The 106437-nt window shown below is 38.4% G+C and overlaps 1 protein-coding gene and 1 non-coding gene across 4 annotated transcripts; one reads left to right on the top strand and one right to left on the bottom strand.

Annotated features, from left to right (window-relative positions):
• Positions 1 to 45675: 45675 nt before the first annotated feature.
• FRZB (frizzled related protein) lies at positions 45676 to 102492 on the bottom strand. Of its 3 annotated transcripts, XM_012468614.3 has the most exons (7): positions 80365 to 80505; positions 78879 to 79634; positions 71904 to 71951; positions 54847 to 54912; positions 50683 to 50887; positions 50228 to 50291; positions 45676 to 46946 (listed from the first exon to the last, which is right to left on the bottom strand). In XM_012468614.3, the coding sequence occupies exons 2-7, from the start codon at positions 79354 to 79356 to the stop codon at positions 46830 to 46832; spliced, it is 978 nt and encodes a 325-aa protein (XP_012324037.1). In that variant the 5' UTR covers positions 79357 to 79634; positions 80365 to 80505; the 3' UTR covers positions 45676 to 46829. The 3 variants fall into 3 exon arrangements, with proteins under 3 accessions (XP_012324037.1, XP_021524562.2, XP_064229351.1); XM_021668887.2 differs by lacking the exons at positions 78879 to 79634; positions 80365 to 80505 and adding an exon at positions 102150 to 102492; XM_064373281.1 differs by lacking the exon at positions 80365 to 80505 and having other exon boundaries at positions 78879 to 79932.
• Positions 85160 to 85266, top strand: LOC135273690 (U6 spliceosomal RNA). The gene has a single exon (XR_010341507.1). It is a non-coding gene; the product is annotated as a U6 spliceosomal RNA (small nuclear RNA).
• Positions 102493 to 106437: the final 3945 nt, after the last annotated feature.

The raw sequence follows: 106437 nt of genomic DNA, 5'->3' as shown, positions 1-106437 counted from the left end.
AACACGTTGTAAGTTCAGTCCTGTTGATTGCTCTGTTTCCCTTAGAGTGCATGAACTTTGAAAGTCAGGACACAATCTTGCTCAATTTTCACACCATCATCTTGACACTCAATGCATATTTGAAGAGTAAATTAATGAAAAAAAGATACTCAAGTCAATTTGTAAGTAATCCTCACAAATATTTGCATATCATCAATGAACAGTTATCTTTTAATCTCTATGCTGTAATCTTGCAAAAGTTTCATTACAATTAGATGCACTAGCTGAAGTCTATGTTTATTGAATGAGGACTGCAGTAGTGGGTTATCTTTGTGAGGGGTTCTGAGGGTTGTGGAACAGGATAACATTTTGAGGTACAAAAATAATGAAGAGGATGTATTCCAATTTCTTTCCTTCTCCAAAGCTTTTCATTAGAGCTGTTATAAACCATGGTAGAATTGATTGGTTTCCTTTTCAGCTTCCTGTTTGGTCCCTCAAATTAACGTTCACAAAAGTCCCATCTGATAAGTGTATTGTTTAACCACTCTCATTGTTTGAAAGAACAACTCTTTGCTCCTCCACAAATTATAGACCTATTGGCTTAAGCAGTCCATCTAAATGCATGCCAGTTTTTTCTTGATAAATTACAGGACTGTAACCTCAAACCAGTTTATCTGCAAGAAAAGTGAGTGATGTTAGACTGAACTCTTCCACTAATGGAACATCGTAATTCTTGTTGTCCTCTTTCCTTTGGCCTTCCTGAATAGAAATCATTTATGAGCTAGTTACATGAGCTCAACATGAGCCCCACGTCACTCAGCAAACATTTATTTGAGCACTTACCATGTGCCAGGCTTTGTTCTATGTATTGAAGACAATGCATTAAATTTATTGACCTCATGAAGGTCAATAAATTTATTTTATTCTTGCAGTGGGGAGATAGACAATAAACAATTAAGTAAGTGTTGTGGTATGTTAGAAGATGTGCTATAAAATAAAGAAAAAGGTAGAACAAGGTATGAGGGATTAGGAGTGTGGTGGTAGCAGCACAAGGGTTTCGGTATTAAATAGGGTAGGCAGGGCAGGTCTCCTAGAAAAGATTCCATTGAAGGAGGTGGGAAAATGTAGCCACTAAGTGGGCTGAGGGTAGAACATATGAAAAGAGAGAACGGCCAGAGGACAGGCTCCAAGGCATGCTTGGCAGGTACAAGGAACAGTAGGGAGTCTCATGTGGCTGGAATAGAGTGAGCTAGCAGGAGAGAAGATGGAGTTAAGAGAGAGAGAAAGTGGGGAACCAGATCATAGAGGGTTCTGCAGGTCACTGTAAGGACTTTAACTTTTTAACTTTTGAAAGGACTTCAACTCTTACTTTTACCCACAGTGAAACTGTGAAATGCCAGAACCAAAAAGAAGATCCTTCGAAACCAATGAGAATGAAGACACAATGAACCAGAATCTCTAGGATACATTTAAAGCAGCATCTAGAGGGAAATTTATAGCACTAAATGCCCACAAGAAAACAAGGAAAGATCTAAAATTGACACCCTAATGTCAAGATTAAAAGTACTAGAGGAGCAAGATCAAACAAATTCAAAAGCTAGTAAAAGGTAAGAAATAACTAAGATGAGAGTGGAACTCAAGGAGACAGAGACAGAAAAAAACCCTTCAAAAAAAAAAAAAATCAAGAAATCCAGGAGCTGGTTATTTGAAAAGATCAACAAAATAGATAGACTGCAAGCCAGACTTATAAAAAAAAAAGAGAGAAGAATTGAACAGATGCAATAAAAAATGATAAAGGGGATATCACTACCTATCCCACAGAAATACAAACTACCATTGGAGATTACTACAAACACCTCTATGCAAATAAACCAGTAAATCTAGAAGAAAAGGATAAATTCCTGGACACTTACACCCTCCCAAGACTAAACCAGGAAGAAGTTGAATCCCTGAATACACCAAAGACAAGGTCTGAAATTGAGGCAGTAAGTAATAGCTTACCAACCAAAAAAGTCCAGGACTAGACAGGTTCATAGCTGAATTCTACCAGAGGTACAAAGAGGAGCTGGTACCATTCCTTCTGAAACTATTCCAAACAATACAAAAAGAGGGAATCCTCCCAACTCACTTTATGAGACCAGCATCATCCTGATACCAAAACCTGGTAGAGACACAACTAAAAAAGAATATTTCAGGCCAATATCCATGATGAACATTGATGCAAAAATTCTCAAAAATGGTGGCAAATCGAATTCAACAGCACATCAAAAAGCTTATCCATCATGATCAAGTTGGCTTCATCCCTAGGATGCAAAGTTGGTTGGACATATGCAAATCTCTAAACGTAATCCATCATATAAACAGAACCAAAGACAAAAAACACATGATTATCTCCATACATGCAGATTAGGCTTTCGACAAAATTCAACAGCCCTTTATGCTAAAAACTCTCAATAAATTAGGTATTGATGGAACATGTCTCAATAAGAGCTATTTATGACAAACCCACAGCCAATATCATACTGAATGGGCAAAACCTGGAAGCATTCCCTGTGAAAACTGGCACAAGACAAAGATGCCCTCTCTAACCACTCCTATTCAACATAGTATTGGAAGTTCTGGCCAGAGCAATCAGGCAAGAAAAAGAAATAAAGGATATTCAATTAGGAAAAGAGGAAGTCAAATTATCTCTGTTTCCAGATGACATGATTGTATATTTAGAAGACCCCATCGTCTCAGCCCAAAATCTCCTTAAGCCGATAAGCAACTTCAGCAAAGTCTCAGGATACAAAAATCAATGTGCAAAAATCACAAGCATTCCTATACACCAATATCAGACAAATAGCCAAATCATAAGAGAACTCCCATTCATAATTGCTACAAAGAGAATTAAATACCTAGGAATACAACTAACAAGGGATGTGAAGGACCTCTTCAAGGAGAACTACAAACCACTGCTCAAGGAAATAAGAGAGGACAAAAACAGATGGAAAAACATTCCATGCTCATGGTTAGGAAGACTCAATATTGTGAAAATGCCATACTGCCCAAAGTAATTTATAGATTCAATGCTATCCCCATCAAGCTACCACTGACTTTCTTCACAGAATTGGAAAAAAACACCTTAAACTTCATATGGAACCACAAAAGAGTCCACATAGCCAAGACAATCCTAAGCAAAAAAAACAAAGCTGGAGGCATCACCCTACCTGACTTCAAACTATACTACAAGGCTACAGTAATCAAAACAGCATGATACTGGCACCAAAACAGAGATATAGACCAATGGAACAGAATAGGGGCCTCAGAAATAATGCCACACATCTACAACCATCTGATCTTTGACAAACCTGACAAAAACAAGCAATGGGGAAAGGATTCCCTACTTAATAAGTGGTGTTGGAAAAACTGGCTAGCCATATTTTATACAAAATTACAAAATTTTTTTTATACAAAAATTAACTCAAGATGGATTAAAGATTTAAACAAAAGACCTAATACCATAAAAACCCTAGAAGAAAACCTAGGCAATACCATTCAGGACATAGGCCTAGGCAAGGACTTCATGACTAAAACACCAAAAGCAATGGCAACAAAAGCCAAAATAGACAAATGGGATCTAATCAAACTTAAGAGCTTCTGCACAGCAAAAGAAACTATCATTAGAGTGAACTGGCAACCAACAGAATGGGAGAAAGTTTTTGCAGTCTACCCATCTGACAAAGGGCTAATATCCAGAATCTACAAAGAACTTAAACAAATTTACAAGAAAAAAAACAAACAATCCATCAAAAAGTGGGTGAAGGATATGAACAGACACTTTTCAAAAGAAGACATTTCTGCAGCCAAAAACGTATGAAAAACTGCTCATCATCACTGGTCATTAGACAAATGCAAATCAAAACCCCATTGAGATGCCATCTCATGCCAGTTAGAATGGCAATCGTTAAAAAATCAGGAGACAATAGGTGCTGAAGAGGATGTAGAGAACTAGGAATGCATTTACACTGTTGGTGGGAGTGTAAATTAGTTCAACCATTGTAGAAAAGGACAATGTGGTTATTCCTCAAGGATGTAGAAATAGAAATATCATTTGACCCAGCAATCTCATTACTGGGTATATACCCAAAGGACTATAAATCATTCTATTATAAAGACACATGCACACGTATGTTTATTGTGACACTGTTTACAATAGCAAAGACTTGGAACCAATCCAAATGCCCATCAATAATAGACTGGATAAAGAAAATGTGGCACATATACACCATGGAATACTATGCAGCCATAAAAAAGGATGAGTTCAGTCCTTTGCAGGGACATGGATGAAGCTGGAAACCATCATTCTCAGCAAACTGACACAAGAACAGAAAACCAAACACTGCATGTTCTCAAGCATAAGTGGGTGTTGAACAATGAGAACACATGAACACAGGGAGGGGAACATCACACACCAGAGCCTGTTGGGGTATAGGGGGCTAGAGGAGGGATAGCAAGGGGTGGGGATATTGGGGAGGGCTAACATTAGGAGAAATACCTAAGTTGATGATGGGGGGATGGATGCAGCAAACCACCATGGCACATGTATACCTATGTAACAAACCTGCACCTTCTGCACGTGTACCCCAGAACTTAAAGTATAATAAAAAGATGATGATCCTGGTAAAAGAAAAACTTTCAGGAAAAAAAATAATAATTTAATGGTTTATTTGAGTAAAGAACAATTCATGAATCAGGCAGCACTCAGAACCAGAAGATATTCAGAGAGCTCTGCTTTGCAAGGTATGCAGTGAGCATTCATGGACAGAAAACAAAAATAAAGTACAGAAATAGCTTGATTGGTTACAGATAGGCATTTGCCGTATTTGGACAGAGTCTGCTCCAAATAAGGCAAGTTGGCAGCATGCAATTGGCTGAGACCTGGCTGTTACAAAAATATATCTATATAATCTTAAATCAGGTTACAGTTTATTTATGTACTAAGTTAGGTTACAGTTTATTACATGGGAACTCAAAGCCTGGAGACAGCCTCAGGCCAAGTTCCTCTGCTTATTTAATTTAGCAATCCTGAAACTTTTCAGAGAGGCAACACAACACATACACACACATTACCTACAAAATTAAAATACAATTAGATTGTAATTGGAACGCTAAGTATTCTAGAAGACTTTGGAGGAAAGCCTTCCACATTCTGAGAGGAAAATATTATTGACCTAGAATTCTATTCATACCTATCCAGACTAACAAGGAACAAGCAGATAAAAAATGTATTTTTAGCTGGTTAGGTGATGGAATACCTCTCCAAATTAAGTCACAAACAAAAATGCATGGGGATCCAAGAAACAATGACTCCAACCCAAGAGAGCAGTGAAGCAAAACCTCAGGACAGCAGCTAAGCAGGAGGCCTAAACGTGACCCGGGGGCGGACTCAGGCAAGAGAGCAGAGAGCTTGGGAAAGAAGTCTCTGAGGAGGCAGTAGGCAGTAAGTCAGATTCGTATCTGTGCGCTTCAGAAAAATTTGAGCACATAGGAAATGATTGGTGAAGGATAGAAATGAAGAATCCATTCAGATTCTCTCCTTTGAATGATGACCACATTAAACCTATAGAGTAAGAAATGTCATTCTAGATTTGATTCTGTTGCTTGTCTTTGCAGTGAGCTATTATATACATAGACGTGAATAGACAAATGCTGTCACCAATTTTCAGCTTAACAACATAAAAGTAAATACACACTGACCCAGGTAAAGGACGGGTAGAAGCACTAATGTCCTTACCTTCCAGAGTGAAGAGAGGCTGTAGTCAGGTGTTACAAACTCACATAGCTAAGGGTGTTTGGTAGGCAAAGTACATGATGGTAGTTAATGTGTGCACTATTTTAAAAAGGCAGTTTCTCTGCTCCAAAAGACTATTGTCATGAAGAAAGAGACCCAGATATTCCAGTTTACCCAGAATTTACCCCAATCTGGATTTTTATGTAAAATATTTCAAATGTTTACAACTACTTAAAACATTTAAAAATTCAAGGGTCAGACAATACCAGATCCAGCCTGGGGTTTCCAGTTTGGGACACTGCTGTAGCAGATGGATAAGAAAATGAAGTAAGGTGTTGGCATGTATTACATTAACCAGTATGGATGTTAAACTGGCAGCAGCAGCTTTAGGGTATGGAAGGGCCATCCAATCAAAGTCAAGGTGAGGGGATTTTTTTTAAAACTATGTTGACATTGCAAGGATATTATTTGTGCTTATTTGGGGAGGTGGGTAGGGAGAATTGGGGAGCTAAATTTCTTTCCCCCAACACTTGGAGAGCAGTGATAAAACTATATTGGGAAGAAAGAGGTAAGGGAGAAGAGAAAAATGTGTAAGTGTGCTAAATCCTCACCTATCATAAGAAATCAAATGCCAATATCTAAATTAATATACTCTTAAAGTACTATAAACATTAAATACTAAAAAATGAAAAAATGGTAAAAATGGCCGTCTCAGGAAACAACAAAACTACATCTGCATTTATCCCTTGCCTTGCAATCCTATTTTTAAGAACCTACACTGAAGATATACCTCAACAATTTGAAAATATGTATGTACAAAACTATTCATTGTTGCATTATTTGTAATAAAAAATACTATAAATAACCTAAATGTTTATAAATAGGAGATCAGTTTTATAAATTATAGTATCTATACTCAATAGAATACTATGTGTGAATTTTTTAATTTTTTAAGAGACAGATCTCTATAAACTGATATGGAGTGATTTCTAGGATATGTTATTAAGTTAGCAATAAAAAGTTCAAAAGAATATCTAGCATGGTACCTTTGCTTACTTTTGTAAAAAGAAGCACCTGAAGGATAAATGAGAAATTAATGAAATTGGAGACTACAAGGATATGGTAGATTGGGGTAAGAAGATAGAGGAGAGAGCAACACTCCTCCAAGTATGCCTTTTTGTACTATTGGAATCACATTAACGTTCTACATACTCAAAAAATAAAACTACATCAACAAAAATACAAAAACCCTAAAACCAAATGCAAACAAATATAAATGAACTCAACTTTATTTAAGATGAAACATAGCTAAACTGAAGGAAAAAGGGAAACTCATATGAAACTCACTACGACTATATATGTGCAGTCTAGGGAAAATGCAAATAAATCTTTAACTCTTTTTCATAGGTTTTTTTTATGATATGGGTGTAGCAATTCTTAAATTATTCTCTGTATACTATGGAACTGAGCAATTGAGTTAATATGTTGATGTTGAGAGCTGGGATTCTCATTATGGAGGAAAGGAAGTTAAAATGCAGAATGAATGAAGTAAAGAAAGTGGAGTTGGATTGAAACTGGAGGTGAAAGTCAACAGGAAAGGCAGGTGTGTGCAAGGATGGACGGGCAGACACAGTGGTATGCTGGAGTTTACTCCTATTGGCTCATTAGACCCAGTTATGCATATTTTCCCAGATCTGCATTTAGTGACGTCACATTAGTAGTTTGAAACCAGCCACAGTGGGAGTACTTACACCATGGAAATTGGCAAATACTAGAAATCAGGTCTTTCTATTCCCTTTTGTTAAACTTTTCCAACTCAGCACCGGATAGATAGGTTTTGTAGCTCTATCTGCTTTAAAGGTTTAAAAGCCATTATACCTCAGCAGAAGTAACCCCATGTAATGTCCAGATCTTAGCTTCTAAATTTTATTCCTTGGTTGGAAAAATTACTAATTTCAGGATTGCTGTAGAAAAGGTACAGATGGGGCTACAACATCTTTTTATGACAGAACGTAAACATATGCTTGAAAACTAAAACACCTATTCATAAGGACACACAAGGGAGCTTGAACGGGGTGTCCTCTGTCCAAATCTCAGACATCAATATAAGGTCAGTAATAAATTATAACTTACTGAATAAAATAGGAATCCCTGAGGCCATACTGATGATAGAATGAGAAAGGGAGGGGTGGCATAAAAGGAGAGGGAAGAAAAGACAGAGAGAAGCCAAACAAAGGCTCTCCCTTATAGCACCACGTAAACTGATAAATGAAAAAGTACTGCAGTTGTTAAAAAAAAAAAAAATCAACATTTTGTGATAATACTAGCAAAAATTAATTCCGAAAAAAAATAATCCAAAAGAGGATGCTAAATAGATGAAATTCAATAAGAAGCAAAAGCATTTCTGTGGTCTCAAAGTGTCTCTCCACAGATTATTAGTTGCAAGGGGGAAAAGATTATAGAGTAGGAAGATGATTACACCTCAACCAGGTGATCGTATTACCAATAGGAAGCAAAGGGATAAAGTTTATCTCCAGCTCTGAGAAGGAAATCTTACTTTTATGGTATTCCACCTGGGTGTGTATAACCTGAATCTAACGAAGAAGAAATATCAAGGCCGGGCGCGGTGGCTCAAGCCTGTAATCCCAGCACTTTGGGAGGCCGAGGCGGGTGGATCACGAGGTCAAGAGATCGAGACCATCCTGGTCAACATAGTGAAACCTCGTTTCTACTAATACAAAAAATTAGCTGGGCATGGTGGCGCGTGCCTGTAATCCCAGCTACTCAGGAGGCTGAGGCAGGAGAATTGCCTGAACCCAGGAGGCGGAGGTTGCGGTGAGCCGAGATCGCGCCATTGCACTCCAGCCTGGGTATCAAGAGCGAAACTCCGTCTCGAAAAAAAAAAAAAAAAAAAAAAAAAAAAGAAGAAATATCAGAGAACCCTAAATTGAGAAGCATTTAAGAATATCAGTATCAAACACATCTTTGAAAAGATACCACCAAAGAAAATACAGATAATAAACACATAAAGTACGCTCAAGATAATTAGTCTTGGGGAAATGCAAATTAGAACCATAATAAGATGCTACTATACAATTTCTAGAATCGTAATAATTAAAGATTGGCCATTGTAAATATTGGCTAGAAAATGGAGGATCTGGCCAGGCCCGGTGGCTCATGCCTGTAATCCCAGCACTTTGGGAGACTGAGGTGGGCAGATAACCTGAGGTCAGGAGTTCGAGACCAGCCTGACCAACATGGAGAAACCCCATCGCTAATTAAAAAAAAAAAAAAAACTACAAAATTAGCTGACGTGGTGACCCATGCCTGTAATCCCAACTACTTGGGAGGCTGAAGCAGGAGAATCACTTGAACCCAGGAAGCAGAGGTTGCAGTGAGCTGAGATTGCACCATTGCACTCCAGCCTGGGCAACAAGAGTGAAACTCTGCCTGAAAAAAAGATAAGAAAAGAAAATGGAGGATCTGGAGAACTCTTATATAATGCTATTGGAATGCAAAATTGCTAGTAGGGGGGTGGGGAAAAAATCGCTAGTGAAATACAACCACTTTGGAAGTTTCTTAAGTTAAATATAGACCTATTATGTAGTCCAGGCATTTCCTTATAGACATTTACCTGGAAGGTACATAAGTCTATACAAAAAGTTTCACGTAACTATTCATGGTTTCATATGTAATAGCCATGGAAACAACCCAAATGTCCATCAACAGGTGAATGGATTAACAATCTATGATATATTCATACAAAATAATACTTCTCAATAAAAATAAATGAGGCTGAGAACAGTGGCTCATGCATATAATCCTAGCACTTTGAGAGACCAAGGTGGGAGGATCACTTGAGTCCAGAAATTTGAGACAAGCCTGGGCGATGTAGCAAGACCCTATATCTAAAAAAAACAAAGAGTTTTAATTTTCCAGGTGTGATGGTGGGCACCTGTAGTCCTAGCTACTTTGGAAGCTGAGGTGAAAGAATCACTTGAGCCTGGGAGGTTGAGGCTGCAGTGAGCTGTGATCACACCACTATACTCCAACCTGGGCAACCAAGAGAGACTCCATCTCTAATAAATAAAATAACATAAAATAGATAAAATTTAAAAATGAAACATCGATACATACAACACCACAAATGACTCAAAATAGTTATACTGAAAGAAAAAACAGTTCACACTTTATCATTTCATTTATATAAAATTCTAAAAACAGTGATGGAAGGCAGATTAGTGGTTGATGGGAAGTGAGAAAAGAGTGGCTGGAAGAAGTTACAAAAAACACAAGGAAACATTTGATGGTGAAGAGTATGTTTCTCATCTTGATGCTGATTGTTTCACAGATCTATACAGACTTAAAATGTATCAAATTGTACAATTATCTACTGTACAATTATCATGTCATAATTTTATCTCAATACAGCTTTTTTTAAAAGTGAAAGTGTTTTAGTATGTTAATACTGTAAAAGACAGAAAAAGGCTTAAGAGTTACTGCAGAATAAAGGAGATTAAGATGAGTGACAAATGCAACTCCAGGACCCCCCACCCAATGGGTACCAAAATTTGCAGATGCTCAAGCGCCTAATATAAAATGGCATAGCATGTTTACGTAATCTGTGCATATCCTCCCTTATACTTTAAATTATCTCTAGAGTATTTACACCACCTAATAGAATGTAAATAGTCATTGCACTATACTTTTTAGGGAATGATGACAAGAAACAAAATTTGCACATGTTCAGTATGAATACGATTATCATTTCTTTCCTGAATATTTTGGATCTGCAGTTGGTTGAATCCTTGAATTTGGAAACTGGATATAGGGCGCTGACTGTTAATACAATACTTGATCCTGAACTGGATTTAGCAATAAAGAATAATAAATCCTCTAACAGACATAATTGAATCAGTTGAGAAAATTGAAATACAAACTATCCTGAATTTAACAGTTGTTCTTAGATTATATAAAGAATATTGAACTTGTGGTTAGGAAATACATGACTGAAGTATTTAAGGGTAAAGGGCCATGATGCATGCAAACTAGTATTCAAAACATTGAAAAGATCATATATATGTATCTGTCTCTACATATGTATATAAAGTGACAAAATGGTAATATAAATGAGGCAAAATATTAAAAACTGGTGAATCTGCATAAAATGTAAAAAATAAGACAAGAAATGTTTAAGTGGTGGCATCTGAGTGAAACAAGAGAAGAAGGTCAGTGCCAAGGATTACCGCTTTTTTGTTTAGTATTTTTATGCTACTTTATTTTTAAAATAATGTTAATATGTTTGTTAGTTTGGTTTTATTTTTAAGTTTAAAAATTCTAGAAGTCCTGTATTGAGACTCTTCAAATACCATCAAGGTTGCACCTGCTTTAGAATTCAAGATGGAGTACTTTCTGGGGAACTTTTCCATCACAAAAAGCAACAGAGTCATTTTAGCTCCATATATTTTGGGTGCAGTCAAGGGCCTAGATTCTGTTTCACTGAATGTGGTCCTATAGAGACTGGGTGGCCATCTATTTGAACAGCATCCTTGCAATTCCTCAGCTTTTACAAGATAATCATCCTTCCCCCATCGGTTGACTACTAAAGCTAAAGCTCCACATGCAAACAGCACCACAGAAGAGCCGCACTCCAGGTGCTGGCCAGGAAACAACCTCAAATTCACTACCACTCAAAGTTCTACAAAAGCCCAATTGAGAGGAATAATAATTACAGATGGTGGCCTGCAGGATCTACAGTTCGTTCTTCTCTCTAAATAGCCTAAAATGTTTTCCTAAATTAAGCCAGGCCAGCAGAGATCCACAAACCTGACCACGTCTTCTGAAATCCCCACCCCTACTGAATTGCCTTTTACTGAATTTGGCTTTGGTGTTTGTCATACATTACGACACAGTGAGGGATGTTGTAAAAAGCAGCACTACGAAAATCTGTTGGACTTATTGGAGAATAGTGTCCACTTCATCACATAGTGACTTCTTTGTGAGATTTACAAGAGAAATATCTTTCTGGTCTCCCAACCAGAAATAATTGTGCTATGAGCAACCAGATTGTTTTTATCTCCTGAACACTGTGAATCATTTAACTGATCATTTTTCCTTCTCAATTTTGCCAGCCAAAAATCTTAGAAGCAAATTTGTGGTTGGTCTCTAGCAGAACCACAGGACCATACAATTTCTGTTTTGTATATTAACCTTATTCCCAGCTTCATTGTTGAATCAATAATGTATCACAGGGCAGAGGGCCTGGGTGGGTTTGAACCCACCACTTACTACTATTTGTATGGTTTTAATCACGTACCTGTGCCTCAGTTACCTCATCTATAAAATGGAGATGATAATATAGGTTGAGTATCCCTTATCTAAAATGTTTGGGACCAGAATTGTTTCAGATTTTAGAGTTTTTCCGATTATGAAATAGTTGTACATATACATAATGATACATTTTTGGGATAGGATCCAAGTTTAAACATGAAATTCATTTGTGTTTCATATACATCTTATACATGGAGACTGAAGGAAATTTTATACAACATTTTAAATAACTTTGTGCATGAAACAAAGTTTGTGTTAAGCAATTATGTATAGAACTTTTCACTTATACTGTCATGTCCATGCTCAAAAAGTTTTTGATTCTGAAGCTTCTCTAAGATTTCCAGATTAAGGATGCTCAACCTGTAGTATTGTTCCCATGAAGCTGTTGTTGGGATTGCATGAATGCTTAGAACAGTGCTGATCATAGAGCAAACTGTCTATGTTTAGGCACTCATCTTTCCTACTCTCACTTTTCCTTGATGTCATTCTCCTCGTCCACCAAATTTTAATGTAATCTTTTCTCTTGTTATGTATACATTAAGCCACCTTAAATGGAACAAGACTGGGGAAAAACAAAAGCAAGGAGTGCAAAAATGCCAAAATGTGTGTGGCAATCAAGAATAAATTAGGAGTAACCAAATGAAAATACTAACTTTTATAAAACACACTTACACGATAGCTACAATATGGACCATCATCTTGCTAGACCTTAATCTGGTACTTGCATCTGTAGAAGATACTACTGTCTGATCATGTGCTGATTTGCTCCCAATTATAATTTGTTCTGACAATGAGTTCTGTGAGAAAAGCTCTTTATACCAAATAGCTGTTCAAAAATTGCCACAAGGAAACTACCTGAAACTCTTTATTGACAAGAAAAGCCTGGAGGAAAGGCATTTCTCCACTTCATCTTTGATTAGATGAGGGCCTGAGCTTCTAAGGAAGCATTCGATTTCTTGGCAAAGGCAATGCCTCCTTTGTGTGTGTGTGTCTGGAAAGCATTTATTCAGATAAAATGAAAATCAGATGCAGGACACAAGGAAAGACATAAAACAGAAAAGGATATTGTTTAAAAAGCACTGAAAATTTTACTCATCTTAAATACATTTTAATTAAAATAAAACTTTGTGTTTTACTTCTCTACAGTTCAAACAGCACTGCTGTTGTGCATTATACAAAGTCTATTTCTCATTTAGTTTTCTTGTCTCACTCCTTGTCTCCGGTGATAACTATTGAAAGGGCTGACCTTGGTACTAGGTCAGAGATCATCAAAGGAATCCCTTGCTGTGCAAAAATACTTTCTCCAAATACGAGTTGCTGTGAATTAGAGCTTTGCTCCTTTGATTTAAATCACAGCAAGGTTTCTCCTATTCTAATGAAAGTAGCCCAAAGAGAAAGGTACTGAGCCTTCTCCACTTTGAGTTATTTGATTCTTAACTAAAAATGGGTTTAATAAAAGAGGAAATTTAGTCAACAAATGTTTACTCAGCACCCACTATGGGCTCAACAGGCATTGGAGTTATGACAATACGATCTTCAGTACTGGGTCATCCTAATGAAGAGATATCAGAAATAAACAGTGTGACAGATGATAAGGAAAAAAAAAAAAAAACAAAGCTGGAAAAGAGAAAAGAGTGATGGCAGAGGTGGGATGGAGATGGAGAGATATTGCTTAGAGAGGAAGGTCAGGGAAGATCTCACTGATAGAAGAGCTATCCCAAGAGACCTGTGGTGAGAAAACAGGGTATACTTAGGTAAGGAAGGAAGAAGAAGCACTCAGCAATGGAAGAGTAGGGGTCCTGGAGTTAGTTTTGCTGGTCGCTGAATGGGAGTCAAGTTCTGAGTCCTCATCCTGGCTCTGTCAACTCCCGGCCATGCTTGACCTCATCTTTCAGATGAGAGTAATAATGCTTGTCCTGTCTGTACCTTGGATCTGCTGATGTTTGAGGTCATATTTGGAGAATATTTTGAGCTCTACAGGCAGAAAACATTAGGAAAGCACAAGGTACAATTATGTTGTTTTCCTTGTATTTTCTTCCTGTTTTATTCAGTTTGGCTGCTATTTTATTAAAAACAAACAAACAAACAGAGCTGGTGACCTATTCCTCCCTCTCTGTAAGCTAACCTCATCTGTTAGCTTAAACATGTCTCATGTAGCCACAGCAGGCCTGAGATCCTTCTCCATACTGAAAGGTCAAGGTCAATATGAAACTAAAAAGAAAATGGTCTACAATTAAAGCAAAATTTGGTGTGTAAAGGTTAATCCTATAAAGAGGATTCCCATGTAGAATGTATTCTCAGAAGAGCAAACAAACACAGGATGTCACTGAATCCTTGAGGCAGGAAAGAGAGTTTTGTAGATGAACTCTCTGACAACAGCACACTTACTTAGCGTTTTGATGGTACTGGAAAGGTAGGGGGACTCTTACAAGACGTAACATACTTTTTCTAGGTTTGCAAAGTTCAATTAACTTCCTATCATAGGCCTCAGATTTTGTTCGAACCTCCCTTCATTTTTTTTTTTATTGCATTTTAGGTTTTGGAGTACATGTGAAGAACATGCAAGATTGTTGCATAGGTGCATACGTGGCAGTATGATTTGCTGCCTTCCTCCCCTTCACCTATATCTGGCATTTCTCCCCATGCTATCCCTCCCCAACTCCCCACCCCCCACCTTTCATTCTCTTTTAGCTATAACAGTAGAATAGGTTAAAGCAGGAGAAAACAAAGGAAGGGAAAAAATAGGAAAATTTCTAATCAATCACTAAAATTCACAGGGAGCATCAAAAGTTCATGAAAATTTTTGGAATTCAAGTTTTTAAATACTCAGAATGGAATTAAAAAAAAAAACAAAACACAACGCTCTACCTTGGAAAATGCCAAACATATACAAAAATAGAAAAAATAGTTGAGTGAGCTCCAGGCACCCATCATGTAACTTGAACAACTTTCAACTCATTGCCCATTTGTTTCATCTATGCTGGATCCAAATTCCCTATGCCTCTATGAATTATTTTTATTTTTATTTTTTTGAGACGGAGTCTCTCTCTGTCACCCAGGCTAGAATGTAATGGCTCAATCTTGGCTCATTGCAGCCTCTGCCTCACAGGATCAAGAGATTCTCCTGTCTCAGCCTCCTGAGTAACTGGGCTTACAGGCGCATGCCACCATGCCCGGATAATTTTTTGTATTTTTAGTAGAGACAGGGTTTCACCATGTTGATCAGGCTGGTCTTGAACTCCTGACCTCGTGATCTGCCTGCCTTGACCTCACAAAGTACTGGGATTACAGACATGAGTCACCTTTGCCTGGCCTCCGTGGATTATTTTTAAGTAAACTTCAGGTATCATATCACTTCATCAGTAAGTACAGTCGATTGTCATTCTTGGTAGTTATGTTCTGTAGAGTCATCATAAACACTGAATTAGCAGACACTAAACTACTCCTTCTAGGGTAAATAATGGGCTAAGTCCCTACAAGCCTCTGGTCACATTTTTGTCAGCTGGTCAATATATAACCTTGTTTTATTTGTTTCTGTTTAAAGACACCTGATTCAACATGTATTGTTGACTTATTAACATTGAACTAATGGCCAGCAGCACCATAACTCATGCCTGAATGAAGCATATTTAACATATGTATTTTCTCTGTAGAGCAATCACAGCCTTGTGTATAGAAACCCTAGACAGCACTTTAGCACTTGCTTGGGGACCACTGTAAACAAAACTATTACCAACAACAAAATGTGATAAACAGAGCACTAAACAGCCCATGAGAAGGACACTTATTTACAATCTGAGGGCTGAACCAAGAAAGCAGAGTTCAGCTTTGCTCAACCTCAGCTAGGAATGTGTACTTTAGGTCACTCACATTTTTCCCACCCTGCACATAGTCTATAAGTGACCACAAAAGCACCATGAGTATTGACTTGGGGGTTAGAAATACATTTTAGTGAGCAGGCAAATCTATAAATATGAAGTCACAAACAATGAGGCCCAACTGTATTTTGTCATGTATTTCATGTAAAGATTGATTTTTAGTAACATAAACACAATACCTTTTTTTCACTGAAGATTAGCAATCAAAAATGGGTATTTTTATTTACTTTTCAGCTTTTATTTTAGATTTGGGGGGCCATGTGTCGGTATATTACCAGGGTATATTGTGTGAAGCTGAGGTTTGGGGTATGAATGATCCTGTCACCCAGGTACTGAGCATAGTACCCAACAGTTTTCCAACCCTTTCCCCCTCCCTCCCTCCTCTGGTAGTCCGCAGTTTCTATTGTTGCCATCTTTCTGTCCATGAGTACCAAATGTTTAGCTCCCACTCATAAGTGAGAACATGTGGTATTTGGTTTTCTCTTCCTGCATTAATTCACTTAGGATAATAGCCTCCAGCTGCATCCATGTTGCTGTAAAGGAGATGATTTTATTCTTTAAAAAAATTGGTATTTTTAAGTGACATTTGTCATTCACACATTAATTCAAACATTAAGTACCTACTGCATGCTTTAAAATTGGTCATGACTTAGCTTTGTTAAAGACAAAGCTAGAATCGTAATTAGGTAATGTTCCATTCTCAAATACGATAGTATAGGCATCCTTCATTATTAATGGAAAAATGGTTCTAGGACCTCTTGCAGATACTAAAATCCACAGATGCTCAAGTCCCTTATATAAATTGACATAGCATTTGAAATAGCCTACTCATATCCTCCCATATGTTTAAAATCATCTCTAAATTATAATACCTAATACAATGAGAATGTTATGTAAATAGTCATTAGATTACGTTTTTTTATTGTTGTTATTGGCTTTTTCTGAATACTTTTGACCCATTGTTTTTGAATCTGGGGATGCAAAACCCACAAGTATTAAGGACTAACTGTAATTGAAAGTATATCCAGGGTTTTGAAAGAATTTTTCCAAGGTGTTTTTTAGGGCAAGATTTCCTGTCAGCATGAGGCTTCATTCAGTATTATTTATTATTATGTAGAAAGTACTCTTTAATTCCCCTCATCCTTAAATAATTGTTAGCTAATCAGCTACTATGCTGTTCACTTTTATATTTCTGTTTTTGTCTTTCTATATAAAAACTGCCCTTAATGGAAATTGTTAGTTGTTTAATGTTTACTTAGCAAACCTTCATTTTAATATGGCTGAGATCCTGACTCACAATGGCAATTTTATCTTTCAAAAGTAGCAAAATACAAGAGTTCCAGCTATATGATTTGTCCACAAGAATTATCTCTGAAATGTGGGCAAAGCATTTTAAGATGTGGAAAGAAACTTTCCTATTGACAATCTTGGTGGCACTTCTCTCAAAGCACCCAAGCTGAACTTTTAGGTTATCAGTGCATGAATGAAAAAGTTGGAAAATAAATTTCCTTTCAGCCTGTCATTTCCAGAACACTTGAACAGTGTCATGGAACATTCATCTATTTATTGATGAACGAGTATTACAGATCTAAAACATTATTTTCTAAACAGTAAAATTACTGTTCTCAATCTAACCCCTCAATTTGCATTTACAATGATGATTGTAGTGAAAACTGTACAATTTTAAGTAATTGCATTTGATTAGTCCTATTTGGTCACAGAGAAACCACACTGTGGAACTGCCATATTTGAACATGTGTTTATATGCCCTACACTCAGAAGTACTAGAGTTAAAAATTAAGCAATTCAGGAAACTTGTGTTCAAATGTGAATAATTCCAAACTAAAACAGAGGTTGCTAGTGAAACAAGTTTAAAGAGGTTTTTCTAATATGAACAGCAAATTCTTTTTTGAATCTTTAGCTGTAACATATATTTCAGAAGAAATATTCCAACTGGTTTAAGATATTATAAAACCTTGACTAAGCCCCAACCCACTCAAAGCTCTCAGTTAACTGGAAAGTTCTTGTTCTTCGCCTTTATTTTTAAAAATTAAATTACAAACTATGCTGATACTAATGCAGTATTTGTGTTTGTGTGTATTAAACAATAGTTAACTTATATTATTAATCCTGGTATGTACACAAATTTAGGTTAATCTTGCACAGTTTTCCAAAATGATCATATATTATCAGATTAATATGGGGATGCTAAAAAAAATCTAAATAACGTGAAATTAAAATATACCGCATAGTTCTTAATAAAGTAGGGAAGTCTGATGAACTCAAGGATACTCAACTAATTCTTTTTTCCTTCACATTCAGTTCATCAATCAGTTCAGTCTTTAATCTCTTACAAATCCTTAGCCCTTCTAGACACACTGATACCGTCTTTATGCAAGCTCTTTCATCTTTCTCCGAAAGCTTTATTCTTAGCCAATTTGTCCTCCTTAATGCTGCCAAAACTATGCTTCTGGAATAATATGATTTGCATTTAAGTTCTCTATGGTTCCCCTTTGTCTACAGCACAAAATGCAAAATCTTTATAGTTTAGTATACAAGATGTTTTTAAATCTGCCCTGTCTCCCCGTGCAACATCACCTCCACTCTTTCCTATCTTCTTCCCCGCTCGTCCTCCCTCTCATGCTACACGCTCTGGCCATATTCAACTAATGCCAGTTTCTGAATGGTCATGCCATTTTTTAAGGTCTCTATGCCTTTGTACATACTATTCTCTCAAATAAGGCCTCAATAATAGCCTATTATTATTATTGCCTATAATAAATATTACCGATTATTACCTGTAATAAAGACCATTATTAGATATAATAAGAACTGTAGCAACAACACAAGCAACAAGTTGAAGTGCTCACCCTCAAAGCCTGGACCATGTCCGTTCTGAAGGTGCTGTCCTCCGGGTTGTCAATAACCTCCATTCTAGGGTCTTTATTCTCCATGCCACTTACTCGACCCCTCACCAGACTGATTGTTCTCTAGTAAAGGAAGCTCCTCTCCCAGCTTCAAGAACATACTCTCCTGGTTTCCCCCTCACTATGCATGCCTGACTAGTCTGCTTGCATCTCTCCTATTTGACCTCTAAACGATAGAGAATCCAGGACTCCATTGTCAGCTCTCTTTTTCTCTGCTCTTCTCTATCTACATTCATTTGTTTCTACATTCACTCAGTCTTCAGTATCTCAGTAAAATGTCTTCAGTTACTCTTATCAAACTCCTAAAAGTAATCTCGGATACATTTACTTGCCTCACCCTCCATAGCCAGCTCATCAGCAAGTCCTATAGGTGCCACCTCCAAAATATATCCTGACTTCTTCTCTTCCCTTCAGCTTTCCTGGCACTACCCTGTTTGTAGCCCTTACCCTCTCTTTCCTGTATTACTGCACAGCCTGTTAGCTGAACACCATATTTGCACTCTTCCTCTTCCACAATTTGTTATTTATAGAGCAGTAGAAGTGAGATTTATAAAGTATAAATTCAATGTTACTCTCCAGCTGAACAATCCTTCAGTGGCATCCCATTTTACTTAGAATAACATGAACCCTTCCCCATGATTGCCAGCAGTCTTGGTGATGTAATCCCTGCAAATTCCTCAGGCTAATCTGGGATTGCTCCCCTCCCACCCGCTACTTTCAGCCACACTAGTCTTTCTTTTGTGTTGACTCCTTAAAATCACTCTTCACCTCTGGGCCTTTGTACTTTCTGTTCCAGCTGCCAAAAATATTCTGTCACATATGTGATTGGCTCTTTCTTATCATTTAAATATCAGTTCAAATCTTACCTATCTAAGCCAGTTCTTGAAAATCTTGCTGCTCTTATTTACAACAGCCTAATTTAGGTGATTAAGTGCATGGTGGTTCTCAAAAAACAAGACAGGAAACACACAAAGAATAACCAGTGTTGGAGAAAACACGTTCAATTCAGGACCTGTTTGAGTTGGAGATAGAAGGGCTGCCAGGGAGCTGAATAGATGGAACTGATCCCCTGGAAAGATAGACAGTTGGATATGTAGTTACCAGTTCACAGCTAGTAGCTGAATACACGAAAATAGCTAGATTTGCTTCAGGAAATGAGAGGTGAAAAATTATAAAAGAGCTGAGAATAGAACACTATGGAATGTTGCCTAATTATTTATTTGAGACGGAGTCTCACCCTGTCGCACAGGCTGTAGTGGAGTGATCTCGGCTCACTACAACACTGCCTCCTGGGTTCAAGCGATTCTCCCACCTCAGCCTCCTGAGTAGCGGGAGTTACAGGCCCACGCTATCACACCCAGCTAATTTTTGTATTTTTAGTAGAGACAAGGTTTTACCATGTTGGTCAGGCTGGTCTCGAACTCCTGACCTCAGGATCCACCCACCTCAGCCTCCCAAAGTGCTGGGATTACAGGTGTAAACCACCATGCCAGGTCAAAATGTTGCCCATTTAATTGACAGGTATAGAAAAAGAAACCACAAGAGCCCGGGAGGTAAAATGGAGTAAGAAAATCAGTGAAGAATGGAGACAGAAAGCCAGGAGAAAGAAGTTTCCAGAATAATGAAGTGATAAACTCCAATAGAAAATTTAAAATGTGGAAAAAAATGAAAAGGGCTCATTGCATTTGGAACTGAGAGGTCACTGATGGCCTGGGCTAGAGCTTCAAGGCCAACTTCAGCAAACTGAAGGTAAAAGAAGAAGGAATGACAGTCCATGATGTATTTATCAAATGCCTGTCTTCTTCACCAGATTATAAGCCCCACGAGGACATAGCCCAATCCTTCCAGTATTTCATGTTTCCCAGAGCTCAGTAAAGTGCTGGACAGATGATGGGCACTCCTCTCCCCAACGTATTTAACCAATGAATGAATTAATGGGAGAGGCTGGGGAGGTAGAGGGAAAAAGAAGAGGAGAGATGAGAAAAAGGGAGAGAGATGAAAAAAGAAAGGGAAGAAAGAAAAGAAAGGGAAACTCAAAGAAAGATACAGCAGTATCTCATTGTATCGAAGATTCAGCAGAATCTAATTGTTTTCAGGATGGGAACATCTTGAGCACATTTATATGTAGAGGCAGAAGTAATCCAATGGGGAGAGTTTTAAGACACAAAAAAGAGAAAGACAAATGAGAAACTTCTGTGAGAGGGTAGGAGATGGAATCAGGAACTAGTAGAAGGATAAATTTCATATTGATAGTTCAATGAAAATTAACTTTCAGTGAGACTGAATGCCATTCATAAGGCACAAATGATCGACAGGGTGATTTAAATTATTTCTGATACTATCATATGATTAATTGGTTTTATAATGAAATTATATGAAATGGCTGTTTATATCCAATTTTACATTCTTGACTGTATCCTTAAAAACCCAGTTCTTATAACCATTCATTGGTTATAATTTGCATTGTTCCATCAGAATTTTCATTTTTTTCAGAACAACTTTCCACTTTTGCCATAAAACATTATCTCCGAAAGTGAGGTAGAAATAAGACAAAGAATAAGGGAAAATATGCTTAATTTTCACATAGTATAAATGGCTGAATCACATATTTAAAAAAAAAATTGTTCTGGTTTGTCAGCATCAAAATCAATTGAGGGTGAAAGGAGAAACAGAAATAAGATCTGTTGTTTGTTAGAAAAAAGATTCCAGGCTAAGTTCAATATATTTTAATCCATGTCCTTTGAGAAATGTAAATCTCTCTCCACCTCCAAAAAAGAAAAAAAAAAAAAAAACGTAATAGTCATTAAACTCTATTGCAGTGCTGCCCTGCTGTTGCCAAATTTCTTGTTTACTAAAATCGAACTGTCATAACATTTGTCCTGTATGCTCCTATATTGAGACCTTGAGGACAAGGCTCTACTGATTTCCTTGTGCTTTTTTAAGACCTTATTTTGGCCTCAGCCCCAAACCCAAGGAAACAAATTTGAGTTTTACCTAATTTGAATCTTCGTTGAAGGTAGGTAGTATTATGCTTCAAAAACTAGGTTCCTAACTAGGATCTAACATCAGATACTTCACCTCTGTTTCTTAGGATGTTTGTCAGATCTGACCTAAGAGATAATCATTTTATAAGAGGATATTTGCATCTCAGGAAATAGGGATGGCTGGACTGCACACCACTAGTCATGAATAAAATTGGACAAAGTATCCATGGGGTACCCTGTTAAAGTGGTTGATGACCAAAACAATTGGGGAGTCCCATTTGATTCTTCTAAAATAAATTTGTCTTCTTCTCTGTCTCAATTGTAGCATCTTCTCTGTCTCAATTGTACCCACGTTTCCTAATTCAGAAGACAGCTATTGTGGCCACCGATAACCAGAACCCATGTTTCATTTTACTTTGGGGTCTTTGTATTGCTCATTAAAGTCTCCTACAGTGAGAATGGGCACTGTGACCAAAGGGGATGCTTGCTTTTTGTTCTACTTTGTTAATTTGCAAAGCTAGTAAAAGGTATAACTAGAGACAACTTTGAAACAAATGGCTTAGGTAGGATTTTTTGGCTTTTGGGTTTTTTTGTTTTGGTTTGGTTTTTTTGTTTTCTTGGAGATGGAGACTCACACTGTCACCCAGGCTGGAGTGCAATGGCATCATCTCTGCTCACTGCAACCTCCACCTCCCAGGTTCAAAAGATTCTGCCTCAGCCTCCCGAGTAGCTGGGATTACAGGTGCCCACCACCACACCCAGCTAACTTTTGTATTTTTAATAGAGACAGGTTTCACCATGTTGGCCAGGCTGGTCTCAAACTCCTGACCTCATAATCTGCCCGCCTTGGCTTCCCAAAGTGCTGGGATTACAGGCGTGAGCCACGACGTCAGGCTGAGTTTTTCTTAAAAAGGGTAAATTCCTGTCACGAGCAATCAAAAGTTCTGTAGTGAACACCATCGGCCACTCCACCAGCATCCATGTCCCCTCCTTCCTGACCGAATCACACTCCTCTCTGCAGCAACTTCGAGCCCTCATTGCCCACCGTGTCCTGTCCTGTCCCAGCACGGTGTGGTTGCTGACAATTCCATGCAGGGCCAGCCTGCTGTGCCTCCACCTGAGACACCTGCCAAGGAGGGCCCTGCTGAGCATCTTTTCAATCCTATCCTCCCTCCCTGCCCCACAACACAACTGAAGTGCAGGAGCTTCCACACCCATGATTCCTTTGGACCAATGAGAGATGGGAGCCATTGGATAAATGTCTCCACGTTCCACTCCACCTTCAACATAACTCTGAACTCAGACTCTCCAGGACTCAGGCAAATTCCTTTTTCTCTCCACCCCAAGAACTCAGTCTTTTGAATCTTTGAAACCCACCCCTCACCTCACCCCTCCTTTTTTTTTTTTGAAATGGAGTTTCACTCTTGTTGCCCAGACTGGAGTGCAATGGCGCAACCTTGGCTTAATGTAACTTCTGCCTCCCGGATTCAAGAGATTCTCTTGCCTCAGCCTCCCAAGTAGCTGGGATTACAGGTGCCAGCCACCATGCCCAGCTAATTTTTTGTATTTTTAGTAGAAACGGGGTTTCCCCATGTTGGCCAGGCTGGTCTTGAACTTCTGACCTCAGGTGATCTGCCGCCTCAACCTCCCAGAGTGCTGGGATTACAGGTGTGAGCCACCACACCTAGTCAAAAACCCATTTTTTTCTAACTCTTGTTTCTTAGTGAGTTTTCCGAGTTAGGTTGTTGTGGTTTTTCTAGGGAGGAGAAAAATGAAGGAAGAAAAAGTGAGGAATGCTTACAAAAGCATGATGCCTGTGGTTCATTCCAGAAAGGTGTGACACTGATAATGAGTGACACAACCAAAAACTATATTCATTCGTTCATTTAAAGACCAGGTCTCATTCTGTCACCCAGGCTGGAGTGCAATGGTGTGATCATATCTCACTGCAGCCTCACACCCCCAGGCTCAAGCAGTCCTCTCACCTAGCCTCCCAAGCAGCTGGGACTACAGGCAGGAACCACCACATCAGACTAATTATCTGATTTTTTTTCGTAGAGACTGGGTCTCACTATGCTGCCCAGGCAATCCTCCCACCTCAGTTTCCAAAAGTGCTGAGATTACAGGCATGAGGTACCACACTGGGTCCAAACCATCTTTTATCTATATTTGTTTAACACGCTGAGGTAGACATAGAGACACTCCCAACAATACTTCTTTAAAAATTTCCTTTAAATTCTCTTACATTCTTAACGTATCCCCTAGTCTTCTTTCAATTTCTCTACCCAGCCTGTACTTTCAAAATTCAAAACTTTGTCTCTTCAGTCTTTATAACATTCTCATGTTAACTTTTTTCTTCGAGTCCTTTTCCGCTACTTCCTGCCCCCACAGCACTGACTCTATGCCCCTCCTCCAGATCTCAACCGTAAACAACAGTAACACTTCTGGAAGTTTTCTAGGAGTGAAAATGCCTTAGGAGGTGTCAAATGACTCACGATTTATATCATAGCAGTGGCTCTTGAAGTGTGGAAGTGTGGTCGCAGAGCAGCATCCATAAACACTAGAACTCAGCAGTGGAAATTCTAGGACCCTGCCCGACATCTCCTGAATCAGAAACTCTAGGAGTGGAGCCCAGCTCTCTGGTTTCACAAGCCCTTCAGGTGATCCTGATGCAACTATTATAGTAACTATTGCCACGTGGTTCTCATTCAGCACTCACTGTCTATCAGAATCACCGGAGGAGCATTTAGCCTTACAGATTCTTGAGCCCTAACCCAGGGACTCCATTTCAACTGGACTACAGTGGGGCCCAAGGTTCCTAGGTGATTTTGCTGTTTTGCCAGGGTGCTGAAACACTGCACTATCCTTAAATAAGAACTAAATAAAACCAACATTTTTCCTATTGTGAAGGTTAGGGAGAGGGGTAGAAGAAGATGGTTCAGGTTTCCTGGTTTTCCTGATGTGTTTGGAATATTTAGATATCTTTATAACCTTAATTCTAAAGTTGTCATTACCATGAGTATAAAGCAAGACTGCATGTCCAATTTCTTAAAATTTGGTTCATTAAAATATATCAATGGTCTTTAGAATTTTGGAGCCACATTCGTGGTAGAACTGCTTAAAGTAAGCAGAACTATTCCAAGCGTAGTGGACACTGAGATTGGCGACCAGGTACCTGTGGTTCGTTGATGGCTGGCTGGGTGCCTTCTCCCTTCACAAATTTAGCAGCCTTCAGGTTGGTGCCCTGGGCAACTGGCCTTCTCACACCCTCCCCTCTGCCCCCAGTCCTTTGGAACACGACTACAATTCTGCTAATGTCTTCAGACAAAGGCATCATTTTATTCAGCTTTTATTAATAGCAGCAAGTGTTAGAGACTCTGTCGACTGAATCCTGTGGGGAGAAAAGTTAGAGACCGGGTGTGGATTTAAGCATCACCACCACCTCATCAGGCCATGTTTCCATGTTCTTTCCGTAAGAACCAAAATAGACAATGGAAAATGCACCAATTACAATTTTCCAAATGGAAATGAGATACCACTTTGAGGGTTCACTGGTGAAGTTTATGTTTAAATAACATGCACAATCACACGAACCTCTCTTTTATGGCTTCATCTGCCTCCATTTACCACCAGCTGATTTGACTTAGGGATTTTCTTTCCATTTAACTCATCACATGACATGTGGTTGTAAGTAGTACAACCTTCCTCTTTTAAGAAGATTAAGGGCTGACCAATATATTCAAGTTTCAATATTTCCATCTTGTTTGCATGAATTACCTTGATTTTCTCCTAACAATAAAATTAGCCAAAAATCCAGTGTTATCTGGTTACCCCAGGAACAATCACCAAGCTCCAGTTCAGTGAAAATTACCAAAAGCATGTGGTATTTATAAGAAACCTGAGTGCCAGCTTGTCTCTGTGCCCAGCAATAATAAAATGTGAATATCCATTCTGAGCTTGCAGAGTGGTAAGTTAGCGTAAAGGAAAGAAGTAAGACAGGCACTGTGGTTCTCCTCCAAGTAACGGTACATCTGTTCTTTTGCTCATGATATTCTAAACTGTGCTAGGAATGGATACTTACTGTAAATAACTACCTACTAAGAATTCCACAATATCTTGAATCTTGTCTGAAGTTATCTGCAAAATTCAGACAAAATAAAAGTTGAAGGAGATGCAAGAGACAATTTGAGGACTGGTCCAAGTCAGACACATACTGTTGTATTTCCTAACGTGTAAGTGTCATTAAGTCGTCAGTGTTATTAGATGTGGAGTGGTGGAGTGCTGCAGGAGGTGGAACCTGGACTTCTCCCTCATAAACTCCGGATGTGCAGAGTCTGAAAGTAGCTGGGGAGATAAATTTGCAGGAGGACATCCCAACCCCTTCTGAGCTTTCCAGTGATTGACAACTTTCAGAGGACCCAAGAGGACTGGACTGAAGGACCAGCAACAGGAAAGGGCAAAGCTCCTGACATTAAAACACACACCGTGGTGGTAGAAAAGCCAGGAGAGGAATGTGGCCTCTGTACCTCAGAGGCTTACTAAACACAAGAGGGCGTCCGGGTCATAGTGGTGGGCAGACCCCAATCCCTGACCTGGCCCAAAGATGCAAACTTTGTGAGAAGGCTTCTTGGCCAGGATGGGACGAACGTGGAGATTTTTAGCCCTCACACATACAAGAACCACCATAGTTAGGGCAGGGGCATTCATTAGGCTTGATAAGAAGCATGCAGGATGTTTAGCAAGTAGACCACCTTCTGAGGCACAACTAAAGGACCTGCAAACTCTAAGCAAGCACTTCAGCTTCCCCCGTATCTGCTGGGACACTCTAACTCTGATATGGGCACGCAGGGGCCCACTGAGGCAATCCCAGCTTGTTCAGGTGCCCCTTGAGCCCTACTCATGTGGTGAATTCAGAGCCACCTGGACTGACTCTTTGGACTGGAGCAAACAATCAGGCGATGGAAGCACATTCTTTGATAGACAAACCAAGAGCTTGAGCTACTTAATTGACTTCAAAAAGGAGTCTCTATGAAGCAATATATTTGGTTTTCTCAGATGGACCAAATGTCCACAGGAAAAAGGCTCCCCTTTTGAGCCGGTATCACTAATGAAATTACAACTAGGAGGAGCCATGAGGTAGTAAAATTTGAGGTTTAAAATATAATGGGCTTTTAAAGATTCTCTCTTGATGATAGATGATAATAACACTCCCAGAATGTGAAACATGAACTTCAGCCTCAGTCCTTCACCATTTTCTGATTAGTCTGTGGATTAGTCAGATATATTAAGCCAAAGTTAAAACTAGATTTCTTATGCTTCAAAATTACATTTAAAAAAAAAAAAACCCATAACATGAAGGTTCACAGGGAAATGACGGTGTCAATTTTAGTGGAATTTAAATGCAAAAAGCAGAATCCAGAGGAGACCATGCTTGAGTCCATCTTAAAAGCTACATGTAAACCAGCCAGTTTAAGAAAGAGCAGCATTGCTAGATTCTGACGGGCAGCTAAAGAGAATGCCCTGTAATTTTATCACAATCAGAAATATTGTGTGCCCACAGAAAGATCTTAGAAATATTGATTATCTATTCTATTATAAAAATAAAACCTACAGATTGTAGTTGATAACTTAAAAGATACAAAATACAGACATAGTAAAACTCATACAAGCAGGAACCTCTGAGGGAACTGTTACCGGTGGCCAGGCAGTGCGTTCCACGCTCTCACTTGACTGTAGTGGTCCTGTTAGGTAGGTAATGTCATTACTCCCCCTTAAAGATGAGAAAGCTGAGATCTGACATGTTTGATGCTGGATTGATGACTAGCACCTGAAGTTGCTCTCCCCACCACCATAAAGTGATTATATGTCCTCATCTTTATTACCCCTTCCAAAGATAACAAGCATATTTAGGTCCCCAAGAATGTTTATGGGACATTCACCTATGTAGTATAGGAGTTAATTTATTGGCACAAGTTGTGAAACTGGATGCTGGGCTCTCAGATCCCTCTATTTTTTGCTGTTTGTTTGTCGTTTGTTTGGTTGGGTTTTTGTTGTTGTTGTTGTTGTTCTTACAATTTTTGATTATTTTTCATTTTTGAGGCAAGGTCTCGCTCTGTCACCCAGGCTGGAGTGCACAGTTCACTGCAGCCTTGTCATCCTGGGCTCAATCAATCCTCCCACCTCAGCCTCCCCAGCTAGCTGTGACTACAGGTGTGTGCCACCACACCTGACTAATTTTGTAGAGATGGGATTTCACCATATTACCCAGGCTGATGTTGAAGTTCTGGGCTCAAGCAATCTGCCCACCTTGGCCTCTCAAAGTTCTGGGAGTAGAGGTATGAGCACCCGGCATTTTTTATTCTCTTTTTATCCTATTTTATTCTCTTAATACATTTTCTCCTTATCAAATCCTTCCCAAATCATATACAGACAACCAAATGTACTTTCTGAAACAGTTGGTTGCAAAAAAGCTATTTTGATCCTTTAGCATTTTTAACCTCAGATTTTTTAATGCAATTGTGACTACTGTATATACAACTTTGAGTCCTGCTTTATTCATTTATATTCTATTGTCAGCTTTTTTTTTTTTACATCTTTAAGCACTCTTTACAAAAATATTTATTAGTTGATACTATTCCTTCAAGTGGCTAAATCACAAGTCTCTTAACCACTTCTCTGTCATGTGACATGAAGCTAAATTTGAAGTATAAAAGTGAACCTTACTTTAGTCCTTGAGGTCTAGAAACTAATCAGCGAATACCACTCTCAGAGTTAGCACCTAAAAGCCTATTGCAATCAGTAAATTACATAGCATGTCACACTTGATCAATTTTTTTTACCATATTAACAGTGATCACACGTTTCTCAAATTTCACAAGGAAATCAAATAATTGACCACAGCTGGCGGTATTTTATTTTACATGGAACACCACATCTGGAAGAATTCCAGCCTAACCTTGAACAGGGCTTTAATTGACTGCAAGCATTTAAGGGTGATGTCTTGTGCTGATTGATTTTCTCTTCTTTGCTAACCTTTCATTTTGTGTCTGAATATTTTCAGGAGTATTCACAGGAGTTACATAGCTTTCATGGAGGCCCAGGGAAAACCCAGGAGCCCAGCAAGCTTTGTTCCAAGAATGAAAAAATAACCTCCTAAACATGTAGGATCTAACATAGACATTTCTACTCAGCAATGTTTTGAAACTCACTTGATCCCCTCAATTTCACAGCTGTTTCAAATCGATAAGCAGTGACAGTAACTTTAGAGAACATGTTCTGAATACCAGTCATTCCTTCCACAGGATTTTTATAGGTAAGGATGAAATAAAAATGAGAAGAGCAAAAGAGAAATAAAAACTTTTCCTGCCACTTAGGTTTACAATCTCTTACTGACAATCACATTTTACCCAAACCGATTGATTAAACACCAAAGTACTCCATGAATACATGATCATGTGATATGCACTTTCATCAGAATCTTGTTTATCCATTCTGCAGGAATGTCACTACGTAGTTGCAATAGTTTTGATATTTGAAAGAGATGTAAAATCGTTCACAAAATTTGAATCAATATGTGTGATTTAGACTTTAATTTTCCTAAAATGTTTAGTTTTCATTTAATATTGTTAGAAAAAGGGAGAAAAAATGGCCAGAGAAGGATTTTCTAGGATTGTCCTTGACTTACTAAAAATAGAAACACAGAAGCAAAGAATCCAATCTTATTACAGCTGCATTTTACTTGACAGAACAAAGAATGCTGCTGTCTACATGAAAAGCACTTCAAGGTCAACACTTGAAATAACAAAAAATAATCCTTAAAAAATTAAATAACTACGATAGTCATACCCCAATCTTCAAAATATAATTAAGGATCAATTGGAATCAGCTGGAAAAAAATGTTTTCACTTCTAATAAATAGCTGTGAGTATGTATATGTACACTTCCTATAAGCTCTGGCCTTCTACAGTATAATGTTAACTTTAAAACTTTGATCAACATTTTAAAGTTTGTATATATTTTAACTATGTACAACAACATAAAAATGACTATAAATTATTTATTTTCAATTTTAAGATGTAGACTTTAAATGTCTTTTCATGGGGAACAATTTTTTAAATTAAATTATTCAATTTTTAGCAGCCTTCAGGCTTTCACTTTCAGTATTTTCAAAATCTTACTTTAAAGAAAACACTGACCAGCAACTTTATGCCTCCAGTTTCTAGGGACCGTTTTCTATGGCCTTTCCTGGGTTAACACAGACATTAACTGGTACACACACTGTGCTACCAGAGATCAGCTTTAGGGGTATCAGATGTCCCATAGGAATATTATCCCAGAAATTATTTCCATGACACCTAGAACCACGATGTCATCTGGAGCTTAGAGCAGTTTATAAATAATTTTTAAGTGGCAAAGTACATGTCAAAATTGTAAGCTATTAGCAACAAGAGAACTCTACACAATTTTAAAAACAAGTAACTTAAGTTTATGTTACCACGGCACATCTAATTGCCAACAAATGCAGTCTTTATTTTATTTTTTTTAACTCAGCCTAAATGCTTCCAGTCCTTTCCTTCCACGGTGTCAAATGGAGCTGTTGTGTAGGCAAAGTGTCCTTTGTGCCATCACGTGTGGGAATGTAGTAACCTTTTCACCATGACAATTAGACATAACAAAGAGGTATGTATTCATTCAGTATAAATTCTTAGCATTAATAGTTGGCCCAGGACTGGTAAAGTTATTAGACTGGTTCATATCTGGTTCATTTTGCTTCTGCCTTGGTAAAATAAGCATTCAGCTAGGGTTCTCATGCTTAAGGCTAGACATCAGTTAACAGGGCAAAAGGTAACAGGGCAATTTAACTTTTAGTTAAGTGTTTTTCCATTAATTGGGCCACACATTCTTACAAGCACCAGTGCACACAGTTTGGTCCTGAGAAGATTTGCAAGCATTTTGTGTGTCTTTTGTTAGTTCCAATATACAGCTTATCCTTGATTTAGCAGACTACAGTTATACAAGACTTTTCTTAATTGCTTTTCATGCATAGTTGGAAGAAACAGTAGGCAGCCTTTAAGCAAAGGTTTTGTGGCCCAAAATGGTAGCTTAAAGTGCCTCCTTTCCTTTGTTTATTGTTGACAATTCAATTAGCATACCAAAGCAGCTGTGTGCTGTAGCAAGCAGGGTCAACCAGACGGCACAGAAACTAATTTTATTAACAGAGGGGCAAAATTAGCTGTGCTGCATTTATCTTAGCATTTACTAAAGAACACAACAGACAGGAGAAATCTAGCCAGTTCTCCCCAGTTTAAATTAATCTTGTGGAAAGTCACACATGTAAACCATTTTTGTTCCATTAGTAGCTGATGAAAAGCTATTCATTTTCTCACTCTTCAAGCCTTAATAAAAGCCACACTTGGCAACAATGAGATAAAGACCTCATATTCATGGGAGATTTTATTTTAGTGGAAAGTGACTTTTTTTTTTTGAGATGGAGTCTTGCTCTGTCACGCAGGCTGGGTATAGTGGCTCAATCTCTGCTCACTGCAACCTCCGCCTCCCAGGTCAAGTAATTCTCCTACCTTAGCTTTCCCAGTAGCTAGGACTACAGGCGCACGCTATCACGCCTGGCTAATTTTTGTGTTTTTTGGTAGAGACAGGGTTTCATCATGTTGGCCAGGCTGGTCTCGAATTCCTGGCCTCAAGCCATCTGCTCGCCTTGACCTCCCAAAAGGCCGGGATTACAGGCGTGTACCACTGCACCTGACCTAAAAGTGTATTTCTTAACCAAAGAAAGCCAAACAGAATAAGTCTCATTTAAGGGTATTTTATGGATAATGCAGTCAACAATGATATTTTGGGTAACGACAAGCATACTGAATGATTTAGTTGTTCCTGGCAGTTCAAATGTAACTGGTGAGAGACAACCCATGGTGCACTGACATGTAGGTAACCTGAAGGGACTCAAGGGCCAGATAGGAGCAGCTCCTTCAGGCGGATCTGGCTCTGTAGGTGATTTCGGGGCAGCTCTCAAGCAGGTGCTCCGTGTTCTGCCAGTGCAGCTGTGCTCTGGATCCACGTGCCACTGTGTGTGTGTGTGTGTGTGTGTGTGTGGTGGGGGTGGGTGTTAGAGCTCAGAGGTGACTGCTGCTTCTCTAAGAGTTCAGCCAGGAGATTGGCCACAGCAGCATGTGTGATGACTAGACCCTATGTGTCCCAACCAGAAGTAGGGATGTCCTGAGTCCATGTTCAACACTGTTGACTTCTCAGGTGCTAACATTTAATTTTTTGTGAGACAGGGTCTTACTCTGTCACCCAGGCTGGAGTGCAGTGATCTAATCATGGCTCATTGTAGCCCTGACCTCCCAGGTTCAAGCCATCCTCCCACCTCAGCTTCCTGAGTAGCTGGGACTATAGTTACGCACCATCATACATGTTTTTTTGTTTTTTAATTTTTGCAGAAATGGGATCTCACTATGTTGCCCAGGCTGGTCTCAAACCACTGGCCTCAAGTGATCCTCCCACCTCTGCCTCCCAAAATGCTGAGATTACAGGCATGAGACTCCAAACCAGGCCTAACACTTCCTTTTTAATAACTTAGGTTAGACTTTGGACATCATCTTTGGCTGATAGCTATAGAAAGTCTGAGTTGGAGGTAGAGATGCTAAAGGATGTAACCTCACAAGGAAATAGCTTGAGGTGGCTATCTACCTGACCGATTCAATTTTCATACCTAAAATTCTACAAATAGGCAGAATTTGAAAGCTGCTTTATTTTTCTATTGCAGCACTATTCAAGGTTTCCTGAATCATTTTATTTTCATCCTTTCATTGTAGCCACCTAACAGGTTCACCTTGCCTCCTGCCTAGACAGAGCCAATTAATTAAAAGAAGGGAATTGCAATAGAGAAACAGTTTAATTCATGCAGAGCTGGCTGTATGGGAGAGGGAGTTTTATTATTACCCAAATCAATCTCCCCAAAAAATTGGGGATGAGGGTTTTAAAGAATAATTTGGTGGGTAGGGGATTGGAAAGTGAGGAGTGCTGAGTGGTCAGGTCAGAGATGAAATCATAGGGAGTTGAAGCTGTGTTCTTGTGCTGAGTCAGTTCCTGGGTAGGGACCATAAGACCAGATGAGCCAGTTTATCCATCTAAATGGTGCCAGCTGATCTGTCGAGTACAGGGTCTCCAAAACATCTCAAACACTTATCTTAATACTTACAATAGTGATATTTATCCTCAAGAGCAATTTGGGGAAGTTTAGTACCTTGCAGCCTCTAGCTGCATGACTCCTAAACCCTAATTTCTAATCTAATTTGTTAGTCCTGCAAAGGCAATCTAGTCTCCAGGCAGAAAGGGGGATTGTTTTGGGAAAGGGCTGTTATCATCTTTGTTTGAAAGTTAAACTATAAACTAAGTTCCTCCTAAAGATAATTCGGCCTAGACCAAGGAATGAACAAGGACAGCTTGGAGGTTAGAAGCAAATAGAGTTGGTTAGCTCAGAGCTCTTTCACTGTCATAATTTTCTCAGTTCTAATTTTTGCGAAGGCAGTTTCATCATCATCCTTGCCCCTTTTCCAGTCGTTCTCTAAAATGTTTTTACCTTACTGTTAATTGGTACTTCTTTAAGGTTTAATATTCTAGTGCTAAGCAACCCAAAAATTGTTATTTTCACCCCTAAATTTATTAAGTTGACTTGCCTGTTGGGCTTATATTTTTATTATTTTCTGCAAAACCTTTTATTTTGTTGTTTTTCTGGATTAGACTTCTGATCAAATGCTACCAGGCTTGAAAATAAAAATTTCAGGAATTTTGTGTGTGATGGGGTAGAGGACATAAGTCCCACACAAAGATGAGATTCCCCAAACTTTTAGATTACCAGCTCTAATTTTAAAAAATAGAGAATAATTGGAAGAAACAAGTTCTGAAATAAAATGGAAACTCATTTATACAAAATCCCCTCATGGAAAACTTCATATAGAGTTGAATGTTGAGATGACTGGCCTTCTTCACATTGCGAAGTGACAGATGGCATCTCCTAAGAAGCTTTGCAGCCTCATGATCTCCTTCTTAATTTCAAATTATTTAAATACCATGTATTCTCTAAAAGCCTAATGAACACTTTGTTTTAGAATAATGCAACTTTTCCTGTGTTTTTATCTATTCATTATGTATACTGATCTGTATATTCCCTAAGGAAAAGGTAAGAATTTTTTGGAATACCACCAAAACAAATGACTTCTCTCTTATGGTATACAATCTCTATTTTACAGCTTTTCAAAAATGGTCTCTAGTGCTTACACCATACACACATACAGATTTGTCAGGATCCCATACCCCCAGATCATGCTTAATTATAGCTGACACTTAGAAATTTGTTATGCTTGAAGGAAATTAAAACACCAGATTAGCCAAGACTTCTCTTACTTATTTGCAAAAATATATTTTTAACTCTGGGAAAACATCTCCTAACCGAAACCTCCTAAAGTCAAGGTCTTAATCCACAGACAAACATAATGTTGGCCATATTTCATATCTGCTTTCAAAGTCTGGCGTCTTCATCAATTAGAATGATTCAGTGGCGGTCGTTTAATTATTTCTCCCAGGCCACTGAGAAATGTAAACAAACTCAGATAACAAAGGTAAAGTCTGATTTATTAAGATGGTATACATATTTCACATACCTGCACACTTGAGTGGGATTAAATGATGCAAAATCATGGCTAAATCCGTAATCTTTCTTTTATGTCACCTTCACACAGAGGTCAACACTGACATATTTACATATATATAAAGCCATATCCATTATATTATTGAATGCCTTTCTAAATATTCCTAATAGAACTTTTTATGACGATTGCAACCTCCTGGAGACACTTCTACCCAGCCCTCAACATGTTTTTTTACTAAGAATCCTGTAGTTCCACCTGAAAATAACTTTTCAATTTAGCATTTCTACTTAATCCAATTTAAAGGCTTCATCCTATCTCAATTAACTTATGGAATGAAACCAGTAGTAAGAACAAAATTAGGAACTTTATATAGTTTAGAAATATGTTATATTTACCAAATACATGTTGGGACTCTCAAATTTTTACATATAGCTCTCCCCTAAGTTACAGACTCATATATCTGACTGTCTACTCAACATCTTCCTGCTGAGTAACCAATAAGTATCTCAAACTTACCAAAACCAAATTAGAATTCCTTACCCACTCCCTACCCAACTTTTCCCTTTTTCTAGGCTGTCCTCACCCTAGATGGTAGTGACACTACCATCAACCCAGTGGCTCAAGCCTGAAAGTTGCTCAAGTCATCTTTGAATCTTTTTCCAGCTCCCTACATTCAACTCATCAGCTAGTCCAATGATTTCAAAGTCTAATAGGTATCTTAAATCTGTCCACTTTGCTCTGTAACATACTGCCACCAGCCTGGTCCAAACCACCATCTTCTCTCACCTGAAATGCTGCAAGAGCCTCCTTTCTCTAATCATGTCTTACCCTCAGATCAATTCCGCCTGTGGAGTCTGAGTAATCTTTTAATAGCATAAATCTGAGCATGTCATTCTCCTGCTTAGAAAACTCCAATGGTTTTACATATCACTTTGCTACAAACCAACACCCTGGTATGGCTACGTGCCCTCTATGTTTGTCCATGCTAATTTCTCCAACTGTACCTTCTACCTCTTTCTCCATTCCCCATCTACTCCATCCTCAACTCCTCTGATTGGCAAGGCAATTTCCAGCTTCAGAAGTTTCAAATGGTCCTTCAACTCACCTGAACTGCTGTCCCCACATCAAGCATGGCAGGCTCTTTCTTATCCTGTGAAAATCAACTGAAATCTCTCCTCCTCCAAGAAGTCTTCCCTAGCTACTAAGTGTGAATCCAGATTTTGTGAACCCTGAAGCTTATACAATTCGGTAGACAGTTCTTTATAGAAAGATAATGTATTAAAGCCTTAAATGTGCACATTTTGCGAAAACACGTGACCATGGAAATACTCAGGGCGTTTGAAGAGGCCAGTACAAGTGAAGGACCCTTAAGCTTTGCTTCAGGAACTTTACAATGATTCTAACTCTACAACTACCCTTATTAAGCAGGTTTTCTCCTCCTCCCACCTCCATCGCTGATATTCTCTATTATTGCATCTTATTAAAAGTAGTGGCAAAACCCACAATTGCTTTTGCATCAACCCAATATATTTATCTTTCGTAGCACTTCTTTGTCCCTTGTGTGCCATCTGCCTCTTGCATTTGTCACCTGTGTGCTGTTCGCCTCTGCCTCTGTGTACGTTGCAGCAGGGTATGTACTGCAAGTCCACCCACTGCCATACCTGACACTTGACACAGTAGTATTCAATTAAGACTTGTCATTGGGCCGGGCGCGGTGGCTCACGCCTGTAATCCCAACACTTTGGGAGGCCGAGGCGGGTGGATCACGAGGTCAAGAAATCGAGACCATCCTGGTCAACATGGTGAAACCCCGTCTCTACTAAAAATACAAAAAATTACCTGGGCATGGTGGCGCGTGCCTGTAATCCCAGCTACTCAGGAGGCTGAGGCAGGAGAATTGCCTGAACCCAGGAGGCGGAGGTTGCGGTGAGCCGAGATCGCGCCATTGCACTCCAGCCTGGGTAACGAGAGCGAAACTCCGTCTCAAAAAAAAAAAAAAAAAAAAGACTTGTCATTGAATGAATGAACAACATGCCCTTTGAAATTAATTGTGCTAGATAAATGCAAAGAACTATTTAACATTTTAAAGTTTCCATGTCATTAAAGCAGCCGTTTCTCCTTCCCTTTCTATGGTAAGAAGGGGACAGCATGGCACAATTTCTGCTGCAGAGGAAGCTATTGTTACACCCCATCTACACGCCTCAGGAATTTTTAAAGCCACAACCTAATTAAGCAGCTGTTCGTGAGGGTTCAGCCTAGTTACCTGGTCAAAATCACCATGCTCGGTGTTTAGAGGAAGAACTCTGCTTCAACATGGCTTCTGGCTGTGGTGACGCTAGACTGGGTCCAGGGTGCCAGCATCCGCTCCGGAGCCCTAGATGCTTCCTGGGCTCTCAGGCCTACCCTCCCAGGATGCATTGGTGCACCTTTTTAGTCAGCCTGTTCTCATCACTGCAAGATGTTTCCCCACTTTCTGGGCTGTGGCTTTGAAAAGGGGGTCAGGCAAGGGGCCTGTAGTTTGTCTAACCCCTCCCAAGGAGGGCTAACACTTGCACATGGACAGGTAGAGGTGTTATTTGAAGCTAATTCCTTTCTCCCTGAACCTGAAGGAGAAAACAGGAATGATCCTAAGAATTGCTAGGATGATATCCAATTTAAATTTGAAGTACTTTCACACTTGGCTTTCTAAGTTAAAGGGCTGAACAAATACTTGGGGAAAATTATAACATTCATAATTGTAGCTAAATATTTTACAAAATTTGACATCGTGTGCTAAAATCTGTACTATAAATTGCCAATAGCAGAAATTATTAAATTCTAGAATTGTCAACAAATGGAGATTATTAAGTGTCTTCCAGTGCACTTTTAAAAAATAGGATGGTTGGGAGGCCAAGGTGGGCGGACCACTTGAGGCCAGGAGTTCAAGATCAGTCTGGCCAACATAGTGAAACCCCATCTCTACTAAAAATTCAAAAATTAGCCAGGCATGGTGGTGCACACCTGTAGTCTCAGCTACTCAAGAGGCTGAGGCTGAAGAATCGCTTGAACCTGGGAGGCAGAGCAGAATGAATAAGCCACTATCTTAAGTGGTTTGTATTTATTTTTACCTGGACTAGATAAGACTTCGTTGGTTATCAGATTGAGAATGCTACAAAAATCCCGTTTGCCTTCCACTGACAAGCCCTTAAAATCCTGGAAAAAAAAAAAAAAGCTACACAAATTTAGAAATGAACTCGTTTCTTTTGTATTTATATGAAAAACTGCATTTCATTTGTTGAGTGGCTCTGTACCGTTCATTTATTTGGGACAGGTTAAACAGTCAGTCAGAATGTATATTTTATGGTTAAATAAACCTGAGCTAGGTTAATTATGGTAGCAACTGACTCTCAATCCTATTCTTTGCAGATTGACCTTAATATGATGATATTCAATTCTAAGCTACAGTATATTAAACACAAACTTCTGATTGGAAGCAGTTTCAGAACCAATTTGCATTCAAATAAAAAGGCACTTCAGTGAGAGGCACATTAAGATGTTTAAATTATGGGGCATGTGGGATTCATCAAGCAAAGAAAGCAGTTGTAAATCAAGCTTATAGTGAATAGGTTAAACATACAAGAGGGTTTTAGTGCTACAGCCACACTTCCTAAGATCTTTTAGTTTTAGCAACTAAAATGAAAAGGTTTGAGAAAACAGCAAAGACTAAATAAGGTTTTCAAAATTAACAACTACCAACCATATTTATTATTTTTCACTGTCCGGCATGCTAGCCTTAAAAATGTGATAATTAGCACTAGGACAACATTTCAATACATCATACTAGAATGAATGGGAGGGTGGGCAAGAGGGAAATGAGACCAGCAGTTTGAGGAACTTTTTCTAAAAAGAATGGCCTTTTGTTGTTCTTTCTTTTGCAGACTCTACCATCTTATATTACATGTAGATTTTTCCCTGCTGGATTATCTTATTTACCTTCTTACTTTCAATTCCTAGCAGTGAGTCTTGCAGCAAAATAGATGTTCATTGAATGGGTGTGTAAGAACCAAGTGGGTACTCTCTGTCTGGACATGAACACTCATTTATGCAGGAGTTTATTCCTAAAGAATGAGCCATTGCAGAAACAAAATAATATTACTGGGAACCTATTGGGTCCTCTGAATAATTGTTTCAGTTGGGAGGGTTGGGGAAGGCTAAAATCTCTCTTGTGTGTCTCTTTTTCCCTTTTCAGTCCCCATTTCCCTGCTCTAGGGACTATGTTCTCTCAGGCAGCTCCTAGAGCCCCTTTCAGCCCCAGTTACTTAATAAGCTAATTGTTACTGAGGAATAGGGACTGATATATTTCATATGCCCTTGCATATTAAGTGGATTCATGAAGACAACAATGATTGACCCAAAAGACTGAATCTTCAGTAGTAAGATTTTAGGTAACCTTCGTTAGTAGTTAAGTTTCTACTACCACCAAACCACCGATTTCATTAAGTTCAAAGAACGATAAAATAATTCAAACTAGTTAGGAAGCATTTTATTAGGCACACACAAGAGTAGGCAAACCACAGCCCAACAGCCAAATTCAGCCCACAGCCTGCTTTTGTAAATAAAGTTTTATTGGAACACAGCCATGCCCATTCATGTGTATATGGTCTATGTTTTTGAGCCTCAGTGGCAGAGCTTAGTAGTTGCAACACAAATAATATGGCCTGCAAAATCTTAAATATTTACTATGGGACCCTTTACGGAAAAGTTTGTCACCCCCTGGATTAGTTTCTTCCTTTTTCAGCTAGGTTTTTGGTTATCATCTGTTTTCCCAATATGGACTAGTCCAAGTCCTTTATGAGTTGTCCTTACTTCCCAGTTTCAGTAAAAGCTGCCTCTGTTTTGAGAACCCTCAGTGTGTAGCCTGGAATGCAGAGCCTGCACTTTTGAAACATAAACACTTTGTCTCGATATAATTTTAGTACTTCTGGAACTCCCTAGGAAATGAAAAACATCAAGAAGATCCTCTGACAAAAATTCAGCTCTTATTGAGAACACATATCTTTTCAAGTGGTCTCTCCTTGCTGACCTAAACTATGAATAATAACCTTTTTGGGGAGCCAAACTTTTATAAAGAACATTCAGTGAAAATTGTTTTCTTTACTTTGCTGTTTCATATAAAGTAACCTATTACTTACGATGGATAATAGTAAAGTATAAAAATGTGATTCCACTTGAAAGTTCAAAGAATAAATGAATCAATCTGAAAGTTAACATCCCATAGAAACAACCAACATGAAGACATTAAACTTCTTATAGGTTTATTATTCTCTCTATTTAAAAATGGTTGGAGGCTGGTCCTACCACCTTGGTGTTTACAACTCATTGATCACAACCAGTTACAGATTTTTTCTTCCTTCTTTACCTGCATTGCTTGACTAGCCTTAAAAGATAATAATAATAAATAAAACATGGTTGCAGAAGTCTTTTGGTTCTTTGGTTGCCAAAATAAATAATAATATTTGGAATGAAATATAAATTTGTATTAGTGATGTATTTGTAGATGTTAGCACTTACATGGTTTTTCCAGAATCTTTCGTCCAGTCTCTTGATCAGGCTGCATTTTAAGCACACCTGCCTCACTGGAGGGAAAGGAAAAGAACTTCCATTTCAGGAAGATTTGAGAATTTTTTGAGTCCGGCATCTTAAAGATGGAGAAGAGAGAACAGGCAGGAAATGTGACCTCTTGAAAGTCACTTTTCTTCCAGGCTTGGTGAGCACTCACTAGAGAACTGTGTATTTCATAGAGAAGATCTGGGAGTTAAAGGTGGAATGATTCTGATTCCTATTAAGCACCCACCATGCTCCAGGCACTGTCCACAGAGTCTGCCCAGCACTTCTCTCCTAATCTTGAAACTTGGAAATAAAGCTAACCAGCCAACGAGTTGCAAAGTGAGAATTTGAATCCAACTGTCCTAACTCCAAAGCTCTTCTCAAGGTGTGGTGAGGGGGCCATTTTGAATGAGTGAGTGTCTCCAAATGTTGTCTCTGAGGAAGAAGGAGTGTGAGCAGTCATAGTTCCAGGCATCATGTAGGCAAGAAAAGCTCAGGACAAGAGTGCCTGAGCTAATGACGTGAAAGAAATCAAAATGAGCTTCATGGATATTGATCAATGAATTTAAAGAATATCAAACAGTTCTATTTGCGTCATGCCTGATCTTCTAGCAATTCTAAAAATATTCCTGCAGGTATGTGTTTGATTTAATTAGCCAAGCAATATGAGAGAAAGCAGAACAGGTGAGAATGACCAGGAGGGAAAGAGATGAATGTGTGCAGACAGGACAATTCAGTCTTTGTGGGCATATTTTCTGAGTATCATGCATTTTTGTTTTGTTTTTTCTGTTTTTGTTTTGTTTTGTTTTGTTTGCTTTTCTTCTCTTAGGCCATGTTTTATTAGAAAGAGCCGGCTGCTAGATCACTTACAAAATACCATATCCTGAATTTTCAAAGAAAGAGAATCCTTCACAGAGCAATGGACTCATGGCAATTCCAGTAAATAAAGAGAAGGAAAGAAAAGGGCAAATTTAAACACATTTGTTGTTTTTTTGGCAGAAGACTTCACCTGGAGCATCATGCATCTTTTAAAGCTTTGATATATTACTTGAGTTTTAGGCCCTAGAGAAAGTTTTCCAATAGGAATTTTGTTCATATCGATCTCTTCTGCCAAATTCTCCCACAGTTCAACTCAAATTCTGCTTTTCAGTGCGAGGACAGGGATAGGATCTCTAAGAAGCCACGATTCCCTCCGAATCACCAAAATAATGTAGAAATAAAGACATTAGAGGGAACTGGATCTGCTTTATTAGATTTACCATCCAGTATAAACAAAAAATCCTTTGTTCTCTGTTTCATTGACTTTTTAACATTTCAGAGCTATCCTGTGTTTCAGATATCACCCCATCCACCCTTACTGAGGCCCCAGACTATCCTAACTCCAACCCTGCAATCATAACATCAATCCCACAACATGATGCTAAGTGTGTGGGGAGGGAGGTGGTGGCTGTTTGCAAGAATGGCCACAGTACCACTGTGCAATGAGTGGGGTCATTCCCCTCCACATCTCTGTGGTTAGTAGGAAATTTTTTTTCTGCAATTTCTTTCATTTCTGTGTCATTTTTCTCAACAGCCCACAAATCCTTTTATCTTTTGGACACACTTCCCTGAGCACATCTTTTCCTTCTTCATAGGACAACTCTTTGTGTTCTCAACAACCACCTAAGTAGAAACATGACAAACGTTTGCATTTCATCCGAAGAAAAACATATTTAGTTGTCTTGTATTAACATGTTGAATCCCTATCATAGTGAAAATACTTAACGAATGAAAAGCAGGGAGAATTAGGTAAGGTAGAATAGTTTTTCTACATTATGGAGGACTCTGGTGGTACGAAAAATAGAGGGCATAATCTTAAAAGGAGAAATGAGAGTTCCCAGTGGAAGTAGTCATTTTGGTTTTATTTGTAATGATTATCAACTTTTAATTTCAACTTTCTTCCAGGTGTTGTTGAATACAAGTAACTGTATACTTTTCTCCAAATTCAAAAGAAAACAAAAACTTTAAAAAATGCCTTTTTATTTTATTTTATTTTTTGAGATGGAGTCTCGCTCTGTTGCCCAGGCTGGAGTACAGTGGCGCAATCTCGGCTCACTGCAATCTCCACCTCCTGGGTTCAAGCAATTCTCTGCCTCAGCCTCCCAGGCAGCTGGGATTACAGCCGCCCACCACCACGACCAGCTAATTTTTTTTTTTTTTTTTTTTTTTTTTTTTTGTATTTTTAGTAGAGACGGGTTTCACCATCTTGGCCAGGCTGGTTTTGAAATCCTGACCTAGTGATCCACCCAGCCTCGGCCTCCTAAAGTGCTGGGATTACAGACATGAGCCACCATGAATGGCCTGAAAAATGCTTTTTTAACTGAGAGTCACATATTTTTAAACAATTGATGCCCCAAAAATTACTTCATCACCTACTCATCATGTATGGAAATAATTCTACTGAAATTCTGATTTTGTAAGGGGGGACATCTGAAGAGGTGAAGTGACAGTATCTTGGGTTAGAGTTGGGACTATATTATATAAGCTTTCTGATATCATTGATAGACCGCAGTTTAAGAAATATTAGCTGCCACCATATGCATGGCACTGTGCTTTTTCTTTTTTTTACAATGCTAGGATGCATTTACCTTTTATCAGAAATTGCAATGGTGGAAAACATATAATTTGGAAAATAAGATTAAGAGGATCTAAGGCCCAGCTCTGCTACTGACAGAACTCTGAAGTTCTAAATCCTCATTTAAAAAAAAAATCTGTTAAATAAAATAAAACATCTACTTCACCAACTTTAAGGAATAAATGAAGTAACAGATGTGTGTTTCATATAGAGTTCTAGCCACTGTTAGATGTTACTACCCCAAACAGATAAATGTGAAAGATATAACTATACTGTTTTTGTTAATATTAATATATCTGGGAACCATATTTTTAAATTTTATGGGCTGGATTTCAGTAACACCATATTAGAAGTCTCTGCTTTATTTTTACCATCTTGAATTCTTGTGTATTAAAATATGCTAAAACTCATAGTGCTAAATATCAATCTTGAAATATTTTTTTAAGTCATTTTACTTGTTGAAATGTATTAGCAAATAACTTCTTGCAGAAGGCAAAGGGTGCCTTTTGCTCACAGTGATTATAACTTTTGTATTTGCGTTCTTAATGTATAACAGATGTGGAAAGACAAGAGTTTGTCTCACCTCATCCCTGAATGCTGCGTGCAACATATGGTACTGAATCAGATTACATTGTATGTGACACAGTAAAATACATACCCATGAAAAGAGAATCCATGTTTGCTGTTATTTAAATATTCGCTTCTTTATTCAGCATGCATCTGACTTTCATTTGGCTAAGAAAATTAAAATCCTGAAGGTGAATAAAATTTTCTAAAGAAATATGAATTTTATCCATCTCAATGTTACTGATAAGAATGCATGTATATTAAATTTTTAGTGGCTTTAAAAGTTCGTATCTGCAAGAAAACCCTATAGAGAGGCATGAATGAGATGCCTTTGTACTAAGGCAACTAGAGTAGAAATGGTTTTGCAGTCTGATTAGAGACGTGACCATCATGATAAATCATGCCATCCTCCCAAAAGAGGTCTGCACATAGTTTATTAGTGAAGGTATTGTAGTTATCAAGCTGAAAAACCAAATGTACTTTATTCAATAACTTTATACCGTTAGAAATATTTGAACGACTGACAGAAGCCTCATACAGATGAGCAAAACCAAACATTGCCACTCTAGATGGTAGAGGTAAAACAGTAGGTTGTAAAATGATACCAAATGGAAGGGGGTTAAAAAAACAACTGCTGAATCTAAGAATCTAGCCGTCTTTTGTTTATATTAAGCATAAAGTGTGTCAAATTCCTACACAGAAACTGATCATACCCCCTCTACCCACCCCCCTCCCCCCAAAAAACTGCAGAGGCTGGAAACATCTGTAGTTTTTATTATACATCAAAAGAGTTCCTCACTTAAAATTGCTTACAGTGCTTTGAGAGAGTTGACGTTTGTGGATTTGAGATAATAGTTCTTTTAAACCTCTCCTGTACTCAATTCTTCTCCTTCTTCTCAGAGTTAAAGTGAGAAGGCCTGAGGGAAAGAGGCTGAGGCACCAGCACTCCTTTCCAGCCGGCTGTCCTCAGGCTCCAAGTGAGGTTTCCATACCAGGAAGAGAGATTCTGAGGGACAGTCCCTCCACGGTGGCACTTCATTACTCGCCAGTGACACCGAACTCACGTTTTAAGGCTATGAAAGCAGCACCTCAAAAGAGATGTCCTTGCCATCTGGGAATATAGCTACAATGGGTGGATGGCAAGCCCTTGGGAGGTGGTCTTTGGAGCCCAAGACTATGCAGTCCTATAGGCAAAGGTAGGAATGTTTTCTTCTGGGGCTGGGGAAATTGTCGGCCTTGGAGAGTCAATCAGAAGGCAGGAATGTTCCCTTACTCTGTCACCTTTAAATTTAGGAAGAGAAATCACCAAGTAAAGGGATTATTTGGGAATGCAAGAATTAGAATTGTAATTCTGGGCGCACAAACCAGTGTAGCCTCTAGGTGTGTTCAAAGAACAAAGAGAAAGGCTGAGTCTTTACTGGGGAAGAGAGGAAGGGGATCTAAATTGTTTTGAAAGGAAGTTTACTGGAGCCGGGAGCGTCTTGTTGGGTCTAGCAAGTTCTGATTAGTGAGTGACAGCAACTACTACTCTAACTTAGAGTTAGGTCTTTGTGTTTTTTCTGAACTGAAAAAACAGTTCCTTGAACAGGGACCTGGGTGCCCCCTCCCCTTGGCTTCCTGACTGCATTTTGGTTGGGTATGACATGCATGACTTCAGTCTGTAGAATCAACTTTCACACTTTTGTTGTTACAGAGACAGGGTCATGCTCTATCGCCTAGGCTGGAGTGCAGTGGACACAATCATAGCTCACTGCAGCTTCAACCTCATGGACTCTGGCCATCTTCCTTCTGTAGCCTCCCAAGTTGTGGGGATTATAGGTGCACCCACCATACCCAGCTCACACTTGTAAGAAAGACCATTTGGATAGATGATTATTTACCATATTAAGAAACTTTTGTTCAGAAATGAATTTCATCCTTGCATGATTATCCTTGTAGAAGGAAACACAGCACCATTTTTGCCTCATAAGTGTTTTATTTTCAGCACACGACAGCTTAGAAATTTGGATTTACTAATAGCACACATGTAAATGGCAGAGAATGAAACTTTCAAGTAATTGGCACAGGCTCTAAGGAACTCTGCCGGAGGAAGGAAGTACAGATGCTCCTCCATTTACCATAGGGTTACAGCTGGATAAACCCATTCTAAACTGAAAATATCATAAGTTGAAATGAATTGGGCTACATCCTGATAAACCCATTTTAAGTCAAAAAATTGTTAAACTGAACCATTGTAAATTGAATCATTGTGAGCTAGGGACCATCTATAAAAGCATCATTTGTTCACCACAGCCCCTGGGATCTCACTGCAGCTTGAGTAATGAGAAACGTGTATTTGGTTCAAAAGTCAAAATAACCTCTCTCCTGACAACTGTAATTCATTTTATTAGACATTTTTTACTGAGCATTAAACAGCACAAATCCAAATGATAAAGTGCAGGCCAGTTTGCAGGCCTGTATTTTAATCCACCTTGCGTGTGAGTGCACGGATACACATGTACACAAATACTACACAAACACCAGAAAAAGAAAAAAAACCTTGCACATTTCATTATTCTGTAATCTACATCATTTTAGAGAGCTATGTACTTTTAAAAACTAACACCCTGGTGCACGTGCACACATAATCTTTTCCTGGTCAATACAGCAATTCAGTTTTATTTTAAAAGAAGAGGAAAAGAAAAAGACTTTCGCAAATGGGTTTATTTAAAAGGAAGCAAATTAAACAAAACTATGGTGATAACAGCAGATGTCTAGTTATAATTCATTTCCCTAATGCTGATTAATATATTCATGAACAAATCAAATGTATTGCCAAAAGAAGAATGCTACCATTAACACCCCAGCGGCTACTGGTTTCAGTTGTGCTTCTCAATCAGGCAAAATGTTCTTTCTTTAGCTCCTAATCCTATTTATTTTGCTTCCTGCCAATCTCAAAAATAATTCATCTTGCGTGTTTCCTCATAAACGCTCCCTGGTTCTTGATTGCTTTGCCTATGTGGCATTTGATTTCAAACTGCCATTTTACCTTTATTAACATTTGGAACTTTCTAAGCACGAGGAGAATGCCCAAAAGGCATACAAAAATAAGGCTGTTATTAGATCGGCAGCGTATGTTTTATGGCATATCTAGCTTTCTGTGTATACCAGAAACCTCTCTTTGCATCCAATATTGCATCCCCAATTGGGGTGCAGAAAGTAAATTATCATCTTGGGATTCCAGCAAAGAAGCTCTGGTATCAACATGTTTAATTTATTATTATTGCAAAAGAACAGTTTTTCTTATGATTAGTGAAACAGAAAACTCCCAATATATTTAAGAGTCTGCCCCTAAACCATTACAGGGGTGGGGGAAGAGAAAAGCAGAAAACAAAAGAGAAACAGAAGTAATGATCAGTTATCACGATTTTTGTAGTAAACAATAGAATATGATGTGCAATAGTGCAATTTTCCTTTGCTAGTCCAGCAATGCAGGTAAGTCTTAATAGGAAGTCCACCGATGGTACTTTTTCTATTTCGGGATTTAGTTGCGTGCTTGCCGGGGGTTTGAGTTCCTGCCGGACTTCTGACTCTGAGTGGAATCACTGTTGCTGGAATCACTTTTACTGAGTTCAAGATGACGAAGCTTCATATCCCAGCGCTGTGAAATTTAAAATAGAAAATAGTCACAAGCACGTATCACTAGGGTCATCATTTCTGTGATTCTAAAAACTGGGTCAGACCACAAGGTCAGATCTCTAAAGCATTTTACTACTTTCCCAAAAGTACAAATCCATTTCCCAGAGTAACAAGAAAACTGATGCGATATGAACATTATTCTCTGATTTTAACAAGCACAAAGTTGCCCATCTATATTATATTTAGTAATGCTTTCTTATCAAAACTTGAACTTAAAATTTCCATGTCTGTAAATGATGATGAAGTATCACCTATACCTCTGGGTATTTCCTGAGGTAACACACAGGAAGCTAGTGCTTCACAGGTACTCAACAAATGGAAGATTTACACACAGAATTTGAAGGAAAGGCTATTTTTCAGCATCCTCTCTTAAGACACATAAGAACATAGCCTTTAAAAATCTATGTGATTTGAGCAAGGAAAAAAAAATTAAAATTTTTTTGAGGGATGGGGGGGTCTCAAAAATATTTTTCTAAGTAATATCCGCCAAGTACAACAAACATAACAGACAAGGTCCTGCCTTCATTCTAAGTTTTACAAAGCAGGCATTAGCAATGTTTTTATTAACCACAATCAAGTTTAGTAATAGTTCATATTGATAATGTCAATATTTACACACAATTTAAGTTAAATGGAAGTTATATTCCATGAGGATAGGTAGGGAATATGAACTACAGCTGTACTTCCCAAACTTCAAACATGGATATTGCATGGGGAATTTGTTAAAATTGCCAATTTTCATTCAGTAGGTCTGAGACAGGGCCCAAGATTTTCATTACTAACAAGCTCCCAGGTGATACCTATGTTGCTGGTCCAGGGACCACATTTTAAATAGCAAGGATCATCAGATCCTTGGGTCAGGTGGCCCAAGTTCAAAGTCTAACTCCCCTACTTACCGTGTGAAGTTTCTTGAATTTACTAGACTTCATTTTCATCATTTATATGTTGGAACTGAGAATCTACTTATAAGAAGTAGATTCATCTGAAGATTGATAAAAATATATACAAAGTGCTTAGCATATAGTAAATTAGTTATTGTTTTTCTATTACTGAAAGTCATTCTTCATTTTAGTATACTTTACTCCACAATCTTGTTTTCCTATTTTATAAACAGTCTGATTCTCAACTTCCCAAGGAAGTCCAAACATCTTGAATAGTTTGCTATAAGAGACTTAGGTAAACAACCATTTCCATGAAAAAAAAAACCATAATAATAAGGTTTCTTATACAATTCTTGATTGATCCACTAAGAGCAAAACTCAGCTAAGAAAAAATCTGATTAAAAACCAACATCCTCCATAAAACTTTTTTTACACATCTTCAAATTGACTGGAAAACTAAAATGGGGATCTCAATAATTCTGGCCAAAGGAGATTTTCTACTCAAACTCTTTAGCCCTCAATATCTGCAAATGAATTTAAAATTGTTCAAATTATTAGTTTTTTTTCCTTTAGAGTATTTAAATCCAGACTGAGAATATAAATGACCTCACAATAACTCTGCAAGTCCCCTGCGTAAAGCAATGGGAAATACTGAGAAAGCAATGGAAAACGGGACAAACAAGCCACATGTCCTGTCAACAACACAATGATATTGTTTTGCTACCAAAAGAGGAGCAGTAAGCCTTGTTACATGCTTTGCAGCAGGGATATTGAAAGCTCTTCCAACTGGTACAGGAATTTAGGACAAATTCCTGTTCTGCATTAGCAAGCAGAAAACCAAATTAAAAAGACAGTAAGAGATTCCAACATACTGAACAAGAGCCACTTCTTTCTTTACTAAACAACAAACTAATTGAAGAGAGATGCAGAGAGAATGCCCACAAGTCTAAACTTGAAATGCATCTCACTTTTGACATATCTACTGAAAGGGGGCAGAACTTACTGGAGGGTAGTTTCCCCTTACAAAATAATGCCCTCTACATTTTTGTAGGTCATTTAAACCCAAATGTGTCTGCTGTGTCAAGTGCCAGATGTATAAGATAAACCGCCCAGGGGTGTTTAACTTACCATGTAAATGTTTCCCAAGCCTTCAAACTTGCAGATGGAAGAGGACGTATTATGTTTGGTAAAGTTCCCATTCCCCTCACCCATCCATACATCCTTTGAGATTTTTTTGTCTCCCTCTACATTCCCCCACCCCATTCTTTTCTTTGAAACAGATTTGCCTAGTGCAGTAAGAAGAAACAAAACCTTCTATAATACAGTCATGTACTATGTGATTTTTAAAAATGTATCAATTCCACAATCTGAGAGCTATTGACTTAAAAATAAGGCTAAATTACTGCTCTAAGGACCTAATTTGTTCAGTTCTCTTACATATAGATGAATGTAGCTACCCTTTGTACATAGGAATTGGTGTTTATTCATTGGACATCAGTGTTTATTTTCTTACCCATAATTTATTCTCCCCTTCTCACAAACTGCAGTTTGTTCAGGGAAGCAATAACCCTGGATTTAAATAGACTACATTTCCTAGGCTGTTTTGCAGCTAAGTAAAAGTTGCTTGATGAGACTCTTGGAAATCCCTTTTACCTCCTCTTTTTCCTGCCTGAAATGTAGATGTGATAGTAGAGGCAGAGCAGCCGTATTGTGACCTCCAGGTGAGCGTAAGTATGGAAGCAATGCCTTTAAAAATGACAGAGCAGCTGGTCGTGGTGGCTCACGCCTGTAATCCCAGCACTTTGGGAGGCTGAGGCAGGCAGATCACCTGAGGTCAGGAGTTTGAGCCCAGCCTGACCAACATGGAGAAACCCCGTCTCTACTAAAAATACAAACTAAGCCAGGTGTAGTGGCACATGCCTGTAATCCCAGCTACTCAGGAGGCTGAGGCAGGAGAATCGCTTGAACCCGGGAGGCGGAGGTTGCACTCCAGCCTAGGCAACAAGAGCAAAACTCCTTCTCAAAAAAAAAATAATAATAATAATAATAAAAGGTAGTGCAATAAGCTAGAAGAAGCCTGACAATGTGGAACCACCCTGCCAGGACTGGACTACAGCTAGACTCCTTGTGAAGAGAAATTAGGGCAACTGTAGTTAGATCTTTGATACACATACAGGGAATTAATTCCTTAAATGAAATAGACATCAAAGATAAATTCAGCTCCTGGAATATATAAATATATGCATACTAAATTTTAGTATTTCTCATATAGTTGAAGGAAGCTCTTTCATTTTAATGACAGATGGCTGGTTTTCTACTTTTATTTTCTGTGTATTACTTCAAACATAAAATACAGGCTTACCTTAACTTTTTTACCAAGACGATCCTTCCATTTCTCAGCTATAGAGCCTTCCACCAAGAGTAATCTGCGTTTTTAAAAGAAGCAACCATTTTTGAAAAATTAAAACCTGTTACTGAAAAGTACAAGTAATCAGTGCCAAGAAAGACTTACATGTTTATTCTTGAATAGGACAGCCAAGATTTAGAATCGTTATTATTAACCATTTGTGAGTCAGAGGGCCCTTTAAAAAATGAATGAAGTTATGGTCCCTCTCCCCGGAAAAATGCAAACCATAAACTACACACATACACCCATTCCATATATGAAATCAAGGATCCCAACTAAAACTTACCTGTAATCCCCAAGAAGGTGGACAGATCCCAAGGTAAGAATGTGAGGGTAAGATCTCTAGACAGAAGTGCAATGAGAGTAGGATAAGCAAAGCAGTTATTCTGTATCCTTAATGAGTGAATTACCTGGAACGTTCCTCATCTTCATAGCCCATGATGACGTATTCCTCATTAACATTAAGCGGAGGACAGAGGCAGCCAGAGCTGGTGTAGAGGTTGACAGTATCCCGTGGAATGTTCACCAGAGAAGACTTTAGAATCTCCTTCACCTCCACTACTGCAGTCACATCATGGCACTTTGTCTTTATCTCTTTAACTTTAGCCCGAATGACTGGGATAAAAGACAAGAAAAGCTGATAATAATATGACACATAATAGGTACCCCATTCAAAAAAGCAAAAATAGCCTTCTCTTCAGTTAATTCTTATCCACTTAATATTCAACGAATGGAACAGAAAAGTTAGCCAGATATTTTCGCCTTAGACTGCAGCGTGCAACATACAACCACACATGGCCTCCTAATGCTCTGCCCTGCTCCCTTTACAATTTGTGGCTATGCATATATTCGTGTGTATATATGCATGTGTGTGCAGGTGCTTTTGAGAAATCCATTTAGAGATTCAAAGATTGAGTCAATAATCTGATATGATTTTGCTCCAAAATTCCATTTTGGATGTGTATATGTGCATGTGCAGCTCCAATTGCTGCCAACAGGAATTTAAACTATGTTAATCCCACGATATGAAAAGACCTAGTACTTAAATATGCTTTCTTTCCTTGGCATTCCTTTATCAGGTCTATTTTTATTTTTATTGCTTTTTATCATTTTTTTAAATCAGGTCTATTAATAGGTTTTCTCAAGTGGTGGGCCTCTTTAGTGTTATAAAATTGTCCTGCTCAATAGTGTTTCCAAACTGGTTCTGCAGTCTTTTCACCTGCCTCATTTGGGTTGCTGTTCAGTTATTAGCTCCTTTCTTTCTCTGTGTTCAGTACAGATTGTCTTTTATATTCTCCTTTATGTGGGCTACATTTTCTTCTTTGTTCAGATATCAGGTCCTTTCTTCCTTTGTGTTCAGTGCAGATTATCTTTTATATTCTCCTCTAGATGGACTACATTTTCTTCTGGAATAAAAATTGTCACCACTAGACATTATTTCCTCCATCTGCCTTGAAGTCAGACACTCCAACACTCCTTCCCCTCACATGCTACAGAATCTATTCTCAAACGTCAATTGCATCATTCTACCTCTCTCGATGGATATATTGGCACCCAATTTACGTCACAAGAGTCACTTTACTTCTCAATGTAACAACAAACGGCCTTCAGTTGCAAAGTTAAAGTATTTGACTCAGAATCTAGAAAGTATAGTTCTGCTTCTTTTCTGTATGTCCCCCCTTTAAAAGAGTCAAATTGTTTAGATTCCTGCTTCTAGTAAATGAGCTTTTAAAAGAGCAGTTTTAAAACATCAAGAAAGAAGTAAAATGTCAATTAGTAAAAAGACAATGGCATTTCTCCCAGTACCCTCATTGCTCCAGTTCAATATCCATGGACATTATATAGAGGAAAACACAGTTTACCCAAATGAGTCAATGTTTCAAAAACTTTTTAGACATGTAATTGCAAACCACTTTAATCTGAGTACCTTCCCACATATTTTAGAGGTTTTGGACTATAAAGGATTAGAAGAAAGTAATCCGTGAAAAATATAAAACCAGCTAATCAACCATTCCCCCCATTAATGCTCCAATTTCATCACACAAACAATATTCTACCAGTGCAACACACATGACAGAAATTAAGTTACTAATGAATTCTAAAAACTTCACATTTCAGTCTTCAGAGAATTAGTTGCCTCAAGTATGATAACTTGTAGCAAACAAAAGGTGTACCCAACTGTCCTCACTTGGTTCAACTGGCAAGTGGAGTCCCTGTCTATTCATGTTCTCCCTATTCTGTATTTAACGAAAGATAAGATTGCCCTTTTTGAAATGCCATTTGGGAGAATCAGATGAGAAATTCTCAACCCCAACTAACAGGCATTTTTGTGTGACCTGGCTTAAGTGTACGTGCTTCATAGCATCCATCAACTATTAGAGATTAGTGAACTGTGCAAATGTTCTCAAACTAATGATTTATTTACCCAGTGTCTACTATTTTCATTAGAAATTTTTAGCACATGTACCCACTCCAAAATAAATATCTTTCTACAAGACCTACTTTTTTACTCAAGTAATTTTGTTAACACTTAAGGAGTTTTTCACAGAATTAATCCGAATGAAGTAGAGGTTTTGTCTAAATTTCCAGTTGCTCTCACCTTGACTTTATTTTCTCAGTAGACACATGCAGATATAGAAGACAAAAAATAAAAATATTTTGCAAGTAAAATATATTTCCTTTTCAGAATTCTTTCTTCTATTTAATCATTTGAGTGCCTCCCTTTCCCGAAGAAACTGTAAGTAAATCCCAGACAAATGAAATCTTGAAACTATGATCAACTTAGCTATTACTTGGCTACAAAAAAGAAATTATCTGCTACTTTTCACTAATTATGATCCATATCCCATTTTATTTTATGATATTCATTCAGCTATCTTCTCTAAGACCTTCACTTTCCATGACTTGTCTTTCAACTTTTAACAAAAATAACAGCAACAACTATTGCAGCACTAAAGAAGCTCGGATAAAATGAAATTTGAACATAGGATAAGTAAAATAAATAATTACATTTCCCTGATATAAAATTTATATGTTTTTGTTCTTAGCATTACAGTATTTAAAAGTTTATATAGCATTTTTCAATCTTAACAAGCTAATCTCCTAGAAATTAAGGCCTCTTTTTTCCCTAGGGTTCTTCACATCAATCAGTAGAGAAATGGGTTCCTAGATAAAGCAGCCAGGCATTTGACTTCTTAGATAAACATAACCTTACAAACTTCTGAGCATCCATCATTAACTAAGAAAAGCTACATTCCTCTTAAGATGAGTAGCAAGCAAAACATAAAATTCCATTGAAGAAAAACTTGGGAAACAAGGTGGATCTGTTTTAAGGAGATTTAACTAAACCAAAAATTTTCAACTTTATATTTTTTAATACACTTCATTTTGAAAGATATTGAAGATAACTCTTACAGCCTTATTCATTTCTCTCCTTCCAACTCCCAAAAGTATAGAAGAAATAAATCTGCTCTATATATCATATATACTTTTAAATAGTGCACATAAATGCAATAATAAAACTCTTATTTTAATAAGGTTCACTTTAAAAGTCTGTTTAATCGCTATGTTTACTCATGGACTCAACATCAATAGTCTTATGCAGAGACAGTAACATATCTTTTACTAATACCATAGATATTAGAAAAAATAAAAATGCCTATGGAATACAGTAAATATCTGTTAGTTCCTTATGTTTCAGCTGGAAAACTCTGTAAATTGCCATTTCTAAATATAATGACTGTATAAATAAATTTATGACTCTTGACTCTAAATATATACCAGCATCCAAAAGTACATTGTGAACAATCAAAGAAGGGACAACTTAGATTCAATAATCATTGATAAAATCAGGATGGTAATATATCTCATGGGGCAGCTGAGAAAATTAAAGATAACGCATAGAAATCACTTAGCACATAGGACAAAAATGGCAGGCTTTTTAATCCTTCAGTTAAGTTTGTCAGCTACATTTGGATTGGTAGCTCTTCAATTAATATTTAGTTTATTAGAATGTCAGATTTTAAGTCAAGCTAGATACAACACATTTCTTTAGCTGAATACCAACAACTTCTACAAGTGTTGCTTTCCAAATCTATCTGTGTTTTTCATGGGATAGGCTGACTGACAAAACCAAGTTTGAGTCTTTCAACAGTTCCTTATGCATCAAAGTGCTCTTCTGTTCACCCAGTGAAGCACAACTGATGGCCTATGCAACCCAACTTGAGATCAAATCCTCCTTCAGCCTCCAGGTAGGGAAGAGTCCCATGTATCTTGATACTTAATCTCTGTGTACTTATGCGCATGGCTCTAAGAGGACAACAATACTGCCTGGTGTGCTTCAACATCAACCATGTCTGCTTGGTATGCTCGAACATCAACCATGTGTTAAGCATTTTGCCCATGGGAGCCATGTTAATTGGTTGGGGCAGAGGGACTACGCTCCTAAAAGTTGTCTTTTGGTTTTTAAACCTTATTCTTAAATGGCTCTACTTATTTACATGTGCCCATATTCATGGGTGCATCCACACACCTTAACACAGCAGTTTATAAATCAACCATGAAGTTTTCCTTACCATAGTTGTAATTGTTCCGGAAGTAGGTCTTCTGCGTAGCTCTAATAGGCTTACATTTACAGCGTTCTGAAAAACACAATTTAGTTATAAGCACATTTCCAATATTAGCTTTCTTTTGTTTACTCATGTTTTTTGCTGAAACTAGATCTCAGTTTGGTTGTGAGAAGGCTCTTGTCACTTCTGCGTGTCTGATCTTTTTCTCCTGGAAGTACATTCCTGTTTATTCTATCCACATGGCCTCTTATTCAATGTCAGTATGGGCATTGTTTCCATTCTCAACAAACCACCCAAATCTTGAGGAAATGCTGTTCACCCCCATGCATGAGAATAGCATGACCCCTTAATCCTAAAAGAGGTGTGCTTCATGATTATGGAAATATTAACATCATGAATGCCAACTGGGAGGCAATTTTCTGCCTATGCTCAGGTCGCTGGTTTACCCTGTGGACTACCATCTCATGTTCATAGACTTTTAACAGATGTCACAGCAGTCCTCCTAATATTAGTTCCGAGATCTCAAAGCAACTCGAGGAGATAAGCAAGTGTTATTAAAAGCCAGTGAACTCCGTGAGGTTCTTAAGGGGGGCAGTGAGCCCCTTCTATAGGGTATAATAGCCCCCATTCAACTTAATGGTATTCTTGTGCTTGTTGGAGTAAATTATTATCTACATATTTTGAAAAGAGAAATTTCATGTTTTAAAAATATTTGGTGAGTAGTGACCAGAATGCACATTTTATGTATATATTAGGTTAGTGTAGAAGTAATTGTGGTTTTTGCCATCATAATAATAACAATTCTAATTATCTCAAAATGTTTTCTCTAAGGATGGATTCACTTGACATCTTAGAGAGTAGATTATTATACTTTTTATAGAAGAGCTACACAGCTGAGATTACTTAGCTAAGAAATATACATCATAAGCATGGTAAATTGTCAGGAATTAATGTCAATATAAAAGTAGAAAAAATACACAATTATCTTAAAAGTATTTAATTATATGTAAAGATTTCTTTAAATAATGTCCCTGAGTAAGCTTCATTAAAAATCAAATAGTATGTGCTTCTCTTTTGACACAGAAAAAGGAAATAAGAATACATAAATTAGAGAAAGAACATCAACAAAAAAATTTTTGCTTAAAAAGTGTTTTATGGCTGGACACAAGGGCTCATGCCTGTAATCCCAGCACTTAATTTGGGAGGCCAACAGGGTGAGGCGATAGGTGAGGAAAAAAAAATTGAGCCCAGGAGTTCAAGACCAGTCTGGGCAATGTGGCAAAACCCCATCTCTACAAAAAAAAAAATACAAAAATCAGCTGGTGTGGTGGCGTGTGCCTATAGTTTCAGCTATTTGGGAGGCAGATTTGGGAGGATCACTTGAGCCCTGGAGGTCGAGGCTGCAGTGAGCCAAGATCACGCCACTGCACTTCAGCCTGGGTGACAGGGTGAGACCCTGTCTCAAAAAAAAAGTTGTTTTATGTTAACATGGAGAATAAAAGGCAGAAGCTTTTCTTGACCACTTGTATTTTCTAATGAAAATAAATTTTACTTCCGGTTGAACTTGTCAATAACATACTTTAAAGTAGCAGTCCCAAAATGAGTATCGCCCCTCCTGCCAGAGAAATAAGTATCTCTAATGGGGATGGTAGCAGCAGCAACTGTTGCTCTTGCCCATGACAGAAATGAGAATTCCTCAATGATACGCACAGCTTCTTCCCTTGTTCTGCTGATCATTTTTAGCACACAATTTCTGTGAAGATCTCAGCCCAATAAACAATGACTAACATTAGTGCTCGTTGCTATTTTGAAAAAAAATTACTCCAACAATAACTTTATTAGCATACTGATTATATTCTCATTTAAAAGAGAATGAAAAGTTACCTAGCTTTTGGCTTTTTTACAGTATTTTATTTTGTATTAAAATGTTATATGTATTTTTAAAGAGATATTCTTGAGATGAGAATATTTCTGAAGAAATAAATGTTATGGTATTAGATTTATAAATTATCTTCATCCATATATATATATATAGACTTGTGATTTTTCTACTTAAAAATAGATATCTACCAAAAATAATGCATGTAAATAAATTATCTACACATTTGTAATTCTTCAGAAATTTGCATACAATCAAATAAAAAATTTAGGCAAAAACTATAGCAACTGTCACTTAATTGAGTCTAATTGGATGTTTTTACTTACATATCTGCTGGGAGCATAAACAAATGGATTCCATAAAACTTTCTAGGCAGGGATTTTAAAAAATTATATTATAAAGTGATTTAGTAATATTTCAAGTAGGTATTTACAAAGCTATGCATACACCTACATATACATAGCTAGACTATTACCTAATAGCTAATGAGCTAAGCAAATATTCTTGGAACTAAATTTTGCTCATCTGCAATATAATTCTTATTTCTGGTGGTCTCCAAGGTGACAATGCCATAGTAATTATATGGGACAATGTCTCAATCCCTAACTCTTGCCATAAGCAAATTATCTGTCTAGTTCAAGTAGCTTGATAACATAACAGAATGAGAATTTGAGTTTTTTTTTTTTTTTTGAGACGAAGTTTCACTCATGTTACCCAGGCTGGAGTGCAATGGCGCGATCTCGGCTCACGGCAACCTCCGCCTCCTGGGTTCAGGCAATTCTCCTGCCTCAGCCTCCTGAGTAGCTGGGACTACAGGCATGTGCCACCGTGCCCAGCTAATTTTTTGTATTTTTAGTAGAGACGGGGTTTCACCATGTTGACCAGGATGGTCTCGATCTCTTGACCTCGTGATCCACCCGCCTCGGCCTCCCAAAGTGCTGGGATTACGGGCGTGAGCCACCGCGCCCGGCCGAGAATTTGAGTTTTATACCCACAAAGCTCAAATATGAAAGAACCTTGTCTCATTTATGCTTACTCAACCCAAACATTCATATCTTAGGTTATTCATGAAAAGTGTATCTTAGATCAATAGATCTGAAACATTACTCCTCATGTAAATTACGTTTACACACATCGACATACACATCCCCAAAAGCCCCAAAACTGCGAAATTGTGAAGAATCACAGAGAGATTCGTTGCATGCATTAGTTGTCACCATTTTTTATGCCTGCTACCCTAAATCAGATGTAACAGTTTATTTTTATTACCAATAGTTGATTTGTTGATACTCAGACTTTTTGGGGGGGCCTGTAGCATTACTATCATTTCTAGTTTAAGGGCTAATAGTCTTCTTCTCCCAACTTCCTAAAGGCACAAGCTTTTTAAGTTTTGGCTTTTAGAGTAGAAAATGAAATCTATTATTTACTGAGTTTTAAACAAAATCCATCAGATACTGATTTTTCTTTATTCCACTGTTGAGGAGAAAAGCTTACAAATAAATTAGTCTGCCTTGGTGCTTTATCTGGGAAAAAAAATATTTTAAAAGTCAAAGGAGTTGGTTTTGACAAAATAGGCTAAGAAATGACAAGATCTTCAAACACGGGCAGTTTTAACATTAACAATTCATTTACCTCAAAGCCTGGAATTAATATAGAACCTTCAAATGCGGGACACAGTGCAGTGCTGCATCTTAGGAGCAGCCATGGAAAGGACAGGAAACTGTTTTCAGCTCAGTTCTTTCTCACATTCCCTCCACTCCTCTTGCTTGCTGCTTCTAGCTACTCTCTTAATATTAATGATCTCCTACATATCTGCTAATGAACTTGGAGACTGTTTATTATCCTAGTACAAACATGAGTTTATCACTCTAGTAGAAACCTGAATTTGCAAAGTTAACATGCCCAGTACTTTGCAGAACTTGTTCTGTAACTCAGGGGAAATGCCTCACGATACACATAGTGCCCTAGCGGTGAACAGCCTTGCTGCCTCACAGTGGCTTCTTATAAAAATAAAAATAGTTCAGAGGAGACAAGAATCTTAGCCTTCTTTATTCAAAGCTTTGCTCATACAAATATGCTCACTTATTTTTAAAAAACATAAGGATACTACTATTTTTGATATGATTTCAGAAGATCTAAAGAAATCTAAGTACCTGATCCAGTTATGAAATATGATACTCACTGGACTGTCCCTATTTAATGCAACCTTGTTTGAGTTCAAGCTTAAGTGTGATAAAACTTTCTAACTATCCCTGACCTTTGTTTGAAATTGAATGCTTTTGGGTCTTATCCAGAGCTGTAAGACTATAATTAACTTCATCAGATCCTCAAACTCCCATAACCTTTCATGTAGCATGACTTTGGAGGACTACTATGTTTGAGTGGATATTTTTCTATTTTTTCTAGGAAAAAAATATTATCTGTGCTCAGGACTTATTGTCAAAAAGTAAGGAAAAGGAGAGAACATACAATTGTATTTGTGTTACAATTTCCTTTATAACTTTTTCAAGACTGACACTTTCTAATCAGATCAGAATTTAAATCATTTTAATTTTTACCAGATGCACTGTATGTCTCATACCCTGGCATTTCACCCCTGAAACCCACTCGTCCTCTTTTCCTCCATTTAAAAACACACAGGAGCAAAACACAACACATTTTAAAAGACACAAAAAATAAAATTTTATAATTTGAAGATCCATGTCCTTCACCATGACTTCTTTACTGAGATCTCGATCAATATTTCCAACTGCCTGTAAGAGGGGTTTGTGAGGAGTTCCATAATTTTTAACATCTGGTAACATCCATCACACCATGAATTTGTCTTTATCTATAGAAATGATAGTAGTGTCCTCTGACTCCGCAACTCTGGTATATCTATGCTTCTGTAAATATGAGATGGGAAGGAAAAGAGAACTAACATTTGTTGAACCCTTTCAGTCACTTATATATGAATTCATTCATTCTGCAAATATTGGGCATCTGCTACATTCCAGGCTCTGTAATAAACATGTAGGCCACATGATGGGCTCTACAGACAATCCAGAAGAGGATAAAGACATTGAACAAAAAAAATTACACACAAAATAATTTGTCATATGTGATACATGTTAGGAAATTAAAACACAATGTGTATGTATAAGAAGAACATATCACTTAATGACCTAAACTAGTCTGGCCTCCAATATACTGTGAGAAAATGATATTTAAAGCTTGAAACCTGAAAGGTGAGTTGTAGTCCTCTAGGCAGGAACTGCATCTTTATATATAAGACAAAGAATATTAAGTCCATAAAGGAGACTGAGAAGAAGCAGCCAGTTATGTGGAAGGAAATACAGGAGAGTGTGGAGTTAAAAAAGTGTATTCCAAAATAAAAGCAGGGCAGTCCTCTCTGTCAAATGACCCTCAGAGCTAAAAATGAGTTCAGAGAGAAAAGGGTCCGCTAAACTCAACTTGCAAGGTGATGACTGGACCCTGAGCAAAAGAGAGAATCGGACTTTGAAAGTCAGAAGACTTCATCCACTACACAAGAATAAAAAGGAGAGAAGGGTGCTGATACTGACAAGTTTATAAATTGGTTGGTGGAGTAATGAGGGAGTTCTTTCCAATGGCTTTTATTTTCTTATTGAAGAATGAAGTGACGTCATCAGCTATGGGGAATGAGGGGCTACGAAAAGCAGGATGTGGGCATGTAAGTAAAGAAAGTATAAAGCGGTTATTTCATCAAGTAGAAGGCAAACTTTATAGTGAGTAGGAATGATGGGCAATCTTGATTTTCTATCTGATATTTCTGTCTTGAATTTAAAGTGAAACTAGTCACCTCAGTTGAGTAATTTTCTTAAATAACTGGAGTTGGAATTTGCCAGATGAATATGGCAGAAGAAAAGAAAGCAAAGAAATTGAGGGTATTTTCAAGGGAATGAGAATTGCAATAGACCGTGATATCTCACGCAGACAAGGAGGCCAGAGGCTTAGCAGATAGGAAGTGGTAGCTGATGAATAGGTAATCTCAACATGGTTAAAAAAAAAAGGAAGCAGTGATGACAATACTGCAACAAGTCATGTCAAATGAAAAGAAGTGGTAAGCAAACAGTGGGACTGTTAGAATTAACATTACAATGCTAGCACCACTGCTAGATGGCAAGGCCCAGAACTGCTCATGGAAGTGAGTGGCTGGGGTAGAATAGACTAGCATATTAGTAAAGTGAAAAATCAACGCAGTAGGTGGACCATCTGCCTTACCATCACAGCCATCAACAGCGACAGGAATGGTTGCCATTGTGGAACTTGTTCAGATAGCCCTTAAACATAAGTTGGGCAATATGCCATTCAGGAGGTCAATTCTACTATCCTTCTAGAAACAAGGTGATGGTAAAACATCGCTAGATTCCACCCCGTGGAACATACTCCCTCTTCCCAAAATTGCAAGTCATCAAACGGGCACTTAATGGAAAAATTGACAGGGTCTTATTGTTCCTAGAGCATTAACAAACAAACAGAAACACCGGAACCCTAGAGTTCTGACATCAATGATGAAAGGGGAAAACAACAACACCCGCAGATTCGGAAATTAACTGTATTAAACTAGGAACCATATTAAGGAGGTTTGAATTTAGAAGTCAAATTGATATTATGTTCATACCAGGGTGTACTTTTATACACTAAAAATTAAAATAAAATGATGCACAGAACTCAAAGTCTCAGAAACGCCATGGTATGCCAAAGCAGTCAGTCCCAAGTATATACGTTATGCTTCCCTTTACGTGAAGCTGAATATCAACACCAATCTATGGCAATAAAAATCAGAACTGTGCTTGCCTTATTCTGAGGGCAAGATGGGTGATTGGACACCTGATAATTTTGAGAAATGTTCTTTATCTTGATCTGGATGGTGGTTATGTAAGTATATACATTTGCCAAAATTTAAATGCAGCATACACTTAAGATTTGTAGTATTTTACTACAAATAAATTATTGCTTAATAAAGTTATAACATAAAAATAAGATATTTCTTTCATTTTTTTCATAAAATGAAGTGTTTTCTTGACTTAGCAGTCATTCATTATGTATTTAAAACAATATTTATTTCCTAAACCTATACATAGGGCAAAGAATATCATATTAAATTTTATTTTGGATTAGACCAGTATATGGAAAATGTGATGAAGCTGACTGGCGAACCTAGGTGATATAATAAGGCTTTAAAAAGTAAAAGTAACATTTGCTCAACTTAGCTGTAAAAACAAACCTCAATATTGTAATAAAGGACTCAATTCATAGTAATTTGCACTTAGTAAAAGGAATTGCTTAAGACTGAGAGAACTAACACTATATTAATAAGAAAAGGAAATGCAGTTTATTCCTTTATGTCTTTGGAAAATTTCAAATAAACTGCCTTTCACAAGTTTTCTAGATTCAAGTTACTCAGAATATCCAAAATATAGAAAGAGTCAATACAATTATGCCTGTTTTCCCTCATGACTTCTGAAGTGCTATTTTGTGATAGACTCTAAAGAATCAATTAACAAATAAAAAAGGGGGCTTCACAGCCTTTAGAAGGTCATGTGTCCACTCAATGCCAAGTACATTGAAAAGAAGTGAAAAAAAGGGAGTGCCAGTCACCTATTTGCTCTTTCATTCCATGTCCTTGGCATAGAGAGTGCCTGATACCAGTGTCCCTTACATTTTTTATTAATACATAATAGATATATATATTTTCAGGCACATTGATATTTTCATACATTCACATAATGTGTAAAGATCAAGTTACGGTAATATCCATTGCCTTAAACATTCCTCTTTATGCTATGAACATGTGAATTAGCCTCTAACAATAAATCATTGTTAACTTTAGTTGCCATACTGATCTATCAAACACTAGGTCTTCCTTCTAACTAACTGTATATTTGTACTCATTAATCATCCTCTCTTCATTTCCTCCTCCCTGTTACCTTTCCCAGCCTCTTCAACTCAATTAGATTCATTTTTTTTTTTTAGCTCCCACATATGAATGAGAACGTGTGATATTTGTCTTTCTGTGCTTGGCTTATTTCATTTAACATAATAACCTCCAGTTCCATGTTGCTTCAATGACAGAATTTCACTCTTTTTATATCGGAACAATATGTCATTGTGTATATATACCACACTTTCTTTCTTCATTCATCCACTAATAAGCACTTCAGGTGATTCCACATTTTGGCAATTGTGAATAGTGCTGCACTAAATATTGGAGTCCAGATATTCTTCAATGTATTAATTCCCTTTCTTTTGAATATATACCCAGTAGTGAAACTGCTGGATCATATGATAGTTCTATTTTTAGTTTTTTGAAGAACTTCCTATTGGTTTCCATAGTGGCTGTACTAATTTACATTCCCACCAACAGTGTACTAGAGTTCCCCTTTTTCCACATCCTCACTAGCATCCATTATTCTATCTTTTTGATAAAAGCCATTCAAACTGGGATGAGAGATCTCATTGTGGTCTTGATTTGCATTTATCTAATTAGTGACGTTGAAAATATTTTCATTTACCTGTTGGGCATTTGTATGTCTTTTGAGAAATGTCTATTCATATATTTTGCCCATTTTAGTTAGATTATTTGTTGTTTCTTATTTTGTTTTTGCTATTGAGTTGTCTGAGTTGCTTATATATTCTGGTTATTAAGCTCTTGCCAGATAGTTTGCAAATATTTTCCTTCATTCTATGGATTGTCTCTTCACTTTGTTGATTGTTCCCTTTGATGTGCAGAAGCTTTTTAGCTTGACTACTCATTACATTTCTGAGGAATGGTGGGACAGATGGACTAAAACCAAATAAAGTTTCAGTATTAGGGACCTAGAAAAACAATGGTGCCACATACTTAAATGAGAAAGTTACAAAAGAGAAAGTTTTAATTAAAAGATTACTTCAAGGCTGGGTGTGGTGGCTCATGCCTGTAATCTGAGCACTTTGGGAGGCTGAGGCAGGTGGATCACCTGAGGTCAGGAGTTCAAGACCAGCCTGGCCAACATGGTAAAAACCCTTCTCTACTAAAATTACAAAAATTAGCCAGGCGTGGTGGTGGGTGCCTGTAATCCCAGCTACTTGAGAGGCTGAGACAGGAGAAGTGCTTGAACCCAGGAAGCAAAGGTTGCAGTGAGCTGAGATTGTGCCACTGCACTGCAGCCTGGGCAACAGAGCAAGACTATCTTAAAAAAATTACTTCAATGGGCCAGGCGCGGTAGCTCACGCCTATAATCCCAGCACTTTGGGAGGCCGAGGCGGGTGGATCATGAGGTCAAGAGATAGAGACCATCCTGGTCAACAAGGTGAAACCCTGTCTCTACTAAAAATACAAAAATTAGCTGGGCATGGTGGCGCGTGCCTGTAATCCCAGCTACTCGGGAGGCTGAGGCAGGAGAATTGCTTGAACCCAGGAGGCGGAGGTTGCGGTGAGCTGAGAACGCGCCATTGCACTCCAGCCTGGGTAACAAGAGCGAAACTCTGTCTCAAAAAAAAAAAAAAAAAAAAAAAAATTACTTCAGTAAAAAATACATTATTTTTGAAGTACCCAAAGAGTACCCAGGTAGAAGTGTTACTGGAGGGAAGCATGGTACTTTGTCTCAGAGAGTGATCAAAACTAGAGTCATAAAATTGATAATTCAGCCTATGTAGCTTGATGGACTCCAATAGGATGAATCCCTATGAGGAGAGAGAAACAGAGGCTAAGCACAGAGCCTCAGTGACTGTCTACAGTTGAGGGACAGGCAGAGAAGAACTAGGACAATTTGGGTAACAGCTCAAGGAGAGGAATGCTTAGGAAAGAGAACTGGTCAAAACTATCAATTGTTGCAAAGTAATGGAAAGAATCCTATAGTTTTAAGCTACTGTATAATTACAAAAATATTATTTATTTATTCTATTATTTTCCAATAAGGTGTAGAAGCTGGCTTTATAGTCAGTAAACATTTGCACCAAAGAAAAAAACTGAATTCATTCTCAAAATTGGTAGTAAGCCAAAAGGGAGGAAAGAATTTTAAGAGAAGGAAAGAGAGGGAATGAATGGGTCTATACTACTCAAGCTAAGCATAAATTACGTCAGCAAAAGAGGGAGCGGCCTGGCAGGCCTGGCAGCTGCAGTCACCAGGAATCTCCAGTTGCTCAGCAGCCACCAGGCAGCTACCCAGCGGAGCTTCTCTGGAGCACCTTTGGAATAGGGCCAAGAAGAAGTTAGTGAAATCTCTGGAGGAACATCTGACCTATGCTAATGTTTTCCTAGTTTAAAGATAAATCAGAACGGAACTCAGAGATCAATACAATCTGATTTTATATTAGGAAATGGGCCCCAAGAAATAATTTGGTCACACTTATATATTTAGTGTCAGAATTTACCAACTCTATCTCTGCTCTGGAGACATTTGTGTTTTTCAAGTATAAAAGTTCATAAATTGGTCACCATCACAAAGCAGAAAATGGGGAGAATTTTTTTTCATTATTTTAATTAAAAAAAAAAAAAAAACCTTGGACCACTTGAATATCTGCCTTAAGTTTCTGTGTGCTGATTTGATAGGTCAAGTGACTAGGTCACTTAAACAATAGAACAAAATTGTTTTTCTCCATATTCCATGTTATGGAAATAAAGAGCATCTATTCCTTATTACAATAGTGGATTTGCAACAGCAAAACATACAATTGGATGCTGTTCAGAGTCATTATCTCAAAAAAAAAGAAAGAAAAAATTGTTAAGCTCTAAGGCAAAGAATAAATTAACTAGAGTGAAAGAATTTCTTTTCCAAATTCCAGACAGAAACAGCTTGACACTTTGGAAAGAGGTTCTTATGTGGGTTACAGTGTTTTCGTGCCTTCCTCATTTCCTGTTTTATCATGATCAACCTCAGCTGTTACAGTTCTCTAAAGCATAATTTTCTGAGTGTGGACAAATTATATTTTCTCTTTAGAACACGTGAATATGTTAGTGTTTTTTCACAAATAGAATGAGCTTTGGTTTTGCCTATTTGTTTTCATCACTCTCATTATACCAGAGAATTGGAAAACATTTGTTTTTTTCTTTCTTTTTTCTTTTTTTTGCTTAACATACCTGATAGCAGTAACTTAATGGAAAACATTTTTAAAAGAGAAACAGTAAACACTGACTGAGAACACGACATTTGTTCTAGGTAGTTTTACATGTTGAACTGTTTTTTGTATATGGTCGATAGTGTTGTTGACGTGTTTGCTCTCTCTCACACACTGAAGTGCTATATTGCTCTAACCATAACTTTATAAAAAACTGGTAACATATACATGTCCTTGGCCAGAAATTTTGACTCAAGAATTGCAGTTTTATACAAATAAGTGTAAGGTTTGAATGAAGCAACTGAGATTTAAATGAGGCAACTGAGGCCAGTTATTGGAATAAAGAAATTTAATCAGCTCCTGGGCAAGGTTCTACGGTCCGACAGGAGGGGCCGGAGAAGTCGCGCTTCTCTTCTTGGGGTGTGGGGTTTTATAGGGAGTAGAAGTGGCTGATTGACTTTGGGGGAAACAAAGACAAGGTAGTTCTATTGGGTATTAAAAGTTCTACTGGGGACAGGCGAGGTGAACAAAGCGGGGGCATTTCCTTTGGGTATGAAGGGAGTGAGCACGGATGAGGGGCTGGCCAAGGACGTACGGGGGAGCTACCATAGGGCAGGTTCTTGGCGGGCCTTTTCAAAATTTATGGCGGGTGCAGGGCTGAGATTGGAATGCGGAAATGGGCAAGGGGAGCCTACGTGGAGAGGGCAAATGCTGAGCAATGTGCTCAGAATGATGACATAGTTTTTAGGCGCGGAGAGAGAAGGGCGTGTCCATTCGGCTTCCAAGGAGGCACCGGCCTTACAATAAGCTTTTCAGTTCGGGTTGAGAAAACATAATAGAAGGAGTGATCCTTAAAATAGCAACATTACTAGACACCAATGATTTCCAACTGATTTTATGACACTGAAAGACATTCGCAATTACATAACAAAATCATTCTAAAATAATTTTAATTTACTTATGTAAATATTTGTTGGGGACACCTTTGGTAGACATTCCCTCAGATCAAACACATGTCACCCTGATAAGATCCAGTGGAAGTCAATAGAGAAAACTGTCCCAATGTAATAAAAATTGATATTTCAAACTTCTTTACAACTTAATAAATGTTTCATTTCCACAGATAAGACACCTTATAAGGCAGGATATACTGACCAAAGTCAGTGCAAAATACTAGAGGAAAGTGAAATGGAATATATGGTGCTCATTGCAGCTATCATATTGTAGAAACAAATGCAGCATTAGTCATAGTAACAAAAACTGAAAACAACCCAAATATCCAGGAACATTAGAATAAACAAAGTTTACTACATTCAATAATAGAATACTATATAGCAATTAAAGTAAAAAACTACTGCTATACACAGCGTAATAAAAAGCAAAGGAAATCACATGCACACACAAAAATACATACTGTAAAATTCCATTCATATAAAGTTGAAGATCAGGCAAAATTAATCTATAGTACTAGAATTTCTGGTAGTAGTTACCTTTGAAAAGAAGGGTTGGGGTAGTGACTTGGAGGCTCCTCGAGTGCTGGTAACGTTACATATCTTGGTTACAGAGAGTGGTGACTTTGTAAAAATGCACATTTATGATTTGTGTACTTTTCTGCATGCATGTTATAATTTAATGGTTTATTTTATGGACTCCATCTTGTTTCTCCCACTGAAAGCAGATCTGAAACCTGAACAGAGTGCCTGAAGCAGCTACATAAGAACTCTAAAAGGTAATACAAGCAGAGTAGGGAGACTGGGGGGAAAAAAACAATACCATAAAACTGATTGGGGGCTCATCATTTCCCCCTCTGTTATCCACCAGTCTGGTGTCAACACAGCCTGTATCCTAGAGGTGAGCATTGTGCAGACAGAGTACACTCCAGGAGAAACCCTCTAGTTCTAGCTCAAGAAATGGAAAGGATCTCTAACATATCAGCTTCTTGCACTCTCTTCCTCAATGCATCCTGGGACTGTGGTAACAGCTGCAACAAGAGAGACCCTCAGGAACCCAAAACTCTGATGAAGGAGAGAAACTTACTCTCTGATTAGAGGACTTGTAGTTCCAAAAGACAGGGGCAAAGCATCATTACTTTGTCTCTCTCTCTGTGTGTCCTCCCATCTGAAGGAGCAGTCACAAGAAGTGAATCACAGAGTGGGATAAAGCTCCAGCTTTCTGGCCAAAGTACCAAAACAGGGAGTTCCAAGAAACTGAAAAGTGCTAGGGAGATCACAGAGAGGAAGGAACTTGGGAAAGGATTTTGTAAAGTTGTTTATGAACTACTGAACTCACCCCTGGGCATGTGTGACTCTGACATAAAACAGTATATCATAGATTTCAAAAACTGTGCTATGGGATAAATTATTGCCCTGACCTCATGCTGGCCACTGAGTGATACACACATAGGATAGATATGGAAGGTACATCAAAGGCTTTGGAAATGGAACTGACATTGAAATCATAACCCACAGAAGACTAGGCAGAATTTGCAGCCTAATCCTAACTAGTTGACTGATGCTAAAATTAAAAAAAAAATAAACATTTTCCATATAACTTTAAATAAACAAGACCCAAAGCTTTATTGCATGTATTCAAAATGTCCAGGATTGAACCCGAAATAACTCTACACTTGAAGAATTAGGAAAAATAATTTCAACTTGAGTGGAACAAGATAATTAGATGACACAAATGATGAAATTATCCAACAATGACTTTTTGGTAGTTATCATTAAAATGCCTCACAAATTAAGGGTGAAGACCGTTGAAATAAATGGAAAGATAGAAAGTCTTACCAAAGAAATACAAAATATGATGAAGAATCAAATGGAACTTTTAACTTTGAAAAATATACTAACAAATAAAAAACTATATGTATGTGTTTCAGAGAGCAGGAGATTGAACATGACCAATGAAAGAGTCAATGAACTTGTAGCTAGGTCAATAGAAAATTACCTAATCTAAATAAGAGAGAAAAAAGATTAGGAGAAAAAAATTAACAGAGGCTCTGGGGCCTGTGGGACAATATCAGAAGATCTAACATTCAGATCATCATAGAAGAGACTATTGCATAAAAAGCAAGTATTTGAAGAAATAATTCCTAAGCACCCCTCAAATTTGGCTTAAGTTATAAATTTATAGATTTAAGAAGCTTTGTTAACCCTAAACAGGGTAAATTCAAAGGAATCAATATCTGGACATGTCATAATCAAATTGCTGAAAAGTAAAGACAAAGAAAAAAATATCAAATGCAACCAAAGAAAACTGATGTATTACTTACAGGGAAACAATTTATTTGCAAGACTGCCAATTTCCCATAAGAAACATTGAAGCCAGAAGCAAGTGGAATATTTTTTATGTGCGAAATCTACTACAAACCTAGAATTCAGTATGCAGAGAAAATATCCTTTAAGAATGAAGGTGAAATGAGGATATTTTCAGGTAAAAGAAAAAAGACATTTTGCCAGCAGAACTGCTGTAAAACAAGTGCAAAAAATACTTATGAATTTTTTAAGTAAAAAATATTTCAGACAGAAGTTCTGTCTGAAGAACAGAAGAGAAAGAATACCAAAAGGAAGCATGGAATGTTGGAAAAGAAGAAAGAACAATAGAATTAAAACATTTGTATAAATACAGTAGGCTACTGTTTTCATGTTGTTTAAAATATATTTAATGGTTGAAAGAAAAAATATAAAATTATCTTGAGGATATATATCTCACATACATGCGTGTGTGTATGAGAGACAGAGAGAGAAAGAGAGAGAGACTCAATCCAAAAGAAAGAAGGGAATGTGAATAAAAAGGAGAGGGCACAAACAGAAAGTAAAATAGTAGCTCTAAATACAAATATCATTACATTAGCTGCAAATGGTCAAAACATACCAATCAAAAGACAAAGATCAACAGTATCAATTTTTAAAAAAAGATCTAACTATATGATGTCTACAAAAAATGTATTTAAAACACAATGACTTAAGTATGTTAAAAGTAGGATAGAAAAAGATACACCCTGCAAACACTAATCAAATGACAGCTGGAATAGCTAGAGCAATATCAGAAAAAATAGACTTTAGAGCAGTGAAAATTACCAAAGATGAAAGGACATTACATAATGAAAACATCAATTCACCAATAGGACATAAAAAATATTAAACAAGTATGTACCAAACAGAGCTTCAAAATACAAGAAGCAAAACTGACAGGCTGAAAAAATAAATAGAAAAATCCATAATATTTGGAGACCTAATCGCCCCTCTCTCAGTAATCAACAGATCTAGTAGACAGAAAATCAGCAAGAATATGAAAGAACTAAGTAACGGTATTGTTCAACTAAATTGAATCGACATTTAAAGGACATTCCATCCAACAGCAAAATACACTTTTTTCTAAGTGCACATGGAACATTCACCAAAATAGATTATATCCTGATTAGAGAATAAACTTTAATAAATTTAAAAGAATTGAAATCATACAATGTCTATTATTAAACAGCAGAATTAGAAAAATAGCAAAGATAATGGGAAAATCCTCAAAAAGCAGCAAATTAAACAGCACAATCCCAAATGATGCACAAGTCAAGGGAACTATCAAGGGAAAATATAAAATATTTTGAACTGAAGAAAAATGAAACTATCGAAGTTTGTGAGATGCAACTAAAGTCATTCTTAAATGAGTATTTATAGCATTACATTACATTAGAAGAAAGATCTTGGCCAGGCACAGTGGCTCACGCCTGTAATTCCAGCACTCTGGGAGGCCAAGGTGGGCAGATCACCTGAGATCAGGAGTTTGAGACCAGTCTGGCCAACATGGTGAAACCTTGTCTCTACTAAAAATACAAAAATTAGCTGGGAGTGGTGGTGGGCACCTGTAATCCTAGCTACTTGGGAGGCTGAGGCAGGAGAATTGCTTGAACCTGGTAGGTGCAGTGAGCTGAGATTGCATCACTGCACTTCAACCTGGGTAACAGAGCAAGCCTCCATCTCAAAAAGAAAAAAAAGGTCTCAAAACACAGTATAAGCTTCTACTCTAAGAAACAAAAGAAAAAGCAAAATCTCTAAAGCAAGCAAGCAGAAGGAAAGAATCAATAAAATTGAAAACAGTAAAACAATAAAGAAAATGAATAAAACCAAATGATGTTCTTTGCATCCAGAATATGTAAAGAACTCTCAGAACTCATTAAGAAAACAACCTGACTTAAAATGGGCAAAAGAATTGAACACTTTAACAAAAAGGATATATGTGGATAGCAAATAAACACAAGAAAATATATTCAGCATCATTAGCCATTAGGGACATGTAAATTAAAACCACGCTGAGTTATTACTACATACCTATTAAAATGGCTAACAAAAAATATTGATAATACCAAGGGCTAGCAAGGATATGGAACATTACTGGCACAAAACTGAACAGCCATCTTGGAGACAGTTTGGTACTTTTTTACAAAATTAAATATATACTTACCATATAACCCAGCAATCCTATTGCTACATATTGAGCCTAGAGAAACAAAAACTTACATTCCTACATAAACCTGTACTTGAATGTTTATAGTAGCTCTATTTACGATTGCTCCAAACTGGAAACAACCCAAATTTCCTTGAAGGAGTGAAGTGGTAAACAAATGGTCGTACATCCAAGTAACAAAATATTCAGTAATAAAAATGAATGCACCATTGATACATGCAACAATTGTATAAGTCTCAAAGGCATACTGTCAGTCTATTTACATGAACAATCCAATCTCAAATAGACAAAATTACAGTGATAAAGAAAAGATGAGTGATTGCCAGTAGATGAAGGTGGGGGAAACTTATAATTATAAAGGGATACAGCATGAAGGAGTTTTGGGAGATGATGGAATTGTTCTGTATCCTGATATGGTGGTGGTTACATGAATCTATACATAATATTAAAATTTATGTGTACTAAACTGTATATCAAAAGAAAAGATCAATTTTACTACCTGCTAATTTTTAAAATAAAATTAATATAAATCAGGAAATTTTTTAAAGTTTTCTTATAAAATGTAGGGTACAAACTTCCCCAAGAATGACTTGAGTATCTAGATTACAACAATGGCTAATCTGATCACACATGAAAACCAGGAAGATAATGATATACTCACCACTGCTTGCCCCTCTACAGTTTCCATTACTAGAATCCATAGGAAAATCTGAAAGGAGGTGATAGAACAAAGAATCCATAAGATATTTGTTTTATTTCAAGAATTCCTAAAGATAAAAATCTAACTCAATCACAAGTTTGGTTTGGGTAAGAATCCAGTTGTCTCAAGGAAGTAGATTCTTATTAGCATCATGAGGTTGGCATTCTTATCATTTGTGGGTTGAATATGGTTGAGATCTATTTCTTCATGACTCCAATTCAGTACTTTTATGTAAGAGTTTTACATTTGTAGTAAAACTTTATGCTAAATTAGTTTAATGCCTCTTTTTATTCTAAGAGAAAATAGTATTCTTCCTTTGTCCTTTTTGTTTATAGGTCATATCAGGAATAAATTAAACGAGGGGTTAATACTGTTTTAGGACAATAACACCCACAATTACAATTAATGTATTACTTTCTCAGGTTTAGTAATCATCAGCAAATATTTAAAAAGCAATATCCAAGAAAAGATAGCAGTTAGCAAACAAACAGATAAGCAGGTAACAAACACTAATTCTAAAACACTTGGCTCAACTTGGGCATAAACTATTAATTACTAATACTTTCATTATATTCAAACATTTATTCATGATAAATGTACCCAAGTATTAGAGTAATGTGCTAGTGGTTTTCTATGTCTGAATAATCAAGTGATAAAATGCATACAAAAATAATGTCTTTATAAAGGAAGAAATCATGTTGGCCCACATTTGAAATGTTTATTGTTTAAAGGTTGAAATAAGAGTGAAAAATAAAACTTTGCTTGGTAAAAGAGAATCACTTCAAAATAGCTAAGCCAAGGAGAATGCTTTACTTCTTTCATTTTTATTTACAGGAATATGTTTCTACAATTTCACAAATGCTTAATAGTCAATTGTTAGAACTGTAAGACAGAAAACAAAAATTTTCTAATAATCAAAAATTATTATTATCAGAAAGCTAAACTTAGGAATTCTACCAACAAATTATTGTAAACTAAAATAGAAGGTATTATTAGTAAGTTTCATGCCCCAGGGTTTTTAGTGGAGATCACAGAGGTTTCCAGATGAGTCCTAAGGAGTTAGGAAACGTAGGGAGAGTTTTCCAGATAGAGAATAGCACTGAAAACATACTGAGGTGAGATGCCTGCAAATGTGGCTGAAACAGACAGCAGTATAAACAGAGAGAAACAAGCTAGAGAAGTCAGAAGGGTGAGATCACGCAGGCCAGAGGCAGATACCAAAGGATTTTAAGCAAGAGATTTGCATTTCAGAAAAAAATAAACTTTGGAATATGGAGGGGTAACACTGGAGATAAGAGAGACCATTACCATCCTATGGCCATAATCTGGGTGAGAAATGGTGAGGTCCAAACTTAGAAAGTAGAATTACAGAGGGAGGGAAGGGAATTTAAGTCAGAGTAGACCCAACAGCATGTGATACCTATTGAATGAGGGGAATGAGGAACAGGATAGAATCAAGACTGCCTCCCACAGCCAGGTGCAGTGGCTACGCCTGTAATCTCAGCACTGGGAGGACAAGGTTGGGCAGATCACCTGAGGTCAGCAGTTTGAGACCAGCATAGCCAACATGGCGAAAACCTGTCTCTAACAAAAATACAAAAATTAGCCTGGTGTGGTGGTACATCTGTAATCCCAGCTACTCGGGAGGCTGAGGCAGGGAGGCTGAGGCAAGGAGAACTGCTTGAACACAGGAGGCGGAGGTTGCAGTGAGCCAAGATCCTGCCGCTGCACTCCAGCCTGGGCAACAGAGTGAGAGACTCCATCTCAAGGAAAAAAAAAAAAAAAACTGCCTCCCTCTCAACAATAATATAGAAGTATAGAAAATACTAGAAAGAAGTGTATGCCGGTGGGGAAATGATGAGTTCACTCTGGGGCATGCTGAGACTGATGGACTAGGGACTAGACATGAGCATCTGGGATGTATAATCTCTACTATCTCAAAATTGCAGTGAAGTCAGAATCTCTTATCTCTTTGAATCCATTGTCTAGATGCCACCTTTTATTCTCTTAAACCATATATAAATGGGCTTCAAAATAAATGAAAAAAAACATTGTTCCTTTAACTGCAATCTGCTAGGCAAAGAATAACAGATTCTCTAGAAAGTTAGGAATTAGATTTCTCAAGGGAGGAAGCGTAGTGTAGAACAGGTTCCACTTTGAATTCTCTTTTTCTTACTAGCTCTTCTGACTTGGACAGTCACCCAGCTTCTCTATATGCCTTGGCTTCCTCTTCTCCAAAATGGGAATAATAGCACCTACCACGCACTCACGAGGATTAAGTGAACGTGCGTAATGCACTCAGGACAGCACCTAGAACGGAAGTGTTGGTAGCTTTTATTCTGTTGCCAATGGTTCCTGTCCTGAGGATGACACGTCCTCTCCCCTATGACGTTGTTGTTAAACATTTATATTGTGCTTTCCCATTTATCAGTAACTTCATATTAGTATTTCTTTTGTTCTTCACAGTCCCCAGTCAACTACTTCAATGTACAAAATTCATGGCAAATCTAGAATTCCAGCTAAGGACCTGTAACTCTGAAACTGTGGCTTTCTCTAAATTGAGGAGACGGAGCCAATTCTTAATTATTCAAAACTATGTCCATCTGTTGGCTCTTGGTCTGCTCATTCTAGACACCAAGTAGAACTACAAGAGCCAAATATAGCCAGTTGTACAATTTGTAGCAACAACTATATGAAGGTTTAGTGGGAATGAAATAAAAAGTAAATTATTAAAATAAGATTTGGAGACTACGTAAGATTACCCCGATAATGGGGGTTGCTCTAAATAAAGGCAAACACTATTAATATAACACTGAGATACTCTTCCCTAACCCATCCAGAGTGCCTTTCAATGTTTTACACCATGAAGGATCCTCAGAAGCATGTTTTCTCTTTAATCCTAATCTAAAATTTCCATTTCTCCTTTCCATTTTCCTCCTCATATCACACTAAATAATTCTTCCTTCTTGGTACTTGGCCCCTCAAATATTTGTAGACCAGGGCTAAAGAAAAGACTGCCTGTTTCTCTGAGAGTGGAGAAACGATTAAATGGCAACTCCTGCATGTGAAAGTTGGCACGGCTCTGCCAGGAGAGAGAAGGCCTGCAGAAACGTGCCGAGCAAGAGCTGGGGAGAAAAGTTAACTCTGCCACGGCAGCCAGCACTGACTGAGGAGTGATTATAAAGCCCTTGGCACGGCAAACTGTAGGTGTTGTAGAAATAGCTGTGAAATATCATACCATTAATTTTTCTAACTGCTTGATTCCTGGGTTTCTGAGATAAATTATTTGTAATTAACTTATCCATCAGACTTATTCTTTTCTTCTGTTGCTCCCAAAGGGATCTGCTCTTGAGCCTGAGGTCTAGGTCAATTTGTGTAAAGTGAAATATTAACTTTATATATTTAGAAGAAATAAGATCTGTTTTGCCAGTTAAGTTCCAGTGTAAAGCTTTTTTTTTATTATTTTTTCCCCCAGGAGATGAACTAATAAAAGTTCTAGGCTGCATCTGTATTTACCAACATAATCATTTCAAAAAACAAAATAGAGAATGTTAGTCAATTTGTTTTAACAGTGATAACAGTAAAATAGCAGCAGCAATTTTTTCAGTGCTTGCTAGGTCTAAATGCAATGCTTTATATGCAGTTTAATTTTTTTTTTTTCTTTTCTTTTTTCTTTGAGACAGAGTCTGGCTCTGTAGCCCAGGCAGGAGTGCAGTGGCGCCATCTCAGGTCATGGCAACCTCCACCTCCCGAGTTCAAGCGATTCTCCTGCCTCAGCCTCCTGAGTATCTGGGATTACAGTCGTGTGCCACTATGCCTGGCTAATTTTTTGTATTTTTAGTAGAGACGGGGTTTCACCGTGTTGGCCAGGCTGGTCTCCAACTCCTGACCTCAAGTGATCCACCCACCTCAGCCTCCCAAAGCGCTGAGATGACAGGAGTGAACCACTGCACCCGCCTTAATTTCATCTTTACCATGCCCTTGGGATGTAGATAGTTTTGTCCTGATTTTATAGATAAGAAAACTTTGAATTACAGAGGTCATATAATTTTCCTATAACAGTCGATGTGTGGGGCAGTCATTCAACACCTGGTCTGCCCACTCCAAGCCTATCCTCTTTACTCACCACACAATATTAAAGATTTGACTGAATATCACCACTAACTTGCTGAATGACTAAATTGAGCTGAGTTTTCAAATAATCTGTAGTCACACTATAGCAAAAATAAAATGTGTAATAATAATAATAATGATGGCCGTGATGGAACCCATTCTTTATAAAAATATGTTTACCTTAGTATTTTGAAAGCAAAATGTCATTTCAAGCATTACTCCATTTCAATAAGACTGCTTTGTAAAAGGTCCTAAGCTTGTTTGTGGAGTCACGATACACTATAAGAGAAAAGATTTCCACGAATGGTAGGATTTGAAAATCCTCTTGGCATTGAAAGAATGTAAAAGATTGTCCCATTTTCAGGGAGAACTAATTTTTATATTTAGCTGTACTGATACTAGTCAAAAGACAAAGGGATTCTCTTTATACCCAAATAAAGAAGGAAAAAAAACTCTGCTTTGTGAACTATCACATCCCACTGAACCAAAGAGTATATTGGAAATTGCATCTTAAGTTATACTGGCCACATGTGGTAGTTCCTAAGTAATTCCAGGTGTCTGACAGTTTGACCCAGCATAGGGAATGTAATTTTCAACTAGCTGGCCCTGGAAACCGGGAGACCCTTCAGGCTACAATCTACCTGTTTCATTCCCAATTTCCACCTCCCCCCACCCTTCAGCTCCCCCAGCCACCACAGTCTCTGGTTCACACTGAAGCTTATGGAAGGGGACAGGGACACCATCACTAAATATGATTCCAACTACCACCTATTTTTCTAGCAAGGATGCTGTCAGTAAAGCAAATATTCTGGCACTTTAAAGAAGCTCAGAAATCAGGTCTCATGAACTGACACATTGTTTCCATGCATGTCCTATTTGAGGGCTTCAATGAGGCAACTGTTCCATGTTTGTTTCAGTGATTGGTAACTCAGGGACATTTAATGAAACTGCTTCCCCTCTTTACTGACTATGGCTTTAACCTTGCCAAACCTCACTCACTCTAGGTCCACCTCTAAGGGAGGTTTAAGAGCAAGTTTTGTCCTTTAAGTGGGGAGGATGCATTTCAGCGTGAACCACTGCTACCTGATTCCTAGCACTTGGCCTGGGAGAAGCACCTGCATTTAACTGATTCAAAGTGCCTGGCAAATCAGAGGGGCACCTGTGCTGGATTCTTCCAGACTCTGCAGTCTGTGACTTTAGTGAGTACTCAGGCTCAAGCATGCTCTTTTAGCAAACAGTAATAAAGAATACATTTCTGTGATGATTCTACACAACCAGCTTTTGGTTCTTGATTAAAATCAAGAAGACAATAGGTATATTCAAAAAGTGATAAACTGAGGTCACCATCAAAAAGTTCTTGAAATCTTTGATTTTTTTTCCCCCTTCAACTGTTTTTACAATTACTTCTACTTCTCTCACTTTGTTAAATGAGTCAATAGTCAATGTGCACAGGAAGTAATTTTTTCAAACCAATTCCCTGATAACTAAGAATTACTACCTAGAAATGGACTGGGGACATGAGCCTAGACTGTGCAAGTTGAACGAAGAAGGAAAGTTGATGCCTAAGAAATAAACAGATGAAGGCAACCAAATCAACACATCTAAGACAGAGTTGATCTGGAGGGCGGGGTATGAAAGAGGACCACTAGTGAAAAAAATTGCCTTATTTGTAAAATATATGAAGGGTAAAACTTGAGGTTTGGGTTAGTTGTTAGAAGCAATACTGAGTCAGAATTAAATGGACCATAATGAAGTAGGTTTATTTGGGGTCTTAGAGTTATGAATGTCATAATTAGACTAAACACTAGTGAAAAAACTAGTGATTGATTCCATTAAAATTTAGAACTGCAATAAAGTTTTATGATAGGGAAAGACTGAAATAGCTGTGTGGTTGGTGCGCACACAGAAAAGGAGCATGAAATAAGATATTAAAGACAATTTTTTTGTGTGCAAAATATGAGAGTGGAATAAGGGGTGAGATTTAAAATAACATTATGTGAGTGAATGGTGATAACACACCTTAAATATAACTCCTTTCATCTGTATGCCACTTATAAAATGACTTGAAGGCATGTGAAAAGATCCCAGTAATTTCAGTCTGCCAGCTCTATGGCTGGAGCAAGCCACAGGAGCTAATTAACAGTGCATAGCAATGTTTCACAGCTGTTTCATTCCGGAATGGAAGAACAATTTATCTCATTGAAAGGAAGGGGAAATTTAAGGTGAAGGTAATTGCTCAAATTGGATCTTGAGCAAACACATACCCCTAACATCTGTCGGTTGGAGTAAGGTTATTGAAATTATCTCGGCATTTTTAATTAGAAGAAAATGGGGCTTCAGTTTTCTGTTTCCTCCATACAATCTTAAAAAGCAGCTAAAACACTAAAGATATAGAAGCCTGATGACTGAGATTGCCTGAGAATCAGGAAAGAAATCCCAATGACTATAAACCAATTGTAAAAGAAAAGAGCATCACTCTGCAAAATGTGGCTACTTCCACGTGTATAGAGTTGAAGTGAAGGATTCCTGTGGAGTCTAAGTGTGATGGGTGTGGAATGCACAGAGTGCTTTAGAAAGATCATCTATTGGAACACAGTGCAAGAGTGCATCAGTTTGGAAGGTGATGAGGTGAGGTTTTTTGTTCTGTTTTGTTTTTGAAGAAAGAAGACAGAAGAAGAAGAGTGTTTGATAGAGGAGCAGTTAAGGGAGAGTTAAAGATAAGTGATCCGAAGAGAAGAATTAGCGAGTAAAGGCGACTAACAAGGACTCCAAGAAGTGAGGGAGCTGGAAGGTAAGGGGAGAGTGGGCCGTGGCAAAACTCACCAGCTCCGTCCGCAGTGACGATGGCCTCGGGAGAGATGCACACGCCCCGGTCGTACACCGGCAGCTCCTCGCAGGCCAGGTTCTCCGGCCACGAGTGGCGGTACTTGATGAGGATGGGCTCGCAGCCCTGCCGGGCCCGCTCGCACACAGACTTACAGGGCTTGATGGGCTCGTGCTGGAAGTCAATGGTGCAGATGGGCGCGTACATGGCACAGAGGAAGAAGAGCAGGTCGGGGCTGCAGTGGGTGCCCAGGAGACCTTCGAACTGCTCGATGGCCAGGATGGCGTTGGCCTGAGTGCTGTGGTGCAGGTGGTTGGGCATCTTGGTCATGTTCCAGGGCAGGGACTTGCACAGGGGGATGCGGACGGGCTCACAGGCTGCAGCCCGAGCCCCGGGCACCCGAAGCAGGCAGAGCGCAGCCAGGGCGAGCAGCCCGGCCCGCAGCAGCAGCATCCTTCCCGGGCTGCCGCAGACCATGATCCCGGCAGGATGGGGCAGGGTGCAGCCGCGCAGTGGACGCCGAGAGGCCCGCTCCGCCGTCTCCGCCTCCCCGCTGCAAGTGGACACAAGGATCTGGGAGCCTCTCCTCCCCCGGCAATCACTGCTTCCTTGGATCAAATTCCCCCAATGGGGTACCACGAGCTTTACCGAGCTCCAGCCGCCGCCCCAGCCGCCCAGGCTGCTCTTTCCCAAAGTCTAAGCCTTCGGAGGCGGCAACATCTATTTATTCCTCTCCCTCTGGCAGAAGCATCAGACTTCGCAGATCAATCAGATAAGAGGGACACGAGAGGAGGCGAGGAAGACAGAAAAACAAAAGTAGGATTCAGCTGAGAAATAGTTGGAGCTATGGGGTGTCACGTCCCCTAGATCATGCACACAAAAAGATCCTAAAGAAAGCACTAAATTCTCCAAAGTCAGGGGGACAGAGGGGTTGAGGGGAAGGAGGGAGGAGAAGCTCGTAACAGGAGAGAAGGGTGCAGTAAGAGTTTGCAAGTCCTGTGGGCTAAGAAGATCTAATTCTCCGTATAAGCTGCAGCCTCCACTGGGGCTGCCACCCGGGCTGGCAGGAGGGACGCGCGGGAGGAGCCTCGCCGGGAGGTCTGTGCCTCGGCCCCCGCGGCTCCGAACTTTCCCACCTCTGGCCCGAGAGGGAGCTCCGCCCCCGGGGCAGTCTCTGCCCTCCCACGCCTGCTGCTCTTCCCGAGAATGGAGTGGGCGCCCGGGGGAGAGAAGGCCTGGGGGGTCGCAGGCGGTGGGGGCGCGAAGCCGTGCGAAGCGGTGGGAGTGCGACCCCAAGACAGCGCCGTGTCGAGCTCCGCCCTCACACTGCGGAACCCGACTTTAGTCCCAGAGATGAACCCCCAGCCCTTCACTAAAAAGCCCGCTCCAATTCCCTACGGAAACGTCCCCCTACTTCCCCACTCGGGAACCCACCCGAGACCCTCCTTCCTGGAGGTATTTCGTTTGAGCAAACTCCAGCTTTACCTCTGCGATCACTGGCTCTGCAGGAAGTCAGACCTGGTCGGGGGAAAGGCTTAAGCAATGTCACTTTGTCCAAGTGGCGAAAAACACAGACCCCTCCGAGCAGCGGCGGAGCCTTATCAACCCAGAACTAGTGACTACAGAGGTCTGCTTTTTCAGTAACTGCGGGGGAGGAGGTGGGGGAAGGATTGTCTTTCATTAAAAAAAAAAAAAAGGAAAGAAAGATGCTGCGCAAGATTACAAATAGAACACCAGAAGAAGCAAGGAACAGGTTTTTTTTCTTCTGTTTTTCTCCCCATTGGAATTAGAACTTTTGAATTTTGCTCCTTAAGCTTTAAGTGGAAACTAACAGCTCTAATGCACTTGCACTTTTTTTTTTGCTCACGAATAAAACAGCAGATATTATCTGCTAATAACTCTTCTCAGCAACAATTTTGCCCAACATTTGAGAAAAAAAAAAGTGTAGGAAAACGACATCACGCAGGTAATGATGATTATAACAACAATCAAACCCTTTCCATCCAGATGAGTTCAATCTGGAGGAGAAAATGGAAAACAGATCCCCTCCTGCTCTGCTCCTTTCACTAATGAGCCCCCTCTTCCCCCCACCCCCACTCCACCCTTCCCTTTCAGCTTATATTGTAAATGGCATGACCTGCAGAGACCCTTGCACTATGCCCTCTCAATGGGAAATCACTGAGCAAAAGGATTCCCTAATGTCAGAAGACACAGCCTTCTTTGAAAGGAGAAAGAAACAAAACCTGAAACCAAACAGGAAGTCACTTTTGCTCTGCATCACTGAAATATTTATCTGCTTTGATTCAGCCATCTCTCACCGTCCATAACAAGCAGAGAAAATATGTCCCCACTCAGAGCACGTAGTGAGATGCTCGTTTCCATTCCCTAGAGTGGCTTGACAGCACTGATAAAATGTCAATGCTAACTTGAGTTATGGAATTTTATCTCTAAAATGACCATAAAGAGCAGTTTGTGACTGCAGTAAATTTCTTTGGAAGGAAGTTTGTTCCACTTATGGTGGGGGTGGGGAACCACCAGATGGTAGACAGGGAGTCAGTTAGTATACAAGCTTTGCCTGGTCTACAATTACCCAGTGTCATGTAAGCGAACAAAGTCAAAAATTGTACAAATGAAGTTAAAAAATGATTTATCAAGTAAAATTTAGAGGAAAAACAACTTTAAACACAGTCAATATTAGAACATTTTGGGGCTATTCTGTATAAGGAAAATATAGCTGAGATTTTCAATAAATTAGAAAAAAAAATCAGGAGTAGATGCAATAGATTGTTTGCTAAATACATTTTTCTGTTCATCTTAAGTCTTACAGTGTGAGAAGAATTATGTGCCGATAGTTTTAATGGTTCTACAACTATCTGAAACAAACTGTTTTCCTTCCCCTGCACAAGTCAGATATCTTCTTTGTCTAATAGGTCCCCTCACAACTTTAATCCAAATTGTTTTTATAAAAACCCAAAATAAATGTCACTGTCTTGAGGAAGCCCTTTTGAGTACCTTGTCTAGTTGTGTTCATTTTTCTGGTTAGTTACCCTTAAACAGTGTTTGTTTTTACAAACTATTTTTTTTTTCTTTGAGATGGAGTTTTGCTCTTGTCACCCAGGCTGGAGTGCAGTGGTGTGATCTCTGCTCACTGCAACCTCCGCCTCCTGAGTTCAAGTGATTCTCCTGCCTCAGCCTCCCTAGTAGCTGGGATTACAGACACCCACCACCGCACCTGGCTATTTTTTTTTTTTTTTGTATTTTTAGTAGAGACAAGGTTTCACCATGTTGTCCAGGCTGGTCTGGAATTCCTGACCTTAGGTGATCCACCCGCCTCAGCCTCCCAAAGTGCTGGGATTACAGGCGTGAGCCACCATGCCTGGCCTATAAACTATTCTTTGGCACCTGCCAATTACTTAAAAAAATTTTAATTTTTCATCTGAGTGTGGTCTGCTTTCCTAAATATCATGTATGATTTTTGAAAGAAGAGAATTCATCTTTAGTTTCTCTTGAAATAAGATTTGAGAAATGTTAGCTGATGGAATTTGGAATGCAATATATATATTCCTTTTAATATCAATAGTTGTGGGGGTACAAGTGGTTTTTGGTTACATGAATAAATTGTATAGTGTTGAAGCCTGAGATTTTAATGCACGTGTCACCCAAGTAGTGTACATTGTATCCAATATGTAGCTTGTTATCCTTCATCCTTTCCCAAGGTCCCCACTTGTGAGTCTCCAAAGTCCATTATACCACTCAAAGGTATGCCTTTGTGTATGCATAGCTTTGCTCTCATTTATAAGTGAGAACATATGATATTTTGTTTTTCATTCCTGAGTTACATCATCTAGTATAATGGCCTCCAGCTCCATCCAAACAGCTGCAAAAGACATTATTTCATTCTTGTTTATGGCTGAGTAGTATTCCACGGGGTGTGTGTGTGTGTGTGTGTGTGTGTGTATACATAAATATATATATATATCACATTTTCTTTATCCACTTATCAGTTGATAGACATGGATACTTAGTTTAGTTCCACATCTTTGGTCGATGGGCACTTAGTTTGGTTCCATATCTTTGCAATTGTGAATTGTGCTGCAATAAACATATGCATGCAGTTGTCCTTTTGACATATTGATGTATTTTCTCTTGGGTAAATAGCCAGTAGTGGGATTGCTGGATCAAATTGTAAATCCAGTTTAGTTCTTTGAGAAATCTCCATATTGTTTTTCATACAGGTTGTACTAATTTACATTCCCACCAGCAGTGTATAAGCATTCTCTTTTACCACATCCACACAAACATCTTTTGTTTTTGTTTTTGTTTTGCTGAGATAAAGTCTTGCTGTGTCACCCAGCCTGGAGTGCTGTGGCATGATCTCAGCTCACTGCAGCCTCCACCTCCAGGGTTCATGCGATTATCCTGCCTCAGCCTCTTTGAGTAGCTGAGACTACAGGTGCACACCACCATGCCCAGCTAATTTTTGTATTTTTAGTAAAGACAGGGTTTCACTATGTTGGCCAGCTGGTCTTGAACGCCTGACCTCACTCCACCCACCTCAGCCTCTCTTGGGATTACAGGTGTGGGCCACCGTGCCCGGCCAAGTTTTGCCATGTTTCCTAGGCTGGTCTCAAACTCCTGGGCTCAAATGATCTGCTCACCTTGGCCTCCCAAAATGCTGGGACTTACAGGTGTGAGCCACCACCAAATTATTAATATACCAATACTCTTCTGGAAAAAAAAAAATCTATGAACGCCATATTTGAGGACTTCATGATTTTATCTCCTTTTATCTTTTATCATAGGAAAATTGGAAACAAAATTTTAATAAAGCAACCTAATAGCTAAATAACTTTCTAAAGTTTGTCTAGATGCCTCTACCACTCAAAGGCCATAATAATAGCCCCAGTGAGACTTGACCTTACAATCAGCTGGCCCTCTGACCTTCATGTACTGTCCTGAGGGTCACAGCGTCACTCCACCCCCATTGCAACAGAAGAACGATAGATCCAGCTTCAAAGAAGTTCCAGAAGGAACCTTAGTATCTTACTGGTAGAATGAACCTCAGCAATCTAGTCCCCACATTTCTTTCACCTGCTAGCCCTCCCCTCCATACCTTAATTTGAAGAGAAGACTCGAAATAAAATCACTTACCCAAAATCATGAAGTTAACGGCATGTATGGCAGACACACCTAACCGCAGCAATAACTTAACTTAAGCATACCCTGAGAATGACCCTACAGTCTAAAAATAATGTGCTTTTAGATTAGAGCTGCAACCTAAGGAATTCAAAAGTGGCCAACCCAGAGATTAATTTCTTATTTATGAGGAACATATGAACCACCAGCCCATTCTATGGAACATAGGCCATACAGGGGATTGAAGCTGTTTATTTTGGGTTAAATGAAGGTTTTTCAGGTAGAGGTTCCTAGGGAGAGGGTGCTAAGTGAAAATCTGCATAAACAGCATACTTTCTACAAATGGTGGTGGTTCTCCTATCCAGCTCACTGCCACTGGACTACCCTGTATCTAAGTTCCCTCAATAAACTCCGTCTCATTTATTGGCTCTGAGTCCCTTCTTTGGCCTCTTGAACATGGTGCCATCCTTACTGAAGTCAATAGGGGTCTGGCATGACACGGAAACTCATATGGTTTGGCTGTGTCCTCCCCGCACCCCACCCTCAGCAAATCTCACCATGAATTGTAATCCCCATAACCCCCATGTGTCAAAGGCAGAACCAAGTGGAGGTAATTGGATCATGGCAGCAGTTTCCCCCAAGCTGTTCTCATGATACTGCGTGAGTCTCACGAAATCTGATGGCATTTTCCCAACTTGCACTCAGTCCATCCTGCCACCCTGTCAAGAAGGTGCCTGCTTCTCCTTTGATTTCCACTAAGATTGTAAGTTTTCTGAGGCCTCCCAGGCAACATGGAACTGTGAGTCAATTAAACCTCTTTGCTTTAAAAATTACCCAGCTTGGGCCAGGTGCAGTGGCTCATGCCTTCCAGCATTTTGGGAGGCTGAGGCGAGTGGATCACCTGAGGTCGGCAGTTCAAGATCAGCCTGACCAACATGGAGAAACCCCATCTCTACTAAAAATAAAAAATTAGCCAGGGGTGGTGGCACGTGCCTGTAATCCCAGCTACTCAGTGGCTGAGGCAGGAGAATCACTTGAACCTGGGAGGCGGAGGTTGCGGTGAGCTGAGATTGCACCATTGCACTCCAGCCTGGGCAACAAGAGCAAAACATTATCCCAAAAAGAAAAAAAAATTACCAGCATTGTGCTCACTTTGGCAGCACATATGCTAACATGGGAACCATACAGAAAAGATTAGCATGGACCCTGCACAAGGATGACATGCAAGTTCGTGAAGCCGTCCATATTTTTATAAACAGAAAGGAATAACAACAACATTAACAAAAAGGACATTCACACAGAAACTCCATCCAAAGGTCACCAGCATGAAAGACCAAAGGTAGATAAATTCACAAAGATGAGGAAAAGCCAGCATAAAATGATGAAAATTCCAAAACCAGAATGTCTCTTCTCCTCCAAAGGATCACAACTCCTTGCCAACAAGGGAACAAAACAGGACAGAGAATGCATTTGATGAACTGACAGAAGTAGCCTTCAGAAGGTGGGTAATAGCAAACTCCTCGAAGCTAAAGGAGATGTTCTAACCCAGTGCGAGGAAGCTAAGAACTTTGAAAAAAAGTTAGAGGAACTGCTAACTAGAAAAACTAGTTTAGAGAAGAACATAAATGACCTGATGGAGCTGAGAAACACAGCACGAGAACTTCATGAAGTATACACAAGTATCAATAGCAGAATCGATCAAGCAGAAGAAAGAATATCAGAGATTAAAGCTCAACTTAATGAAATAAAGTGAGAAGAAAAGATTAGAGAAAAAAGAATGAAAAGGACTGAACAAAGCCTCCAAGAAATATGGGACTATGTGAAAAGACAAAACTTAGTTTGATTGGTGTACCTGAAAGTGACAGGGAGAAGGGAATCGAGTTAGAAAACACTCTTGGACATTATCCAGGAGAACTTCCCCAACCTAGCAAGACAGGCCAACATTCAAATTCAGGAAATACAGAGAACACCACAAAGATACTCCTTGAGAAGAACAACCCCAAGACGCATAATTGTCAGATTCACCAAGATGGAAATGAAGGAAAAAAAATGTTAAGGGCAGCCAGAGGGAAAGGTCGGGTTACCCACAAAGGGAAGCCCGTCAGACTAGCAGTAGATCTCTCTGCAGAATTCCTACAAGCCAGAAGAGACTGGGGGCCAATATTGAACATTCTTAAAGAAAAGAATTCTCAACCCATTATATCACATCCAGCCAAACTAAGCATCGTAAGCAAAGGAGAAATAAAATCCTTTACAGACAAGCAAATGCTGAGAGATTTTGTCACCACCAGGCCTGCCTTACAAGAGCTCCTAAAGGAAGTACTAAACATAGAAAGGAAAAACCAGTACCAGACACTGCAAAAACATACAAAATCATAAAGCCCACCAACACTTTGAAGAAAGTGCATTAATTAACTAATAGCAAAATAACCAGCTAGCATCATAATGACAGGCTAAAATTCACACATAAAAATATTAACCTTAATGTAAATGGGCTAAATGCCCCAATTAAAAGACACAGACTGGCAAATTGGATAACTAGTCAAGATCCATTGGTGTGCTGTATTCAGGAGACCCATCTCACATGCAAAGACACAAATAGGCTCAAAATAAAGGAATGGAGGAATATTTACCAAGCAAATGGAAAGAAGAAAAAAAAAAAAAAAAGGCAGGGATTGCAATCCTAGTCTGATAAAACAGACTTTAAACCAACAAAGAGAAAACAAGACAAGGAAAATACATAATGGTAAAGGGATCAATGCAACAAGAAAAGCTAACATAAATACATATGCACCCAATACAGGAATACCCAGATTCATAAATCAAGTTCTTGCAGACCTACAGAGACATAGACTCCCATACAATAACAGTGGGAGACTTTAACACCCCACTGTCAATATAAGACATTTCAATGAGACAAGATTAACAAGGATATTCAGGACTTGAACTCAGCTCTGGACCAGGCAGACCTAATAGACATTTACAGAACTCTCCACCCCAAATCAACAGAATATACATTCTTCTTAGTACCACATCACACTTATTCAAAAATTGACCACAAAATTGGAAGCAAAACACCCTCAGCAAATTCAAAAGAATGGAAATGATAACAGTCTCTCGGACCACAATGCAATCAAATTAGAACTCAGGATTAAGAAACTCACTCAAAACTGCACAACTACATGGAAACTGAACAGTCTGCTCCTGAATGACTACTAGGTAAACAATGAAATTAAGGCAGAAATAAATAAGTTCTTTGGAACCAATGAGAACAAAGACACAATGTACCAGAATTTCTGGGACACAGGTAAAGCAGTGTTTAGAGGGAAATTTATAGCACTAAATGCCCATAGGAGAAAGCAGTAAAGGTCTATAATAGACACTTAAAAGAACTAGAGAAACAAGAGCAAACAAATTCAAGCACTAGCAGAAGACAAGAAATAACTAAGATCAGAGCAGAACTGAAGGAGATAGAGACACGAAAAACCCTTTAAAAAAATCAATGAATACAGGAGCTGGTTTTTTGAAAAGACTAACAAAATAGATAGATTGCTAGACCGACTAATAATGAAGAAAAGTGAGAAGAGTCAAATAGACACAATAAAAAAATGATAAAGGGGATATCACCACTGATCCGACAGACATACAAACTACCATCAGAGAATACTGTAAACACCTCTACTCAAATGAACTAGAAAATCTAGAAGAAATGGATAAATTCCTGGACTTGTATATCGTTCCAAGACTAAACCAGGAAGAAGTTGAATCCCTGAATAGACCAATAACAAGTTCTGAAATTGAGGCAGTAATTAACAGCCTACCAACAACAACAAAAAAATCCCAGGACCAGACACATAGCCAAATTCTACCAGAGGTACAAAGGGAAGCTGGTCCCATTCCTTCTAAAACTATTCCAAACAATAGAAAATGAGGGAATTCTTCCTAACTCATTTTATGAGGCCAGCATCATCCTGACACCAAAACCTGACAGAGACATGATAACAACAAAAAAATGTCAGGCCAATATCCCTGGTGAACATCGATGCAAAAATCCTAAATAAAATACTGGCAAACTGAATCTAGCAGCACATCAAAAAGCTTATCCATCACAATCAAGTCAGCTTCATCCCTGGGATACAAGGCTGGTTCAACATATGCAAATCAAGAAACATAATCCATCACATAAACAGAACCAATGACAAAAACCACGATTATCTCAATAGATGCCTTCAATAAAATTCAACACCCCTTTATGCTAAATATTCTCAATAAAGTCGGTATCGATGGAATGTATCTCAAAATAATAAAAGCTATTTATGACAAACCCACAGCCAATATCATACTGAATGGGCAAAAGCTGGAAGCATTCCCTTTGAAAACCAGTACAAGACAAGGATGCCTCTCTCACCACTCCTATTCAACATACTATTGGAAATTCTGCTTAGGGCAATCAGGCAAGAGAAAGAAATAGAGTGTATTCAAATAAGAAGAGAGGAAGTCAAATTGTCTCTGTTTGCAGATGACATGATTGTACATTTAGAAAACCCCATCGTTTCAGCCCCAAATAGATTTAAGCTGATAAACAACTTCAGCAAAGTCTGAGGATACAAAATCAATGTCCAAAGATCACAAGCACTCCTATACACCAATAACAGACAAACAGAGAGCCAAATCAAGTGTAAACTCCCATTCACAATTGCTACAAAGAGAATTAAATACCTAGGAATACAACTTACAAGGGATGTGAAGAACTCTTCAAGGAGAACTACAAACCACTAGCTCAAGGAAATAAGAGAGGACACAAACAAATGGAAAAAATGCCATGCTCATGGATAGGAAGAATCAATATGAAAATGACCATATTGCCCAAAGTATAGATTCATTGCTATTCTCATCAAGCTACCATTTACTTTCTTCAAAGAATTAGAAACAACTACTTTAAATTTCATATGGAACCAAAGAGCCCATACTGCCAAGACAATACTAAGCAAAAAGAACAAAGCTGGAGGCATTATGCTACCTGACTTTGAACTATACAAGAATACAGTAACCAAAACAGCATGGTACTGGTACCAAAATAGATATGTAGACCAATCGAACAGAACAGAGGCCTCAGAAATAATGCCACATATCTACAACCATCTGATCTTTGACAAACCTGACAAAAGCAATGGGAAAAGGATTCCGTATTTTATACATGGTGTTGGGAAAACTGGCTGGCCATATGCAGAAAACTGAAACTGTACCACTTCCTTACACCTTATACAAAAACTAACTCCAGATGGATTAAAGATTTAAATGTAAGACCTAAAACCATAAAAACCCTAGAAGAAAACCTAGGCAATACCATTCAGGACATAGGCATGGGCAAGGACTTCATGACTAAAGCACCAAAAGCAACGGCAACAAAAATAGACAAATGGGATCTAATTAAACTAAGGAGCTTCTGCACAGCAAAAGAAACTATCGTCGGAATGAACAGGCAACCTATAGAATGGGAGAAAATTTTGGCAATCTATTTATCTGACAAAGGGCTAGCATCCAGAATCTAAAAGGAACTTAAACTAATTTACAAGAAAAAAACAACCCCATCAAAAAGTGGGCAAAGGATATGAACAGACACTTCTCAAAAGAAGACATTTATGTGGCCAACAAACATGAAAAAAACGCTTATCATCACTGGTCATTAGAGAAATGCAAATCAACAGCAAAATGAGGTATCATCTCACCTCAGAATGGCGGTTATTAAAATGTAAGGAAACAACAGATGTTGGAGAAGATGTAGAGAAATAGCAACACTTTTACACTGTTGGTGGGAGTGTAAATTAGTTCAACCATTGTGGAAGACAGTGTGGCAATTCCTTAAGGATCTAGAACCAGAAATACCATTTTACCCAGCAATCCCATTACCAGGTATATACCTAAAGGCTTACAAATCATTCTATTATAAAGACACATGCACACGTATGTTTACTGCAGCGCTATTCACAATAGCAAAGACTTGGGACCAACCCAAATGCCCATCAAGATAAGATAAAGATAAAGAAAATATGGCATATATACACCATGGATTACTATGTGGTCATAAAAAAGAATGAGTTTATGCCCTTTACAGGGACATGGATGAAGCTGGAAACCATCATTCTCAGAAACTAACCCACCAACAGAAAACCCGTGTTCTCACTCATAAGTGGCAGTTGAACAATGAGAACACATGGACAAAAATTAACACCTTATACAAAAATTAACTCAGGATGGATTAAAGACTTAAATGTAAGACCTAAAACCAAAAAAACCCTAGAAGAAAACCTAGGCAATACCATTCAGGACATAGGCATGGGCAAAGACATCGTGACTAAAACACCAAAGCCATAAGGAGAATATCACACACCAGGGCCTGTCGGGAGTTGAGGGCTAAGGGAGGGATAGCATTTGGAGAAATACCTAATGTAGATGATGGGCTGATGTGTGCAGCAAACCACCATGGCACGTGTATACATATGTAGCAAACCTGCACATTCTGCACATGTATCCCAGACTTAAAGTATAATAAAAAAACTTACATTTTAGTTATTTCTTTATTTAAAAAAATTCATATAAACAAAAATAAGTAAACAAATGAAAATTACCTAGCTTTAGATATTTCTTCATAGCAGTGTGAGAATGGACTAATATAGCAGTTAACTGTGCTTGCTAGTTTGAGTTCTGTTTACACCATTCTCCTCTGTTGGTAGTGTGTGTTTTTCTTTTCTTTTTTTTTGATGTTTTATTATTTTTATTTTAGCCATTCTGATATATATGTATTAATACATATCTATGCATTAATACATGTATTGATAAGTCATTGTGGTCTTAATTTGCAAATTTCTAATGACTAATGATATTGAACATCTTTTCCTGTTTATAATTAAATATCATGTATATTCCTTTTCACATATCATTAGCTCAATAGTGAAAAAGCAGAACAAAATACGTTTTTCCACATGTCTGTGTGTGCTTTTCTTATATACCTGGAAACAGAAAATGCCTGTATAAATATATATGATAATTAACATAATGGTATTCAGTTTATGTAATACCTTACAATCATCTAGACTCTTCAGGCAGTCCAAAAAGTTTTCAGGGTCTGGAACGGGAAGTGGGGGCACATGCAAAAGAACCCCACACTGTAGGCTCTCCCCATATCAGGTGAAACCCAGATGATTCTGAATTTGTTTCTAATCTCCCTTTGACAAGACATAATTACAGATAATTTCTAAAACACCCTTTCTACCATTTTACTCTAGAATAGACCTATATGTTTTGCTACATCTTTTGTATTGTCATAATTTTTAAAGCCTTACATTATTGCTCATTTCTTCTTATGGTAACAGAGGAGCGACCAAGTAGCATTCAGGTCATTCCAAATGAGTTTTATGCTTCAGTTACAATGTAGACACATAACTAATTGTGACCAAGGCCAAGTTAGAAACCGGTCTTAAAATGATCCCTCACAAGACTATAAATCCAACAAAGCAAAAGGCTGGGCACGGTGGCTCACGCCTGTAATCCCAGCACTTTGGGAGGCCAAGGCAGGCAGATTACGTGAGGTCAGGAGTTGGAGACCAGCCCGGCCAACATGGTGAAGTCTGTCTCTATAAAAATACACAAGTTAGCCGGGCATGGTGACGTGCACATGTAATCCCAGCTGCTTGGGAAATTGAGGCAGGAGAATCTCTTGAACCCAGGAGGCAGATGTTGCAGTGAGCCAAGACTACGCCACTGCACTCCAGCCTGGGCGACAGAGCAAGCCTCCATCTCAAGAAAAACCCCAAAAACAAAACAAAAAGAAGCAATAACCAGGTTAATCCTCATACATCTGTGATTTTTTAAATGTGAGTCATACACCTTATGTTTAACCTGGAAGGTGAATCAGTCTTTTTCATTGATATAAAAATAATGAGAAAACTAAGCTGCCAACTTGGCAACCACATAAAGTACGAAATCCAATGCATTTTTTTAAGTCTAAAATTTTGTCCTTAGTTTTGAAGAATAAATGCTAATCAGAATGTTAGAAATGCCTATTGAAAGATTTTTAGGGGCAAAGTGAGACATTTCAAAATAAATCAGCTATAGTAAAAGACCTACATCTTAAGATGGATCCTCCCAGTGCTCACAGAACCTTCCCTGCGAATAGGTTTAGTACCACTAGATCACCAATCAGTAATGGCCCCACCTGGGAATCTCCACCTGCTGCTCCTTTTGCTAACCCAAGAACATTAACCATCCTGTGCAATTTTTCCTCCAAGCTATTTTCCAAACTGAGACCGTGACCCTCAAGGTGGCTCTCAGCTGTCTCACTCTTCCCATCACTGGCTAGTAACTCCACCTCTGGCGAATACTCTTTCAATCTTTCTGTCCATTCTTCCATCACAGAGAACTGACTTATCATAACATAAGTCAGGCCAGAAGAGTGGGATCCACTCAATGCTAACAACCTTAGTAACTCAGGAGTTAATTTAGTAGCTAGAGAGTTTCCTAATTATAAGTCTCAAAAGGTGAGTGCTGATGTCTTGCCTTTTTCTTGGGGTATAATGAATCACATTTCACAGATACAAGATACTAATTCTTAAAATGTAGCTGCATGAGAAGGCAAATACAAATATTTTATTCCTCTGTATTTTATTGTCTCTCTGTAATCAACTCCTTAGATACCCATTTTTTTCTTACTAAAATTTTGGCTCCTTTTTTCATGTGATTACTCACTCATTTGGAAACAGAGTTGAAATTCAGTCAGCTCCAGAGGGTTATGCTTGAGATTGGTAGCCTATATAATAATAGCAAATACTTATATATTTAGGTTGGTGCAAAAGTAATTGCAGTAAAAGTAATGGAAAAAAACCGCAATTATTTTTGCACCAATCTAATAACATTTACTATAATTTATTACGTACCAGGCCCTGTTAAAGCTTATATTTAATCACCACAACTCTAAAACATAATACCATTATCATTATTCCCATTTGGTGAATGAGGACAGTAGGCCACAGAATAATTTTCCCACAATCCTTAACTTAGTAAGAGGTCATGTCAGGATTAAAATCCATACAGTCCCTCTGCAAATTCTGTGCTCTCCGTCACAGCACTGCGTTGTCTCTGCATGGAAATTTACTCCTCCAATCTTGACCTAGTGCCCACTAGAAAAAGTCTGGCATGTTTTGGCCGGGCGCGGTGGCTCACGCCTGTAATCCCAGCACTTTGGGAGGCCAAGGCAGGCGGATCATGAGGTCAGGAGATCGAGACCATCTTGGCTAACACGATGAAACCCCATCTCTACTAAAAAAAAAAAAAAGAGAGAGAGAAAAAGAAAAAGTCTGGCATGTTTTAATATAAATACCTCACCTACTAAATTGCTGCCAATCCCTCAGATATCTTTTTTTATAACAGCTGTATTGAGACACAATTTGATTTCCATAAAGTTTAATCTTTTAAAGTATATGATTCAGCGGTTCTTAATTTATTCACATAGTTGTGCACCCATCACCACAAACAATTTTAGAACATTTTTATCATCCCCAAAATCAAACCTCATACTCATTAGCAGTCACTCCCATTTCTCCCCAGTACCTCCAGCCCTAGATAGCCATTAATCTATCTCTACGGATTTGCCTATTCTGGACATACACATGCCTACTTATATAAATAGACTCATATGATCTGTGGTCTTTGTAACCAGCTTCTTTCACTTTACATAGTGCTTTTAGGTTCATCTGTGTTGTAGCATGTGCCAGTCTCAATTTTTTTTTATTGCTAAATAAATTCTACTCAATGGATATATCTCATTTTGCTTGTCCATTTATTAATTGATAGACATTTGGATTGTTTCTACTTTTATTGCTATTATGAATAATGCTGGCATGAACATTTGTGTACAAGTTTTTGCATTAATACGTACTTTCATTTCTCTTGGGCATACACCTAGGAGTAAAATTGCTGGATCATGTGGTGACTCTGCCTTAACATTTTTAGGAACTCTCGAACTGTTTTCAAAGTGACTCTGCCATTTTGTAGTCCTACTAGCAACATATAAAAGTTCCAACTTCTCTACATCCTTGTCAACACTTATAGATAAAACATTTATATAGTCTTTTTTATTATAGCCATCCTAGTGGATGTAAAGTGGCATTTCATTGTGCTTTTGATTTGCAGTTTCTTTTGCACTTTGAAAGCCATACACAATTTCTTTTCTTTTTTCTTTTTTTGTTTTGTTTTTTTTGATTCAGAGTCTCACTTTGTTGCCTAGGCTAGAGTGTGGTGGCATAATCTCAGCTCACTGCAACTTCTGTCTCCTGAGTTCAAGTGATTCTCCTGCTTTGGCCTCCTGAGTAACTGGGATTACAGGCGCGGGCCACCACGCTCAGCTAATTTTGTATTTTTAGGAGAGACGGGGTCTCACCATGTCATCTGGGCTGGTCTCAACCTCCTGACCTCAAGTATTCCACCTCCTCTGCCTCCCAAAGTGCTGGGATTACAGGCATGAGACACCGTGCCTGGCCTGCAGTACACAGTATCTATAAATTCTTCATCTCCTCTCTTTATAGAACTTCCATTGTTGACATATCACTAGTAATTGCCAGACAAAAACAAATTGAATTCTTTAAATATTTTGCAAGAGTAAGAAATAGCATCTCTTTTCTTAGATTCCCTTTTTCCCAGTTTTGAAACTAGAACAAATTTAATTTGTAAGTAAAACATAATCTGCTTTGAATGAAAACATTCAAAAGTCTCCCAAGAGGTCATTGGAGTGGAACGTCCACTGGAGTCCATTTACATTGTTTTATGTTAATGTTGCTGATGATGATAATCATGGTGATTAACACAATGAAAATACAACTATTAAGGTCTAGAATACTGTGTCTAATAGGACCAAAGTGGACAGGATACAGAGGAAACTATGAAGCCTCTCTGGGGAAGGAAGTGAAATATAATCTCTGAGGAAGGTTTAAAATAATATTGCTATTCTGAAAAAGACAATTCACCCAATTCATTCATTGAACATTTATTGCTCACCTTCTAATTAGCAGACAATTTTAGGTTGTTGAGATAACGCAATAAACAAAGCAGGGTCTGGGCCATCATAAAACTTAAACTCTAATAAGTTTTCTTTACAAGATGGAAAGAGCTATAAACAGGTCAGTCCTATACATTAACTGAGGAAAAACTACGTTACGACGTTGTTTACGTTACAGCAAAGATTTACACCAGATGTGAAGAATGTTCTAGTGTAGAGGTTGGTAAATTCCTGAACTTGATTTTTTAAAAATTAAGTTACGTAGAATGAAAGAATACTTTTCAAAGGGTTTGGACGACACCACCCTGCAAGCCTGGCCATATACATCACTTTTCTTCAGAAAGGCCATAAGCCTAATGTGGAAGGAAGGAGGTTGGGAGATAGGGCTTTAAAAGAACTGGCAGATGGAATACGATTAACTTGGCATTTTTGATAGTGCCTATAAACTGCTTTTGAAAAACTGCTTACACTTCACCAACGTATGTCAATGTTGGCATATATTTATCTGGTCACTTTTCATTTAGTAACAGCCTAAATGTGTATATTTGAAATAATTATTTGTCCTGCAGGTGACACATTTGATGTTTCATTTTACCTGGTTATAGGTTTATATTTTCATTTTATTTTTGTTTCTCCTCTCACATTATCCATGGACATGCAGTTTGCAGAAAATTGCATTTTCCTTTTCTAGGTATAAACAATTTTTAACTACAAGTATCTGTAAGATCACTATTGCCAGGTTTTTTATAGGCTTCAAGGAACTCTCTGTCACCTGTTGCCACATCAACCATTGGGCTGCCTAGTGTTAAAAATATCATTTCTGGTGGACAATTCGGTGGGGAACTCTACAGTGTTTTACATCTGCTGAGCATTTTGTTTTCGAGCCTGTTTTTCTCTGACGATCATGGTAGAGCCAACAACAGGCTAAAATTTCACGTAAATATTTAAGAAAAACCAAACAGAAGACTATAAAATTATTACACTTAGTTCATAGTAAGACTATGACAAAGGAACTAAAAGCAGTCAAGAAACGACTTTACATAGAAAAGAGTTCGATCACATGTAGGAAAGAAAAAATTATGCAAATAGACTGCCAATTAGTTGCTTCTAGCTAGCTATGACTAACTCTAGGATCTGTTTATAAATGAACTTATTCTTTTTAATAAATGTAATGTTCCTTAGGTATTCACACATTCCATGTTTCAACCTAAATGCAATTTATTTTTTCTTTCCTGAATATGGAGAATGAAGATTTGTTTCATTTCACATATAGATCTAAAAATATATAAATTACGTATTTCCTTTACTGGGATTACAGGTGCGTGCCACCACGGCCACCTAATTTTGTATTTTTAAGAGAGATGGGGTTTCACCATGTTGGCTAGGCTGGTCTCAAACTCCTGACCTCAAGTGATCCACCCTCTCCGTCTCCCAAAGTGCTGGGATTACAGGCATGAGCTACTGCGCCCAGCCTGCAGTACACAATTTCCGTAAATATAAAGATATATTACTATTATATCACTATGGTTACTATATATGATTGAAATAAATTATTAAGAAAATGGGCAGAGAAAAATGTTTGATGGATTCCCATGGTCAATACAGTATGAACCCCAAGACAGGGAAACAGAGATGTGGAAAGGACAAAGGAAATAAATAAGTGTAGCAAACGAGATTGAAGGATGCTAGGGAGGAGCTTAACGTTAATGGGGAAACAAGAATGTATTTCCAGAGAGGAGAAAATGTCCACTCTCCTCCCCAGTACTAAAAACAACATGGGAGGAACGTGAATGGAGGAGCAACTTTTCAGATCTGCAAATCTGAGTGAAGAAAGGCATCTGGGCTTTCCTCTCTCCTTTGGAACTCTGCGACACTTTTCAGGTGCCCCATGTGGTCACTTTTAGGGGTGGCTCAGCCGGCAGAGGAGCCCTGCAGTGGTCCAGCAAACCCATGACTGGGTACTTAATTATTATGAATCCAGGGGCCCAGCGGGTGGCTCACACCTGTAATCCCTGCCTGTAATCCCAGCACTTTGGGAGGTGGAGGCGGGCAGATCAGGAGGTCTGGAGTTTAAGACCAGCCTGGCCAACATAGTGAAATCCTGTCTCTACTTAAAAAAACAAAAAAAAAATTAGCCAAGCATGGTGGTGGGCGCCTGTAATCCCAGCTGCTCGGGAGGCTGACGCAGGAGAATCACTTGAACCCGAGAGGCAGAGGTTACAGTGAGCTGAGATCACGCCATTGCACTCCAGACTGGGTAACATCAAGACTCCGTCTCAAAAAAAAAAAAAAATTCTTATAAATTCTGAGGTCAAAAATTAGCAAAACCTGTTAGTTGCATATCTAAAGCCACATTTTCCAACCAACTTTATATAAGTAATAATATCCATCAGTTAATCTGCTGAGACTTTTGTTTCAATTAATTTTTAGTTTGGATTAGTAAAAGAGGTGTTTGTTTATTGGGCCCCTTCAAGATTTACCAGGAATCTAATTTCATCCCGTTGGCCTCAGGGACTCTGTGTTCTCCTAGAGTCTAGTTCTTCTATAGTGGGGATGGTAAGGAGGCTTCTGTGCAGGCCCTCTTGGGGAGACAGCACCAAAAAGGACACAATTCCAAAGAGATGCTTTGATAAGTACTATTCTTTACAATAATATTGTTTGCTTTTTCTGAGTTTTATTTTTAATTGACAAATAATAATTGTATATGTTTAGGGTTCAATGTGATGTTTTGATATAGGTATACATTGAGGAGTGATCAAATCAGGCTAATTAATATAGCTATCACCTCAAATATTTATTTGTGGTGAGAACATTTCGAATGCATTCTTTTAGCAATTTTAAAATATACAATGCATTATTAACAACAGTCACCATGCAGTGTTATAGATCACGAAAACCTATTTCTCTTGTCTCACCAAACTTTGTACCTTTTGACCAAATGATCCCCTTTCCCATCTACAGCCGCCTTCCCAGTCTCTGGTAACCACCATTGTACTCTCTACTATGATGAGCTCCATTTTTTTAGGTTCCACATACAAGGGAGATCATGCGGCATTCGTCTCTCTGTACCTGTCTTATTTCACTTAATATAATGTCCTGTAGGTCCATCCATGTTGTTGCAAATGACAGAATTTCCCGTTTTTAAAAGGCTGAATGGTATTTCATTGTATATATATCACATTTTCAATCCATTCATCTGTTGATGAGCACTTCGGTTGTTTCCATATTTCGGCTGTTCTAAATAATGCTGCAATGGACATGGTAGTTCAGACGTTTCTATGACATACTGATTTTGGTTCCGTTATGGCCAGAGTGGAATTGCTGGATCACTAATGGTTATTTTTGTAAGTAGTATCACAAAGAACAAATAAGTCACAGAATATATAGAATATAAAATACTGTTTACTAGGGCTTCAACTCTCACAATTATTTTTTTCTCGTGTGTGCCATGACCTCTCCCCAGCCAATTTTCGTATCATATTACCTGTTCTTCGTTTTTCTATAAACAAAAATGCCCTGGAGATTAAGCACGACATACATATAAGATAGAACAGATGGTGCGCTGAATAACCTCTTTTCCCTACATCCCCCAGAAAATCCAGGACTAAAGTTGCTTTTGACATACTGTATGTTTTTATAAGGCCAAAGGTGTATTACACATTTTTATAATATGAGTACTGTTCGGGAATCTGATATGTACTGTGGTTAATGCCATAAAATATCTAAGATTCTGAGGCAAGGTCCATGAAAACTGCTGAGCTGAATGTGAATCTGCTTGTAATCCACCATGTGTCCTTCCAGGTTTGTAATACTGTCACCAAGACTCTCCTGCTTGTTTTATTTGCAACTCCCCACTGATAAAAGTAATGAATTCCAAGCGTGTTCACATGAGCCTGTGAACTAAGACTTAAGTCCTAAATATGTTCCCTGGTGATATGGAATGGTTACAAAATCATTATGCTTTGGGGTAAAAATGTCTATATACTTCCATTATTAATTGGTATTATACAGTGTTTATGAAGATTTGTATCTGGGCAATCATTAACTGATTTCTCCCATTTTCTTTTTTTTTTTTAAAGAGCATGTCCTCACATAAATATGTATTTACTAAATAACAATAACATGTAATCCCAAAGGGAGTGGTGATTAGCTTAAGGCATTCTAAAATCTTTCATTGTTTGAAAGGATTATTTGCTTGTCTAATTATTGACATTAGACCGTGTGAGGTGAAATATGTCCTTCAAAATGTGCCTTGAGTAGCCACTACAAAAGCAACAGAGCATGTAACTTAAACTAATAAAGGAGAACATACCAGAGGAGCAGAGAAAAACTGAAAGTAAAAACTTCAAAATGAATCTTTGTTCTTGAGAGTGGACATGGTCTGGAAATGATTTACATTTGCAAATGTTCCAGAGGTTGCAAAAGCCCTCCACTCTTGTGACCTTTGAACCCCATTTGCTCACTAAACCCAAGGCCTCTCTCTCCCCTCTTTCTCCTTTTTATCTCACTATACTTACATATATATATATATATATGGATCTATATACTCAGTTCTTTTTATGGTCTCTACTTATTTTTAGGTCAATACTATATATATGTTTTAAGTTTTTAAAAGACAAACAATTTACTCATTTCTATGATTGAATCTATATACTAATAAATAAATTTGACTAGTTAACAAAAAAGCTAAGCTGAATACAACTGAATTTTGACCTACCTGGTTGTTTGCACATAGTATTAGGATTTTAAAAAATCTATTTTCAATGCTAAACCAACTCTCAATGAAATTTTTGTAGCTTAAATCATTATTTGATCAGAAGTATATATTACTTGCTTGACTGGTGATAATTTAGGGTCGAAAGAGAAAGGAGAAAAAAAGCAGGTCATGGAGACATATAAAGAAACTGTTCAGGATTGGGAATTAGTTTGCAGCAGAAACAGGGAGAAAGAAAGAGCCTTCCCAGACAGTTTCACCAGCTATTTATCAACACTACCTTCTTCCTTCTAACTCTGATCAGATGGTCCTGATTTGACAAATTAATCGTTGTAAGGTTAGGATTAGACTCCATGTCTCATTACTATGGCCTCTAGGAATAATGAGACAGTCTATACTTGTGAATGATGCAATTAATCATAGCTGAGATCTGCCTGTAGCCTTTATTTATGAAGCATATCTTGATAGGAAGAGAAGACAGGAGCTTTAAAACTGAATTAAGCCTGTAATCCCAGCACTTTGGGAGGCCGAGGCGGATGGATCACGAGGTCAAGAGATCGAGACCATCCTGGTCAACATGGTGAAACCCCGTCTCTACTAAAAATACAAAAAATTAGTTGGGCATAGTGGCGCGTGCCTGTAATCCCAGCTACTCAGGAGGCTGAGGCAGGAGAATTGCCTGAACCCAGGAGGCGGAGGTAGCGGTGAGCCGAGATCGTGCCATTGCACTCCAGCCTGGGTAACAAGAGCGAAACTCCGTCTCAAAAAAAAAAAAAAAAACTGAATTAAGTGAGCAGAAACAACTCTCTAAAAAGACATTCTATTTGAAATAAAAAGATCTTTGATGTTTAATTTATAAAGCTCTTCAAACTCTGTGAATATCCAGCAACAAATTTTGTACCTATTTGATTGATTTAAAGTAAATTAATTAAAAAAAACTCTAGACTTAGACTTTCCATTGCAGTATGATTAATTTACCAATCTAAATTTAAGATTCAGTAATAAGTTATTCACATTACGTATTTCCCAAAAACCCATTAAATATTACGTTAACTTGCAATTTCTCCTGGACTGCCATTTTGTCTGACATGGCATATTTTTGTGTATGGAATAAATGCCCTTCGGTGGATGCATAGTTGGCTAGTTTTTTTCATATAGACATAAAATATCAAATGGCTAAACTTAAGTGAAACCTGATTGCTACCAATTAAAGGTTCTTTAGTGTAATATTTTGAAAATGTTCTAGAATTTACAAGCTTTGAAAAAGTAAGCTTTTTGCCAAAGGCAGTATTGCTGAATTTGCCTAGTCCTAAAGGGATAAGGTAGCAGTTATCGCCCTAAAGATTCAGAAAGCAAACAAACAAAAACTTAGATTAATTACACCAGAAGCTCTGGAGCTCATTCATTGCCTTTTAGTTTTGTTGGATTGCAAAGGCATAAAGTGAATGTTAAAACTTATGAAAACAGTCATAGGGTTTATCTTTTTCTGTTAAAGCAATTATGACATTTCAGATACATTCTGAAGTTCAAACTTAGTCTTTCCAAAAAAAGGCTTTTGGAAAACAATCTAACACTGCTAATAATGAAAGCAAATGCTTCGACTAGAAGAGTCTTAAAACGACCTATTCCACCAAATGCTTTATGCTCCTTTACTGCTCAGTGAAACACATCACTTGTTATTGGAATAAAATTATAGCTAAATAACTTTAACACTAAGATTTTCTGTAGATCATTATCCTTCAAAATGAGCACATGGACAATTTCAGCCCTGTAACTGACTACAATAAAAAGAACAATTTAACTTACTTAGCAAAGTGTTTGGTCATTACTTTCTCCTTTGAGGCACACAGGAGCAGAGAGTAGCTGCATAAAACTGAACCCACTCTTTGAGGTTATGAAAAATGAATGTGATGGGACACATACCCAATTGATTTTTTTGTCCTACCAGTGATAGTGACAGGAGACAGACAAATTCCTAGGCAGGCAGGGATAGGTTCCCAGTTAAACCCAACGTTCAAGCTAAAGATGGCCCGAAGCCTGAAAACCGAGCTGCCAGTTGTGGGTGGAGTCCACCACCAGAGTGAGAACTTCCTCCATGCCTTTTAGCCAATGGAATGGTGCTTTTTCCAGACCTGCCCATGGACCAATCAGCACTCAGTTCCCCATTCTGAACCCATAAAAATCCCAGAACTCAGCCTCACAGATGTCTGCCTGCTTTCGGGTTTCCTCCCACACAGAGGGCTACCCACTTCAGGTGCCCTCTCGTGTCAAGAGCCTTTCTGTCGCTCAGTAAAATTCTCTGCCTTGCTCACTCTCCGGCATCCACGTACCTCATTCCTCTTGTTTGTGAGACAAGAACCAGGAACTCACCAAACGGCAGATGCGAAAAGAGCTGTAACGTGCACTCCTGCTCCCCAAGGTAGGGAGTGGAAAAACCACGGGGCAGTACACACCCCCGTTCACCGAGCTGCGGGCAGCAGGGAGAGCCTGTAACACACTCCGTTTGCCTAGATGTGGTAATGAAGAAGCGAAGCAGTTGGGCACCATTCCCCCCTGGCTGGCTTGCCAGACTACAAAATTCACAACATTTCTTGGGGGCCCAGACCTCAGCACTTCCTGGGTGAGAGCTGTGACACCCACTGGGGCTCTGCAGTTGCTGGTATCTCTGGGTTTTCAGGTGCCACCGCATTCCCCTCATCTAGACTCTGGTGCCCAATGCAGAAGTCACTCGTGGCACACCTGGTCCAACTGCAGGCTGAGGGCAGAGTCCCTGTTTGGATGCCGGATCCCAGCCCAGGTGCAAGCTGAGCACACCCTGCAGGCTGAGTGGGTGGAGTGAGTCCCTGAGGCTGAGTGAAGCCCTGGGCAGAGGTCACAGCAGCTGCAGAGATTTCCTGCTGGTGAAGCCGCACTGAAGGAATCCTGTAATAGCAGGAAGTGTTCCAACCATAACATAACATGATGTGAGCACAAGTCAGGGACCTCCAGAGAAAGGAGAGACTGAACTCCTTCTATCTTCTATCTTCAGTGTGGTACCTTATATGCTACAGATGTTCAATAAGTGTAGATTGTAAGAATGAGTGAATGAGAACTAGTGAGTGAATGAAAAGATAGAGCATGTGCCTTTTTTTTTTTAGCTTAGCAACTTCTGTCCTTTCAGAATATTTTGATATAAAAAATAATGTTTTTTAAAAATTTCTCAAACACATTTTCCTACTGAGGTTAAATCCAAGGTAAAGGGAAGAAATAAAGCAGCCCTCGGAAGTCACCCTCTGTGCCCTTCATAGCGCTTCAGAGAGGACCCAGAATGTCAGTGGGGTGGCTGAGACCCACTCTCCAGCATTAGGAGGTAGCTAGAGTCTTGGTGTCCAGCCTTCCCCAAACTCATGCTTCTTCAAAGAGGCATAAGAAGTGGGCTGGGGCTGAGACTGACCCTTCGAAGTTTTAATCAAAGCCCTGTAGGGAGTTGGTCCAGGATCCTCAGACCCCTAACATTCTCCCCTGTACCACCACTATGCCAAGGGTCTTTCTGCTCTTGGACTGTTTATGCTCCTTCCGTAGAACCCATTCTATTCTCTCTCAGCCAGCCTAAAGCTGTTTCTCAATACCGCTAAATTAAACTAAATTTGGCCAAGGCCACCTCCTTTGTTTCTGCCTCCTTACGTTGTTTCTCTGTAGCAAACTGCAACCTAACAGCATATAAACCAAATGCAGGCTAACACCTGAGAGTAGTAGCAAGTAGCTGAATCTCAGCTAATCATAGTAGCCAAACTTCAGCCAATTACAGGCTGCCAACTAATCAGACCATGCCCAAATAAGGCAAATACCAAGCTGTAACCAATCAAGCTGTCTCTGTGCATTATTTCCTTTTTCTGTCTATAAATATTGCCTGCCACATTGCTCCACACCGTTGGGTAAAGCTCTCTGAACCTCCTGGAAATTCTCATCTCCACGATTTCTTAATGTTGGTGGGCCTCAGGGTTCAGTCCTGGTTCTGAATACTGTCCAATTCATGAATCATTGCTCAAATAAACTCTGCTAAATTAAATTTGTCTAGAGATTTTCTTTTAACAATGCACTCTCTCTGCTCCAGCCAAGCTGATATATTAGCATGATCTTTGTGAACTCTTCCCCAACCTTGGCAGCCTTCAGTGACTGCACTTATCACAGCTACATCATATTAAGGGTTAATCATATTAACCCTTAAGGTATATGCATATATTAATTTCTGGTGCTTCAAGGTTGAGGGCCGTATCCTAACTCTTTATGTCCCACTATTCTTTGCAGTGTGTTGTTCACATAGCAGATGATTCATATTTGTAATTGAAATAAGAATATATTCTTTTTCTCTGGAACTGCCTTCCGTATCTTTTTTATTTGAGGTATATTAATTCAGAGCAAAGACTTTCCAAACTAATACGTGATAGTTGTAGAACAAGAGGTAGCCGCCTTGTTATGTGCAAGAGTCAGCTAAGTAATTTCTCTACCCAGAAAATTCACCACTCTCATATATATGAGGAGATCAAGTGTAAATTTTCTCTGTGAAACACAATCATGGGCCGGGTACGGTGGCTCACGCCTATAATCCCAGCACTTTGGGAGGCTGAGGTGGGCAGATCACAAGGTCAAGAGATCGAGACCATCCTGGCCAACATGGTGAAACCCCATCTCTACTAAAAATACAAAAATTAGCCGGGCATGGTGGCATGCGCCTGTGGTCCCAGCTACACAGGAGGCTGAGGCGAAAGAATTGCTTGAACCCAGGAGGCAGAGATTTCAGTGAGCCGAGATTGCACCACTCTACTCCAGCCTGGCAACAGAGCAAGACTCCATCTCAAAACACACACACACACACACACACACACACACACACACACACAATTATGACAGATCCAGTTCACATAACCAACATTACATAATGGTCACGTGGTCATGGAGGTGGTGACGGTGATGGGAGACCATTTGGATACCTAGGAGATAATCCTCAAATCCTCATCTCCATAATTTCTTAATGTTGGAAGTCCTCAGAGTTCAGTCTTTGATACACTTCTTTTCTCTATACTCACTCCCTTGGTGACTTCATCCAATCTCACAGCTTTATATTCCGTCTAAAAACTGATGATGTCCAGATTTATGTCTCTAGCCCAGATCTTGCCCCTGAACTCTATACCACATTTCCACTTGGAAATCTAACAAACATCTTAAATTTGACATGCCCTAAACTGTGCTCCTGATCTTTCACCACCACTTTCACCTCAAAACAAAATAATGAAAAATTTAAAACCTGGCCCACTAACAATCTTTCCAATCTCAGTTACAATAGTTCCTTCCTTTCAGTTGTTCTGGCTATAATCCTGGGAGTCATTCTTCCTTTTAACTCTAACTTCAAAATATGTAAAAATCTGACCATCTGGCCATCTCTCATTACTCATGTTAGCTCTATGGTTCAAGTCTGGATTATTGCAGTAGCCTTGTAACTAGTCTCCCTGTTTCCGCTTTCAGCTCCTTATAGACTAATCTCAATACAGAAGTCAAATTGATACTTTAAAAACACAAATTAGATTAATGTGACTCCTCCAATGTCCTTTACTTTCACTTAAAGCAAACTTCAAAATCTACAATGGCCTACAGATGCTACATGAGCTACCTCTTCCCTCTCTTCTCTGACTTTGTCCCCTACTACCCGTCCCCTCATTCATTCCATTTTACCATATATATTTCTTGCTGTGTTTTGAACACATTGGGAATGGGAATGCTCTTGAGTCATTGATTTTTCCCTTGCTGACCCCTCGGTCTGCAGTACTCTTTCTCCAGATGTCCATGTAACTCATTCCTATACCTCTTTAAAGTTTTTGCTTAAATGTTAACTTCTCAATGGAACCTACCCTGACTACCCTATTTGAAAAGGTAAATGCCCAATCCCATGACCCTCTTTGTCTCTCCTCTTCCACTGATTTATTGTTCTCCATAACTCTCATCACCTTCTACATAATTCATGTAGTTATTTTATCATTTACTTTCTTCCCCTAGAACGTAAATTCGAATGAAGACAGTGATACATTCATTTTGTTCTTGTGCCTATGAAAGAACCAGGCACCTTATAGGCATTCAAAAAATAACTTGCAAGAATTAATTTATGAATGGCTGAGTCATTCATTAATTAGGCCATGATATAGTCTTAATTAAGTCATAATACAGTCTTCACTCACCGTTAACATCAAGGAACAGCAACATTAGGAAGTTATTCATAACTCCACCAAATATATAACATCTTGACCCTGGGTACATCATTGAACGTCTCTGACCCCTGGTGTCCTCATCTGTAAATTAGATATAATAGTCCGTTCTCATTCTGTATCAAAAGGCTGTTTTGAGGCTAAAGTAAGATAGTGCCTATGAAAATGGTATAAACCTTAGGTAAGATTCTAGCTTTAACAATGTCAAACAAGTAATTTTAATAATAAAAGTTCAAGGATAAGTCAACTCAGTTCCTGAATTTCTTTATTGAACTTATTGTCTGTTAGACTTATTTAGCATTTTATTATATAATAGTCTATAAAATTTCCATTAATTTCATTTATGTTTACTCATTCGACTTTTCACACTTGTCCATTAAATTAAGATTTTTTATTACTACCTTTATTGTCTTATTATAGCA

The sequence above is a fragment of the Aotus nancymaae genome, unplaced genomic scaffold (genome assembly GCF_030222135.1).
Source record: "Aotus nancymaae isolate 86718 unplaced genomic scaffold, 86718_ANA_hifiasm-v0.15.2.pri h1tg000008l, whole genome shotgun sequence".
Lineage (NCBI taxonomy): Eukaryota > Metazoa > Chordata > Mammalia > Primates > Aotidae > Aotus > Aotus nancymaae.
The sequence above is the reverse complement of the archived record's forward strand: the minus strand, read 5'-3'. Positions and strand labels throughout refer to the sequence as shown.

Bases quoted from the DNA above. Each gene is read 5' to 3' on its own strand.
- FRZB (XM_012468614.3), bottom strand. From the start codon at position 79,356: ATGGTCTGCGGCAGCCCGGGAAGGATGCTGCTGCTGCGGGCCGGGCTG. The intron at 54,913-71,903 runs GTGAGTATATCA...TGTGTTTTTCAG, and splicing joins CTGTAGAGGGGCAAGCAGTG to AACGCTGTAAATGTAAGCCT. The intron at 46,947-50,227 runs GTAAGCCTGTAT...TAAATTTCACAG, and splicing joins GTCTTGGTAAAAAAGTTAAG to CGCTGGGATATGAAGCTTCG.